Here is a 121,896-nt window from a genome sequence, read left to right on the forward strand (position 1 = left end):
ACCTGGAACTGCAATCTATTAGGATGCCTCTTTGAATGCATCAGTTAAACAAGCACAGTTTTCTCTTTGTGGTCTGCTTCCTACAGCACAACGCTGTCCATTTGACATTACTTTCCTTTAAAGACTTTCCTAAAACAAGCAGAAAAACATTCAAGAGACCCATGAGACAGACTCATTGCTATATGAGTCTGGGACCTCTCCGGGTTTGGCCCAGAGAACTCCTGGAGAAGCACTGCGTCTCCAGGTCAACACCAGAATCCTCCAGGTTGCGGGACCGGGGCCTTGACACTCCCTGCCCATTTTTCCTATTTAAATGAAGTGTTTCTCACGATGTCAACGGGAATGTCCACCGACGTCAGTGAGCAGTCCTTTCCGCATCGCCCAAGGGTAGGCTCCGAGTAGCCGGAGCCTACAAGTTCCCAAGTATGGCTATACAGTGCTGTGAGAAGTATTTGCTCCTTCCCAATTCCGTTTTTTTTATTTGTCGCATTTAAATGTTTCAGATCATCCAACTATTTTTAATATAAGACAAAGGCAACGTGAGTAAACACAAAATTTTAAATTATCATTTCATTTATGGAAAGTAAAAAGTTAATCAAAACCTACATCACCCATGTGAAAAAGTAATTGCCCTGCTAAACCTTACAGCTAATTCTGCCATCTTTAGCCGCAATAACTGCATGCAAACGTTTGCGATAACCCGGCAATGAATCTTTAACGTCGCTGTGCATGAATTTTGGCCCGCTCTTGTTGGCAGAATTGTTATAGTTCATGTTGGCATTACAGCAACATCATTTAAGAGAAGAAAGTTACCTTTGATCGATTCCTAAACTTTGTTAATGCCATGAGGTGCCTGGCACATCATTGGTCGTAAACTGACCCTTTTTTCCTGGCGTGTCTGGCACATCATTGGTCGTTAAGGGGTTAATTGATGTTTGGCTTCAACAGGGCTGGTAGTAATCATGCCTGGATATGTCTAGTGAAATTGAACCCAATTATCAATTACATTTTGTTAATTGGTTGATTTAGTAACTAAGAGGCAATTACTTTTCTACGTAGGACCAGATAAGTTTTTGTTTAAAATTCATCTGAAACATTTAAAAGAATGTGAAAGAAGAAATTGGGAAGGGGCAAACACTTTTTCACAGCAATGCAGCCTATAAAATAATATCCAAGCTGCATGTGTTAAAGATATTAAGTATTGGTGATGTGTTTTCGAAATATAACTACTTTATCACGTTCCTACAGAAAGTACAGCAAAACAAGTGCATATCTTTTGTTTTGGAGTCCTGTTTATATGTAAGCCTTTGGCCAGGTAGTATTTCGTTTCAATGTGCAGGCTTCTAGATGACATTTACCAGGCATTTCAGTTTTCTATCTCAGATAACCTCAAGGTCCACTTCCTCTAGGATTCAATGCGCATCTAAGATGTTTCAGAGCTTATCTTCTGCTTAGATGTATTCTGCTCAGAGAGGGCTTTCTATAACCTCTGACCTTTACCTTCTACTACATAAATAAATCGTTTGTTTGCCCAGGGGTGGGGGCAATACAGCACATGTTGCTTACAGCCGCATTCTATATACTGCACCTATAATATATTTATGTACATATAATAATAATAATAATATCTTACAATACATATATTCAAGGGGTATGACAAGACTAGAATTGACAGACTAAGCAAACCGATACATTAGTTGGAGAGGGCCCTGCTCGCAATCTTAAACAATCTTGAGGATCTTTTATAATAACTTTTTATTGATGATAAATATTTAACTATGCTGTTATGAAGCATGATATGCTTATTATTGATATTTACATATAGTTTTGTATTAAATAAAACTGATGCCAAAAGAGGTTGCCATATAATTTCTGATTTTATCTCAGACAGGAGGCTCCTATTATGCTTATACTTTCTTTACTACTCACAGCAGCAAAATGGTTAATAAACAGGTTAGGTAGAGAAGAAAAAATGACAACCAAACATGACAGGAACAATATGCTGAGAACCAATAATATGAATAGATAGGTATAAAACAGGTGTAATCAATTAGTCCCTCCTCTTTCTTTGCTGCTCCTTCGGAGAGTTAAGTATCTTGTCACTGTGCTCCTCAATATTACTCTTATTTTGCACATATTTGATATATATATATTTAATATATTTTATTTTAATTGTGTACTTAATTCATGGTTTATCTCCCTTATTCAATTTATACAGGAGGTAACTCATTATTCAAACCATACAGCCCATACAGCTTACACAATTTGCAGCATGTTTTGCCAGGGCTGCTTACTCCCTCTCCGGTCTGATCCTGCATTGTTTTAACACAGCGGTTAGACCAACATCTATTCTACCTTGCCCTGCATTCATATCTCCTGGTCTTTCTCCTTGCAGTGGCCATTTTCATGCCGTTTGCTTCTCCTTTCTAGGCTCCTCTGCGTCACGTGACGTATGAACCCCCCCCCCCCGCGAGATTACCTCAGTTGGTGCCCAGCTGACTCGCATTCCCGCCCACTCCCTCAGAGCTATCAAGTTCTTTAGCTGAGTAACATACATTGTTGCAGTTTGCTCAATCCTGTGACACAATTTACACACAGTGTTTATTTACCTTAAATATTATCTACACTAATTCATTTACCATGGCTAACAAGGAGCTATCTAAGAAATCTGTTTCTGAGGCTGTTAAACATACCACAGGTACTGTTATTTCTGAAGGCCCTTTCTCTAATACTGCTGACCAGTCTCTGAATACTTCTGTGTCCAATGCCATTATTACGGCTATGACTTCAATGCAAGAAGTCTTTTCTAAATCCATGGAGTCAGCCATCTCCATAGCCAGAGAGAGGCACAGAGAGTTTATAACCCCTGAGGTCTTTTGGTCACCTGAGGAATCTTCCCGTGAGTTGGCCCAAGGGTTTTCTAAGTCAAAAAAGGCATCCCATAAGAGGAAACATTGCCTGGAAAGCCCAGAAAATAAATCCAAACGTTCCAAAGGGCCATCTAAAGAAAAGGAACGTGATTTTACCTCAGAAAAGCTGTCACACCACAGCTATAAAAAGTCACACTCTAAACCCTCTGCCCGTGAGGAAGATAAACGGGATAAAAAAGCGTACAGGCGTAAACCTGACTCTAACACTACCTCCTCCAATGATTCCTCCAATGATTCCTCAGACTCGGATGCAAAGTCCTATGAGACTATAGATGAGGTATATTCAGACTCATTATCTGATTTACAGGAGGAGGTTGCAACAACTGATAATTCAGAAAATGTTGCATGTGATGCCAAAGGCAAGCCCTTCTTTGACCCAGGGCACATTAAACATCCCCGCTCATCGGAATGGACACCTTCCTCCCATTTGGCTCACTATATGGAGACATGGCTCAGGAAATCAATGGACAAATCAACCAGAAACAAGCTTCGCGCAGAGTGTCACTGACACCTGAAATAGACCTGACTATTTTACAATACCTCATTAAATCAGGGAAGAACCCCAAGAAAGGTCTAGATAGGTCTATGAGGTCCTGTCAGGATAAATTCTTAGATATCCTTGGTCCTCTTGCTAAGATCTGTGAATTGGCAGAGGAATCGGCAAACACAGGAATCCCGGTGGACACCGAAATCCTAAGAGGCTGGGCACAAAGAGCAATTTGTTTCTTTGGAAACGCCAATACTGCTATGGCCAGTGAACGGAGGCGCTCTATACTCCTAAAGATGGACCCACTGCTAATGAACATTGCCCATAAGGAACCAGGTCCATCAGCCGACGGCTGTTTATTCGGCGAGGCGTTCATTAAGGAAATCAGCAAATATGTGGGCATCTTTTCTACATTGGACAAAGCTAAACTGTCCTTGAACAAATCCTTCTCCCAAAAGGTTTTTGGGAAGGCTGGGAAAGGCAGGGGCCGCTTTCCCAGCCACAGCTCTCACGCCAGACAATATTTCAAAGGCTCTATCTCGGACAAATACAGACCACAATCAGACCATCGAAATTCCTCCCCATTCTTCCCTTCTAGAGGAAGACAATGGAAACCTAGGGGACAACGCGGATTCCAGAGATCCCGTGGCTATTCAGGTGAGATTCAATCATTCCCCTTCTTCCCCAACAAACTTAGGGGGCAGATTAGCCCTTTTTTCCCACATTTGGAACACCATAACTTTAGATCCTTGGGTACTCAATACCATCACGGGGTACAAAATAGATTTTGTGTCCCTTCCTATTCAGTCATCCCTTCCTTTCCCAATACATTTTTCCCTAGCAGATCAGTCTCTCATCCAGATAGAAATCTCAGATCTAATCAACAAAAACGCCATCATCCCAGCTCCCCACAACTCAATGGGTTTCCTCAGCAATCTTTTTCTTGTGAAAAAGAAAGATGGAGGTTACCGACCAGTAATAAATTTACGACATCTAAACAACTATGTCCGCTATCAACATTTCAAAATGGAGGGAATACATTTCCTTCGGGACCTCTTACTAAAAGACGATTGGATGATAAAAATAGATTTAAAAGACGCATATTTAACAGTCCCCATTCATCCGGACCATCAGAAATACCTTCAATTCCTCTGGAAAGGCCAAAGGTGGCAATTCACATGCCTTCCATTTGGCCTTTCTTCAGCACCTTGGTGCTTCACAAAGATTCTAAAACCTGTAATCGCACTCCTCAGGAGTCGGGGAGTGAGGCTTATCATCTATTTAGACGACATTCTTGTAATGTCACAAAACCTCGATTCCGTACATGTCCACATGACCTGGACTTTATGCATTCTGACGGATCTAGGTTTTATTATCAACGAACAGAAATCTATCCTACTCCCTTCGCAAGAAATAGAATTCTTAGGTTTTGTTATCAATTCCATGGAAGCTACTCTCAGCCTTCCTTCAAAGAAATTAAAAATCATCCGCAAAGAAATCAAATCTGTTCTCAACAGACAACTTATCTCTATCAGATCACTAGCCCGCATAGTAGGCCTCTTATCAGCTTCTGTACAAGCCATATTCCCAGCTCCTCTTCATTACCGAGCTCTTCAACGTCTCAAGGCGAAACACTTGAGAGAAGGGCTAGGGTATTCAGACGAAATCCCTCTCAACTCAGATGCCAGAGAAGAACTTCTTTGGTGGCTTCATCAAGTACAATCCTGGAACGGGAGAGCGATTTTCGGATCCTTTCCCGACATTGTTATAGAATCAGATGCCAGTCTCCTTGGCTGGGGTGCTCGTTGCGGAACTTCTTCAACTGGAGGGAAATGGTCTTCTATGGAGTCCAACATGCATATCAACTATCTGGAATTGTTGGCAGGCTCCTTCGCTCTGAAGAGTTTCGTCAAACACAAGACCAACTGCTGTGTCCTACTCAGGATGGACAATGTGACAGCAGTTCAATACATCAACAAATTGGGAGGCACGAGATCGAAACCTTTAGCAGATTTAGCCAAACAATTTTGGCATTTCTGTCTAGACAACAATATTTCTCTGAAGGCAGAATACCTCCCTGGCTTATCCAATACTATCGCAGACTGGAATTCCCGATTCCTTGTCGATTACAGCGATTGGCAACTCCATCATTCAACATTCCAAAAGATTATCTCCCTATGGGGTCCCCTTCAGATGGACCTCTTTGCTTCACGCCTCAACCGCCAACTGCAACACTTCTTCAGTTGGCGTCCAGACCCGGAGGCTCTAGGAACAGATGCTTTCCTCCAGACATGGCCACCAGGGACCAACTATGCGTTCCCTCCATTTGTGATGATATCCCGAGTTCTCCTCCAAGTCTCGGTTCAGAAACACCCCCTAGTTCTGATAACCCCTTGGTGGCCTGCCCAACCATGGTTTCCACAACTCCTGAGCATGATTGTAGACTTCCCGAGGATCCTCCCAAACTTCCGATCGATCCTTTCCGACCCGCTAGGGAACCCTCACCCTCTCATCCTATCCAACCAACTGACCCTTGTCGCCTGGTTGATTTCGGGGCATTCGGATCTAATCCAGAATTTTCGATCTCAACTCAAAAATTACTATCCGAGGCATGGGCTCCAGGTACCAGATCTAATTACAGATCAGCCTGGAAACTTTGGATTCATTGGTGCTTACAACGGGATTTGGATCCCGTTCAAGCATCTCTCTCCCACATACTAAATTTCCTCTCCTTCCAATTCGATGCAGGTAAAGCTTACCGTACCATCAACCTTTATCGTTCAGCTATCTCAGCAAACCACCCTCCCATTGACCACCTCCATGTAGGCAAACATCCTCTCATATGCAAATTACTCAGGGGTATCAGACTTACCAGACCCCCTCTACCTAAATACACTGACACATGGGACGTAAATTTGGTTTTTCAACTATTATCTAATTGGGATGATAACCCTGATTTATCCCTGAAAATGCTGTCTTGTAAATTAACTATGTTACTGTGTCTTATATCTTTTAAAAGAGTATCTGATGTTAAATCTCTAGACTTATCATTTAGATCTTTTTCTCCAGATGGAGTTTCATTTAACATTGTTAAACGTACCAAGACTAACCTTAGAACTATTTTCTATCCAAATTTCCCAGACCATCCCAAATTATGTGTAGTTCGTTGCTTACAAACTTACGAACAAAAGACGCTTCCATTTAGATCTCCTACATCCACTCAATTACTTATTTCATACTGTAAACCTCACCTTCCAGTATCCTCCGCCACCTTAGCCAGGTGGGTGAGGTATGTCATGTCCTCTGCAGGCATTGACATCTCCATATTTGGTGCACACTCTTCTAGGGGCGCTATGTCTACCAAGACTTTCCAGGCAGGAGGCTCTCTATTAGTCATTCTTAAAGCTGCCGACTGGTCATCGGAATCTACATTTAAATCCTTTTATTTTAGACCCACTTCTCATGTTTCTAGGACTGTGTTATGATTAGTACTTATGCTTTAAACTAGCATAATAGGAGCCTCCTGTCTGAGATAAAATTACAGATTTTCCTAGCCTAGGCGTCAGAAAATATAGATTTTATTAAAGACAGGAGGCGACTATTATCCCTCCCTTAACCCACCCTTCGCTCTCTCTTTCAGCCTAATCGTTTATTCCGTTACACCGTTATGATTTCATCGTTCCTCTTCAAGAATTCATAGTTCCAGTTCTTCGTTCCAGAATTCCTATGGTTATTTCATCGTTCCAAGTTCTAATACACCGTCGCAGCACGAAAGAGGAGGGACTAATTGATTACACCTGTTTTATACCTATCTATTCATATTATTGGTTCTCAGCATATTGTTCCTGTCATGTTTGGTTGTCATTTTTTCTTCTCTACCTAACCTGTTTATTAACCATTTTGCTGCTGTGAGTAGTAAAGAAAGTATAAGCATAATAGTCGCCTCCTGTCTTTAATAAAATCTATATTTTCTGACGCCTAGGCTAGGAAAATCTGTAATTACATGGAGTGACAGCAGGCAGATGCTGGTATTATTACTGGCAGAACATGTGTGAAACGGTCTGCAGAGAGAACAGATACAAAGAAGACCCCATGAATGCAATACCATGTTTTCTTGGTTTCCAGAATGGGTGGGTGATTATGCATTTGATATCACTGTCATCGTTGTAGGCATATACCCTGTGTGTTCTGAAGACGAACTGATACAGATGATGTAGACGATACTAGAACTGAAGTGATGTTGTCATGCAAGGCAGGTAATCTAGCACCTTTTGTGAAACGTTAATCAGGGTCACAGATAACGAATGCTTCACACAGGCGCAGTTCTTTTAACTTTAAGACATGGACATGAGCCCTTGGCTCATGGTGAGAATCTGACCTTTATCTGCTTTAGCAACTTAAGTGTGATAGCTCAGTGTGAGGAGACATGACTAGTACTTAAAATGTCAAAATGCCTCCTTTGGTGAGATATCTCAAAGATTAATATAGCCAGTCTGCTTTAATAATTGCTGTAACATAAGATATATATATATATATATATATATATATAAAATTACTTTTGCTTAGTTAAGCTACATCATCATGCAGTCAGGCATATACAGTATATATAGGGGGTAGTAGAAGTATTATTAAACACTCATCACCAGACAAGCCAGAATGCTTGCTTTTTCCTCAGAAATCTCATGGTGCTGCCACAACCACAATGGATTCTGGGTAGGTGCATGCAAATAAGGTCAACAATAATCACCTTTTGCCTCTATACCCACTTTATACATGGATCCCTTGAACGTAATCGCCCGCTGTAAGACAGCCTTTAGACAAAACTCAGGTAAGAGGTGCAGTAGGCAGATCACCACTCTGCACCTGTGGCCAAGTCTTGCTTTAAATTAACTTATCATGATAAATAGTAAGGAAACTTTGTTGTATCACTTCCATAGGTGTATTCAGGGACTTATCTCGCCATTATCACTTCAATAAAACCAAATTTGCTTTCAGTAAAATTAAATCTAAGTATTCTTTAATATTTGCCTGAAAAGATGTCTACAATTTTGCCTCTCTAAACCCTCACAATATGGTTGTTCCATTAGCTAATTATGCAAAGTATGAAAAAAGATGCCATGCGCTTAATAACATGTGGCCCAAACAAAAGATGTGCTGGGCTTCAAAGGTATGCCTGGGCTTTTCGCAACTGCCCCTTTTACCCCGCGTTAAAGACAGCTTTGCATGCACTGCTGTCATCACTTCACCTTCAGGTAAAGTCTGCCATTTCGCCCGCATTCTTTTTCTGTTACAAATTATGGTAATTATCTTAATTATGTTTAGACTCGTGTACCCCTTTAGCTTAGGCTTCAGTTTGCCCATGTGTCATTAGATCACACTCACACAATATATAAAGCGTGCATACACCGTTACTGATACATATATTCTAAAATCACTGCTTTAATGCAAAGGTCACTAGGATTTATTTATATATATAGTTCCCGTTATGTTGCTGACAGTCTGCATGGTGTTTTCTGGTCATCAACACCCAAGCCTGTTTCACAAGCCAACATGCCAATAGTACAGACAGGGTGGTGCTGGGTTCATTAAACACTGACATTAACACTTTCAGTTCTTGTGCATGAGTGTGCACTGACCAGGCACTCCTGCCTGCATATGTGTATGATCTGGCACTGTGTAATTCACAGAGGGTATTTACCTTGTTCTACTTATCTACAAAAAAAGGCAATATGGCATTCTGTAAAAAGCGATAGGCATTACTTGACTTATCATCTATTTTTAAAGTGTGAATCATTATTAACCATATCTCTTTCCTAAAAATAAATACAGCACAATTACTGTATTCAATATCACCCAAGAATGAATATATAAAAAAGCATTTTTGCACCTACACGTTATATGTTAATATTAGCCCCTACCGGATCTTAACATCAGTCATAAAAAGTTTACATAGACAACTGTCTACTAGATTTGTGCATTCAGATTAGTATGAATTACAAATTTGCCTAATTTTGTCAAATTCTGCAATTCATATGAAGCCCTGAAAACAAGGCCAGACCCCCATGAATCAGAGGAAAATTATTGTGTGTCCACACTCTTTCACACTCTCATTCAATCTCTCTCTCACGCTCTCCCTACCTTCTCCGCCGTCCACTTCTGTATCTTCTTCTGCATCATCTTAATCTTGCATCTTCTCCCTTCTCTATTCTATCTTCAATCCTTAATCTGCTATCTTCCTCTGAGGCCAAAATAACGCCGTTTGTGGCGCCGTCCTCTCCCCAATTGGAAGATCAGAGAGGACGTCACTGCAGCACCACCATTTTGGTGAAAGTTGCTGCCAGGTTATGTCCGTGGAGATGGGGATGAAGAAAAAAGATAACAGATTAAGGATTGAAGATAGAATAGAGAAGAGAAGGGAGAAGAAAAATGATAACAGATTAAGGATTGAAGATAGAATAGAGAAGAGAAGAGAGAATATAGAAGATCAAGAAGAATAAGATGTGGAGGAGATGCGGAAATGGTCGTCAGAGAAGGTAGGGAAAAGAGCGTGAGAGAGTGAATGAGTATGGGAGAGTGAGTGAATGTGGGCATCGAGCAGCAAATTTTGTTTGACTCTAAAACGCCCCCGAACTGTGACTAGTTCTAGGGTTTCATGTTCATTCTGGCGCTTAGACTGCTCACTTATTTTATGGGTTCCCCTATTCCCATGCAATCTACTATGTACTAAATAGTTTAACCCCTTAAGGACCACGGCTTTTTACACTATAGGGCCATATCAATTTTCAAGGTTTTACAATGTCTCTGTTCAACTGTACTTTCCCTCTATCAATGAATGTACCTACACAAATTCTATATATTTTATTTCAGCACAAGTAGGGCTTATGAAAGACATTATTTTCTATGAATAAAAAAAAATGTAAAACAGTTTTCACTGTACAAGTATATAAATTGTACACAGCTAGTGCCAACGGGGAAAAATACCCAAAATATATTTATTAACTTGGCGTGATTTGGAATCCACTGCATATGCCCAGGATTTTAATCTATATTGTCTGCAAATATTACAAGGTGTACTTTTTTAAACTCCATTTCATTTTAAATTTAGCATGATGGGACCCTAACTTCAATAGTGGTCACAGACAACAAAATCATTTCATAGTAATATATATATTACTCAAAAGAAGACAACACATGGTTTTTCACTAGGACCATTTGGACACTTTTCAGGCAGCGATTTTATCACCAGTCTTTTCTAAAGTTTGTGATAACTTCTTTTAATAATAACTGCAGAAGAAACACTACTTTATGTTTAGCAGTATCCCTTAAGTTGGTTTAGCTGCCTCTCAATTCATATTACGTCATATTTACAGCATATTTTCTTGTATATTTTTACTTGTTTTAAGGTTTCTGACAGGGTATCCCTGTACAGGAATCAGGGGAATTCTATATGGATAATAGTTAATAGATTTAATAATAAATATATTTCATCATCATACCTGCCAACTCTTAGTATTACACCTGGAGTCTCCTGGTAAGGTCTTGTTTTCCTGAGTCTCCAGGTCACTTTCCTCTTTTTTCTTTTCAGAGGAGTAACATTTGGTGATGCCTACTCCCTTGCTAGACAAGGCTAAGCATTGCTAGACCTGGCTCCACTGGCAGACAGTCCTGTCCCATAAATCAGCCACTCCACAGAAGAAGAGCACTTCTAGACACTGGAAATAGCCCTGCTCAAATGATCCTATAATCTAGAAAGCCTCAACTACAAACCCTCAGGGGCCTGGACTCTAAATCTACAAAGCTGCCGATTCATGGTGTGGACCATGAGGAACTTGATTGTACAAATTCTACCAAATTTACATATATAATTACAACTCCTTTGTCCACATTTCTTGGTAAAGGTCTGTGTGTGGACACAGCCATCAAAAAATGTAAAATGAAAGTGTGTCACATAAGTGGTCACATTGTGGCTAGTGTTAGTACACAAACATGCCCTCATACTTCAGACCATAACTGGACTGAATATCTGTCTGACATACAGAGATAAGCAGTTAACATTACACAAGTTCTATGGTACCATTATAAAGGGCAGGGGCGTAACTAGACGCCTCAGGGCCCGGGTGCGAGAATCTGTTAAGGGCCCCCCCACCCCCTCCAAAAAAACATGATTTTTACCCAACAATTTTTTTTCAACAAATTCAATTTACATATTGAATCATATCTGTAAAAAAATCAAAGAAAAAGGGGCGCATGTACAAAGGGCATAATCCAGGGGTGTCCAAGTTTTTTCTGCAGTGGGCCACTTCATCAGAATTGTATACGTGCGCGGGCCGCACTCATTTTTCACTGTGACAAAAAATATGGCCTTTAATAAAATATGCAGATTAAAATAAAGTAAAATGACACAAAACCTTTACTCTTCCTCTCACTGATTTCTGGGCCTTGAAAGTTTTGCAAATACAAATTCAGGATTCCCTAGATTTATTCTAGGGATGAACTAAAATGAAAATTCTGGACCAAAACATTCAGGGTTCACTTAGCCAAAACCGAAAATGACCCCCACCTTTAAAAATAATAATAAAAACTCACATGTTTAATAAAAGTAGGTAACACACAATTGGACAAAATTAGCAATATGACTTGGCATGATAGGAGTGTGATTGCTAACAGCAATCACACTCCTATCATACCCAGGCAACCAGTAAATGCTGGTACCTAGGCATGATGGGACTGTGCTCGCTGTGATTGCTGTTAGCAATCACACTCCTATCATGCCAAGTCAGCCAGTACATGCTGGTACAGGGTGGCTGTAAGTGATGTGCAGACCCCATACTGCTGGCAGCATCACTACACAAGGGGGGCAGCTAGCTAGGTTTCAGCATGTACTGGCTGACTTGGCATGATAGGAGTGTGATTGCTAACAGTAGTCACAGTCCCATCATGCCTAGGTTCCAGCACTTACACATCCATCCAGTAAATGCTGGAACCTAGGCATTATGGGACTGTGATTGCTGTTAGCAATCACACTCCTATCATGCCAAGTCAGCCAGTACATGCTGGTACAGGGTGGCTGTAAGTGCAGACCCCATACTGCTGGCAGCATCACTACACAAGGGGGGGCAGCTGGCCAGGTTTCAGCATGTACTGGCTGACTTGGCATGATAGGAGTGTGATTGCTAACAGCAATCACAGTCCCATCATGCCTAGGTTCCAGCACTTACACATCCATGCTATCACACACACACACACACACACTCATTTATTCATATAATCATTCATTCACAGATTAATTCCCTCAATCACACACACTCATTCAAACACTCCCTTACCTGCACTGCAGCTCCTCGATGCCGCTCACAGACTTCAGCAGGGGGCGCGGCCTCCCTCTGCCTTCTCTGCTAAAGCACAGAGGAAGTAGGATGTCACGTGAACTCCGCTTCCTCTGTGCAGTCCAGAAGACCCTCCCACAAGTAAGTAGCAGGGCTTGAGGTGCGGCTCGCGTAAGATCGGTTGCCCTGGCTGCCGATCTTACGCGGGCTGCACCTCGAGGTCTCGCGGGCCGCATTTGGCCCGCGGGACACATGTTGGACGCCCCTGCCTTATTTAAAAAAAAAAAGATTTCGGGCGGCCCCTTGGCTTGGGCCCCCCTGCCGCCGGGGCCCGGTCGCAGTCGCGACCCCGGTAGTTCCGCCACTGATAAAGGGAAATAAGCGAAAAAAAGTGGACATTTAACATGACTGATGTGAAGTTCAGACTTTCACTTTATTGTTTATATTCCAAATATATTCCCCACACTGTCTCTCTTCCATAATACATTTGTAAATGAATCTCATATATATATATATATAATATATATCTTTATACATTGTTTATATCAAGGAAAACTGTCCAGCTTTCATAGGTGTGGTTTTATTAAGTGTGAGAAAAATGTATCTCTCCTTAGCCTGTCACCAGACCCAAAGTAGGAATACTCAGTTTGAGCAATTAAAGAGACAAGCAATATGCAGTCTCCAAAAACATTGGGTGGGACACTTCTCTGTAGGTTCACCATTTGGGTCATCCAGCATAATCCCAATCATTCTACAGATTTCTGCATTTTCTTTAACTTTCCCAGATTTGTCTCTAGTCACATTATGTGTGCGACCTTTAAAAACCCACCTTCTCATGCAATTTGGTTACCAATTGTGATTGTAGACTTGCCCTAGCAAATGCATGTTTAATATTCTACCCCTGTAAGGGTCTAGAACATATCATTGTTTCCTAAGTGCTTTTCTCATTCAGTGGTCACTTGATATACATGTTGCATTGTGCAGCCTGCTGTTTTACAGTCGTGCACTGTCATATCAGTTCTCATAGGAAGACTATGGCATCCCACCTACGCTAAAGTTATTGAACTGAAATATCTTGCCAAACTGAACTTGAAAGCATTGTGTGCAAACAGTTGAAGGCTTTATGTTAGCAGTGTATACCCTAGCAGATGTTAAGAGCAGGGTCTATAGAGACCTCAACTAACTCTACCTTAGATGAAACTGAGCAAACTTTGCTCATCTATAAACCAGTCTACAGATTTCCATGTAGTGTATTAAAGGTCAATTGAAATTCATAGGGTTAATCTGACAACACCGCACCAACATATTGCCATACTGTAAATTGTTTTTTAGAAAGACCCTATTATGCCAAAGTGGATGTGGTTCTTGCAACATGACCTACATAACTAAAGTTTTAGGTTTTTTTTATCTTGAAAGCCAAGTGTACTTTAAATGAAACCAGATTTCCCCGGGACTGCTGCTATTTATAAAGTTTCTGTACTAATCAAGCCATAAGTAGACAAAACCATATGAAATATAATATCATATGCAAACTTTGCTCAAATAAATACAGAACAATCAAATCAATTTCCACTAGACTTGGAGTGTATCTGGATTAGAATAGTTTTGCATGTTTTCATAAACAGTGCAGGAAGAATCGATAATAGTCATATGAGTGAGTCAAAGAAAGCTGGGTTGCACAATATATTATACAATTTGCTTATTGTTAATGCATCAGGGTTTACAGGGTTTTCAACAAAAAGACTCATGAGGCAAGTGAAACAGTTATTCGCCATATTGTCATATTGCCACAATATTGAAACACAAAGGATGTTTGTATGCTAATACTATACAAATAGTGTGCACATGTCGAGGAATGGCATGCTAAATACTTTGAGCTTGAACAAGTGTGTTTGTAACCAGAAATGTACCTAGAAACCACAGAGCCCTGATGTGGAAATTGCCCCGGGGCTCCCCAACTTCACAAGCAACATGTCCCACAGTACCACGTTTGCCCCCAAACAGTTGTGACAGTGCCACCTTTGCCTGCAAAACACCTTGCCTGTGGCACCTTTGCCCCAAACAGCTTGCCAATGCCCCCAAACAGCTTGTCTTTGTCATATTTTCCACCAAACATCTTATCAGTGCCCCAAACAGCTTATCTATGTCATCTTTGCTACCAAACAGCCTGTCTGTGCCATCTTTGTCATTGAAGAGCCTGTGCCATTTTTGCCCCAAACAGCTTGTCAGTGTCCCAAAAAGCCTGCTTGTACCATCTTTTCCTCCAGCTTGTCTGTGCCACCAAAGAATTTGTCAATGCCCCTAAGCAGCCTACCTGTGCCATCCTTGACCCCCAAACACACATCCATGCTAACATACAAACACATACACATCCATGCTCATTACACACGTATACATTTATTTTAGCACATACACTTATACATACATAATCATTCCTACACACAGCATATTTATCCATACTCCCTCCCACTCACACTAGCTTGTTCCCTCCCTCTTGCACCCCCTTACGTTACCGGCAGCACAGGGAGGCAGGAATGCAGCAGGGTCACGTTATGTGACCCCGTGCCACATTGTGTGAGCACAAGAGTAGTATGCTGCAGGCACTTGGTGTGCAGGGAGAGCAGCTTTAAAGGGGGCAAGGGGTGCGAACATAGTTGTTACGCAACTGTTTGTAACCATTTTAGTAGCAAATATAGAGGCCTAAGAATGTGTGGCCTTAACTTTCATGAGGCAAGGTGGGCAGCTGGTGCTGCAAGGTTAGAGGCATGTTTGAGCCACCCAGCCACACTGTCGCTACATCCCCTTGTCCTGTGCTCCACTTCCTGAAGTATATGTCGACGCAGGGCTACTATCTCTGCCAGTTCTCCCTGGTGCTAAGATTTGGAGTTATGGCTGTTATGTCATCATTTCATTAAAACAAAGATAACAGCAAAGATGATGTGAAACAAAGGTAGTAGCAAATACCCTGAGCAACTGTTTTTTCACCTCTGCTTTTTGAGCTCATTTTTTCCTGCTAAAAAAATCAAACCTTAATCCGTCCTTGGTCTTGTCTCACTGTATTGGAGGTAGTGGTAATACCTATCATACCCAAACCATGTAGAACTTCACTGGCTCCGATAGATAGATAGATAGATAGATAGATAGATAGATAGATAGATAGATAGATAGATAGATAGATCACATGTATGCAACACAAAAAGCATTCAAATACACTATTACACAATTGTTCACTTTTAATGTTATTTAACTGTTGCAAAATATTCCCTACACACAGATGGGCTTGTGGTGTGTTTGAAATCATTCATTATTTTCTCTATTCTGTTTACAAATAATAGTTCCTAGCATTTTGTTTCACCTTGGAAACCGCATCAATGGTCCTTTTCACAGTGATACGTCTTTTTGATTAAGTCCTGTCTGTTCACATTTGCATCCTGATGGATAGTGACACTGGATTTTTTGTGTGCTTATGAATGAATTCCTACAAAGCAATAACACGTGTATCTTTCTGTTGGTTGCTTTCTTTTACTGCTTCATTCTATTCACAAAATCACGCTAATGTCACATTCGACAAGATGTAGTATATTGTCTATTTCAGGGGTTGCTTCTATGGGAAATGTTCAATTAATTCAAATGACCCAGATGTCCCTAAATCACAATAAACAATGAGAATTGTTAAACTAGAACTAGCAGTGGACACCTGCAGCAAATCTTGTGTTTAGTGATACTTATTTCTTAGAACAATACACTGCATAGATGGCCAAACATCTATCACATTGTCTATTCTTCCTGCATTTGCTTTGTCTAAAAAGCAGCACAGTCACACAGTTCGGTTTTTTCTAAGATATTTGAAATCAGGATGGAAATGGAGCTAAAAAGAACATACTGAACACGGAAATGCTTCTGATTTCCTACAGAAATAGTTTGCTTTTGAGTTGCAATGACCTGCTTTCCACAGCTTAAAACAGAAGTCTACTTGTAAGACCTTCAGCAGGTATACACTGGTGGACCATGTCTTGAAAGCTTTAGTTTTGGCAACCCTGCCATTGTTTTGGTGAGATAGCAGGTGCTATATGATAAGGCATTGAATCAGTATTGATACATTTTCTAGAAGTTCAGTCCATATTTTGATGATTGTATCAGTTAAAATACAACAAAATGTATAATGTCCATAACTAGAGCTTCAGATGGAACTGAGATGAGTCTCACCTTCCTAATGAAGTTCATGAACTGATGCCCCTTTGCTTAACCTATCTCTAATCAACACCGCATAGCCTGGTTAACCGCTAGTTTAACTTATGAATGGATAATTATCAAATGAAATGTAGCCAGTTATCATCGTTATTCATGAAACTTCATGGAAACCCAACTTAACTTGAGACAGAGCTTGTCAAGGACGTGCACAATCCCCAAGTCAGGTACAGACTGAGTTGCCTGGATGGCCCTTCACAAATCTTAACTGAAGTAAGATGAGGGCTTCTATGTATTCAACAGAACATTCATTCAAGGTGACAGCACAAGCTCCTCAAGCAATAAGCCAGGACCCCACATAAACTTCTAATATTTTCAACTCCAAACAATAACATCCCACATTGTGCTATCTGTATGGTTTAGTCAGATGATATTAAATACTGAAATTCGACAGGATGAGGAAATAACAATTGGTGCTGGATTTGTTACATAACACTCTGTCTCTTCAATCAACTAATGACATTTATGTGTTTCTGCAAGCTGAGATTAATCCTTCAGTTATATTAGTAAAAATTATACCATAAGTTTCACTTTCAGCTGGTTCTCTAGTGTGCTGGATCGTTGGCATTCTACCCTTTGTAGCAACAATGTTAAAGCAGCAGCATTGCAACTTACCTGTAGCAAAACTATATAGATCTATGATCGGTGGAGTTTTAGGTCTTATTCCCACTAAACATTGACCGTTGTCCAAGAAGCTTTTTCCTTAATAAAAAAAGGCTGGGTATTGATCCATCACCTGGGATGTAAAGTTCTGGAGAAGACTTGGCTCGTTTTCTAAGGTAAGATCTTACAGGACTATTGTTAATGTACAATCAGTATGTACTCCCCATCCCCATCTTATCCAGTGACTCATAAGCCAGTATGTTCGAGGCAGCTACATGCACTTTTTGTAATGGAGTTGGTCACTTGACAAATATCTGAAACCAAAGCAGCTGTAACTCGTTACTAGATTATGAATATTTATATTCTAAATGTTGGGATATTCATCAAACTCTCCACTGCTGATAATCTGATGCGGTTTCCTGTACTAGTTTTGTAGCCAAGAAAGACTTTGATACCCAAGATATTACTAAAAAAAAAATAGTTTTTTTTATAATGAAGTGAAAGAATTTCTGGTAAAGTGAATAGTATGCCGTAACTATTTTAATGCCAAAGGATATGCAATACATTCATTTGGGATTTGTAATATAATCTAATTTGGAACTGTAATTTATTATGCAATCTCATAGCAACATTTGGCTTCCAAAGAAAAATCTATGAAAATATCTATTTATTGTACAGTATATCGATGGAAGCAGAAAACGTATAGTTCACATAAGAGAATTGTAAAGATTTACAATCAATAAAGTTGAAAACACTGATTTTTGTTAGAAAATGTAGACAGTATTCTCATGTTATTTGAAGATCGCTATATAAAAAATGCAAAACTATGTGCCTAATGAAGCAGTGGATACAGCTCTTTCTTTTATAAATGGCTGTAGAAAAATGTTTACTCATCTGTTAATAAAGTGTAAAGCAAGTTCAGTAAACAGAGTCAGATTAGGGCTTGTCCACTTACACATAATTAATATAGAAGCAGTAATGTATTGCTCTTGCAGCACAAATCTCGATTGCAGCTTCCACATAGCCACCTCAGGACACTCTGAAGGTGGCTCTTCAAGTAAGGTGGCTATTTGGTTAAAGTGGGTGGGTGGCCATGCCTCTAGCTCACCCACTCTTGTCTCTATCCCCATCTTCTATGTCTATTTATGCACCCCAACACAAGTATCCTGATTTTTAAAATCGAGAAAAGTTCAGGGGATTTGCCTCGACAGTTGTGTCTAATCACCCTGTCACATTGAACTCCTTCACACTATATATTCTACAAAGCATTTCAATAATGGCACACCGGGTTGATATCCTAGGGGTGGCATGATGTGGACTCCACAGCATAAGGAGTACAGCAAAGTCAGCATTATAATCAGAACATGGTGTAAGAATGAATCTCTATAAATCCAGAGCCTCTAGTCTTGGTTAGATACATTTTGCTGAAAATAAGAAGGGGCAGCAAAAATGTGCTAAGAGGGTGGAAGATAACAGCTTTCCTTTAGAAGTGGTGGTGGCTAAAACAGTGAGGGAATTTAAACATACATGGTATAGGCATAGAGCTATCCTAAGACAAGATCAAGGACTGGATTCTTACAATAGGAGAAATGGGCAGACTAGATGGGCCAAATGATTGTCTAACGTAAAATTTTATGTTTCTATGCCAACCCCTTGAGTTATCTGTACTTCTGCTTGGGTTATGACAGATTCCCACCATGACTTGAATCCTACCAACTTTAAATGAGTGCCTGGCATTCCATTTATTAACATCTTGGCATAATTTTAATTTTCCCCAAAACTATTCATGGTAAATCCAATTTATTCACAAAAGTGGGAGTTTGCAGAAGAATTGCGGTTGCAAAAAATGGACACAGCAAAGGTGAGAGGAAGCAGAGAATAGGCAAAAGTCGACAAGGCTACCAATAAGTCATCCTCTTTGCCTTAAGAATGTCACCACCTGGACTCATGCTTAGTTTGCCTAATAGAGAAACCGTTTCTTTAATTGACGCTGATGCACATATTACAGCTTCCCTCAAGCTATACTTGTATATTAAATCCTCATGAAACTAGAACGTTTAACAAGATCATCATAAATAAAGCAGACACCTCTGAAGCCAAGCTGATGCGAATTACCTTTTATCTAGACGTCAGGATGTATAATAGAGCGTGCATTTCATATTCTCGAGGTAGGAGAGACCTTTACATGTTATGTCATTTTACATAATCATTGCAGCCAAGCTTACAACGTTTCTGATCAGAAGCTGTTCATGGCACACAATGATTTTCAAAACAGTATCTTGTACAAAAAGGAATTCAAAGAAATACACCAATATTGGTGATTGATGGATATTATTATTATTATTAATAATATATACCACAGTATAGTAGTATACCACAGCTTCCCCCGCATCCACCACGGTGGTGCACACATACTCTACCTTCCTCCTCTACCTCAGCACTACAAACATATCTCCCCTAAAGTATACCACAGCTTCCCCCTCATTCACCATGGCGGTCCTCCACCTTCCTTCTCTACCACATTACGTAGTTACCCCCCAGCATGAACAACATTTTCCTTGGTGACATTCCTTTAATATGAGTAGAGATTATTTTGTATTAAAATGTTTTGCCCTTTTCATTTTCTATTATTGTGCTCTTATAGTTTTAGCTAGTCAATAAATAATAAAAATAATCATCAATCACCATTTTCTTTTCTATGTCTATGGACAGCACACAGACCATGGTACATATCCCATATGTGGGTCCTAGTATTTTGAAAATATATTTAAAACTAGCTGCCCCTGTGGCCAAATTATGCATCATGTGATGGCTTTATGGCAAGATCATAATTTATGACCTTGACCTACAGTTTATTCTATATAGGGCTTGCCGTTATAGCGCGTGTGCTTTTCAATGCTATTAATCATTTTAGCGTTTTATTCAGATAATTGAATGATACATCAGAGAAAATCAATTATTTACTTAGCAACAAAATCAGTCATGAATATCCATAAACTCCAAACATAATTACCATGCAGGTTAAATATCCAAACACAATTAGTTTCAGATTCTCAAACCAAGCCTTTCACTAAAATAAACAATATCAGGTATGATTAACGTCACCTCTCTGGGCTATACAATTAGATTACGCCTTACTTTCTTTAATAAGTGCTAGTGCATCCTTGACCCATATTAAATTTGTTTTCAAAGTGACTTAGACAAATATACAGCTTTATTGAGTTACCGATGGTGATCTTTAACCCTTTTATTAACATTGTGAGGTTATACTTTCACTGCAAGCATGGAGTTCAGGATGCAAGTCTCCACGGCCTGGGCCTGCTACAATGGGAGAAAAATTTGGGGCAGGGACAAAGGGGATTAGGTCAATTAGATAGCTATTACTGTGTGTTATTACTTACTTTCCTGCATTGTTTTTTATTTGGAATACAAATAGTTGAGCTGTACATGTTGTAATGGGGGGGAGGGTTCATATGGCACGAATATGATAGGGAATTCAGGAAGAAAAAAAGATCAAAAATCCCACTTTTGAACAAAAGTACATTGATGTCTGGACTAGAGTAGTGTCCCTTAAAAAAAGGCAGAGCACATAGGTTAACAAACAGAACCCTGAGAATAGCATGATAAGACATTCGGGGGGAAAAACGTTTTCACAAGTGCAGCACGTGTGGTTGGTGTCACCCCGCCGTAGAGTGCCTCAGAAAACAGACCCGGGCTAAGGGCTCCTTTTGTGCCCAACCTGGTAAAAGCGCAAACACTGGTAAGAATAGACAATCTCAGCAAGTTGTTGGAAGGGCATCCTGATAGTCTGAAAGCATATTTTTTGTTAACTGAAGAATAAATGGACATAGTCAGATAAAAGCTAGCCAAGGAGTTGGAAATGGGTAGGATACAAGGGTAGGATAGCAGGTCCCTTCCATAGTCCTCCTATTCCAGTTCTCCGTATTTTACAGCTAGACATGGTACCTAAGAAGGAGACAGGAAAGTTCAGGTTCATTCAACACCTGTCCTCAGTCAACAACACTTTCGATAGGGAGGTATGCAGAGTGCACTACCAGTCGTTCAACAATGCTCTGGAAATCATCAGGGATATAGGTAACTATCTCCAAGAAGGCAACTGGGTCAGGGCTGTTGCTTAAGTATGTAAACATATCTGACACCACTGTTAGATGCTGCATCCATAGGTGAAAAACTGGCCAGAAAGGGCAGGGCAGATGGCTAACACTGCAAGTGACACCAGGTCAAGCATGTCCAGTCAGTTTAATCCCAGTGGGAGACAGTTGTTTGCTAATACATGTGGATAGTCTTTCCCTTACAATATTCCAGTTCAGGGCAGTCCTGAAGAAAAGCGTTAGCAGCAGCGAGATCCTGTGCAATTTTGGATGTTTTTGCTCAGAATAGGCACAGCAACGTTAGCGGCCACAGAGGGTAGGTGTGCAGAATTAATTCAAGGATTGGGCAGATAGCACTGCACTGCTTACAGGAGATATATTAGACCAATCAGGTAATGATGGGCAATCATATCATGTCATTTATCAATTCTCTTGTGAAAAATTTGTGTGCTAACCTTTTTCTATTTAGTCTTTCCAAGGAAAGGAGTCCTGATTGGCTACTCTTTCATCCATTGAGCCAACATGAGGGCAGCAATCAGACCTTACGGTCTGATTACCCTTACCCTACTTTTCTTTCCTGTAAATAATAAACAAGACTTAATTTGCCACAATCTTATGTTTCATTCTGTTTATTGTTATTAAAGATATTTTATGGTTACAATTAAGAACCATGCCCATGTGTACATAATGGGACAGATGCACCTGGTTCCTGGGTGGTGTCTGCAATCACAGAAGGGTCATATGCTGGTGCCTTGATGGCATCAAAGGCGGAGATTGCTTATGAGCGATTCTATGGTAAAGCATGGAATAACACCACTACCAGGGCCACCACTACCTAAAACACTTCTCAAACTCCCCTGTGCAAAAATGGGCAGGCACTGTCGGATGATAGCAGCATTTCTTTTTTTGGTCCAGAAGAAAGTGGAACGTCCACCTTGCAGGAGAAATGGGCCTTACTTCACATTATGCCCAAGTGGAAAGTATATGTAATTGAAAATGTTGATGCAGCAATGACCTGGATTCAGATTATGATTCAGGGAGAAACTCCGTAGTGTGGCTGTGCCACTGGTTCACTTACATGCACTGGCACCGCCACTACTACCATCACCACCATCACTAACATTGTCATGGAAAAAAACACCAGTATCACTACTACTTCACCTGGTGTATACCACTGTAGTAAAGTGTGAGATCATTTTGAGATGATGGGAGATGCATGCACTGCAAGGTGCAATTTGTGTCATAAGAAAGTGAGCCGGGTGAGACGTTAGGATAGCTCACCAATTCTGTTATGAACCAACATCTGCCCAGAAAGCTGTTATCTGGCCAGACCTCTACTTAGTGACACAGCAGCTGCTTTCATGTCCACACACCAGAGCCCAAAGTGTTTTTTTCTGTGACAGGCATACTCATCCCCCAGAGAATACAGCTCTCCCCACACCTGGCGGAGTTGATGGCTTTCTTTAAAGCCAATCTGCCTAAATTAGGTTACCTAGCATTCAGTATTCAATATCAAGGTTCTAGTGCTCTTCCATCACCTTTTTTACTCGGAGGGATCCATTCAAAAGACCAAATTGTCTAATTTTTGGAATAATTCAGTCCTATACCATGTTGCTGGATGTGTCTGTTTACCAGCGCCTGCCTATGCCCAGTGCCCTACACTGCTGCCATATATCTTCCTTGCCATGAGTGATCAATTCAAAAGAATCGTCTAATTTTTGCAGCGGTTCAGTCCTATTACTTGTGTCTGCTTGTGTCTGTCTGCTTGTGCCTGCTCAGTACCATACTGCTGCTGCTGATCTATCACCTTCCTTACTCTGGGGATCAATTCATCAAAGTGGTATATTTTTTGGAGAAACGTAGTCCCAAAGCACGGTGTTGGATGTGTGTTCCTGCAATGCAATATCTAGTCTAGATGCCTTCCTAAGCCTTGAGATATTGCTACTGTCCGTGAAAGTATTGCTCAGACTTTTGTTTCTGAGCGGGGAAAAAACACTCCAAATTTTGTCTGAAATGAAAGGTCAGCAAAATAAATTTGTTGACCGAAAAAACGAAGACTTCAAAAACAAAACAAAATGTCCAATTGATTTTGCTTGCTATGCACAAGTCTAATTTCCGTTTAGCTCTAGCGTTTGTAAGCATGTAATGCAGTTAATTTAGATATAAATAAATAAATTCACTCACACACACACCTGCTTACACATTGTGTCTCCGAATCAGAGCTTACCTTGATTGGCACCTGGCTTTGTTCTGCTCTCATGTGGTGTGGGCTGCCGTGCTACAGTGTAATGTGTTAAGGGTCACATTGGGCTGGCCCTGCTTGGGTGTCCCTGGTATAAGGGTAGGGAAAATGCTAATTAACAGTTTAGAGATTCAAGATCATAGCAAGGATCCAGTACTAAAGAAGAGTTAGATATGGAATCCAGGTTCAAAGAAACAGTAAGATCTTTGCAGACGAGTTCAACTTTTCATACCAGCAACTCATCAGTGCAGTGTGAAGGTCCAATCCTGATAACCTGCAAGAAGAGCTTTTGATAAAAATAAAGCTAAATATAAAAATATGCTGGTCAGCATTTTGGATTGTGAAGTCAACTGAATTGACACCACAATTCCCTCTGACATAAATATGTGGATATTTCCAAAACAGGCCTAAGGCAGAAGGTACCAGGAGGGCAGAAGACCTTCTTCCACAAGGCCCAGGGGAAGGTCGTCCTTTTGGGTTATAAATTAACTGGCCCATTTGCACTTCAGGTCTCAAACAGGGACTCTCCTTGGTAGGGTTACCTTCCTGACTGAAAAATATGGGCATCTCTTACACTAAACGGGGTGCTTTTGTTAACTACATAACAATAATTCATGTGTCTTGGAGCCACAGGAAAGACGTACTTTATTTGAGACTGAGTAAAATATCACTGGAACAAAAACATACTCGCAAAGAACAATCTTTCTTCCCTGAAATTAACTTCTTCTCTGTTGTAATTAATCCAAGTGTCAGATCACCTTCCCTAGAGGTAGAATGATAAATTAATTACATTGACACTAAAGTAAAAGACTATTCATTTTGCAGTAACAAGCAATGATTTGAGGATCTATCAGATATACAAGAAACAGGGGAGATGGGAAAAATGTAGCATGAAGATGACGAATACAGCTAGATTGCTAACATAAATAGTTGGCTATTACAGACTATATTTATTACAGCAGGATGCACACACTTCTTAATTAATAAGCACTATTATTTCTTGTTCATGCATTCAAGCTGAACAAAAGCTTGATACTGCATAAAGTACATTGACCTATGCAGAACAACGATAATGCATGGGGGAAAAGGCCCTGCAGGCCCGCTAGGTCTTTAAAAACCAACTCATTTAAACTTAAATTGTTATTTTAACACCACGGTGACTTCTGAGTACTTAATGCATAATTTATCAAACTCACCTCGAGCTAATCATTTGCAAAACACCATAAATGTATTAGTAAACACAGAGTGTTGTGTGTAATACCAGAATCTGGTGAAATGTTCTATGTTGTATGTAAAGGTGAAGATATATATTTGCATATTTTACAGCTCCCACTATGGCAGCTCCCTCAGGGCAGGTGCTCCGGTACCGCCTTTTGCATACGCCTTGACTCCTGCAGTTGAGTTTCGATGTTTAGTAAAACTTGACAAATATGGCATAAATATGTTATAAATCAACCTGACTCCAACATCACATGGTGCTAAAATTATCTACGACCTGTCCTTCGTGCTGTGTTCTAACTCTGTGACTCCTCTGGTACCTTATGCATCAGTAGGCAGCTAGGTTCCAGCAGCAGTTGAGTAACCTTGAGTCTCAACCTCATGGGAGGAAAGGGGCTGTTGTAGGTATAGATCCTACTACATGCGCGACACATCTGACCTAAACTATTACAAGTAGTCAAATGAAATAATTTTAGTCCACTCAGGGGTGAGCCTAATGTCAGTGATGGTCTAACACTCACTGACCCTAAAATCATACACTTATACTCACACACTCACTATAACCAGTCACATGCACATTGTAACACCATACACTAGCACACATGCATGCTAACACCATACAACCCCACACGTACACTCTAACATCACAAACTTACACATGCACACTTATCCAACACCATACATATGCACACTAACATCATAACATCATAAGGTTACAAACTCACACAGACTTGCTCTGCTTTTCTGGGAGCCTCAGGGACCTTACTGAGTCCCTGAGTCAACTTGTCTGGGATGACTGGGATGATAACAGAAATTTACGATACTATTATAATTATTTGTAGTAGGGGCAAACGAGTAGGAATGGAGAAGAGGAGAACAGAGTGATGTTGAGAGAAAGTCAATCTGAAGTGTGCCATTACCAGGTAGGCCTAAAAGATGGCCCATTGTGAGTAAACAAAAAACAAAATACTGTCTGTGCTTCTCACCCTAATAAAGTTGGCAACAAATATATAAACATAATATAAATGAGAGGTTTTGGTTATATGAATTGGCCAAAGCATAATTAAGCTCACCCGCCACGACAAGGCACACTCTCAATAGGGTGAGAACCTACTCTCACCTCCTACATAGTGGGCACACAAAGCAGTTTATACTGCTACCAAAACCAAATTAATGTGTTGGGGGAGGTGCAATTAAACCTCCTCCCATTTAACCCCTGGACAGCAAGCTGCAACCAGACTAATGAGGAGCCAACAACCTCAAATATGTGCAAACAGGGAAAAGAAAAAATGTCGGTGCGCTAAGCTAGTCTCAGGCTCAAATAATACAAATGTATAATATGAGGCCTACCAAACAGTGTGAGCATGCTGCAAATACAGTGTGTTGGCTGTACAATGTATACAAAAAACAAAATACTGTCTGTCCAGGGGTTAAATGGGAGGAGGTTTAATTGCACCTCCCCCAACACATTAATTTGGTTTTGGTAGCAGTATAAACTGCTTTGTGTGCCCACTATGTAGGAGGTGAGAGTAGGTTCTCACCCTATTGAGAGTGTGCCTTGACGTGGCGGGTGAGCTTAATTATGCTTTGGCCAATTCATATAACCAAAACCTCTCATTTATATTATGTTTATATATTTGTTGCCAACTTTATTAGGGTGAGAAGCGCAGACAGTATTTTGTTTTTTGTATTTTGTTTTTTGTATACATTGTACAGCCAACACACTGTATTTGCAGCATGCTCACACTGTTTGGTAGGCCTCATATTATACATTTGTATTATTTGAGCCTGAGACTAGCTTAGCGCACCGACATTTTTTCTTTTCCCATTGTGAGTAAAGAAAGATATAGATAAAAAGAGAACAAGAAATTAAAGAAAGGGGGACCAAGTGAAAAGAAACAAGAATATGTTGCAGAGATGCTGTGGGAGAGAGAGGTGTTGATTATAAAGTTTGTGTTAGAGGCAAATGGGTTGGAATAGAGAGGAGGAGAGCATAGCAATAGTCTGAAGTGTGCCGTAACTGATGTACCAGGTAGCCCTAGAATAGGGCAAAAGAAGACTAAAGGTATGACAAAACACACATTTACTAACTGTACCTCAAATAGTAACCCACCATCATTAACTTACAGGGCAATAGAAACACATTGTATATAATAAAGAAACAAATGCCTGCTGGATATCAGTTATGGCCGGGGCATGTAAATGGAAAACAGGTAGACTTTCAACAGCCTAACCTCTTAATGAAATGGCCAGGAAGCAGCAGAAGATGAAATACTTATATAAGTCATCAAGTAGACAGTGCAGCGATGTTGTGGGAGAGAGCGGCGTTGGCTATAAATCCAATGCCCTTCCCACAACTATAGGCTAATTATATTTATGTAAGTATATTACAAACCATAGAAACCACCATATCCTTTGTCAAATATTATAATAACAAAGCAGACATATGTAAGAAATATGATGCAAATATCTTTTATGCATCAGTCTTTCTTTCAATGTGTCTCTTGGGGTTACACAAAATGTTATTTTTTTCTCCAATTTTCCTAGTATTATCAAACTTTTTCCACCACTGCAGTTATTTTATTTTTCAATTTATCTTTTATAATCATAAATCATGTCTCAAAGCAGGGGTGGTACATAAAAGTTGCACCTGCATTGGTGAAAACGACATTATAAGGTTTTATACCTGCATGTAAACATCGAGACCACCTATACAGTCATAATTTATTTTTATGCCAAAATGTTAGTTTAAGTCAGTCACCAACAGCCACGCAAAAACTAACTTCATCACACGGAGCTATTCACAACAGTGTTTAGTGTTATACCCTTTCTAAAATAAACACATTCTTGAGGAATATTGCTTATTTGGAGAACTGATATAGCCTACTATTACTCAAAAGAAAAGAGCGCATACAATTGCTTAATGAGATGCCTCCAAACTAGTTATAAACAAGAAACATTGCAATTTCAAGGTTACGTCCTATAGAAGCCAGCCCTTCGAGGTCAGCCCGGACAGATAAATACATTTTTCACTGGAAATTCTTATCAGTTACATTTTTTTAGGGTATGAGGATGAAGAATTTCACAACAAAACAACACAGAATAAACTATGGTTTATGTGTTCCCAATTTATTATGAAATTCCACTAGCAGGAAGTAGAAAACAAACCGCATTTACCTCCTGTGTTCCATTCCATTTGTAATTTAGCATCTGGTGCTGCCTGTCCTGCTGCAGGAAGTGCTAACAGTAAACATGGGACAATCTGGTAATGAATTACCAAAAAAAGCAAAAAAAATCATAAAATACAATGTTTTATTCTTAATTAGCAACAGTAATTTTAGCCCCTATTTCTTTAAATACTATTTATGAAATATAAACATTGTGTTCCTGATACAGAGTTCTATTCGCCAGATTGCCCTTGTTGACTAATGACTAGTTTGACCCAGATAATGGGACAGAAAGTTATAATTAACTTAACAAGCACTAAGCAGAGTGGGTGTTTGGATACTTATTGTGTCACGGGAAAACAAAATGTTGAGCCCGGATGATACACATAATGTCATGCCACCTACCGTGACAAAGCAAATGTCAGGGCAATGTGCAGCCCACTAAGCAACAAAAAATAAGGGAAAAAATGAAATATGAATAAAATACATTTAAAAAATAAATAGAATTGATAGGGAGCCCAGTAATTTCACCATGACGTTGCTGGCATCAAAAATGTATGAGAGATGCCCAAAGAGAATCTCGAGCCATACTGCACTCCCTGTTGTTGTCTTTAATTTCAAGATATCTTTATGCCTAACACATGGATGTTTAAATCACCCTCTCACTAAAGTTGAACTTCCTTACATTACATCTAATCTTCTGCCCCTCTAGTTCTATATTATGACCTTGTTTTGTATAATTTGCCATCCTCTGAAATAAGCTTTTCTCCTGTACCTTGTTAAATCCCTTTTACGTTTTTAAATGTTTTATGACCATCAGAAGCACAAAAGCACTCCTGAACCGCCACTCAAGCTTACTGGCAGTAACTGTATCATGTGGCTGGAGATGTGTTCAGATAAACACATATTCTGCACAACAAACAGATGGGGGCAGGGAAATGGGAAATGCATATGGGAGATTCTGCAGAATCCCTACATGCACTCGCAATGGAGACAGCACTAGGACCACTTGACTTTCATATGGATTGAAGTGCGTATGATTGCTGTAAGGTTAAATGTAATTTAACCTTAGTAAAAGCCTCCTGGTACTTAATCAGTTAAAGTTAATATTGTGTTATAAATAGGCAGACAGACCATAGCTGGGACGAAATTCCCATTTAAGAGAACACAAGAAATGTTATTAGAGTTAGGGATGTCAATATCAAAGTTCCCTTAAGACAAAACCTAAAGATTCATAGGATGGCATGCCTGCAACACCAAAAAAGACACAAATACCTTATTCCAAAAATGTTCAAATTAATTTTAACCCGGAAAAATTCTCACACAAAACAGATGGACTCATTGTGGTGTGTTTTGAAATCATCTATTATTATTTATTGTCTGTTTACAAGTAATAGCTTCTAGCATTTTGCATCACTTTGGAAACAGCATCAATGGCTCTTTTCACATTGATATATATTTAAGATGATGTCATGTCTGCTCACGTTTTCTGCAAGAGCAGGAGTTATTGATAATTTTATGTATTGTCAATGTTCATAATATAGTTAATTTTGTGGTCTCCCCTATTATAATAGCTCTAGGGAATCTGCTGGCACCCTATAAATAAAATATAATAAATAATATAATACTAGACCTAGGGCAGCCACAAAGGCCGATTACAAGGGAGAACCATTTAGAATACCTTTAAAGTTACATAGAATCCGGCCTATTTAGTCTGCTAATTTTTCCTGAAGTAAGAGACTTAAACCTCTTGCACGGAGAGACAGAAAAGTATCAGGGGCCTGTTTTGTCACGTGACCCCGCAATGATACAGAGGCTGCTCGCACAGCTGCTGAAGCGGGGGAGGGAGGTGGTATGTATATATGTATTTATGTAGGCATGGATGTGCATGCACAAGTGTTGTGTTTGTGAGCATGGATTGTTATGTATAAGTATGTGAGCATGAAAGTGTAAGAGTATGCGAGCATGTATGTGTAAGAGTGTATGTGAGTATGGATGTGTAAGTGCTTGTGTGTGTTAGCATGGATGTGTAAGTGGTGCGAGATAGAATGTGTGTTAGCATAAATCGTGTAAGAGGGAATATGTGTTAGCAATGTGTGTGTTACAATGGATGTGTACATGTGTGTTAGTGATTATGAGTAAGTGTGTGTAACTTGTGTGTGTTGACATATGTGTACCAGAGTGCATCTTAGAAGGCAAGGGGCAAAGAAGGTACAGACAAGTTGTTTGGGGACAATGATGGCACAGACAAGCTGTTTGAGGGCAATGATGGCACAGACCATCTGTTTGGGGCAAAGATTGCACAATTAAGCTGTTTAGGGGCACTGACAAGCTTGGGGCAAAGATGGCACAGACAGGCTGTTTGGGGGTTAGGATGGCACTAATAAACTTCTTGAGACAAAGGCACTCACAAGCTGTCTAGGGCGAAGGTGCATGTTGCTTGGTGAAGCTGGGAAGCAATTTTCGCACCAGGGCCCTGTGGTTTCTAGTTACGCCCCTGTAGATAGGTGATATCAACAGCTCCTCCCTGTGGTAAACCCATGCTGTTTCTGATCATGCAAACAATTTAGTTTCAGATATTTAACAATCCCATCCTTTCATTTAGTTTAATTTTTCCTTGTTTATGTGTAATTTTTTCAGTTATATATCTAAAAAAGGTTGTATCACCCTGTTTTGTTAATTTGGCAAGTTTCTCCTCTGTGTTTTTTTCGGCATATCTGATGATACACTTTGCCTCCCTAAGCTTAACTTTGTATTTGCTCCCCTCTTCCTCAAGTCTCCATTTGTAAATACTAAATTCAGCACATCCTCCTACCTTATTGGCTCCTCTACCAATTGCCCAAGACACAGTCCCTGTAAGGAATTTAGGATGTCTCTACTCCTGGCTGACCCAGCTGTGTGTCTAAATCCGGGGGGGGGGGGGGGGGGGGGGCGACTGGTTGTTAAACTCTCCCATAATGAAACCTCACCTTTCACTGACATATTCAGCGGATGGTCAAACTCATCTGCGTGCCCAGTGGGCCTATACATCACATCAATGTGAACAACCACTTTGCTGTTACTCAAACAGTCTCTAGGTTCTCTTTCTTACTTTGTATAAGATTAACCTTTAAACTATTTTCTACATAAAGGGCAAGTTCTTGAGGCATTCACCAGCAACACTTCAGTATAATGTTAACAGTAATGTGAAGAAATGAACACAATAAGGGAACATAATGGGTTGTTCTTTGGTGTTAAGGTGAATGATCATCTGATAAGAGCTGTGCTAATAAAACATTAATCTCATTGTGGTTTTCAGATTAACTAGGTATACCTATATGTTACCATATAAAGGAGAGCCACATTACTGTAGAATCATTATCGTCCTGCATACCGCATTTAATTACAAAGAGGAGCTATAGCCACTATAGCTCTCAGCGGAACTAAATTAATTGAATTAATTTATTGAAACAACCTATAGGTTGTATGCTTTTTTCCCATCAATATAATTGCTTGGAAGAGATTAAAAAACACTTTGCCAAAATAGCAACAACCTAAAACAAAGATTCCATATAATACACCGAGCATTATATAAAAAATATGAATTTTTTAAAATTTGTGTAATATTGGCATTGCATTTCTTCTACATATTATTGATAAATAAAGTAAGTGTTGCTTTGCTTTACAATTCTATACAAACTTAAAGGTATTTATTTTATAAGCATTGATTTTCAGATCTGTATTTTCACCTATAAGTTACTTACAAAATTATTACATTGTAACGCAGTCGGTCATGGACAAACTATGCATTAAAACCTGACTTTTTGTGAGCAGTAAGTCAAAACACAGGGGAAGCCCTTAACCTGCCTTCTAATTCTGTGTCATTAACAGCCGGGCTTACCTGTCTGCAGGAGATGGGGGCGGGGCCTGTGATGTCACCTGGTCAGGAATAATCACCCGATTCATTTACAGGAAGGGCTGTCATGAGTTTCTACCTTCTCTCCGAATGGACACCGACATTTGTTTTTAACCCTTTTCACTGCTGTGGGCTTATAGGAATCAGAAGTGACAATAGTGAGAGCTGACTCCTGCGGACAAAGGTAATTATACAGGCTATTCTTGGTTTTTTCTTGCTTGTTCTGACCCTATATCCCTGTCGTCATCAAGGTGACCTGCAAATGATTAAGTTTTACAACATTGACTACAACATACATTCCTAACATTAAAAAACCTTAAATCGTCTTGGTTCTAGGAAAGATTTGGTATAATTAAAGAAAGAAATCTATACATGTGCTTTTCTAGGTTGAGTAACCTGAAAATCACACATGATCAGACTGGGTCTATAACTTATTGTAAGTGGGTAATGACAATCAGCTTCAAAGTGGTATGGTACTCACTAGTGGTTGACTTGGAATGTGAAGTTCAACCAATGCCGAAGGTTTCCCTTTCCTATAGTAATGAATCCATACTAGATGGAATATTGCTTGCTAATTATACTATATGAAGAACAGACCTCTGAGGTCCCAAAAGCATATGTGATAGCTTTTATTTGTTGATCCAATAAAAAGTGTCACCTTCTCTTAACCCAGTGCGGCTGTATTTATTTTCCTTTACTTGACGCATAAATCTTTATTTCCGTCATCCCGTAATTTGGGAATCACTGTAGCCCCGCTAGTTTCTGGGAAGCTCAGCTTGACTTTCTGTTGAATACAGGCTTGTTGAAACAGAGCTGGGTATGGTATGTAAACAGTTTTAGAGTATATTCCTTAAGCCTGATGCTATTTAGCCAATATTTTGAAACACAGTCCTACATTGACAGATGGCAGCCCGACAGAGTATAAATGACATTTTTATTCACATTAAACAGAGAAACTTAATCCCTTGTGTTTACATTTTTTTAATTAATACAGCAAAGCTACACATGCCCAATAGTTTCCAAAAGCTTACTATTTTATCTTAATTTTCTTGGTCCAGAAATGAGGTGGACAGAAGTTGGTAATTCCAACATTTTCCTGAGCAATCTTGGATCCATAGTTACCCTACACAGAGGGTGAAAAATTAATCAACTTCATAATATTTTCAAAGTAATTAACTAATTGATACCCATCCTTGAGCATAAATAATATGTTCCACCAAACGCAGTGTATACTCCCTGTTCCTTTGCCTGTAATACCCAGATTTCATTTAAAGAATCCATTCCTTTTAGATTATACTGCATTGGACACTTCGATTGAGTATTAACAATTCACTGCAATACAATAAATGTAAAAGTGTAACAATTGCATTGCCCTGGCAGTCTGGGAGGGAGGCACCTCTGTGAGCTCATTTGTATAGAACTGGTGTATACAGGTAGTACCGCATTCCCACATGTCTGATAACTACAGGCGGTGAACATACTACTTCCAGTGACATGTGTTACTGTATCTGGCAGGACATAACATGGATCTAAGATTAACTGTGACATTAGTGAAAACTACCACTATCAATAAACCACTCAAATAACAAAACAAATAACAGTGTGAACATATTTCACTTTTGCATGCTACATGAGAATAACAATGTAACATGGGGTCGCTGGCTTTAAAGTGCCAGAGTTGTTTAGTCATCTTCGATCATCACCTGGACAATACACTCAGCATATAACATATTGTGTACTGTCCTACACATACTTGTCAAAGAGAACTGTACAAGATGGACCACATGAAGGATCCAGGCTTATGATAACTGCTGCCTAAATTTGCCCAATGGCTCTGTTTGGAGCTACAAAAGCCTTAAGGATTATTGAAACATCTCTGTGCCCAAAATCTTTAAATCACCTATTACACAAATGACATAAAATGACATCAAAATCATAAAAACTGAAGCATTTGCATGCATCAAAAGACAGCCTTCCTGATGACGAGAAAGCATAAAAAAACAGTGGATCAAAACTAAAGAAGGTGTGGAAAATGTTGCGCCTACTATCTAGTGACATTATATTGACACGAAATTAACTACATCTTGTCTTGACAAGTCAAAAAATGTCAGGTTGATATTATCAGTCCCAACATGTTTACTGATTGTTGACTGGTTAGCTCCAAAGTAACTCCAAGGCAACAAATACTTTACATTCATTATTACAACACACAAAGTGAGTATGTATGAGTCTATAGATTCCTTTATCCTTTTACCAAGAATATGCTTTACATCAGCTAAGCTGTGTTAAACATATGTCAATGCTTTACCCATAAGTTCTAGTTATTTTAATATGTAAGCCGATATTGAAGGTACGTTATCACATGTTTCAGTTTCTTGGAATATATCTTCTATCTTGGACTGTCACCAATTATTGATATTTTGGGGGACACGTGGGAGCTGCGATGGATTTTACAGAGGTTGTCCTCGGCCATCCGATGACCCCCAGCAGCAGGACTGTGGGGCAGCTTCACAGGACAGTGCATAGCGTACGCTTTTAGAGCCTCCATAAAGTAAACTACACACATGTGTAGAGAGACATTTTGTCACGGACGATGTGGGAAACGAGGAAAAGAGATCTAATAACCGGTGGGTCCATTCTGTCCGCGTTCCCCCCCATTCATTCTTATATGCTGCAATCTGCCCATAATATCTTAGCGAACCTGCATAATGTTTTACTACTAGATAAAATTGATTCTACGTGTTCTACAACTTCAGATACGATTGTAAATATCGCACCATGTACAGGGACAATATTCCCGAAGCTGGCTTGGTATTCCGATGCTGTGTTAATGGAGCTAAGTTCACGTTGGCCTTTATAACACTAATCTGCACCTCAGGGAACCAGTGATGTCATCGACGCAATCACTTATCTAAAGCCGACTGTAAACATGCATTTGGCTTTCTTTATTGGTGAAGGATTGCTGCTTAAGCCCAATAAACCGTAGAAATAAATACAGACTGCTTTCATCATTCCGATTATTTTTTTCCATTTTAGCCCAAGTCACAGCAAAACAACACAAAACAAAGAACTTGCAGGTTGTTCTATATTTTTATGTTTATATTATTTTGTGTGACATATAGTTTATGGTAACAGGTTAGGCTTATTTCTTAAGACATTAGATCGCGAAACTCTTAACTATTCCAATAGGTTTGATTTATAGTTCCATACGAGGAAGGGCTGCACTATATTGTAGAAGGTGTGGCAAAAATCCGTATAACTTGTTCCATGCCTGATACCTCATGCGTACAATCTGACACTGAATGATTACTAGAATGCATCCCTTGTGGGTTGTTGAGTAAGATTGTAGGTATGAATTGTTGCTTTTTGAAACATCAACAATTTCTGTAGTATAATAAGTTAAAAACGCTTGCACAGGGTAACTACATCTAGTATAAAATTAGATTATGTTGCCCTTTCAACTGAGACTATTAAATGAAAACCAGGGATAGAAACATTTGTGGGCAGATAAGTATTATTCAGCTCATCTAGTCTCTCTGTTTTTCCTTATTTAGGATAGTGATATGCCTATCCCGTGCATTTTTAAAATACTTTTACTGTCCGAGCCTTTATCACTTTAGCCAGGAGGCTGTTCTACCTATGTAACACTTTCAGTAAAGTAAAACATTATTTCATTATATCTAGGCCTCTAAACTTCTGTTACAGGGTGTGTACTTGTTAAACAAACGGCGGTGTCTTTCAGAAAACAGTGCATCTTTTCTGTAAAACGCAAGATAGGCCATGTATCATTCACTGTGAATATCTTTTTAGAATTTAGGCTTTATATAGAGGCAGACATGGACTGTAATACAAGCAATGCAGGATATGCATTGTATTAACAATTGTTATTGTAACAATTATAAAATATATGTAATACTTGGGAACCTCCTAAATAATCTGACCTTAAGACCTTCAAAGATTCAGCCTTTAATAGTCCATCACAAAGATTCTATTGGAGTGACTTGCAAATGTTAGAAGCCAAATCTAGTTTTGGTCCTTAAGTAAACCATTACGTGTCAGGAGGTAAAGACATTGTAAGTTGAGTTCTAAAATCTGTATTTAAGCAAGGGTTTCAACTGTGAGATACAAGTTAGACAAGTTCACATTGGGATGCTCAGATAACATGAAACCAGAATTGACTATAACAGCGACAGTTCCAGAACTGCAAGAACCTCATATTAAAGTAAAACCTCCCTGCTACTTATGGTCAAACCCCAAAATGTCTTATGTATGTCAATAATGATTAAATCTAAGATTGTGAATGGCACTTAAATTGTTTTATTTCCCCCAAGGTAAGCCTCAGAGTTGGTTCTACCCAATGAAAGGTCACCAATAATGGTGCACGTCTAAAGCTCCAAGCTGCTGTGGTTGTAAATTGTCTACTTCATGCTACAAAGAAGAAAGCCTCAATCTATCCTGTGCTCTTTCTCAAAGGAGAGTCCTCAAGATATTCTTGCACCACGTTCCAATATTTGGTGATATACCTACTTGAAACAACATGGAGTCAAGTGATATAATTGAAGTATTGGACAATGACATCCCTATTCCTATATGTACTGTATGTGGACAACAACATTCTGCAGAAGAAAACCATTCTTACACCTACACAGAAGAAGTGGATGATGATTTAATCTGCCATATCTGCCTGCATGCGCTCATACAGCCCCTGGACACTCCATGTGGTCACACATACTGCACCCTCTGCCTCACCAACTTCTTAATGCATGAGAACTTCTGCCCTGTGGATCGGAACCCCGTCATGCTACAGAACTGCAAAAAATCAACCATTCTTGTAAAAAACCTTCTGGATAAGCTGTCGGTCATGTGTCCGTTTAAAGAATTTTGTACAGATGTCCTTCCAAGATGTGAGGTTGAGGATCATTTCCTAAACAGGTAAGTCTCATAGTTAAAGCATTCTGGAGTATGTGCCAATGCGTGGCCCTCAGATTTATAGTTGAGATGAGGTGACTTTATGTATAGGTGGCATACATGCCTGAATGCCTTTCTGTAAGAAGGACTGTGTCAAAGTCAAACTGAACATTATAAAAAAGAATTGCCAATATGTCTGATACTGAACTGCACCTCTTGGGCATGCAAGTTAACTGAGGTTTCTGCCAAACCCTACCTGATCATCATGACAATTGTACTCCTGTTCAAGGGCACTGTTACTTGTACTATAATGAATGATGTGAATATATTGTAAAATGAATAATCTTACACAGCTGATGTTACACAACATTTACAGTATTAACAACTGGATGACCACATCCCCAGAATGCCATAACCCCTCAAAAGACATTTTTAGACACTTAAGACTCTATCCACATTACTTACATATTAACGTATTAGGACACCTGACCATTACACCAACAGGAACTTTTATAACATAGCATTCTAAATACATAGACATCCTATGATGATGCCATGTTTAAAGACACTGAGCTCTTTAGTATGACCCATTCTCCTGACAATGTAGAGGTGCTAGTTCGCTTATCTGAACACAACTAGAACACAAAAGAGCCATGACTGAGCCAAACAAATTCTGGTGAACATATGACAGTAGAATATTCTTTGTGTGGTTTATCCTCATCAAATGTATCTAAAGTTATCAGGAAGTGCACCAGATGTGTTTTGCAGATCATCAGAATTCAACAAAATATTAGTACTTTAAGGATTACCCCAAGAAATAAAATGTAATACACACAAGCTCATTAAACCGCAGGCTCAGAGGGTGTAAAGGATGTGTATATGCTGGGTTACAAACATGTGCTTCTTCTACATGTCTTTACGAATAATGACCTTCATTCAGAGAATGAGCTGTATACATTTTACATGTTCACATTTTGGTTTTAACCTCCTGAGCACCAGAAGAAACTCAAAAACATAAACATTTAAGTGACTCTTTTTAAAGAACTACACACCCATCAGTAACACAGAATATAAAAAAATATGTATTTTAGAAATGTTTTATGTCATTGCTAATTCTGGCTGAAATTTGACCAGCAGAAAACCTGTACTGGCAATTAATAACATTGTATGTATTTGTGTCTTTGACATTATCATAAAGCGCTAAAGATATATGAAGTCATTTAATATTTGCAGTGGTAATTAATGCCGAAAGTTTACGTAAACTTAACTTTTTCTAAGTTGGCCCAAAAAAAGGTATTTTCATTACTTCATTACTGTATTATGAAGTTTAGTTTGCAGAAAACAAAAACACATAACAACAAAAAGCCACAGGGCCGGTAAAACCTTAACATACATGATTTCTTTAAAAAGCAAAAAAGCACAATTACAACTAATAATTAATACAACTACATCCGCGCAATGATCTAACTATGCATTATCTAATCTCTATGCAGGTAAAGCCTGCAAATGTTGTCCTTATCAACGTATAGTGAGTGAAATATCTCTTATCCCCTCAAAAAACAGGTTCGTTATTAACCCCCGCCTCACTCAAAAAAAAATTCATAAAGCCATCGTACAGTGGTGTGGAATATGATGCCGCTATATAAAACAATAAATAACAATAATAATAGAAAGAAATCTAACAGCCCCAAAATTTTGTTAACTCTTGTGTTAAATATTTGTATAGATCTAATAACAACTATATGCACCATGTGCCAAATCTCATGGCTGTAAATTAAAGAGCATATTTTATATATTATCAGGATTCTGTTTCTAACTACAGGCAATTCTATTTTTAATTTGATAATAACAAAAACATGCCAAGTCAATTACGATCAAACAGCTTAACACAGTTCCCTTGCATGTACGAAACAAATTAAGAACCCCATTTGTCATGGCACACATGTGTTCGTATGGAGAAAAAAAGATGCCATGGGTCATCAAAGGTAAATGATTATGGTTATCCTTATGTGACATTGTTTCAGTTGATGGTGTGTGGCTTATTTTAAGAAATCCTATTTAAAGCAGCAATCGGTTTTGATTGTTTTTCCCTCGATTTTATTTGATGTTGAGGGACTGTTGGAATATTGCAATCCATGTCTGTTTATATAATGCCTTGAAGCAATAAGTGCCAATGAATCCATCTGTTCGCATGGAGAAGGTTTGTCAGTAGTGATACGCAGAAACGCTGGATAGTCCCACCTTCCTGAATCTGACCCTCATATCTCCCGTAACCTTGATTACCAACATACTGTGCATATGCTGTCTAATATGCCTGTGAGGGGCCAACTGATATCCATACCTGGGAACTTCCAGGCTCTCGCTACCTATAGCCCTCCCTCTTTGAAGGAGTGGCTTCACAAGGGTCAGAGTTAACCTATGAGGGGAGGGGCTAGCCACATATGTGGGTGGGGCTAGTCCCAAACACCTTAAATTTATATGGGGGTAGGAGGGGAATAAGGCAAGAAATAATGCCTAAACGCCACTCCCGGAAACCGGAGATTTAGCACAATGACCTGGATTCCCTGGGTCTCATCAGTTCCCAAGTATGCTGCGACCCCCTTGTTAAATTACTAGGATGATGCCTGCTGTGTAGATCAGATTGTGTATTACTCTTTGCTCATATTTATTTGCCCCAGTTGATCGTGTGTGCGGTGCTTGTAGGGGTATGTCATATTTCATTTGTAATAATTGCAAATCTTTTCATTTAACCCCTTAACAACCAATGATGTGGCCCGTCATTGGCCGTTAAGGGGTTAAATTCTTAAAGACATTAGCATTACCCATTACTGTTCTTGGTTCTATTTAACATAGAATTATAAAGACATAGAATTTGACGGAAGATAATGGCCACTTTTCCTGATGTAAAGACTGAAACCTTAATCAGTCCTTGGTCTTGTTTTAGACTCAGAAGCCGTTCGCCTATCCCATGCATCAATTCATTCCCTTACTGTATTAGCCACTGACACTTATTTTCTACCTGAAAATGTCTTAAAAGGGTGATTATGTTAGAAAACTGTGAGTGGAACTGTTCAAACATAATTAACAAATCACATGCACCGCAAAGACAGTACTAGAGCTCCGCAGTACCTCAATCTGAATATCGCACATACGATAATGAGATAAATAAAAACAACATGGTGTCTAATATAGACCAAATACAAATGAGTCACTGGGCGCACACTTGCATGTGATAAAGGTAGTCACTTGTTTCTGTCCCTAATCCTGTCTGCTGTGATTGGCACTGTGTAGGAATGTTTCTCTGAGCACTCTCTGCTGATGGAATGCGTATTATGAGCTGTGCTAATCATTCATGTACTGATGTCAGAATATTTACAAGTCTTGCTAGTTAAAAGTCTTGCTCCCAATTGGCAATAGTTCTAATGAACAATGGACTATATGTGTAAACAGCAATTTTAGGTCAAGAGGAGCAATCGGCTGCAGCATTCCATTGGTTTTCATGGTGACTGCACCATATATAGAAGCCTAGTTTATAACTAGTTTATTAACATAGGGCAGTAATATACTATATGGACAAAAGTATTGGGACACCTGACCATTATACCAACAGGGACTTTTAAGACCTTGTATTCTAAATACATAGACATTAATATGTAGTTGCTCCCCCCTTTCCAGCTATAACAGCTTTTATTCTTCTGGGAAGGATTTCCACAAGATTTTTGAGTTTTTCTGTGGGAATTCTTCCTTATTTATCCAGTAGAGCACTTGTCAGGCACTGATGTTGGCACAATCTCCGTTCCAGTTAATCCCAAAGATGTTCAATGGGGCTGAGGTCAGCGCTCTGTGCGGCCAGTCAAGTACTTCCACACCAAACTCATCCAACCATGTCTTTATGAACCTTCCTTTGTATGCTAGGTCACAGTCATGCTGGAATAGAAAAGCTGGAATTGTCCAAAATGTCTTGGCATGCTGAAGGGGACATTCAGTGTTTCCCACACAAATGCTCCAAAATCTTTTGGAAAGTCTTTCCAGAAGAGTGGAAGCTGTTATGGCTGCAAAGGGGGGACCAACTACAGAATGCAATGTCATTAAAGTCCCTGGTGGTGTAATGCAGGGCCGGACTGGCCCACCGGGATACCGGGAAATTTCCCGGTGGGCCGGAAGGTCCGTGGGCTGGGCGGCCGGCAGACTTACCATGAAGACAGCCGCTGAGCGGCTGCAAATGGCAATGAACGCCTCCCTCGGTGCCAGGGGCGGGCTGGGCAGGGGGGCAATTGCTCCCCAGGCTTCCCGAAATATAATCAAAGCGGCCGCTGGGTGCTGATGCGGCCGGCCGGCATCAGCACCCAGCAGCCGTGTGCGATGGCCGTCTATTGATGGGAGCAGTGTGAGGGGTGAAAGCTCTGCCCCCTCGCACTGACCTTTCACCCCTCACGCTGCTCCCATCACTATGCGGCCATCAGATTGCTGGGAATGTAATCTGAACGGCCGGTGCGTGCTGATGCCGCCGGCCGGCTCTGCTTTAATACTTTTTTTTTACTTTATATGGCAAGCCGATCCAGCTTACCATATAAATAAAAAAAAAGTGTTAAAGTAGCTCCGGCCGGCGGCATCAGCACGCACCGGCCGTTTAGATTACATTCCCAGCAGTCTGATGGCTGCATAGTGATGGGAGCAGCGTGAGGTGGAAGCTCCGCCCCCTCGCACTCAGACCGCTGCAGCACCGGATGTCAGGTCAGTGACTTCCTGTCAGCGTAGAGGAGAACAGTGTGCAGCTACCAGGAAGTCAAGAGAAGTAGAAGGTGAGTAAAATAATGTATTTTTTGTACTGTATAATGTTTTTTGTATTTGTTAAAAACAAAAAAAATCGGCATGTGTGTGTATGTAAGTGTGTCCCCCTATATGCCACTCTGCCTCCAGAAATGCCTTATACCCCCCTATATGCCACTCTGTCCCATGATATGCCTTTTAACCCCCTATATGCCAGAGTGGCATATAGGGGTATAAGGCATTTTTGGATGCAGAGTGACATATAGGGGGTCAACGGCATATCTGGAGGCAGAGTGGCATAAAGGGAGTTAAAAGGGATGTCATGGGGCAGAGGGGCATATAGGAGGGTATAAAGCATATTGGGGAGGCAGAGTGGCATATAGGGGGCATAAGGCTTTTCTGTAGGCAGAGTGCCCCATGATATGCCTTTTAACCCCCTTTATGCCACTCTGCCTCCAGAAATGCCTTATACCCCCCTATATGCCACTCTGTCCCATGATATGCCTTTTAACCCCCTATATGGCAGAGTGGCATATAGGGGGTTAGAAGGCATATCATGGGACAGAGTGGCATATAGGGGTATAAGGCATTTCTGGATGCAGAGTGAGGGTATAAAGAGAGGGTATAAAGCATATCAGGGAGGCAGAGTGGCATATAGTGGGGCATAAGGCTTTTCTGGAGGCAGTGCCCCATGATATGCCTTTTAACCCCCTATATGGCAGAGTGGCATATAGGGGGTTAGAAGGCATATCATGGGACAGAGTGGCATATAGGGGGTATAAGGCATTTCTGGAGGCAGAGTGGCATATAGGGGGTTAGAAGGCATATCAGGGGGGCAGAGTGGCAAGCCTGGGGGCAGAGGTGCATAACTCGGGGGTAGGTTGTCAAATGAAAGGAAATAAAAACCAAATATGTCTCAATCATAGCTTTTATTAAATATGGAAAAAAATTGTCTACATGAATTAATAAAGAAATAAAAGTTTCTTACCAGAATATCGTGAAGAATAATGTGATCAGTGTTTTGTTCCACTAAATAAAATGGAACTCTTTCATCTAACAATGTTCGCAGTAGCAAATGTTTTGATCCTATTATGTGTAATGTATTTAATTTATTAGGGTGTTTTAACACTTTTGCTTTCTGGCATTTTAATACAAATAATGAGATAAAAAGAATTGCACATAGTGTGACGCGGGTATGTATAAGGGGTGCGTGTGGGTATAAGAGCTTGACCGTGACATAAACTTTATGGGGCTGGTCTCCAAATTTTTCCAGGGCTGCTTTTCAGTCCCAGTCCGGCCCTGGTGTAATGGTCACGTATCCCAATACTTTTGTCTGTATAGAGTAAGTATATATATATTTTATCAGCTGTTATGCTTGGCTATATATATATATATATATATATATATATATATATATATATATATATATAGCCAAGCATAACAGCTGATAAAAATCATTTCTTGTAGCTGACTGGAAGCCTGTGTAATAAGCCCACTCATGCATAATCCAAAAGCTATTTAAGATTCAGTGCTAGTAAATCACCTGTCCTCTCTATTAGAGTGGATGCTGTACATTTTTAATTATTAATGTGGCTATATAATTTTAAAATAGCAGGTCGTATAAGTATGTTAATATGTATATATATATTAATGAAACAGCCTCATATGTGTGAATGTTGGCTAGAGAAGAATGTATAACATAGCCTTGTGTGAGAGCTTGCTTATTTACAGCCTTCCCTGCAGCATTCCACATAATCCATGGCCAAGGTTAAGTGCTGTCAAGACCAGTTTGGAATGGGTCTGAGGAATTGTCTAGAGCAGGGGTGTCCAAGTTTTTTCTGCAGTGGGCCACTTCATCAGAATTGTATCAGTGCGAGGGCCGCACTCATTTTTTACTGAGAGAAAATATGGCCTTTAATAAGATATGCAGATTAAAATAAAGTAAATGACACAAAACCTTTACTTTTCCTCTCACTGATTTCTGGGATTTCTGGGCCTACAAATTCAGGATTCTGGAAAAGTAAAAATAAAATAGTTTTATTTATTTTAGGGATGCACTAAAATGAAAATTCTGGACCAAAAACGAAAATTTAGGGTTCACTTAGCCGAAACTGAAACTGACCCCCCCACACACTTTTAATAAAAGTAAGTTACACACTAAAATTGTACAAAAAATTATATATTTTGATTGTTAACAGCAATCTCAGGCATACCCAGATTCCAGCATGTACTGGTTGGCTGGGCATTGTACTTTTTGTCCAATTTTAGTGTGTAACCACACTTTTATTAAAAGTAACACACCACAATTGGACAAAAAAAATCAACAATATGACTTGGCATGATAGGAGTGTGATTGCTAACAGCAAAACACTCTTTTTATACCTAGGCAACCAGTGAATGCTGGAACCTAGGCATGATGGGACTGTGATTGCTGTTAGCAGATTGCTGTTAGCTGTTAGCAATCACACTCCTATCATCCCAAGTCAGCCAATACATGCTGGTACAGGGTGGCTGTAAGTGCAGACCCCATACTGCTGGCAGCATCAATACACAAGGGGGGCAGCTAGCCAGGTTTCAGCATGTACTGGCTGACTTGGCATGATAGGAGTGTGATTGCTAACAGCAAACACACTCTTTTTATACCCAGGCAACCAGTAAATACTGGAACCTAGGGATGATGGGACTGTGATTGCTGTTAGCAGATTGCTGTTAGCAGTTAGATGTTAGCAATCACACTCCTATCATCCCAAGTCAGCCAATACGTGCTGGTGCAGTCCCCATACTGCTGGCAGCATCAATAGCTAGCCAGGTTTCAGCATGTACTGGCTGACTTGGCAAGATAGGAGTGTGATTGCTAATAGCAATCACAGTCCCATCATGCCTAGGTTCCAGCACTTACACATCCATGCTATCACACACACACAAATTCATTCATTCACAGATTAATTCCCTCAATCAGACATACTCATTCACACAACCTACCCCCCCCCCTTACCTGCTCTACAGCTCTCGATGCCGCTCACAGACTTCAGCAGGGGGCGCGGCCTCCCTCGTTCTCCCCACAGAGGAGGCAGGACTGGAGCAGAGAATAGACCCTCCCACAAGTAAGCAGCAGGGCTTTTGTGATCCTGGCTGCCGATCTCATGCGGGCCGCACCTCGAGGTTTCGCGGGCCGCATGTTCGACGCCCCTGGTCTAGAGGTTAATGAAGTAATGGTATAGACTGTAATGCTCAGTGTATTTAGGGTTGAGAAAAAACGCACAAAGTCGTTGAACATTGCAGGAACCCATGTAAGCCCAGGAGCATATAGTATCCCTGCTTGTTCATTAACCCCTTGATGACAATTGCCGGTCCAGGCACGTCACGGCAAAACAAGTCGTTTACGACAAATGACGTGCCAGGACCGTCATTTGTTAAAACGGGTGAAAACAATCGATCCGTGATCGATTTTTTCACCCAAACGGCGTTGCTGTAATGCCTCGACCTTGAGGCATTCAGCAACGCCACGATCGGCACCAGGGGCCATGTCTGGCCCCTCCCCGGGGCGTCAACATCCGCCATACATTGTATGGCGGCGGACGCCCGTTTTAAAAGCGTTTAGGAGGCGATCAACGATCACTTCCTAAACTTAAATGGTGTCGCTGGAATGCCTCGATCAGGAGAGCGGTCACAGCCGGGAAAAAAAAAATAAAGATGAAAAAGTTCGCTAGATGGTCTACAGACCCTCTAGAGAACTCTGGCTCCACTTGCAAGTTGAATACAGGTACTGCATTCAACCATGCAAGTCAATGGAGCCCAGCTTTCTAATCACAGTGTGATTAGTAAAAATAAATTAAAAAATAAAATAAAATTAATAATAATTAGAAAAAAATAGTAAAAAAAACAGTAAAATGTAAAAATAATTTCCCACTTTTTTAAAAAGGCAAAAAAAATAAAATATATATATAAAAAATATATTTTTGTGAGCAAGTCCTAAAATTAGCACATTAGCTTAAAACAATTCTCGCATGGAAAGAGTTAAAATACTGGCATATTAAATGCCCATGGGGTGTCTACTTTAAAAAATGTATGATTTGATGGGGTAAATTGAATTGGCCGGGTTCAACAATGTCCCAATTAACGAGGGGGGAAGGATGGCCACACATCTAATTTCCAATTTAGTTCCCCCAACAAATGACAAACCCATGCATGTGGGATATCACTGTACTCAGGAGATGTTGCTGAACACATATTGGGGTGTCGTGTGACAGCGGCATATACCAGGAGCTGTAAATTCATACATAACATAGGTGTGTGGGGGAAAAATACACACAAAAGAATACTACTGCAAACTTTGAAAAAATTCTGGTGGTAAAATGTGTGCATGCAAAGAGTTAAAATACCAGCATTTAAAATACCCTGGGGTGTCTAGTTTTCAAAAATATATGGTTTTGTTGGGCACACTGAAATGGCCCAGCTCAAAGATGTATCAAATAGGGCATGGGCAGTGGATCCCCAAATGCCAAAGTTCAACATTGAAAAATGCGCATGCCCCAAATGTGGCCCTTTTGCACCACCCAAACAGCCAGGCAAAATCATTCATGTGAGGTATCGCTGTACTCAGGAGATGTTGCTAAACACATATTGGGGTGTTTTGTGATAGTGACATATACAAGAACCTTTTAATTCATACCTGAAGTAAAATGTCTGTGACAAAACAAATGCAAAAAAATGACTACCACAAAGTTTGACAAAGACTGGTGGTAGATATGGTGCATGGAAAGAGTTAAAATACTAGCATTTGAAATACCCTGGGGTGTCTAGTTTTCAAAAATATATGGTTTTATTGGGCACACTGAAATGGCCCGGCTCAAAGATGTACCAAACACCAAAGTTCAACATTGAAAATGCGCATGCCCCAAATGTGGCCCTTTTGCCCCCAAACCTTGATGGGGTGAATTGCATTGGCCGGCTTCAAAGATACCCGAAATGGCACATGGGGGGAAGAATTACCAGATTTGGAAAAAATGGCTTTGAAATAGCAAAACGCTACCTGTACTTATTGCCCCATAATGTGTAGAAAAAAGCAAAAAAACATAAAAACATTGGGTATTTCTAAACTCAGGACAAATAGTAGAATCTATTTAGCAGGGTTTTTCATTACCTTTTATACACGAGTAAAAGATTTTTCAACTAAAAGTTAGAAATTTTCTAAATTTTTCACCATATTTTATACTTTTTTTAATAGTAAATAATATGATACAATCAAAACAATGTCATCTAAAGAAAGCCCTTCTTGTCCTGAAAAAAAACAATATCTAATGTGTGTGGGTTCAGTAAACGGGAAAGAAGAAAATTACACGAGCAGCGCAGAAATGTTAAAACGGCCATTGTCACGAAGGGTACAAAAAGTAAAATCAGCCTTGTCACAAAGGGGTTAAGTAATGGTTATTACAGGACTCAATAGATACACAGTACATACAAAGGGTCAAAATTCTATATTCTCTGGAGTTTCATAGCAACACAGATCTCAGATAATCCACACGGTTTCACGTTATATGCATGCCTTTGTACTTCTGTAAATATACATTCTACACGAAAAAAAGACCAAGGCCAAGGTCGTAGTTTCCAGGCATCAAGATTTCCTTGAAGAAAATAATTTGGTGTCACATCCCTTATCTCTCTAAAAACTCACTCCTTATTTGAAAATATGACGCAATCAAATATTTCCTATGTAAAAAATACAATTATTGACGCAATGTTATGTTCTTTTGTAAGCCTCAGAAGTGAAGCTTCTTTAGTATTGTGGTCTGTTTTCCCATTTGAGGGCTCGTTAAAACTCATTCCCACTCTTTATGATGTATTTTATATAAACATTCATGAGTGATGCAGGATGGGTATTGCTTTGAAGTTGTAGTTTATCTACAGTTTGGATAAGAGTGATGTGAGTTTGAGATGATGAACCAAAACAGAGATCTACTGAAGAGATAAACAGTAGTCCATAAGTCTTAAGGTGGCATCTCTCTGTCTACCCAGCTAAGGTTGGTGTGGGGCATAGTATTGAACCCAGTACAATTACGGTAAAACTCTCATTCAAGTATATAGCATTACCATAGAAACGAAAATAAATCATGCCCTCTGGGTTGGTCCAGGAACTGGCAGAAGGGGCCAACCAATTTCTCCCATATCATTGATTGCTGTAAGGGCCCTAAAAGAAAAGAACCTCAAAAAGAAACTGATTAGATAATGCTAGTTGTGTCACAGAGGTGGGCTGGGTTGGGTTAGGGGGGCAATTGTCCCTCTGGCAAGCTCAAAATTCTTAAAACAGGGCTGGACCAAGTTTGACTGGCCACCTTGCAGAGTCAAGAATGTGGAGGGGTCACATACCATTTGGAGGGAGTGGAGGGGTTAAAGAGTGTGAATGTTTTATGTATGTATGTGTGTTTTAGTGTGTAAATGTGTTTGCTAGTGTGTATTTAGTCACTGGGAGGGGGGCACAAGGGGCCAGAGAGAGAGAGAGAGAGACACTTATTTTGGGGGGGTTAGAGGGGTGGCTAAGGGTGTGGCTTTATCTAGACTTTTTATTTGGCTCTGTGACCTCTAGATAGTTATCTATGCTATTGATAAAGCATTTATAAGATGATGAAGAAGAATGTATTATATTTACACAATTTAATGTAAAAACACATTTCCTGCTCTTTCTACACATATTATTGTAACGTTTAGGGCTGTTGAACATCATGGGATGAAAGAAGAACTGGGGATTTAGGGCCAAAAGAGGTACTATTTCTCCTAAAGAGGGACACTTGGGAAGTATGTGTTTACAAGGGCACGTTTGTTGTGTTTCTTGTTTATGTGTACAAAAACATTAAAATTCATATGCCAAAAACAATACCTTTTCTCTATCGCGCACCACATAAACCTATTGCTCAGCTGTATAACTCCTTCACAAACATATTCCCAGTAGATCTGACAATTTACAGCCTGGTTCAATACACATCACTTAACACTTTGATTGCCAAAGACCTGCACAAGGCACATCTTTCTGCACAAATCAAATGATAAATTGCAAATGCCAAACTGAATTCGCAGCAGTGAGGGGTTAAACAATACATTATAGCCTTTTGTCACATTGCCAGTTATGTTGCATCAGCTTGAAGGGTTAATATTGAAGTATTATTTATAAAGAGCCAGAATATTGTGCAGATTGGTCCATATTGTGAGTTGCTACCCCAGCATCATCATCATCATCACCTCGTTGTCCATCATGTCCATGGGTTTATAGCCCCCCTTTCCTCCATGGCCATAGCCTCTGTGCCTCTTTGGCTAGCTGTCTATTCAGTGCTCCTCTCCCTTGCTTAAGCTCTCACAATCCATCTGCTTCTGGCCAGTGATGTAAATGTACCAGCTGTTAGTAAAGAGCCACTCTGAGTGGTGCAGGAGGCTGGTCCCTTTACAGCAGCCTGCTTCCCAGCATAAGTCACTGTCTCGCCATCCCTGCTGCATTGTCCCTAAACACTCTCTACCAATCTGAGATCCAAGTCAACTAATCCTCTTACAGGTCAATGATTTTTTTTTTTCTGCCAGCATAGTTTGAGATTTCAATCTGATTTATAATGTGCTGCACAGCTGATGTGGAAATGGAAAGATCCATCTGAAAAAAAATAGACAAGATTTGGCTGCCATAAGAGAGCTAGAAACCCTTTTTTTCTTGTTACCTGGCAGAGGAATTGGGGAAGATAAAGCCCAGGAAGCTGTACCAGCCCTCTGCTCAAAATGAAGGCTCTCCTCTTACTGGTTTTACCTTGGTTAAGTCCTGCCAACTATATAGACAATATGGGCAATCTGCATTTCCTGTATTCTGAACTGTGAGTACTCACAGTAAATCCTCTGTGTCTTTGTGTCTATGCTGCCTGTTCACATCCATGTCCATACCCCATAACACTGCTAGTCTAATGGGGGGGGGGGATTCCTGTTTATGATTTGTTTTTATTTGGGGGGACAGCATCACAAACAACATGATTTATTTTTATGCTTCTCTGTGTTTTGATTGTGTGTTCTGACTCCAGCATTAAAGGGGTTAAAGAGGATTAATTTGTTTTTCTGCACTGCTATGTTATATTACGATTGCCCGTGGAAATGAATGAGTTAATAGAGAATGGTAACAGCATTGATGTGTATAACCGGATAGGAAACCTGTATCAGGTGTGCTTATGGAAATGGAGCTCAGTACCAGGGACTGTAAACCACTTGATGACATGTGTCCATACATCTTATTTCATGCCAAGGAGTCTCAGTATTGCAAATATGCATTACCGTGCATGCTTATGGAAGAAGAAATGTGCCTGAAAGGGTATACCGGAAAATCTGAAGCAAAACAAATTGGAATAATGAGCCCACAATCTTCATTCTGCTTATTTCGCCACACTGCTCATTATCCAATTATTATTTATTTTTTAGGTTATGCCTGTCTTCTTAAGGAGCCTCATTTGTATGCTCGGGGAACGTAATCACTGAGTCATTCCATTCCATACTAGTAATATCTGGGTTGTTGTTCATGCATAAGCAATAGAGATATCCTGTTTACTGATCAGATAGTAAATCCATTCAAAACAACCATGACATTATCAGGATGTTTGTGTGTTGAGCACATTGCTATGTAAATATTACAGCCCCCGGAAGAATTTCTTTCAGATGTACCCAATAGCACAGGTCACAAAAGCCGAAACGGCATTTGAATTTGTGACTGAGGAATGATAAATCAGTCCTGGTGACTGGAGGCTTGGGTTCAAATAACTTGATGGAGCCTGCAGAGCGGTCACTTCCGTTTAATACTAAGTGTATGGGGTCTTACTTAAACAGACATGAGTAACAACAAAGACCTTATTGTAGAAACTAGTGATACTTAATGCACATCGTTAATCATTAATTAATAGTTCTGCAGATGCTCGTCATGGGATGGGAGAACAGTGGCCTATCCATCAATTAACTGGCTCTGACTCATCAGGTTGTATGTTTCTTGGCACTTTTTGTGCTATTGTATTTTAGAGGTAAGATTAAAACAATGATGTGTCGTATGGTATAAAATAAATAGGTGTAACCAGGTAAAGGTAGAGATAAGTGTGCGCAACAACTAAATGGAGGTAATCTAGCGCACAAAAACATGTACAATGTAAACATATTAATACTGAGCACACAATTTAAGGGAAGTGCTTAATTGTCCTTTTACAGCAGAGGACAGACAAGGCAATAATTAATGTCAAGTTATCATACCAGCAAACTTTATAGATCATCTGTCTAAATGTGATTGTCAAATAGCCGGTCACAATAGCAATCATTTTGAAATCCAGCACTATAATTCTGGTTATAAAGTGGAATATAGTTTTCAGTTAAAGACTGTGGAGTTCTACATAAAAAGAGGTTATGGTGGTAACTTTTAAGAGTGGACGTCTCACCATTATAACAGACTGGGCATTCCATGACTTGCATTCCATGGGTGCTAAATTGATACGTCCTCTTTTAAAACTTTGCTCCAGAATCCCATTTTATATATTATCTTCTGTGTGAGAACCTAGTACAAAGACCATGACCTTCTGGGTCAAACCAACAGAGTTTCCACGTGTGCACACTACACCTAATTATATCTTCTTCTGTGACAACCGGGACAATTTATTCTCCTTTATTCTCCTTCTGTGTGTTGTTCAGAAGGTGTTCATGCCATGTTCCCCATGTGAAGTTTGCCGAAGGCAAGATGGCTTCCTTATGTAGCCTAGCATTGGTTCATTTTCCTCCGCACGACATGTCATGTTTTTTACTCATATACAGAATAAAATAAAATGTACAATGACACCAAAGGATACATTTGTCACGTTTATATCTAGCTGTTAAACTTTCTTGAAAATGCTATGTGTGTTTCGATCCACCAGGCTAAGAAGCAGCTTTTTATTCTCAGCGCAGAAGACCTTGATGTAATGATTGTATCCACTGAAAATTACAGATCATAGCCTTAAGACCAAATGTCTGATCTATATTGTATCATTAGCCAGTTTTCCTGAAATGGCTCTACACATTTCCAATATGCTTTGTGGCTAGTTCAGTGAATTGGCTAATGAGATCTTATCTATTCTATTTTTCTAGTAAGGAAGATCAATATCAAAGTAAACACAATAAAAAGAGGCATATAGTGGCATGTATTTTATAATTTGTAATGTGATACTTTCCTGTGTATGACATACTTGTGCAATATTTGTAACATAAGACCTATCATCATCATTACCCAGGAGATTCATGGTGTGACAGCTGATTACCAGGATGTGGAGGCAGTTCTTTGATCACTTGTGGGGGAGTAGTATTTACAGCCCATTGGTAATCTTAGCACTACCCTGTCTGCACTGGCACCCAAATGGAAAGGAGGACTTTAAGGCCAGTTCTAAGGTGCACCTTATCTACCAAGGTTTTTACAGGACAGTTCTCTTTCACGTAGCAGCCCTACTGTCCAGCATTTGAAGGGAGTGGGGAACAAGCTCTGTTTGAAGAGATCCCCTGATCATATTAAGACTGCATGCTAATTATTGTTCATAAGTGTCCCAGTCCTTTATTTCTGCTAAGATACTATTCCATTGACCAAAGATCACAAATACTTCATCCATTTCAATAAAATGAACTTACTGTAATCAATGGTACAGAGATCAATAAGTAGTAGAGCTGAAATTGCATTTGGTGCCCAAAATCCCAGTAACAGGCAGCTTTCAAGTAATTAATAATGTAATAGACCCCACAGTTTGTGTTACTTAGCGATTGTATTCTTTATAGAGGAACTGGCAGGCTCTTCTTCAGTACTTTCCAAGTTTCTATCATCCACCTGCTTTATTGTCTCTAAGGAAAGTAACATAATCATCATTTTTGCTCCAAGTAGTCTTTGTGTTTACTGTTACAATTTCTTGCTCATTTAACTCTTTTCTGTGCAAGTGGAATGAGCTTGATAGTGCTCTAAATACCACATATACAGTACTGGACAGATGATCTAGGCAAGTGTGAACAAAATCCAATAAAGTAAGAATGCTTCCCAAAATAGACATGTCAATAGTTTATTTCGTATCAAAATGAAAAGTGTGAGAACAGAAGAAAAATCAATCTAAATCAAAGCAATATTTGGTATGACCACCCTTTTCCTTCAAAACGGCATAAATTCCAGGGATTTTGTAAGTATACAGTTTGGTGTATGATGGAACAGCCAAATTTACTAAAAAGGTGAGGTTGCTAAAGACAATGTAAAAAGACATACACCATGACAAGACCGAGCACAGCAACAAGACACAAGGTATTTATACTACATCAGCAAGGTCTCTCTCACACGGACATTTTAATGCAGACAGGGCTTCCCAGATGTTCTGTCCAAGCTCTTTTGAAGAAGCACAAAGAAACAGGCAATGTTGAGGACCTTAGACACAGTGGTCAGCCAAGGAAACATAGTGCAGCAAAAGAAAGATACACCATGCTTCCCTTTGTAGCAGTGCCACCAACTCAGCATTGGGAGAAACCAGTGGGACCCTGGTACACCCATCTACTGTCTGGAGAGGTCTGGTTAAAAGTGGTCTTCATTGAAGACATGCAGCCAAAATGCTATACCTGCAACATCAAAACAAGTCCAAGTGACTCAACTATTCACATAAATACAGGAACTGGGGTACAGATGCTCTGGACTGATGAGTCAAAATTTTAAATATTTGGCTGGAGGAGAAGGCTGCTTGTCTGCTGAAGGGGTTGCATTTTTACAAATGGAGTTGGAGATTTGGTCAGAATGGTCTCCCCAATGCTTGGAAGTACAGGCAGATACTTATGTATCATGCAAACAATTAGGGAGGCATCTGATTGCCTCTAAATATATTCTGCAGGATGGCAACGACCTCAAAAATACAGCCAAAGTCATTAAAATCTATATGCAGCATAAAGAAGAATAAGGAGTTCCGGAAGTGATGGTATTGACTCATTGAATCTGTGGTTACTTATCCAAGATGTTTGGAACAACCTACCTGTTGAGTTCCTTAAACAACTGTATACAAGTGTACCTAGAAGAATCGATTTACCTATTGTTTGACTGTTCTGCTCTTTGGGGTTCTAATATTGTCAGGATAGTAACCATGCTATTTATATAACACATTAAAACCCATGCTGTATTGAACAATATTTAAGTTTGACAAAGTTTAAATATAATTTCCAAAGGCAAGAATGAGTAAGAAATCCATTGCATCTGTAAATGAAATATTGTATTTCACAAAACCAGAATAGTGCCAGATTCCTTGGCTTTCATTAGTCATGCCAATCAGAAATACAGATTGTCAGGCTATTTAACATGGAAATGATTTTATCTAGATTACCCAACAAAATTCCCTTGAACATCCTATTAATAGCTCCCTCCTGAAAAACCCTTCTTCATGCTTGAAAGAACTTAATGTATTAATTTAAGGTACCGTGGAAGAAAAGATATGAGCAAATTACAGGACAAGATAAATTAGCAGTGCTTCTAATAGAAAACCTTTGGCAAGAAATTGGAATTGGGAGCTCTGTCTGTTTTTAAATACAACCCACAGCTTATTTAGTCTGTGTGTGACTCTGGAAATAAAAGGGCTACTAATTTTTGTTCCCTGAGGTGTCCCATTAATGCATACATAAACTGTATGTATATAACACATGTTAATGTTTTATATACAGTACAATCAGTTTATGTATGCATACATGTTTTCATGTTAAAGACATGAAACTGTATACAGATAAATGAGCAGCATTCAGGAAGATGGAGGCACTGTTGCATTCTGAGACAAGTATAAGAAGCTCAAACCATTTTTCAAATGCTCATTAGGTAAAAGCAACACAATAAGCATGCCTAGGAACTTCCCAGGGAAGGCTTCCCAGAGCTCTCCCTCATTTGGGGGAGTGGCCAAACACCACTCCCCTGCACAAGGAAAGAGACCCAGAGACCCGGGAAAGCAGCGCTTCTCCCTGAGACTCTGGGTGAAACCCATAGAATTCCCATGTATGAAAATAAGGTGTCAATTATATCAATGGACTCTGTATAGCATGTATATTGAGATCTGTATCATGAATCTTCATTACAAAAGGTGAAAATGTGTTTTGTTTTTCCCAAGTCTCAAATAGGCAATGACAATACATGCAAATCAAACAACATTTATGCAATGGTATTACGCATATTTAATCGTGTCTTGTGGTTACCAAGGGTTGAGGGACGCTGATATGCATGGACTAATTCCCACAAAGCCTACAAACACATCTTTTAAAATGGAAATGTTGATGAGACCTGCAGTGGAATGAGTCACGTACCGCATATTTTGAGAACATTTTGTAAACCAGCAGAGCTGTGTGAAAACTGATCCTTGGTGTGCAAAATATACCAGGCTAAATACAAGTGACAGCAGATTACATTAAAGGTATATAGTCACTATAGTGCTGAGGTTGATTTTAGCCTAAATGCCAAGACATAATAGTGCCACACTTCCAATTAATTAGCTGAGTATATATTTGGTTATATAGAACCATAATAGCATAGTTATGCATTTTAAGTTATTTATGAGCTTTCAAAGCAGTGGTTTAACATTTTTTAGCTTAAAAATAAATAGACTTGTTTGCAGAAGGGGGGTCAATTACCGTATTTGCTCGATTATAAGACGACCCTGATTATAAGACGACCCCCCAAAATCTGAATATTAACTTAGGAAAAAAAGAAAAAGCCCGAATATAAGACGACCCTAAAGGAAAAAAGTTTTACCAGTAAATGTTAATTCATGTAAACTATTTTTTTTAATAAAAGCTATGATTGAGAAAAATATTTTTTTTGTTTTTATTTCTTGTATTTTCCAACCTGTCCCCCAGTTACGCACATCTGCCCCCAGGCTTGCCACTCCAATATGGCACTGTGGCCCATGATATGCCTTTTAACCCTCTATATGCCACTGTGCCCCATGGTATGCCTTTTGACCCCCTATGTGCCACTCTGCCTCCAGAAATGCCTTATACCCCTATATGCCACTCTGCCTCCAGAAATGCCTTATACCCCTATATCCCATTCTGGCATTTAGGGGGTTAAAATGCATATTATGGGGCAGAGTGGCATATAGGGAGGTATAAGGCATTTCAGGAGGCAGAGTGGCATTAAGGGAGTTAAAAGGCATTGTATAGAGCACTCTGCCTCCAGAAATGCCTTATACCCCTATATGCCACTCTGGCATTTAGGGGGTTAAAATGCATATTATGGGGCAGAGTGGCATATAGGTGTATAAGGCATTTCAGGAGGCAGAGTGCTCTATTAAATGCCCCCTTAACGCCACTCCAGAAATGCCCTATGCCCCCATTTAACACACACACACACACACACACCCTATACCCCCATTTAACTAACACACACACACACACACACTCTCCCCTCCCCTCCCCTCTCAGCCCTCTCTTACCGGTGCTTCCAGCCGGGTCAGCGGGTTGACGTCGCCTTCTGCTGCAGCCGGAAGGAGGTGGAGTTGGCAGCGGGGGTTTGTATGCGTCCGTCGCGTATACTTTCCCCGGCTGTCAGAGATCAGAGTTCCCCGCACCGGTGCGGGGAACTCTGATCTCTGACAGTCGGGGAAGGTTTGCGCGACGGACGCAGACAACCCCCGCTGCTAGCCACACCTCCTTCCGGCTGGAGCGGATGTTGTCTACGCGGATCGCGTAGACGTCAACCCGCTGCCCCGGCAATACAGCAGGAAGCACCGGTAAGTGTGTATGATGGGGGGGGGTGAGACAGGAGGATCCAGGTCCCCTGCAGCGGTGCGGGGGATCTGGATCTTAGTCTCCTAATCAGACTCTATTTGAGGTCTGATTAGAAGACGACCCCGATTAGAAGACGAGGGGTATTTTTCAGAGCATTTGCTCTGAAAAAAACCTTGTCTTATAATCGAGCAAATACGGTAATAAATTTGCAAGATACATTATTATAGGTGCTCCAATATCTTAATTAAGTCACTGACTGATAAAAAGTGAACATCAACCAATAGGTACTCAAGAAACTGTGCTCACATCTGAGAAATGTTCCAGATTTCTTTTAGTTTATCATTTTTCTCAATATAATCCAGTCTGACAGTAATAGCTGTTGCATTTCACATGTACCTGTTGTTTCTCCCTTGAGCATCTTGACATTTACAGCTGTCAGGACACAAGGATATAATGTTGTGAGTTAGAGCTTCTTGATACCATAAGAAGAAATAAGTGTTACAGAAGCTTTACGTGTGAAGTATTTCGTGTCCGTAACAGGGATTGGTCTTGTGGCTTGTCCTGTAACTAAGGTTTCATTCCTGGAGTTGATTCAAATCATCTTTTTTTATACAGGCTGCTGTGCTTTCTCATTCTTCTAAATGTATATGTAGTTGCTGAGGCTAATGCAAAGTGTAGTCCACGGTATCTGGGGCAGAAATAAGCAGCCTCTAGCACAGCTTCTATGATCTATGGGTGGCCATAACCATTGTTACGCTTAATATCCGATTCACAATGTCTAGCATTCCGGCAGTCGTGGATGATATATTCCATCGTGTTCTATACAAGCTATTATATTGTCCAAGGTTCCTAGTACTGAGCCTCTTATTTGCCCAGTTGGGGGTGGAGTGTGACTCCATACCCAACTGGCTATCCACTAAAACCCCAGAAGGTGTATGTATATTTTGTTCTCAAATTTTCATCAAGATTCTTATATAAAATGTCTGGCTCTCCAGGTGTGTGTTTTAATTAATGTGACAATGTCAATACCCAATCCATCCTACACAATCCAGGAGATGTATCCCTCAAGAAATAAATATAACAAGAAGAAGCATAAGAAAATGTACTTTTTACATGTTCATGGCTTAAGAAGGGTGAAAAAAACCCTAATAAAAAACAAAATGATGCACATGATAGGTTTTACTATAAATTGACAAAGTTTATTATACAGGATATGAAGTTCCTGGAGGTTCTGATCCTTTTTTGTGTTTCACGTGCACAATTATCACATACATAAAGAATCTCACGTTAGTGTTTCCTATTCCAGTTCCTTTCTCCCATTGGCCTGTTCTCTCATTAAAGACTTTATTGTGATAAGCAGCCTACCCACCCATCCGTTCTTTAGACTTCAAACAAGGTTACCTGATATTACCTTACGATGACCTCATTTGTTGGAGCATTAAAAAAAAGGACTTAGCAGAAACAATACAATTGTTCATATATTACAAATATGTTCAAAAGCTATACAAAGTTTCTTCCCCATTCTTGCATGAACACATTAAGACCTATTTCACAAGCTTTTCTTCTGTGTCACGATGGGTGCCTATACTGAGATAATTATTAATATTTATTTATTGATTTACATGGCGCGATAAAATTCCACGACGCTGGAACGGAATGCGTTATTGTAATAAATTAATACGTACTTTTGGTAGCAGACCAGGCTGGTTCAACAGTAGGATGGAGCTGGTGGCTAATATCTGTAATAACATTTCAATATCAAACACTGTGTACGTTTCAGGTATAGAAAAGTTCATGATCTGCTTTGGGTTTTTCATAAAAATTATTTTATTTAAATGCAATATTTAAATCTCAATATCATGGTCAGCTTTTAAAAACTCATCAGTTTGCTTATTTTGTTGAGACATTCCACGCGTTAAATTTTTTTATGAAAAATTCAACAGCCACTTTGCATTAATAAGCATTAAACCAGAGGCTTACATATTAATAGCAGCTACTTCTTGCTATCTATTAAAATATATATTAATATAAAATTAACAGATATACAAAACCTGCATCTGGTCCCATTTTGGAAGAAAGATCATAAATGATAACAGAAATAAGCAGATGATAATTAAAACAAATATATGTTAAATTCTGCTCTCCTGCCCAGAGACCCAGGGAATCTTCACTTTACCTGGAGACTCCAAGTAACCAGATATGGTTGGTATTGTCATTCCCACATGGAAACGATATTGACGGTATATTTGCACTAACAACTCAAGCTGATTATTAGAACTGAATTTGACAAAACAAATGTTGAAGATTTTTTTTAAGGGTAGTCTGTAGCATGTCGATCGTAAAGTAAAAACAGACCATTAAAGGGTCTGAACTTCCACGCCAAACAAATGGGAAGCCTAATAAATGCCACCTTTACAGAGCCCTTTGTAATATTATACCCTCCACTGTTAACAATATACCCTGTTCAGGATTAAATTCAGCTACTGTTCACAGAGAATGAGGTCAAGCAATTCTTATGCTAAGAAAAGTTTAAATAAAGAACTGCGTTTTTTTTTTCTTTTGGGATCTCATTGTAACTAAAAATAACCTTATTTCAGTGGGAGTTTGAAGGAATTACCACTTAACAAGTGTCATTTTAGCCTAACAAGTCATTCATTATAATGCACAGAGAAATTATTATATAGCTGTATCTCTCTCGCTCTCTCTCTCTCTCTCTCTCTCTCTCTCTCTATCTCTCTCTTTGTATATACACTCTCTGTATACACACTAAGTTTTGGGTCAGTTAGCTGTTTTCATTAAAAAACAAGGTAATTTCTTGTTGTAACATTATTGCAATGATAATGATTTATAATGATAAATTAGCCTTTTAAATTTAAACTTGGACCAGCAAAAACAACGTGCCATTGGAAAACAGGAGTGAAGGGCTCCTACACGTATGAAGATACTCCATTACAAACCAGCCATTTCCAGCTACTATAGTCATTTATAACATTAACAGCATCTACACTGTATTTCTGGTCCATTTCATGTTATTTTAATGGACAAAATCTGCAGGACATTTCTAAATGACCCCAAACTTTTTAACAGTATATATATATATATATATACACGAACCTGGAATGTAGTAATGGATATGTTGAATTTAAGACCCTGCAAAAAAAAACTGCAAACTTCCAAATGAGACCAAATATCTGTAAAGTGTTTCCTTTTGTACCATCACATATCTGATTATATGGTTAAGGAAATAATAATGACAATAATATTTACACAGGGAGAGTTGAGGCGGTTGCCTCTTCTTGTTCTTCTGTCTTCGCTTGTCCCCAGTATCAGCTCTGTTAACCTGGCCCCAGGAGCACTTCCGTTGCAGAAGTCCTCCAAGAAGCTAGAATAATGCAGACAAATGTGGGGAGAAAGAGAGGTGCAGCAAGGCTTCTTTTTCTCCATCAATCTGTCTGTAATATTCTGGTCCTTTCGTGGAAGAGCTCCAGAAGACCTTGTTAATGGAGCTGATACTAGGGAGAAACAAATGAGGCAAGAAGTGGAGCTACGGAAAAGTAGACTGGAACAGGGAACAAGTTGGCAGAAAATGTAAGTAGACATTGAGAAAGTGTGAGGGAGAGTAAGTATGTGAGAGAGAGGGTGTGAGAGCAATGAAATGCAATGTCGCTAGTGGTCCCTCCTGCTTTTCAGACATTCGTGCAAATTAATGAAATAGCCAAATTTAGTTAAAATTACATTTTGTACGAATCTGTATGCGCAAACCATTCAGATTATTTCCGTCATCTTGTATGGTATTTTTGAATTACTCAGTCATAAAAGTAAATTATTTTATATACTGTCTAGATATAACACACTGTGTGTAGCGACAATATATTGTCAGATGGATAGAAACGTGTAAACCACAATACAGTTAGGTCTGTCTAGATTTGATAAAGAATAACAATGTATTTTTATGCGTGTATCTAGGACATGGTGCTCAGGTACCATCATCAAAATTAAAGGAGCTCTGGTCATATCACATATAATTTATCATTAGGATTATTTTGAATATGTGAATTTTGAATGTATGGTTTGAGTTTAATAAAAGTTCAGAGACTATAATGTGTGTGAGTAGTATGAAGGAATTAAATATCAGATTGATAAAAATTAGGGAAAGTCTTTTTTTCTCCAAAGATAGAAAATAAGGAAATGATCCTGCTGAATTAACGTCCAAAGTACCCTTTCCAGCTGTTTGCCTTGTTAATCTCAATAGTTTAGGAAATTATCTAGTAATATTCCGGACTGGGATGTTTTGCCAATTTGATGTGAATTCTCCGTCACGCAAGGCTGAGCAAACACCAAAGGCCCAATCATAACGCCCAGTGTGACAATTCCATGACAAGGCTTTTAAATGTATAGAGATGTTTACGTTCTATAATAATCATGTAGTTTTCCTTTCAAAATAAAAAATTATGACGTCAAATACAAAAAATTGACCGTGATCGTTGAAGAAAAGGGAATTATGAATGTCCAAGATTTTTGAAAAGCAATAATATAATACATCACTCAATTGTGTTGTTTAGTCTGTCTCATGTGGTTGAAAACATCCTGTCTTAAATCTTCCATTTTAAACAGTTGTTTTAAAACTGCAAAGGAAGGAATTTCCTACTGTAGCTGTAAGAATATTGCATTTCCAAAAGCTGGTCAATTAGACATGTGTATAGGAATGTTACTGTTGCAGTAATATTTACAGAACACAAGCTGGATTTGTTTTCCATATGTCTGGACTCAGTCTGTCAGCACATCTAATACAACTATTAGTTGCAACACGTGCGACACAAGTGTGCAAGTCCCAGCGGACCTCTTAATGTTTACTATCAATGGCCCAAGGTCACTTGTGTCTTCAGACATGGAGTGTGTGTGGTTCATTTAGTTTATATTAATATAGCACAATGCCTTAAGAGTCCTAAAATGAAATTCTAAAAAGAAATTACAAAAATAATGTTATAAAAAATATAATTGAAGGCTTTTTATGAAGGGTTAGGGGTATGGAACAGGGGGCCCCTTAGGTATTGTGGAAGATCATCACCATAAAGTTGAAGATGTTTGGCCAGCTATGTCATTTTGTGTACAGAAAGGCAAAACAGGACAACAGTACTGTAATGAGTAAGACCACATTGTCCATACATTACGTTGAGTCACCTAGTAACTATTACAAAAGCACTGACCTCTCTCTGATATAATATGAAGGTACAGGAGGCACGCAAGTTGCCAAATGTCATGATTTTACTTGGCGTTATTGCAGGGATTAAATATCATCTTTCACTTTTTTTTGAAGATGGATATAAAAGCAGTTGTGATGCCTTAAAGGAATAATAATTTAACAGAAACAGACTGGAACCTTTTAGGCAAACTCATTATGTATCAATGATATAGTAAGTCATCCTCACTTGTAACAGATCTCTTCGGACTCCATCTGTCTCATGCTTCTTGTCTTACAGTACATTATTTTGCATAACTCCTGATTCACTAACAGCATAATTTACCAAGATATATATATATATACATATTTATTGTGTGTGTGCACATATATATATATATATTTATTGTGTGTGTGCATATATATATATATATATATATATATATATATATATATGTGTGTGAGTGTGTGTTTCTAGCATTTAATTTGGTATTTGCCATTGTATGTTTTTGTTACTATTATTATTATGACTAATACTCTCGATAGTGGTTCTTAATTGTTTCATGAAAACATTTTAAAACCAAGTACGTATCCAGGTGATTTTTTTACCCTCCGTTATTCCAGGTCACAAGACAAGGACAACAGCAGACAACATGGGAGTAGCATATGATTGCTAGATGCTCAGAATTATGGGAGGATACAGGATTTTTTTCCAGAAGAAGGCAAATTCAGGTTGTTATATTAGAAACTTGCTTGGTGCATGGCTTTCAAGGGAAAAACTAATATGCTGCACCATAACCATTAGAGACCATTGCATGAGACCATGAGAGACTCTCAGTATAATGTCAAGAAAAATTAAGAGAACAATTCTGGAGAAAATCATGGGTGGGATAATGAACACATTGATGGCCACTGTTGCACGTACAGTGGGACGTGAAGCCTCTTATATACAATGCACGTGACATTGAATGAATGACAATGAGCATGTCAGTTATGCTTGAATGCATGCACTAATATACCTGTATTCAAATATTGTTTCATTTATTTACTATGTCACATTTATGCCATCACTATCCCCTTCTGTAAAACTGGATAGAGGAGACGTTATGATGGCAAATGGATTCTTTCAATATCACGGGTGATAGGAAGCTATTAATCAGAGATAGGTTGTTGAGCTCTCCACGGTTGGATTGAATCTTCCCGTCTATACTTCAGAATGTTTGGAAACTTTCATTGGTGTATTCTGACCCAGGCCAACTAGGTGTAGACTAGGCGTAGAGTGGGTCCAGTCCGTCTATCTCATAACATGGGTGATCAGACTCCCCGGTACACTCCTTACTTATTTGGCCTGTTGGGGAGGTGAGGAAGCTCCCTTGTAACTGGCCCATTTACATGATTAAGGTCTGTGCCTTGCCGATACTGCCTTCGGGATATGTGGTGTACACATCGTCCTCACTTAGGAGGTAGAGCTCTGGGATGTGATGTCATATCCTAGCGCTCAGCAGAGATGATACCGAGCAAAAACTACATTGGCTGAACTGCGACCACATTTGAAATGAAGGTTTGACAAGGCTGTACATCGCCCGGAAACATATGCAGAGTTCTTTGGTTTAAAATCACCCCCTTTACCCAGGGGAACGTTAACACTAGTTGTAAATTCCTCCAAAGGTTTATGATAAACATACATTACGCTGTTTTCATTAGTTTCACTGTTTATGTCTTTTACCACTAATTCCCCGGAGGACCCTGAAAGAGATGTATGGGAGGTGATAACTGGGCAGTCGCAGTTAATTATAATTCTACTTGGGTGAATGACCTCAAACACTAAAAAAAGTTAAGAATATCTTTAACTGAGAACCAGGTCAGGAAAACATTTGTCTTTTAATTGTATCTATTCATTTCGTGGAAGGCTTAAACACATTTTGACTTTCGCAAACAGGGATGTTAAATTCTACATATTCTGCACAGAGTTTCAGTGAGAAACAGCAGAAAATAGGTCATTTCATTAGGTAACTGCTGCTGTCAGCATCCAGTTAGTAAATTGGGTTCCGTTTATGAGTGCAACCAGAGAGAAACATCTTAAGCATTGCCACGTGTCCAATAGCAGGGTTATGGTGCTTATGGCTGACATGGTTCATATGTTGGACCTGTGATGTCAGGAGTGGGACTAGCATGAGACCAATTTCAATGAGCTCTAATAATTAAACAAGAGAAAAATTAAACTAGAAAGGGGGATTTTTTCCATGTTTTTTTAATGTTGTAGACTGTACATAACACTACATAAATTGTTTTCAAGTCTTATGGACAATTGGTTTATGGATGATAACCATGACCATTATCTATTTTTTATTGGTCACTTCTTGTGCTTATGAAAATGATTACTTAAACCTTGCTTATATTAAAAAATAAGGTTTCAACAATCATTCTTTTAAGAGGTCTACTTACCTGCCAACGCCGATTTCTTTCTATTAGCCTTTTCTTCCTTCTTCAGTTTAGGTCTTCCACCGGTGTCCAAACTGTATTGTTTAAACCTTAATAAATGTAAAGTTGCCCTAATCATTTGCTGAAAAAACTTGGCAAACAATAATAGTAACTCCATCATTGTGAATGACTTTCTATGTATGTCTTCATTGTCCGGTATGTTTTTGGTGTTTATGTCTCTTTTGATGGCGGATAAGCACCATTTGTCCCATCAAGTCTGTCTGTATGACGATTTCTGCCATAAAGACGTAACTCTTACATGGTCATTGGTCTACTCTCTAGATTCAGGATAGCCTTATCCCATGCATGTTTAAATTCCCTCTTTGTATTAACTTCTTAGTCTTAAAGAAGATGTGCCTCTCTGTATTTCTGTTTATTGCTAATCCAGTACTCTAAGCCTATGTTCATCTGTATTTCAACATCAGAATGAAAGACTTCATATGTTATACTGACCTTTCTGATCACTCAGTACTGGGAGGTCACTAAGGTCAAAAGCCTGTTTTAGTAAATCCAGACATCTAGGAGGCTTGTTTTAACTGGGATCTATACAAGGCACATAGACACCCCTTACAGTGTGAAATATGTATCTAGAAGCCCTTGTACAGTTTAATTTTCAAGCTGCATCAGCTAGTGAGCTTTAAAGGGAGAAGTCACCAAAGTTTTAATATAACAAAACTGTGCATAACTCTATCGAAGCAGACTATTTTGAATTTTTTTTTAGGTCTTTTTTCGTTTCATGCAGGATTATACACTCTATGTTCTATATCTAAATAAACATCTGTGGCCATTACCACCAATACCTGTTTGTCACTACCGTCTTGCAATAGTCTCATTATGTGGAGTTCCTAAGCTCATCCTAATATCCCAAGGTCATGTTTTCCATTCTTTGTCTCATGTGCATTTTCCAGCGTGGATGAACCTACATGTAGAAATCCTTACTGGCAGTCTACAACAGTTCCCATTTATTCATCCTTGGAATTTAATGAAAATATTTTCTGTCTGGGGCCTCTGCATATGTTTATTTTTATACTCTTTCTGCTGAACAGTATAAACATAAAGTCAGAATTAAATTACATTTTAGTCTATGCCAGTATCCCTTTACAGGCTTATGAACAGCTCTTTAACCCATAACCCTACAACACTCCACATTTAAAGTGTGCTAAATGGCATTATCAGAATAAGGTTTTTTGTGTTATACATACAAAATTCAGATACACCAGTTGTTATGCTTGGAGATTCTCGAGGTTTGACCCAGAGTCTCCGGGTGAAGTGCTGCCTCCCCAGATCTCCAGGTCACTCTGTTCTTCCTCCAGGATGGAGATCCATGCCCATTCCCTGCCCAATTCCCTTTCCATGGCCAAAGAATCTTGGGCTAGCCCTGCCCTTATGCACAGCTAGCCCTGCCCTTATGCACAGCTAGCCCTGCCCTTATGCACAGCTAGCCCTGACCCGGGGAAGTTCACAGGTATGCCAGTGGTAGTTTTCTTTCTGTGTTAAGCAAACAAATCCTTGTCCAAGTCAATGGAAGCTTATCTGATTAAGATAATAAACTGAGGAAAATAATGTAAATCATCAAGATTTTACAGTCCACAGTAATGACAGACATAAAATAACAGTGATTTCTGTTTCCCTACTGGTATTATGTAGTTTTTGGTAACATGGTTGTCCCTTCATACTGTATAGTGAATTCAGCTAGTTAAAATGTTCAGATTTCTATTGCGGAAATTTGATTACAAGCTGTAGTCCCATTTTTAGGCCAGAATATCCCTCAAGATTGTAAGCTTGCGAGCCGGGCTCTCTCCACCTAATGTATCGGGTTGTCTTAGTCTGTCAATTCTCGTCTTGTCAGACCCCTTGAATATATGAATTGTATTAAGTGCTGCGTAAATTGTTGGCGCGATATAAATAAAAGATAATAATAATAAACATAAAATCAATGGTAATTTGCTGTTAGACAAGCTCACCTCCTTTGGTACTTGAAATATCAGAATGTTCATGCTGGTCCACCTGACTTGCAGACCCTGAATTAAATACGCAAAGCAGTGGATGATTATCTGTACAGTGAGACTTGAAGTGTACGGGAGGGATAGGTATTATACTCTTCTCAGGTCTAGGTGGATGACATTGCGTGTGCCCCCCCCAGAATGGCAAATCATATATGTGTTGTTGTAGATTAGGTTTAGCTACCTTTGCGTATCATTGAAAGATGCTTATTGTACCTTTGCTGCTTGCTATTCTTGGAACGTCAGATGTCCAGATTTCTTTAGTCATAACTTTGTTAACCGAAAAAATGCTCAGAATAGAGAATTAAAAAGATTCTCAGATCTCCTGCAGATGGTAAAATCATCTCTCCCTGCTATACGTAGTTTATATAAATTAGAGTGATGTTTTGGTTTTATTTTATATAGTATGAAAAGCAGTTAAGGTTTAACAAGGCATCCATCTTCAATGGAGGCTCATAAAATGAAGTACTTTTACATAACCAAAATGCATAATATCTTCATTTAGAACTGCCGCTGCCAAACCCCTGGGTCATGCATACCGCTGGGAGGAAAGCCCCGTTCCCTCAGTCCCAGCACGCCGAGTCTGAGCTCCGGGATATGATGTAATTTCCTGACGCTCAGATGTAGGCAGCGTGTGAGGGCCACGAAGGAGCAGAAGAGCTGTCACGCTTGAGTGGCTGGTGGACAACAAAGATAGGGGGAGTGGTGTGTGTGTTTTTGTGTGTTTGTTAGGGTGTGTGTTTAAGTAAGTATGTAAAGGTGTGTGTGATTAAGTATTTTAGTGTGTGTGTGTGAAATATGTATGTGTCTGTGTTTTGTATATTATTGTTGGTGTAAGTATGTTAGTGTGTGTGTTTAAGTATGTTAGAATGGGTACAAGTCTCGCAGGGGGAGCCTGGCATTTTTAGTTATGCCGCTGTACATTGCCTATATTTATATGCAGGATACAACATTATACCACGTACCAAAATCTATGGGGGCAAACAATGAAAATATGTGGGCTGAACTTTTTAAGTTTATTGATCTTATAAGCCCTGCATCCAGTAATCATTTGCATTCCCATCATGATGGATCCACGTGTTTCCTAGACTTTCTCTTTTAGTTTGTGGATTTTTTTGTCATATAAAAGTTGATAGAATGTTGTAATATAAGCACCACAGTTAAGCATTTTGCGATAAATATCACATACAGTATTCCTTGCAGCAAGGTAACATGAAGGTCTGTTACAATGTTTTTAAAAAGACAGACAGCCACAAATATCTTTATTACAAAAATGGTGTCTTTAAACTTATGATTTATATGATAGCTCCATGATCTGAAAAAAATGGTGCATGTTTTACATAAAGCTTGCAGAGAAAAAAAAAAGTGAAATCCTAGAAGCCACATGAAATGTTTTCATGCCTGATTATATTTCAAGTAGACACGAGAGATTATGAGCAGATCAAAATATGTGTGGATAGTCTGTTTTCGTTTTTTGAAACATATTTTTTAAACTATGGAAAGATCCATACATGGACCGGTTTCAAACACCATTCCTCGCTCCTGGTGAAATTGTAACATATATCTTAAGTGGACTGAGTGTCACTAAATAAAGACACGGGCTACCTAAGATCATTCATGGCCAACTTCCAAGGCAGTGTCATCAGTAATCGTGTGAACATGTGATCTGTATTTCATCATCTTAGTGATCTTGTGCAGATATCCCAGCTTGAAACTAAGGGGACAATTCCAAAAAAGAAAAAACTTGCAATGATTTACTGAAGAATGGTCTCTAACATTTGGAAAGAAAGCAGATGCCTTGAATTCTTCAAGAGCACTGGACTCTACCCCCCAGACACAGCTAACAAGACCAAAACAAATGGTTGGGAAAATTTGGAGCCAAGGATGACCACTTATTTCCAAAATGTATCCAGGATTTGAAATGGCCTTCATGAGAAACAAATTTTCTATAGGAGAAACACATCTGTGCCTGAGAAAACCTTGATTTTTTTTGGCTGTTAAAGGGCTGCTAACCATTGTTTTAATATCACTGATAACATGCATAGTGATCGTCACTTTTCAGTGTAGCACATTCAAAATGTATATTTGAAACATGGTTATTTATTTTACATTTAGGCCTTGCAAAGTTTTCCACGGAAAATTGTGAACATGAAAACCATGTAGAAATAAAGCCAATCTTTGTTGGCTCCTTAATCAAGAGGCCATCGGAAGACGAGGTTTGCTAACCACACACATTATGAGATTTGTGCAATCGGATGCTGAAGCAATAAAAACCTGCTCCCCAATTTCCTCTGCTTTCCTTCTCCAATACACTGCTCCCAAACACAAATTTCTTTAATGGCCATTTTGTTTAAGCCAACAGGTCCACCAAGACTTACAGTCTTACTGAGTGTTTAAGCAAGATACTCCAGGTTGATATCACAGTTAATTTTTGTTACAGGCCTGCAATAGTTACAGGATGTCAATGATCTAATCTTAGTAGTGTGAAAAATGGAAAAAAAATCATTTTTGAGTAATGCACAAAAACTAACATGACCTGTTCAGTAATGTATTTCTGAGGGGTATTACCATAGGCCTGACCTGCAATAATGCTCTCAGCCTCCTCGGCATATCTTATTTATGTAGAGATATGATGTACTATACCAGCATTTTTCCTTAGAAGGTTGTGTTGCACAAGAAAATATGAAGGCCGTTATCAACTATAGTGCAGCAATGTAAATGGGTCAGTTACAAGCCAGTTGAGCCGTGGCACAACAAGGAACCTGATGATCCAGTAATCCATTTGCACCTGATAAAGCAGGAGCCCTAAGTCTAGCCAGCCTAGGCCAAAATGCACCACTGGACCTGGTACTGATTGCTTTATAAAATCATCACTGTGTTTAATGACAACCCATTTGGTAGGACTCATAAGGATGGGTGTCAAAAATGTTAAACCGTCTGTATATTCAAAACCATTATATATTTTTTTTCTGTTTGTATCACAATTTTGATGTGAGTTAAACATTTATATTTGATTTGTGATACTAATAATATAAAGGTAGATGGATAAATCTGTATATATCTTGATTGAAACATGTAAACATTCTTGCCCTTTTTTATTTTTTATTACATCAATTTATATATATATATATATATATATATATATATATATAAACATACAGAAAAGGAATCAAACTCTAAAAAGCATATACTGTACAGTACATTGTTTGAATATATAATAATATATTGTTTACCATGGACCTGAATCTTATTTTATATATAACATAATGGTACTGTGCTACATAATATGATGCTAGAAAAAAAATTACTAATAATCTTGTCACGTATACTCATTACATGATGCTTTTCAAACACATTTTTAAATATACTTTATGTTTTTATCTATTTCTAATAATTGGAGTTTTTCACAAGGAATAAATCTTTTTTTATTTGTTTGCTAAACAGAAACATCACTTCTCTATGTGAGATCAGGGTTCCAGGCTGCTGGTGGCATTTGATAAATATGGAACATGTGTGGTCTTGAAGCCATATGTGTAGCTAGCGTGACAGTCTTGGCCATATTGTATGTGAGGTGTTAAAATGGTTAGCAGATGGGATGATATTCGGAAAATCATTCTCCCTGTTTTTGGGGGTTTGCGAGATTATGAATTTCCATTTGGCATTGATTTTAACATTAGTGAGAATTAGTGAGTATTAGAATTCTATAAGCACGTGTACATTTGCATTTGTATATATAACCTGTTTTTGACACAGTAGAACTTATTTTAGAATTAATTCCACATAGTTTTACTTATTTGTTTACCTTTAAGGAAAAGCCTAAACAAATCTATGTAGAACTGTGGAGCAGGACAACAAAATGTAAGAAGCAGGAAGGGATGTATCCTTAGAGATCCTCAGAGATTATCATAAAGTGCTACTAATCTAGGCTTCAGAAATTAAAACAAAATAGGAGTCATTGCAATGTATGAGAATAAATTGCACCAAGTATAGTCTGTGTTTTCTTTTTTCTAGTAATTGTATATGTTGTTTGTTTTACCAATTTGGCTATTGCATGGCCTTACATCTGTTCTGGGCTTACTGTAGTGTAATCATTTTTGTTAGTATAACATGATTATAAATTATGCTTAAATTGTGTGAAAATGTATTTATCGCTTGAATTATTTTCTACAAAGCATGCCATGTTGCATATTTTGGCACTGAAGGTTATGAGATATTCAAACACTAATACTAAAAAGTGAAGAGACAACAACATTGTTATTTATAAATTATAGGAATACCCAGTTCCCCATGTGATAAAGTAATGCTCCCACAACTTAGACTTAAAAGCTGGTTATGTCACATTTAGCAGCAATACCTGTCAAATGCTCTCTAATAGGGCTCACTCCTTCATGCTAAACTGCTTGTTGTAGGTATCTCGGTATCAGAACTCCATCTCTATAGGGTTCTGATACAAAGCAGAACTCAAAGGTCCTTCAATAGAATTGTCCAGGTCCTGATACAGCCAACCAACCCAAAACCATGACACCGCCAACATCATGATTGAGATTAGGTAATTACAAGGCTACTAATCTAGAACACCATTTGTGTGCTTTTTGTCTAGAAGGATATACTTTTTCTTCTTAGAGAGCATTGGTTTTCCGCCTTGCTACTCTGCCTTGGATCCCATGATTGACCAGTATCTTTCAGATGGTGGATTCATAAACACTGACCTTAGCTGAAGTGGCATGTTGTGGCTTGTAAATTTATATGCTGACAACTTTAATCTGATATCAAGGGCCATCATTTCCCACCATCCACCAAATGTTCTAATCCAAGTCAATGTGTAATATTTCACACAACTGTATAGTTAATATAAAAAATTTAGGTATAATATCAGAGATGATTTTAAAACCTCCTATAGCCCTTGATACTCTTCTTCTATAAATGCAGACAACTTTCAGTAGACAACCCTGTACATGGTACTCCTTAGTGAACTGTTCATCTTCATATAATGAATGAAAAATAGAATCATAAGCGAGGGAGGTTTTTTTTCACTAGTGACAGTAGTCATTTTATAAATGCAGATGCTATTTAAATGTGTTCTCATATGCTTTTAAATGTCCCCATTTAATTTACTGAACATGTCCTCGTCATTGTTTTGCTTGGGAGGGAAATGATTTTCATCAAAAGATGACTGATTTTGTTTTGCATAAAGGGTGACAAGTACTGTAGAAAGTGGTATGCTGCTGCTTCTTGTTTAAACCTATGAATAATGCATGTTTATACAATGATAAATCATTTTTGATATATCTATGTAATGTTTCTCATAATTTTAATGTAACATTTCTAGGTATTTTGTTACTAAATGTATGTTTTGTTATATTGCCAATTTTCATGTACAGTGCCTATGTGGAAGGTGAAAAAAAAATTCTGTCCCATATAAACATAGAAGTAGGGATGTTGTTTTAGGGGGCTCTAAACAAAAACTGTATGGAGCCCTTCTCTTTAATTTCTAACAAATAAAAGAAAACCACTAATTTGATGTAAAATTATATATAGAGAGAGAGAGAGAGAGAGAGCTCCATCTCACCTCCATTCTCTGATGGGGTCCCATAGGTCAATGGAGGCATTAACATATACCTCTATGGTTGGAACATGTTGTGAAACATAATAGGATATATGCAGATTGATCACATTAGCTATAAGCTTCTTGCTACATATAAGTTTGTGACATTATTATTATTTATTATTTTTTATAGCGCCATCAAATTCCATAGTGCTGTACAATGGGTGGACAGGACATAACAAGTAGTATGTAACATAACAAATTGACTCACAGAGACAACAGGTGACATATTATGATGAACTTATGTTCATGAAGTAAGCTTGAGGCTCGTACAGGCATTCAAGACTCCAGAGGTCCTGTTTTCCCAGTTTAGTAGTATGAGCTTGAGGTATAAAACGAAGATATCAAAGACAATGCTTATCTTTCTGCTGTTTCACCATTTAGATTACTGTTAAGGTCTGGCAGCTCCAAGTCATTGGTTTGGCAAATCAATTGTGTCCCTGTGCCATAATTTGGTAGGTTTTATTTTGTTTAAATATGTAATCTGTTACCAGCTATCTCTGCCAGACAATTCTCCTAACAAGTACTCACCATGATGAGGTATCTTCCTGATGTTAGACAAGGACTTTTGATTTGCAAATTGACTCTCCAGCTGACAGCATGACTTGATGGTGACAAATGGACATGTGATCCGGCCACAAGCGATTTTATGGTGGCTTTAAGGAAAAGATGGATTGTCACTAATCAGTGATACAGTAACTGCAGCAGGACCTAAGAGGTTTATTGTTCAGTAAACGTAACCGTAGCTAAACAGGTAGATACAAATTATAGGTCTTACAAGCATATTTTTCAGGACAGTTTAGCTCCTGTATGATAACTTCCAGTGATTATATGTGCCAAAGAAGGAATTACACAACTGGCAGTTCCTGAGATCATATATGAACCTGTAATAGTAAAATTAAAATAAACTACATATAGTTTATTTTTTATTTATTTATTTGTTTTTTCTTACTCACGTGTCTCAAAGTTTGCATTGAAATTTTTTTTTTTTTTTTAAATGTAGTCACCATTGTATTCTGGCCTAGGCTGACTGATTTTAGTGTTCCCTTAAATACTACTTTTATCTATTGGAACCAGCCCCCCTTAATTTGATCCGCTTTACTGCATATGATAGCTGAATCTCCCTTTTACATTGTCGGTCTTTTATTGGGTACTTACAATGAAGTGGATCCAGTATTATTCCTACTGGCAGAGTCCATTTAACTATGCTTTGATATCCATTTACCACTGGTATAATAGAGAAACTGACCCAATTCTAACCTTTTTTAAGTAAATAAAAGTCAGGATTTTTGTGTTTCATTACGAGACCACATAAGCTCTTCTCAGCAAAACATACAGTCAGATACTATTCCTTGGCAGAAAGCTATCCCACAAAAGATGCCTGATAACCAACTGTATCAATATAGACTTCAGTGACAGTGCTGAGTACATGAGAAAAGAGTGTATTTGCAACTAAAGAAAATGCTCAGTCAAATGTTGTCAAAGAAATGTATTCTGTGAAATGATTTCTTATTTGCAGATACAAAGTTGCATACGTTCAGAAGAAAGGCTGTCAAGAGAAATCTGTGTTTAGAAGTAAGGGAGCTTGAAAGTATGTGGCAAATGCGGGATTTACGAAACCCATTTATTTTCCGACACAGCTTAACTTTTGATGTAAGAGCACAGAGATTGCCTTTACGCAAACGCTACTGGAAGTGACTTGTCTCATTGACGTAGAGCTCCAAATATTGCTCAACCATGCATCACCAGTGCGATAACTTCATGAGGATTTACAAGTAGCGTATTTGTTAAGTGTGTCATAGTAACAATTACATCAAAATCTGGTTCATGACATTGGACTAACGTGTTGGCTGAATGGTATGGGTTTTTTTTTTGCAATACATATTTCTTTGTGCTCTTTAAAAAATGTAGTTGTGTTACTGTAACTACAAGGCCTCAGGGGGTGCAGTTGTGATATACCACCCAAGTGCTAACGAGTCAACCATCTTCCATCTTATACCATGGAGACGTATTGAAAGAACAGAAAACGTGCATATCGGCGACATACATCTCTCTTTACGGTATCGTGCCTGTGCTTTAGCAGAGACTATATATTTGCTAGAACTCATAGATATGTGGCCAGATTCTTACAACATTTTAGGGGGTTAAGAACAGGCAATGTGGGTGAGAATTGTTGGACTGGAAATGCAAAAGATCTTAATCTCTGAGATTCTGGGGTAAAAATTCTACAGGCATAGCTACAACGAGGTAGTCATTACATATAAATAATTAAGAACCTTAAAGATGGATATATATTCCATAGGAAAAGGGGACACCTTTGTTCCTGAAAGGAAATATGTTTTTTCTAATGCTTTTACTCCCATGGATAGGCGCAACTGAGTTTGAAATGAAAAATGAATACCAGTTGTGAATTTTGTCAGGCAGCTAAAATGGTGTGTCTGACGTGTTGAACGTGGTCTTGTCTTTAGTACGTTTGAAAAGAACAGCTTGCATTAAGCAATGTACAAATACTTATCCAGCAGCTGTGATACCTTGCAAAACAGGTCCTCAGTGGCAGACCTCTGCCATAAATCTGAAATGTGAAACAAATACGTTCTGAATTTAAGCATAATAGTTTGGGGCTTTGATAATTTGCAATTGCAGAACATGTGTTAGCTGTAAAAAGCTCCTTTTTCAATCTAGATAATCAATCTTCTGAAAGCTACGGTCTCTGTTTATTATTAAAGATCTCTTAAAATGGCTAGTATTCCTTTTTATGTACTGATTGTGTATCAAACCAATAAGGAAGGTTGTAGGGCAACCTGGCTCCAGAACTAAATTGTTTCTAGTTACTTTTTATATATATATATATATATATATATATATATATATATGTGTGTATATATATATATATACTCAATTACTTCTGTAATATTTCTGTTTTGTTTAGCATTGCAGACACTTACATTTAAAGTACAGATAAAGAACATTATTTGTTACTTACGTAGGATGGTCAGGGAAAATCAAATGTTTACAACATATACAAATACCTGTATATAGTTTGCTGCTCTTGGAGCTGGAACATTTGTTGGCTGCCTGTGTACTTCTATCTTCTCTGTCTACAATTTACAGAATTCTCTTTTAGTGGACTGTAATGAATGAAAATCTGTGATTCTAGGGTAAACAGTACTGTAGTTTGGGGTAGCCGTATTAGTCCATTGTATAAGAATGCAAAAAAACAGAATGTTGCAGAATCTTGTAATACTTTATAAATAATACATTTCTAAATGCTTTTGACTTGATAAAGGGAGGACTCACGAAAGCTCGTCTATTATTTTAAATACTGTAAGTCCAATAAAAAAGGTATTACAAGATTCTGCAACATTATGTTTTTTTGCATTATTAGGGTAAACAGGATAGATTATTCGCTGGTGTTTGTCATCAACACTGTGTGCTTTCAATTAGAATGTGCATTACATTAGTTAATCTGTGCCATATTTGCTTGTTCTAGGTGTAAAGGAGCTTCACATTATGGCCTAACCAAGGAACGTAAGAGACGCTCTCAGGATGGGTCCCCGGATTGCAGCTCTTCACTGGATTTAACAGTCGCGGCTGTCTCTCCAGATCTGTCAGCAGCTGTATCCTTAGCAAACGATGAAGCGGGTCAAGACAACCCTGCTTTCAGTTCCCCCACAGGAGACAGCCATTTCAGAAGCGGATCAGAAGAACCCTGCCGAATTAACAGGAACAGAAGTAAGGCAATGTATATGGAATCACTATTGTTTTGTGGTGTATGAAACAAAATTACACTCAGTGGCGTTGTTCAATGATTCTGCGGCAACAAGTGTTTTCAAAGGCATTGTACAAAGATAAACAATGATACAGAGAGATGCAGAAGGTTTAAAAGTTCATTGCTATGTAGAAAGAACACACAATACAATTTTGAAACATTACCTGTGAACAGTGGCCTATCCTGGCCTTGGCCAATTTGGGTGGTAAGTCCAGAGATGGAGCAGTAGGTTGCCGCCCAATGAGCGGGTTATAATGGAGATCTTTGTCACATTTAAACAATGTAGAACTGTGGCTTGCTGGCACATCCAGGCGTTCAGCCCTAATGAAAGAGGCCATGGAGAAGACACTGTCCTGTGTTTGGTCAAGGGCAACACCCAACTTAAACCTGTCACTACTATGAACCTTCATTTTATAGAAATGAAATACATTTCTTTTTGTTTTGCAGATCGAAACTTTGAACGTTCCACAGTCAGGAGCTTGTCATTTAAAAAACTTAACAGAGCCTTCAGCGTGCTCAGGAGAACAAAAAGTGGAAATGCGGTTGTGCAGTCTACTGAACGAGAGCGAGTGCTCCTGCAGAATGCAAACGTCACAGAAGATTGTCTTGGTCGGTTCTCTTCCGTATACCATATCATATATGCAACTTGAACATTTTTATAGGCTCTTAAGTTCATATGTATCTTCTGTGCAATCTGCTTTCGCTCTATAAATTTAATGAAATCATATAATAATATGAAATCATAGGATTAACTTGCAATTGTTTGTCTTGTTGCATATCACATCTCCCAAACGCTATATTCACAAACAAATTCTTATACATTGATCCCCTATAACGTAGCCTTGTGAGCAGAGCTCTCCTTGCCTGATTTATAGTCTGTCAATTCTAGTGCTTTGGATGTATGTATTGTAAGAAGCGCTGCGTAAATTGTTGGCGCTATATAAATAAAAGATAATAGTAATACTTAGGGGATACGCAGTGCATCAATCTTCTGAAAGCTATTTTTTTTTTGGTGAGCTTAATGTTTTACTGTCCAATGTTAAATGCAATGTAACTGATGTTAGAAATTGATAGTATGGATGATGTTGGAGCAGTTTTTATGACAGTCAATGAAATGACCAAGTTTAATTTGTAAAATGCCATCTAAAAATGTGGAATGTGATTTAAAGATCATCTAAAACTATATCAGTTCTAGGGAACTTTTATAAACACAGGAAATGTGATAGTCTGCTATTAATATGTGTAGATTTCTTAATGAATTCATATATACTGTATATATATATGTCTGAATTGACACACACTCACTAGGCTTTTTAATAATCGGCAAACTGATTTTATTATAGTATTTAAACATTATCGCTGTTTCTGTCTGCTTAACAAGGACCTTTGTCAAGACAAAGTTAAGGACTGAAACAATGATAATGTTTGCTTACTAATAAAATTGTTTGCCGATCATAAAAAACGCCTGTGAGTGCATGACGACTTGGACATATATCTGTTGGCTACACAGCACCCGGGCCATAAGAAAAAACTTATTTTAGCTGAGTACAGGAGATTTGCCCCAAATGCCCCCCTCCCAACTATTTTCAGTATAGGAGATGAGTTAAGCCATCACCTTGCACATAATATAATTACCTCCAGCCAGCCCCAGATCTGATTGAGTGAACCCTTTGGATGGGGGTCTTTCCTGATACTGATTGGCTGATTCAATAATTGTTGGACCACGGAGGAGGAAGGTAGCTGATCAAGCCCTCAGAGAGTACTTTAGTATACATTCTTCTTTAGTAAGGCTATCAGGGACAATTTTATTCCAAGAGCGAGAAATTATTATTTAGCATGTTCCTTTATCTCTTTGGTCCTATTTCCTTTTTGTTCATAAACATAATTGTAGGTATTTATGTTGCCACAGTGCTTCCCAGATTACATCACCTTATTCCAGACGGAGAGATTACCTGTATTAAAATCAATCGGGTGGAGCCTAGCGAAACCCTTGGTATAAGGATCGTGGGTGGAAATGAAACTCCCTTGGTTCACATAATCATACAACATATTTATCAAGAAGGAATAATTGCTCGAGATGGGAGGCTGCTTCCAGGAGATATGATCTTAAAGGTACTAGTTATGTAATAATTTGCTAGTTATTATTATACTTTTCATATTGGATTATGCCATTTTAGTTCCAGTTTAGGCCAAAATGTTGTGCCTAAGAGAGGGACATTTTTTTAGGTATGTCACAGGAGGGTAAAGATGAGAAGTTTAACAATACATTGCCCGCTCTGCCTTCTTTCTCCACATTTTGGACCATACCCCACATTTATTCTCTGCCTATTTCCAACATGTGCCCTGGCGAAAAAATGATTTCTTGTACCGTGCGCCTGGAGGAGCAGACATCATTATTATTTTATATAGGGGCACCTAGAACAAAATTATGTCCTGTACACAATGCACATGATTCACCAGAGTCTGGTTAACAAGCAGTTGATATCTTTACTGCTTACGGAACCTCTCCCTTGATTATCGTCCACTTCTGATGGATAGTATATTAAATGACCCAAATTTGGCACTGTGTTCACATCAGGCCATATAAACTTTGGTAAGATCAGAAGACAGAATGGCCCGTATGATCTCTCTGTGTGTGCTCCACATTGATCCAGACTTGGAAGCAAAATGAAACACAAACCATTTTTTATGCTCCAGGCATCATCATCTCTGCAATATCTCTTGTTGTTCATCCCTCTCTGATCAACAGATCCCACGGTAACTCACATGCCATGCAGGACAATTGCCATGCCTACTGGTTAACACCTTGTGTGGTTTTTACTATAGAAACCTTTGTTAATAAATGTAGAGTATACTTATAACATAAATCTGAAACCACAAAGTCACAAATTCATTAAAGAGAACTTTACTGTCCCTAATAATCCCAATAAAGAAGAGTGCATATTAAAGTACTCTATTAGCGCTGATTATAAATGTTGGGCCAAAAATGTTAATCAATAGAGAGGAATGTTTGAGCATTTTTATTATTTTGTCCATGTTCACAAATTTGTCCTTTTAAAAGCTTTCTTTTAAAATCATTTACATATATAATTTAAAAAATATATAAGACAATGTAAAGACAATGGAATTAACGGCATTAAAATTACATTAAAGGAATTAAAATATATTTTGCATTGCTTCCCCTCTGGCCCCAAAAAGGTTAAATGTGGTTTCGGGACAGTCCCACAAAAGTGGGTTTTGTCAGGGCAAAATAAAAGAGAAACTACTATGATCAGGAAAAAGTGAATGTTTAAAGTTCCTGGCCTAGCTTTATAAACCCAGTCTTAAAAACCTCATTGTTTTATTTATTGCAACAAAGAAAGCAAAAATCATTCACTTTCTACCTGAACCAAGCAAACATGGTTAGAGCTGTGGATGAGCAGGAATCTGTAAAGTATTACTGGAGTTCATGTGTTTCTAGGAAAATTTTAGGGATTTCACAATGACTTCCCAAAATATTTTATCACCTTCTAAAATATGATCAAGGCCATCCATTCTTCATGTGATACATACACAAAAAACTAAGATCTATTAAAAACAACCCTCTGCAAAAACACACAAACATATACAGTATATTTGGTGTAGTTGGTCTATTGTTTCGTCATTCAGGAGAGAGGTTGGACATTTTTTCTATCTCCAGTTATTCTGTGAAATCTAATTATCTTGTTTCCATGTCTGTGTATTGTTTCCAAGGCCATTAGTAGTATGTATCTTGCAATATATACGTATCCCAATGCAATGCCTCTGCAAAAGTGAGCCATTTTGCATATTTGAGGGCGTTATTGAGGAAAGGGGCACCATTCGCAAGGCTTCCACAAAAACCTGGGAAAAATCAAATGTGTTCTCCATTCTAATGAAAAGATCCACCTTTTAACAGCTTAGTAAGCTCACGTGGATGGGTATGAAGACTAATTCTAAACATTCACCATAGTTTGCAAGTGGAAGTCTACAAAATGTGTCGCACATTAGACTCACGATGTAACTAACGTAAAGTGGAATATTTGTTATTGTCACCTGTTTAATGGTAACACTAGAAAATATTTATACGTTTGCCATGAAACTTCCTCTTATGTTTCTTAAAAAAAATATTGTGCATTATAGACTCCTGGTCATAATAACATATTTAATGATTTCTGACCTAGACACTTCCTTCTTTTTCTGTTTTTTTAGGTAAATGGCATTGACATTAGTAATGTACCTCACAAATATGCCCTCTCTGTGCTGAGACAACCTTCTCAGGTGTTAAGGCTCACAGTTCTAAGGGAACAAAGGTACAAATGCAGAAGCAATGGAATCTCCATAGACCAACATAGCACTGGAGAAGACAGCATTCATGTTGTGCTAAGCAAAAGCAGCCATGACGTGCAGCTGGGGATCAAGCTAGTCCGCAAGCGAGATGAGCCTGGAATATATATTTTCAATCTACTTGAAGGAGGTGTTGCAGCACGAGATGGTTACTTGCAGGAGAATGATCGTGTTTTGGCGATAAACGGCCATGATGTGCGTAATGGTACTCCAGAAATTGCAGCTCAGCTCATACAGGTCAGTAGTTGTGTCTTACATGGTTGTCTGACTGTAACCTTCCCCTCCAGTTAACCAACCTTTATAATCCATGTCCAGTAAGAAGTTAGACTTTGAAGTTGGACAGCTTTGTTCCACCATGTAAACATTGTGTTATCCAAATCCCATGCCTACATAAAGGTGTTTTCCCCATTATTTATTGGTGGCCACGCTTAATCAGCTATTTGTCTTTACAAAGTGTTGTCACCATAGTGCTCAACAATGTTCCTCTTAATTGATCCACTAGTTTATTGCAGAATAACTCTTTATACATAATCCCATTGGACTGTATAGAGAAAAGTAAGAGTAGTATTTTATATATTTTAGATGCATTTTGAACTTATAGCACTTTGCATAAACATTGTTGCAATATGTCTGCCTACAGATACAACTGAAGAGAAAGTTAAGGAATCGTTTATACAACTGCTCTGTTTATGGTATCCTAGTATTCTTCTCCCTTATTTCGGTGTAATAATAAAACTCTACCACTGGTGTGGTCAACATTTTAATGGTTGAGATGAATTCAGATTTCGGTCATAATCAGTGAATTTACCATAGTCTACATATCCGTCGTGAAGCACTGATGCTCTAATACTTGCAGTATGCTACACAAGCTTCTTCTCAAGATTGATGAGAAGTCAAGCTTTGATAAACATCAGCTTCCCAAGGTTTATAAAGAATAATATGCAATGCATTGTGGGCCTTCCTGTAATAGATATATATTCAGTAACTATTGCAAACATTTATTGATCTTTTGAAATTTACAGGCTTAACTTGTATATTAATTTCTACAACTTGTTTTGTCTTGTTTTGTTTTATATTTAAATTACAATAAAGCTCAGCTCTATTTGAGCAGCTGGGTCTCTTTTCCGTAACTCCTACATCCTAACGACTAATGTTAGTGTTATCCAATCTTCTTGCCTAATCCAGAACGCTTAAGATTGTGTCTTTGCCAAATGCATAAGAGAAATGAAAGCTGAAAACCATTGGGATCAGTTCTTTTGACACATACTCAGCTTTGCAATTATAAAATTCCTTCCCTCCTGGAGGCTGTCAGCAGGCTGCGACATAAAGCAGGTCCAGAGCCCTCTCCTCTATTATCTATCACTGCCACTGCATACATTTGGGTTTCTCACCGTTGACTTTGGCCATGTTTTACAAGTTACCGAGGAAACATTCTTAACTTGTTCAGCACAATACCTGAAATTATTCTACAGCTTGTATTCCTAATTTTTGGTACTGAGTTACATAGGGACCACTATATCACAAATCAATAAATATTTATATCTAATGTGCTGGCTTTACAACACCTCACCGACAGCTTACCTCCATGGACTGCTGATACCAACCTTTAGAGTGAGGCTACCAGCTGTATTGCGCAAGTGTTCATGGGTGATATAAAAGTGCGGCATGTGGCCTTGTGTTTATCGGCCGCTGGCCTTTAAAGTGCCGAAGCTGATATTTCACTACCAGTTTGGTCCTGCCTCTTTTCTATTGCTTCAGAGTGAGGGCTATGAGTGTAGAATGGTGTTTCACAGCCTTAAAAGTCGAAATGTGACAACAGATATGTGTTTTTACTAATTTAAAATTAAAAAATATATATATATTATATATAAAGTACATATATACCTTATTTAGTTGCATAAGTAGCTAGTGTTAAGTGAAAAAGCCACACTTTTAATTACAACCTCCTCTTTGGAGACCTCAAGTGTTGGGAGATTTGTAAACAAAGGCCATTACATAAATGCAAATGCAATAGCACATTCTACAACCCTTCTCTATATCGAGGGTGATGGATATAAAAAAGATTGAATTGCAAAGTGACAGAAAACAAATCTAAAAGGGAACTGTCATACAGGGTCTTCTGGGAGCCAAGCACATAGATTCAAACTACATTTCTGCATTCTATTTATGTCATTGAAGGACATTTTGTACAGCTCTCAATAATGATATGCTCACTGTGCATCTCGGATTCGTGCTCATGCATAAAACACTCCTTATTAATTGTTAGCTAGATGCATAATCATTTCACTAATTTAATTTAATTTTTAACCCTTTATTTAATAATTTCTTGCTTTCGTGTCATAACGTCTTCACTGATTTGCATCCAGGGTTTACCGGAAATCTCTTTAAGCTGCTCCCTTATTGCTTACATTTCTCATAACCAAATGCAAATTACATCCACCATGTGCAATTTTTTTGGGTGTGACTGTTTTTAATGGGATTTCACAAGTTTTCAATGTGTGCCCAATTGCCAAACCATTTATTTGAGGAAGCAGATACTATTTGTAATTTGAATTCACACCAAAAAAACATACAATTAATGAGTATTGGGCATATGTTGTAGAAATGTCACAGGCGTGCACAGACTTGATCGGGTGCATGATGATATCAGTTGCCTTTACTGGATGTAGAAATGTACTGTGTGTTTGTGTATATCAAGCAGTCAGCCATGTGCTAATCTATTACATTGGCCACATTAAGCAGGATTGGTATTAAATACTATATCTCACACTTTTCCCAGTTTCTAAGTACCCCATATGTGCAGGTAGAACAGTGTAACTACACAGCACCTGCCTTCTTAGGACTTTTTTCGTTTTGAGGCCATAAAACTCATGACAAGTACAATGTCACTATGGTCATTAAATTATATTATATTACACACAGTGGCACAGAGATAAAAATGTTATCAAACATTGACAATTTAGTTTAAGGAAAACAAACTGTAATAAAATATATGAAGCAATGGATCAATCTTGTTAGCTAACTAATGCGATCTTGATGATCTGGGGTCCCTGAGAGTTCTGGCATAGAAGCAGCACCAGCATACCATCCCCTGTACGGTGGGCACACTGTTTGCCACTCACCAGGGACCAACCCACGGTGAGTTCTCACTTAGCCATTAGTGCCACCTGAATGAGCCATGCCTTAAGCAGCTACCTTTCCCTGTCATCTGATCGTCTTGGCCTGATACAGAGAAAACATGGAGGGTGGAACAAATCGTTTTGGCAGATTTATCCAAAAAGGTCAGTGAAGCTGTGCCTTCTATAATGCCCCATGATTCCTTTTCACAAATACCTATCCATCCTATATCTAAGTTCTTCTGCCCAATCCCCGGACGCTGTATATGTTAATTATATTCCGTGCTCAGTACAGCCTGATCCTGAACGTACAACTCTTCATCTTAATGAATTCCCATGCAGTGAAGCAGGCCTGTTATTGCTAACTCGTTACAACCCACGGTGAGTTCTCACTTAGCCATTAGTGCCACCTGAATGAGCCATGCCTTAAGCAGCTACCTTTCCCTGTCATCTGATCGTCTTGGCCTGATACAGAGAAAACATGGAGGGTGGAACAAATCGTTTTGGCAGATTTATCCAAAAAGGTCAGTGAAGCTGTGCCTTCTATAATGCCCCATGATTACAATCACAAGCTTTAACTACCCTGACGCATTCAGCTTACCTGGAAATGAACTTATAGTGGGGCAGCCCTTTCTTAATGCCGCTTAGTGGCCTGTTCTAAGCACACCAGCCCGGCCTGCCTAACCTGCCCCTACAGTGCCTATCCTACTGCGCACCGATAGAGACTTTTATTCACGCCTGACTAGTACGCTATACTGTAACGTCTTCTGCCCTTAAACTAATAACTGACTGCATATATTTAATGGCCATTCCATGCACCGTCATGCAGCCCCTACACCAATTCTTAGTTCTTTGAAACATATTCCTAAATTAAAAAAGATAATTCTTGGCTGGGCTTCCACGTTCTCTAGCAAGAGCCCTGACGTTACACTGCTCCCGATACCCTTAGTACAAAGTTTAGCTCAATCCCCTTTGGGGATTTATTTACTTTAAATATTCCTTTTTAGTATTTTGCCTGGGCTGGGCTCATACATCAACAAATAATAAAGAACTACTATGATGTGCAAAGCTACCGCACTTTGATTATTATGGGCACAGATATTCCGTCCAAATATATAGTCAATGCATGCGGAAATAAAATGTTATTATACTTGTCTTTTATTTGGAGCGCCACCAACTGCTACAGAGACACAAATATTGTTTTATTCAACACATCCTGTTTTTATTTCCATTTTCAACTGTTCATTTCAGCACAACGATCCCAATTAAACAAGTTAACGTTATCTACCCCCTGGTAGGAAGCCAATTTGCAAACAAAATACATGCATGGCCTGCTAACGAGAACTAAAATAAAAGCAATATGTAGAAATGTACTTTACAAACTTAGTTTTTTTTTTTAAAGAAAGGTTTCATTAAAAGCTGATTCTAACAAAAATAAACTGTGGTTAAAAACAGCAAGCGCATTATTATGTATGGGTTATCTTCGCTATTAGGCACATGGCTGAGAAAAGCCACACGGTGAATATTCACAGGTGGAAAAAATCTAGATGAAGGCTGCACTTGTAAGCACAGCCTTCCGAATATAAAGCTATGGAAGACAATGTGCAAAAATATTAAATGTATCTCTCATGTGTCACAAAGTCACATACAAATATTAATAAAGCCCTTTTACTAACCCCCTCTCTAACCACAAGTTTGGGAGGCATGTTAAAATTTATATATATTTTGAAGCTAAACGATTTTCAGTGTACTGGGATATATATATAATATATAGGCACTATATGACCGAAAGTATGAGGACACTCCTCGTAATTATTGAGTTTAGGCGTCTCACCCACACCCATTGCTAACAAGTGTAAACAATCAAGAACATGGGCAGCCATCTCCATAGACAAACATTAGCAGTAGAATGGATGGTACTGAAGAGCTCTCTGACTTTATATGTAGTATCATAAGATGCCACCTTTGCCAAAAGTCAGTTTGCAAAATTTCTGCCCTGCTAGATCTTCCCCGGTCAACTGTATGTAACGGCCGGGAATGGTCAGGATCAGTAACTGAGGATCCACAGTGCAGAACCCAGACACGAACCAGAACAGGCGTCTGGGACACGGGTATAGCAGTCCACAAACTAAGCCGAGGTCAAGGATTGGAGAAGTCAGGATAGCTGTGAGACGTAGCTGAGGTCAAAACCAGAACAAACAGGATAACTGAGAAGCACGAGCAGAGCCCAGAGAACAAGCAATGAATCTCTTTGACAGGCAGCCAGTGGACAGCTAAGGAGCCCTAAAATAGGCCCCAGGCAGATAACCCCGCCCCAAGCCAAGTGCACAAATAGATGGAGAAATGGCCTGCACATGCGTATACTGCCACAGGAGTAAATGGTCGGCTATCATTGGAGTGGCCTGCGCATGCGCAAGGTCCGACGGCATCTGCGGGAGGTTGCTGCAGCCGTAGCCATAGGTAAGGTGGTTACACCATCCCCCGCCACAAGGGCGCGCTCCGAGCGCCCAGGACCAGGCTTAGCAGGCCAACGTAAGTGAAAGTCACGGATCCTAGCCGGAGCGTGGATATTGGAAACGGGTTCCCAAGACCTCTCCTCTGGCCCGTAACCCATCCAGTCCACCAGATATTGTAGTTGGCCCTTCCGAACGCGAGAATCTAGAATTCGACGCACCTCATACTCCTCCTGGCTCTGGAGCGCCACGGGCTTGGGGGCTCAAAATGGTTCTGAGAATCTATTGGCGACCGCAGGTTTGAGCTGGGATACATGAAACGAATCAGATATCTTCATGGTGATGGGTAGGTCCAGCTTGTAAGACACGTCATTGATCCTGGACCGAACCGTGTAGGGCCCAATGTATTTGGGACCCAAAGTCCTGGAATTCTGACGCAGGCGAAGATTCTTGGTGGAAAGCCAGACTTTATCGCCAGGCCGAAGAGACGGAGCTGGAGAGCAATGCAGATCAGCTGCCCTCTGTTGTTTCCGTTTGGCAGCAGCGAGAAGCTGTCACGTAGATTGCCATCTTTGAACAATGTCTCGTGCCGAAGAGTCAGCCGCAGGTAAGTTGGACGGCGTCAGAGCAGAGGGCCAGATATAAGGATTAAACCCGTATGCCACAAAGAACGGAGAGTTCTTTAGAGATTCGTGGAACGAATTATTATAGGAGAACTCCGCCAAATGCAGCAAGTGGGACCAATCGGAGTGATCTTCGGATACGTAGGAGCGGAGGTAGTGCTTGAGGACTTGGTTGGTCCTCTCGGTCTGACCATTGGATTGCGGATGATGTGCAGATGAGAGGTGTATAGCTATGCCGAGATGTTTGCACAGGATCTTCCAAAAACGAGAGACGAATTGAGGACCGCGGTCCGAGATGATTCGTTGCGGCACACCGTGGAGGCGAACAATATCCCGCAGAAAAATGGTGGAGAGTTCTTTGGCAGAGGGTAACTTGGGTAAAGCGGTAAAGTGAGCCATCTTGGAGAATAAGTCGACCACCACTAAGATTGTAGTGTTACCGTCGGATCTTGGCAGGTCTGTGATAAAGTCCATTGCTATGTGGCTCCACGGTCTATTGGGAACAGGCAGGGGACACAGCAACCCGGACTTTTTGGAACGTGGGATTTTGTGGCGGGCGCAGACCAAACAAGCCTGAATGAAGTCTTTAACGTCCTTGTGCATGCCGGGCCACCAATAAGTCCGTTGCAGGAGGAACAGGGTGTTGCGGATACCACGATGTCCTGCGACGGGAGAAGCGTGGAACTGAGCGAGTAAAGGTCTGATGAACCGAGGCTGGACGAACAGGCGTTGACTAGGTACTCGAAGGGACATGGGTCGTGGGTATTGAGAACCGGCGATCAGTCGGGTTAGATCGGCGTTGATGGTCCCTATGATGAGATCTCTGGGGATGATAGGTTCGTTGGTGGTTCCAACATTGGAGTCCTCAAACTGCCGGGAGAGGGCGTCTGCTTTTACATTCTTTGACCCAGGACGATACGTGATTCTGAAGTTAAAGCGGGTAAAGAATAATGCCCACCGAGCTTGTCTTGGGTTGAGGCGTTTAGCATTCTCGAGGTACATGAGGTTCTTATGGTCGGTGTAGACCACAATAGGAGTTTCTGAACCCTCCAAGAGGTGACGCCACTCTTCGAATGCCAATTTGATGGCTAACAACTCTCTGTTACCAATGTCATAATTACGCTCTGCGGGAGTAAAACGTCTGGAAAAATAGGCGCAGGGATGAATCTTATTGGAAGATGGATGTCTCTGTGACAGCACAGCCCCTACGCCCAATTCAGAAGCATCCACTTCTAAGATAAATGGTTTGGTCGGATCCGGACGCTTCAGGATAGGTGCAGATGCAAAAGCGGCTTTGAGACATCGGAAAGCTGCAAGGGCTTCCGGAGACCAAGTCCGAGGATCTGAGCCTTTCTTAGTTAGGGCGGTGATGGGTGCAATGATGTGAGAGAAATTTCTAATAAATCGTCTGTAGTAGTTGGCGAAACCAACAAAGCGCTGGATCCCCTTTAGATCAGTAGGAAGGGGCCATTGAGTCACAGCGGCCAGCTTATTGGGATCCATCTCCAGATGACCCTCAGAGATGATATAGCCCAAAAAGGAGGTACGTGATCGCTCAAATTCGCATTTCTCTGCCTTGGCGAATAAGTTGTTCTCCCTGAGCCGTTGGAGCACTGATCGGACCTGTGCACGGTGGTCCTGCAGAGTCTTGGAATAGATCAAAATGTCGTCGAGATAAACGATTACATGAGACAGCAGCATATCACGAAATATGTCATTAACAAAACTCTGGAATACGGCAGGTGCATTGCATAACCCAAATGGCATCACGAGGTACTCATAGTGACCATACCGGGTATTGAATGCAGTCATCCATTCGTCTCCCTGGCGAATCCGGATTAAATTGTAGGCCCCGCGGAGATCTAGTTTAGTGAAAATGGTTGCATCCTTGAGTTGGTCGTACAATTCAGTGATCAGGGGTATAGGATATTTGTTCTTTATGGTAATGCTATTCAACCCCCTATAATCGATGCACGGACGGAGGGAGCCGTCTTTCTTCTTAACAAAGAAGAATCCTGCGCCAGCTGGAGAGCTAGATGACCGGATGAAGCCCTTCTGGAGATTCTCCTCAATGTATTGAGCAAGAGCGCGGTTCTCTGGTTCGGACAAGGGATACGTTCTTCCAGAGGGTGGTGAAGTACCAGGCAGAAGTTGGATGGCACAGTCATACGGACGGTGTGGAGGTAACCTCTCCGCCCTCTGTTTAGAAAAGACATCTAGGAAGTCATGATATTGCAGGGGAACGAGTAGTCGGGGATTGATTCCAGGAGTTTCGAGCACAGTGTTGGCCGCGCGGTAACTTCGGAGGCAAGAGGTTTGGCAGGAGGCACTCCACGCAGATATCTGTCTAGCTTCCCAATCTATCCTAGGATTATGGAGCGACAGCCAAGGTAGCCCTAGGATTAACGGAATGTGGGGACTGTGAAGGACGTTGAGAGAGATGGACTCTTCGTGGAGAACACCAATGGTCATCAGAATTCGGATGGTAGAATGGGACACCACTCCAGAACCGAGGGGGGAGCCATCCAATGCAGAAATCGGAATAGAGCGGATGCAAGGAATCAGCGGAATGCCCATGTTCTTGGCCCAGATGGAGTCTATGAAATTTCCAGCAGCCCCTGAGTCTATGAAGGCTTGCGTGACCACCCGTTGGCCTGACCACTGGAGAGTGGCAGGAACTAAAAATCTATTCTGGACAGGGGGTGTAATGGTAAAGATGCTCAGTGGACAACCTCCAAACGCCGCTAAGCTTAGGCGTTTCTGCTTCTGAGGGCAGGAGATGACTCTGTGGCCCTTCCGGCCACAATACATACATAGTCCCAGAATCCTACGGCGTCTTTTCTCCTCCTCGGACAGATGTAGAATAGGGCAAATGTCCATGGGTTCCTCTGCAGAGGCTGTCGCGCTGACAGATGGAGGAGGTGTGCACACAAAAGGATGGAATGGACGAGGTTTTCCACCCCGTTCTCTCTCCAATTTACGCTCTTGTCCTCGGGCATCCAGTTTGAGACAAAGGGCTATAAGATCCTCTAAGTCCTCGGGAATGTCTCGATAGGTCAGAGCATCCTTCAAGTGGTTATTAAGTCCCTTGCGAAATGCTGCTCTCAATGCCTCATTATTCCATTTTGTTTCATATGCTAAGGTACGGAATTCTACAGCATACTGAGCAACAGTTCTTTTACCTTGCTGCAAGTCCATCATATACGTCTCTGCATTGTCGCGGCGTCCTGGAGCATCAAAAACAGCCCGAAAGGCTACAATAAAGGAATCAGCGTTATCCAATAATGGAGAATGCTGCTCCATGAGTGGTGAGGCCCAGGCCAGAGCCTCCCCTCTTAATAGATTGATGATGAAGGCAACCTTGGTAGCATGTGAGGAGAAGGTTTGAGGCTGGGTCCTGAAATGCAGCTGGCACTGGTTGAGGAACCCCCTACATTCAAGCGGATTACCAGAGAACTTGTCCGGCATGGGCATCTTGGGGGGCTTGACCGGAGAGCTTGTAGCGGAGGAACCCTCTGCGGCAGAGGCCAGGACTGGAGCAGGAGCAGCTGGAGAGGAGAGAGCCTGAAGAAGATCAGTCATAGTGTCCAGCTTCTGTTCCAGGGCAAGGAGGTGAGACGCATGGGAAGCCAAGATCTGGTTGTGCTGTTCATGTCGAGATGAAAAACGACTAAGGTCCGCGGGATCCATAAGGGCCTGTCAAAACTGTAACGGCCGGGAATGGTCAGGATCAGTAACTGAGGATCCACAGTGCAGAACCCAGACACGAACCAGAACAGGCGTCTGGGACACGGGTATAGCAGTCCACAAACGAAGCCGAGGTCAAGGATTGGAGAAGTCAGGATAGCTGTGAAACGTAGCCGAGGTCAAAACCAGAACAAACAGGATAACTGAGAAGCACGAGCAGAGCCCAGAGAACAAGCAATGAATCTCTTTGACAGGCAGCCAGTGGACAGCTAAGGAGCCCTAAAATAGGCCCCAGGCAGATAACCCCGCCCCAAGCCAAGTGCACAAATAGATGGAGAAATGGCCTGCACATGCGTATACTGCCACAGGAGTAAATGGTCGGCTATCATTGGAGTGGCCTGCGCATGCGCAAGGTCCGACGGCATCTGCGGGAGGTTGCCGTAGCCATAGGTAAGGTGGTTACACTGTAAAAGTAACTGGAAGGATCTAGGAGTAACCACAGCTTAGCCACGAAGCTGTAGACCATGCATTTACAGAAGGGGCTACTGAGTGCGTGTAGAGCATTAAAATCAACCGGCCCTTTGTAGCACGAATCACTTAATCAATGGATGATTGTTAATGGAATATCTTCATAAGCATACAGACTCCATTTATCACTCCCATCACTCCTGTGTTCGAATGGCACGTTGTGTTCGCCAATCGAAGTTTAAGCATGAAAGGCTAATTGATCATTAGAAATCCATTTTGCAATTATGTTACAGCTAAAAATGTCCTTGTTTTCCATGAAAACAGCTAAATGACCCCAAGCTTTTGAATGGTAGTATATATATATACCTTTTCATTGTTATACAGGCATCCAGAATTCAGGTGCTTCATGATATCGACCTTCACATGTCTTTCACAATGCAGTGAGTACTGTAGGTATCCTCAAAAGATCTATATGGTGAAGCTCAATGACTTATGAAAAGCTGCTGTAGCCCACAGGTCTTAGGGGCCTAAAGGCTTCTTGGTGCCATTGATGACAGTGGCCGCTAATGACCTTTGTAATTAAAAGGCAAGTACATATCATATAATTTATTAACAAATCATAACAACTGTTTTCTGCAAAATGTGGTCCTATTTTCTCCCTAATAATATAACCGGGTATAAGGCAATATTAATTAAATATATGCACAATGACATACTCATTCAGATATAAAACATGATTTATACATTGAGGGGTACTTCAATACACCTTGTAGGGGGCTGTACATGAAACATATCAGCTATAACCTCATTTATAAATGAAAAGTTTATAGGAGCGATAATATGAAACACGTTGTTGCTTTGGTACAAGGCATGTAGCAGATTTTTGGAGATACTTTGTCTTCGAGCTGTCGGCTTTCATCTCTTCTGCATTCACAAACATTAAGTTAAGCAGCCCTCTGCTCCAGACATCTAGCAGTCTAATAAACAACATGTCTGCTTGTCTGAGCATTAGCAGCTGCGCTCTGTTTGCATTGTTTACTGAACACAAAAAGTAAAACCATTTGTGATAATGGTTATCCTATAAAATGACGCAGTTCATAAAGAACTGTGGATCACATCTTCATTTAGATTCCTATAAGAATGCCCATAAACAATATAAAAATTTTCTTCCAAGTTTTTTTTGTTTTAGAGCACAGAAGTAATCATATGAAATACATGTCACAGTTCATGGCCTTTGAGTAGCTTTTGTATGGTTTTGAGGGTAAGGATTGTTTTTGTTTTACTTCCTGCTGCTGATTTGATAATTTTGAACATAATAATATGTGCATTTAGTTTGTATGTGGGAATGTTGCCCAGTCTTTCTTTACTTAAAGGGACACTCCAACCATCCTATGCACTTTATTTTAAATTGTTGTTTTTACCCTCTTACAAGTACATTGAGAGATTCAACAGAACCATTCCATGTATCTGCCTCCTTCCCCCAACTTCCTAGCTTGCAGATGGCGTGTATACCCACCGCCAGCCAGATCCAGCACTGGCACATGTGTGAGTTCCGGTAGTCTATCATGGAGCCCCACTAGTGAAGAATGCGTACTAATCTACTTTATGGGAAGTATGTATTCTTCAAAATGTTAAAAAATAATAAATCCTACTCACCTTTAGGAGAAGCTTCTCTGTGGTCTCATTTTTACTGCCAATCAGTGGCAGGACATTGTGCGCATTGAAATCAATGGGAGCACTTTTTGCACGTGTTCCCAATCTGTTAGCCAAACACGCTAAATTAGGATACTACATGTGGTTCAGCCTTATTAACCCAGCCAAACAGTCTTACTAATGAAAGCCTATAAAGGAACGGACTTCATTAGCATTGACATAAAGAATTTGCTCAGTGTGCTGTTTGAGCAGGGAAAGTCCCCAACAATATCACACAATACATCACAGCAATGGCAGCCTCCAGGAGCACTGTATTTTATGCTAAATGAGAAATTTTTCCCTGAGACTTTAAGCGTTGAGAACTACATATCAGTAATATAGCAGATAATGAAAAACTGGAGACCCAGAAAGAGGAGTATCTAGACAAAAGATGGTTATTATTAAGGAGGAGTGAACGAAACTAAGGAATACATAATTGTACCAAGCAGAAGAATACTCTTTTCCATTCAACATTGCCACTTACCATGAAAAGTATAATAATATAATATAGTATAATAATAGTTGTTAGAACTTTTGAGGCACGTGTAGTTGTTACTATGTTCTCTTTTAATTATAACATTACGGTACTTTTGCAATCATAACACAACCGGTTCGGGTTAATCCTGCTTCTGTAAACCTGTATATCCTGCTCACCAAGTCACTAGATTTGCATTGTTATATGTGATAGTTATGGGCTCCTGTTTTAATCCATATCTGCTCCAAATCAAATTAATTACATGCCCCTGTATAGCAGGCCATAGGGCCTAATACTTTAAACTAGCTTAATATGGTTCTGTTAAATAGCCTCATGATACATGTTACACATGGGTAGTCTTTTTGGGAAAGAACTACATAGGTAAGCAGTGACCTTTCCAAAGAAAGGCATGTAATGTATATAGGACATTTGGTGAAATGCCTGCCAAAAACCTCTTGCTGCCTACTCCTTTCTTTGAGTTTCAGTCTGTATAGAGGACTAGTAACATTGTCTCCATGAACACTTCTCCATAAAAAAGTTAAGATATCTCCAAGCCTGGTCCTCTGACTGAGTAATTGACAGGCTAACCATTATTTGTAGATCTACAATGTCCATGCAACGTATGAAATACCACTATAGGCTGCAGCTCATTGTGTATTAGGGAGAACAGTAATAATGCAGGAGGTTCTGAAGACCCCCAAGATGCCCGGTGGCACAAGCCTTTAAGGTTACGGTTGAGGAACAGATGATTAAGGCTAAAACAACAGAGAGAAAAGATATGGCAGAAGCAGAAACTGAATTTAAGCTCATAAAATATGGACGCTCTAAACTGAGATACCTCCAGCCAAAGCTTTAACATCAGAGAACCATCACATCACATTTTATTCCCATTTTGTCTCTAATTACCAGAAGGGAACAAATAGCAAACTGCAGATTGGAGTATGTCATGGGCTTGATCTGCTTTTTTGGGGAACATGTTATCACTTAAATAATAAAAAATAAATAAAAGGTAATATTGCTTTTTATCAGTAACATGTTTATCTATTTAAAATTCACAGGGCAGGCACTACTGCAAATCGCTGTATATTTATAACTTTAGTATAGTCCTTTGAAAATTAGGTTGAACAACATCCATGCATCTACTATGTTTTTGTATATGGTTTAATTACTGAATTGGTTAATACTGCCACGGAAAACATTTATAGATCAGCCTCATCTATTAAATTGACAGATAAGAAGTGTGACCGAAGCCTCCATCACTGGGACCACTGGAGAAGCCTGACTGCCAGCCTCCTCCCTATTGACTATGGGCCATGGGTTTGTAAAGACTTCTGTGGCTACCCCCAGCAGTATCATCTCATCACTGGCTGAGGGGATTATCTCCAGCAGACAGCCAGGATCTGCCACCAGGGATTGACCACCATTGTTTCAGTTTAATGTTATATAAATCAGTCTCCCCCCCCTATTGTATTGTTAATCCCGTTACTGCCCCTGTTGTCTCTGGGAGGCAGATTAAGGGGGCGGTTTGTGTCCCAGTATCTTGTTTTATGTTAATGTGTGTTTTGCTGGATATATCCAGTCCTGTGTGTGAGAAATAAATCAGTCTTCGTTTGGTTTTACCCTACACTGAGTCTCGGCTAGTGACTGGGGAACCGAAGAAAGTGTGTTGTCCCAGGCTAAGGGAGCACAAGACAGCGGAGGTAGTCGGTCGGACTAGCCAGCTCCGTGACATTGGTGGCAAGCGGCGGGATTGCTTCTTAGTCTGAGGGACACTTACTTTCTACCGGGATTAACCGACAGGACGGCAGACTTCGGTCGCCTTGACGAGGACATGGATGTGGTATCAGAATTCCAGTGGCTACTTTGGGTCATCCTCTCCTGCTACACCACTGCACTGCCTACAGAACAATACCAGAAACTGAGGCAAGTGGTTTGACGGTCAGTATGGCAGAGGGCTGTTATACGACGGGGTCAGTGTCTTCCAAGCTCCGAACAAAAGATTAGAGACCAGCGGGAACTACGGATGTCATTCCTGGGACAACAACCCCAGGAGCAATGGGTATCTGAATTGGACAAGCTGGTCCAACAGGAGGTAGAGCTGGAAGATCACTATAGGGCTCTGCAGTGGTATACAGAGCAAGCATATTGGGGAACTGTGAAAGAATGTTCTCCAGAGGGCTATGACTTCGGTGGCCTGGGATTATTATGGGATAGTCTTCAGGAGGATCCGGACTTCGGAAGTACAGCGGAGTGGCGGATTGAGGATATCCGGGATTTAAGGGAGTGGGACCTCCCAGATGCACTAGGACTTAAAGGTGATTTAGACTTTTTAATTATACAGGAGTGGGAACTGGAGAAGGCATATAAAAAACTGTTCGACCGCGTTCAACAGAATGCCCCAGTGTCCAGAGATTTTGTGGATGTTATTGAGTGGTCATCTGAAGATGTTGACTCAGGCGGGGTGGATGGGACTGCGGTCTCCACCCCTGAGTCACAGGGATACTGGGCAGCTAATCCAGATACGATACCAGAGCTATGTGACTTTACGCCACAACCGGATCCAGAGATTGTGGATCTAATTGGTTTTACATCTGAGGATGTTGGTCAGGGACAGCTTGCAATTGGCTTTCCTTCCCAGGGAAAGGAAGAAAGTTTTCTGGGGGTAGTGGATGGGACTGCGGTCTCCACTAGCACCCACCCAGCTGAAGAGCTGGCAACGGGGCAGAGCGCTGCTGGCTTCTGCCCCACACCTTCAATGGCTATAGGGATCCAGGGAGATGCGGCAGCCGGCCCATCTCCCCAACGGCAGCTCACATGTCCAGGAGCGGAGGAACCGGTCCTCCCTCCCCAGCGGCAAGCCGACCCACAAGATTCCCTAACCCCAGCTGAAGTGCTGGCAACCGGACAGAGCATCGCTGGCCTCTGCCCAGCACCTACCAAAGCTGCAGGAATTCAGGGAGATACAGCGGCCGACCCGCCTCACCAGCAGAAGCAGGGAGGTGGAACAGCCGGTCCATCTCCCCAGCGGCAGAACCTAATTCCGGGACTGGATCAACCTGACCTCCCTCCTCAACGGCAGCAGGAGCACCAGGGAGGGGATGCAGGAGGCATCCCTCCCCAGCGGTACCCAGGAGATGGCGCACCAGGCCCATCTCCCCAGCAGCAGCAGGAGCACCAATTTTGGGAGGGCATTGATGGGCCAAATAAACTGACTGACTACGGAGTCAACCTGTTTGGGGTCTCATCCTGTGTCAGTCCAATTCGAAGGGGGGAGAATTGTGACGGAAGCCTCCATCACTGGGACCACTGGAGAAGCCTAACTGCCAGCCTCCTCCCTATTGACTATGGGCCCTGGGTTTGTAAAGGCTTCTGTGGCTACCCCAGCAGTATCATCTCATCACTGGCTGAGGGGATTATCTCCAGCAGACAGCCAGGATCTGCCACCAGGGAGTGACCACCATTGTTTCAGTTTAATGTTATATAAATCAGTCTCCTCCCCCTATTGTATTGTTAATCCCGCTACTGCCCCTGTTGTCTCTGGGAGGCAGATTAAGGGGGCGGTTTGTGTCCCAATATCTTGTTTTATGTTAATGTGTGTTTTGCTGGATATATCCAGTCCTGTGTGTGAGAAATAAATCAGTCTTGGTTTGGTTTTACCCTACACTGAGTCTCGGCTAGAGACTGGGGAACCGAAGAAAGTGTGTTGTCCCAGGCTAAGGGAGCACAAGACAGCGGAGGTAGTCGGTCGGACTAGCCAGCTCCGTGACAAGAAGAATTTATTATAGGCTGTCAAATGGCAAGGTCCCAGCCAAGTTGCTTTGCATATAAATTAATATCATTTTATTTTACTTATTAATATAAATGTACTTGACTCAGAATGTAAAAGTTATCCACTTTCAAACTTCATACCTTAAGGCAGTGGGTTTATTCTTGAAATATTTAATTTCTGAAATTCAATAATACGGACTCTGGCTAGACTTGTTAACATGTTGTTTTGGGTTTAAAAACCTTACTCCCACTGCTACATAGTCCTCAGGGGACATCTTAAATTATGGGGCAAATGACTGGGAAAAAAATGCTTAGATATATAAACTTTCCTACGGGGCACTGCACCTTAAAGGCAGATACATAGCACAGACACAGAGTATCTTTGAAAGTGGCTGTTTGGCTGAACCTTTGGGATCACCGCTTGATAGATTACTTATGCCAAAGTGCATTAATGCATGAAAAACATACACACTATTCACATGAGGCTGCTTATTTTGTGTAAATCTCTAACTACTAGACTTGCTAGTTGTGTGTTGATAAAGTACCTATCCTGAAGCTGCTGCTGTTTCACAACAGATCTAGGCTGAGAAATTGATGGCTAGCATGAAACATCTGCTTACTGATGTTTGATAAGTTATTCTCCATGGGCCCACTGTGTGTACATTCCTATGAAAAAGTGAAACCAATAGAAAATAATCATTGGGAGGTCTACACTTATTAGTCAGAATGAATGAATCCTGAAATAAAACATTTTGTACTACTCTTTCCAACCAAGGGCAAATTTTCAACTAGAAGAAGACAGCTTAGTCTACAGCTAGTGGATCAAGTCTACAGCCCAACTTGTTCAGCTCGTAAGGACAAGAAAGTACAATGTTAGGATAAGTTTAAAATTAAGCCAAGCCGACTGAAATCCCATCTTCCGCTCTGTCTTTGAGCCCATTGCAGCACCCTGCTGTGTGTTTATAGAGGGCACATTTATCTTGACCCATGCATGGGCTCAGAGAGCCAGGCTCATAAGGACAGGAAAGGGAAAAATTAAGAAAAAAAATAAATATTAAACTGAGCTACCCCAAATCTCTTTTCTTTCCTTCTTTGAGCTTATTGTAGTGCACCCAAATCCTCAGTCCCCATTACCTCCCCTAATTCTCTCTTTTCTAGGGGCTGTTGGGTGTATATCATAGTGTTCCACAGCCTTAAAAGTTACAAGAATACATTGGTTTATAAATGTAACTTTATTCTTTTTCTAAATGCGTGAGTCTGTTACATGAGTAGGTCTTGGGTTCACTTAAAAAGCCATGTTTTCCTTGTCAAGCCTTTCACCACATCTCATTTTACTATTTGAAATGTATAGTGTCTACGATGGTCGTGATATATGTGGTTAAGCTTTATAGGGTGACCAGATGGCTCCTTTAACTGAAGATGCTTATAGAAAATATATATATCATCTTTGCATTAAAATCGATGCCATGTATCATGAATGTTTTGTATATCTCTCCACTAAATGTATCGGTTTGTCTTAGTCGGTCAATTCTTGTCTTGTCATATCCCTTCAATTTATGTATTGTATTAAGCGCTGCGTAAACTGTTGGCGCTATATAAATAAAAGATAATAATAATAATAATATAAGCATTGTTGGTTAATGGATCCCTGCTTAATAGAAAATAAATGCACTGATCAAAAAGGGCAAGCTTCTCCAAACGTACGCAGTGAGAACTGGTGGAAAAATGTAATATGGTGAATTCTCCCTGATCCTTTCACGCGGAAACGAATGTACACGGTAGGCCCGCAATGCATTGGTTTTGAAATGGGAGACAGATTCTTGAGGAACAGATGAGGAATATTATTGTTGGCAAAACGAATTAATATCTTGTTAATAAAATGTGCTATCCTTTTCCTAAAAGCAAGGATGCGCAACCTCTACCTCCCCAGCTGCTGTGGACTAAATCTCCCACAATTCTCTGCGTTCTCTTTCATAATGTTCAGGCAGTAAATTGGGATTGCAGTCTGGAATGACAGGGGTTGTGTATCCTCTCTTGATTATCGATTATTCTTTTTTTACACTTTCTCCTCCTTGCTTATTAACCTCTGGTGTGCTGGGTTTTTATGTATCAGAATGGAGGATGTATATACAGTGGTTTCCATTGTAGTGTCCCCCCAAAAAACTGATGTCGATCTGCTTTTCCTGTTACTTCTAATAAAGAGCACAGCTTTCTGTTAACCCCTTCTCTGCTGCACAGATAGAAAAAAATGGAGGCTTCCTTACTTTATGAGGGATTAAAGAAACCAACCTCAGGACTAAGACCTGACCTTTCTGAACTTGTAGGAAACTTGCTGTCTAGATGACTAAAGCAGCAGGATTTACATCTGTCTTTCATCACACAGGCCAGCCAGGAGGGGGTTTACTTTATTGTTTCCCGGCAGACCAGACATCACACCCCTGATATCTTGCAGGAGGCTGGGTGGCATAGCAACGGCAGCCCTCCGCCATGTTCAAATGAGAGAAACCATTTTAACAAGGTATTTTATTACTATTTATTGTAAAATGAGAGTGATGTTGGTGTGCTTGGTCTAATTCCCCACATATACTTTACATATACTTCGTATTTGCCGGCTTGGGTCTCAAAAATGGTCTTATTACCATAGCAACCAATGGAATGCTCCAACCAGGAAGGCCTTACCCATTTGTTGCTAGGGCCACAAACTTTCTCAGACTCTGAATCAGAATCACATTTTTATATATTGACTGCTTGTCAAAGGCATAGGCTAGAAACTTTCATTCAGAGAGGTGATTTTTAGTAAATGACCCAGTAAACATATTTAGTGGACACAGACTACCCCAATAATCCATGTTCCAACCTAACATACAACGGGTCTTCTCGAAAATACAGTCAATGGAGGGAGTAAAGGAAGGATTCAGCCAGGGGTAACGTGCTCTCCGGTGACTAACCAACGTTTGTGCTTTCTGCCTCTGCACCCTATTCCTTTGGACTGCTTTAATCTCACCTGTGAATTATTATGAAAATAACTTATCTGGTAGAATCGCTGGAATGCCTTAGGATGTTTGTTGACTTTGAAGATATCATCAAGGTCATGTTATTTGCCTCAAAAAGGGATAGGAAGTCTCTGGCACCAAAGCTAGCTAAGCATGGTTTTGTAATCCTCAGCAGTACCAGAGCTTGCCTAGACTGAGAGGTTCATCAATTCATCAGGCATTATATTTAATGATTGTATAGCTCAATGGATATTTTGTTATAGTTAGTATATACTCAATATTGGAAATATAGTATATTAAAATACAGCCTTGTAAAGCCTTCTTCATGGTTACAATAATAGCACATGCAGAAAAAAACTAATTTTGGGGGTTAATGTGAATTTAGATCTATTTGAAATATATTCTAAAAAATTGATGTATCTCCTCTAGGAAGACTTACCTCCTGGAAACATTATTTTACATTTTTGATTTTTTTAAAGTTCAGTGGCGCTTGATGCCAATGCTATATATACAGTATTTGATTACTTCCCTCTCTGTATTCTACTTACTCCTTACCTTTATATACTAAAAAGTGACTTTAAAAAAAAAGGCCAATCTAATTCAACATCATGATATCTCTATTGATTCAGATGAAGGTTAAAACAAACATTTAACCAGATATCAGTTTTTCCCAGAAGGAGAGGGGGTCTTCATAGTTCCATGGGCAAGCAATCAGAATAAACCATGGATTGACACCTTTTAAATAACTATGTGTACCTCTAAATATTCAAAGTACTTGCGGTCACTGCCTATAGTTGTACACTACAGAGCTTTACAGCCCTTACTGTCGATAATGTTGTTCTTTGTTTAATATGGGATTGTGGCTCCTCTAATCGCAATAAATGTGAAGGTTCACTCCATAGGAAAATGTTTTTGTATGTTGTAAAGAGATCATCCCGTAGGTGCCTCCTTTCTAGAATAAATAAATTCATTTTAGCCAAACTGTCTTTACTGCTAAAGTCTTTTTTGTGAATTGGTGGCCAAAATTGAACTGCATATTATAACCAATGCTTTGTGTAGATGCATAACCACATTTTGAAATCTCAAATTGAAAATACCCCTTTCAATTCATTTTAGTAATCTCTTATCTTTAGTAGCTGCTACTTAATTGCAGCATATGGTTACTAAGATTGGAGTATCCCCAAACCTTTTTAAATAGGTTTCCCAGTCTGACTCTATTTGGCTTATAATAATCATGTGTATTGGTACTACCCAAATTCATTACTTTACATTTATCAATATTGAACATCATCAACCATTTCACTGATCATTGACTCAATGAATGAAATTATTTTGAAACAAACGCTCATCATGAACTAAATTTACAACCTTACATATTTTCTTTTATATAATATATTACCCAACTAATACTATTTATAACAACTCATCCTTTAAGTAGTTATCAGTCGAGGCCAGTTTCTCATGAGGCACCATATTAAATGCCAAAGCAAAATCTAAATAACCTAAATTTACAGCCATACCCAGATCTAAATTTGTACTTCTTGTACTCATGTCAACACTCAGATTAATTCACTAAACTATTGGTTATATGTGTGTTAATATGAGATGAAATATTTATTGTCGACTTAGCTATGCACTAGGAAGGGCCTTTGCTGGTACGTTTCTCTTGTAAGTAGTAGTTAGCCCTATATAATTCATAATTGACTGCAGATTATGAAAAAAAATTGCCATAACTCACCTATAAATTATGGTTTCATGAGTAAGCCTTGGTAGTTTATGCCAGCTCAGGAACTGCTAAATAAATAATACTGAGTTCAGGAGCACTTATCCATGGCTTTTTGGCCACTCTCTAGTGAAGAAGGGCTGAGTTGACCCTGTGTAACTCATAGCTAAATAAGTTTAGGAAATCTTCCACATTCCATATCCATAATGCAGGGCCCACACCAACGTTCTTGCAGGAAAAAGTTCACTGGGGTTCACATTTAATGTATAACATTAGTCAGGGAGTCAGAATCTCCAACTCACCTACAAACTCCATCATGTACTCCATTAATGTTTTGCAATCTGTTGTACAGCACTCCAGCCTTCTAGCGACTCACAAAATATATTGAGTACAAGAGCTCTCTTGGAATAGAATATGTTGTTAACATATTTGGAACCTTGTAAGAAGCCGTTTGTGTTGCTTATGTTCTTAGTGGGACAAATTGTGTCAAGTATCTATTTTACGCCTTGGCTCTGTATAAGTGACCCAAACAGACTAGAATGACAGCCTTGTCTCCTGCAGCAAAATGTAATGTGTTATGATAACAGCTGTAAGAGGCTTAAGTTCTTTGCAGACTCTGGATTAAAGCATAGATCAAGGAGTTTGAGACCACATCCCAGCATCTGGTTCATACCATGGCGACTTCTTGTACAATCATTCGTTTTTCGATTTAAGATGATTGGTCATTCCTAAAACAAATGTGAGTGGGCAGTGTGGATTTGCACAGTGAGAACTAGCATGCACAGCTGGCTCACTTATCTAGCAGAGGAGGAAGACATGATTTTCCTCTCCTAATGACATGTTTAAAGAGCCATTCATTATACAAACATACATCTGGGCAAATTGTTGATAAAACATTACTTCCAGTATCTGTAAATATCCTATAGAAAAACATTAGTAAACAACAAGTAAAATAAATCAAGACTACAGTTTTGGCACACAAATTTGGGAAGGTTCAGACTGTTATTCAGTGTCTCTGTAAGTGACATAAATCTTAATAGAAAAATATTAGGTATATATATATATATATATATATATATATATATATATATATATATATATATATATATATACATGAGAGGTTGCCATGTATAATGGCCTGGCCCACTCCTGACTCAGGGTAGAGCCCACAGCCACCCCATAGGACTTATCTCCACAGCCACCGTCCTCTGTACTGATTGCTTAATAGCCACATCTGTCCCCATTTTTGTGAATGAGATGCTAGCCCCCCCCCGCCCCCGACTTGCCGCCAAGGCTAATCGGCCTAAGCCATTATACTGCACCAGTATTTCTTAATGTGTGTTAATGTTATTCACTTATTGTTAACATGCCTGTGGAATCTGCTGGCACTATATAAATAAATGTAATGTTATGCATGACGGGTGTCAGCCTTAATCACCTATCTGGACCTTATTCATGTCAATGGTATCAAACCCAGTGTAAAAGAATTGGACAACAATCCAAAACTTTATTTAATTTTCATAAATAGGGGTTTCATTGTCCCTTGGACAAAATTAGTGAATGAGTGATATGTATTGCCATGTCTCGTTTCAGGGCCGGCCCAAGACAAAATGCCGCCTGGGGCAAAGTTTAAAATGCCGCCCCCCCCCCATTATCTACCCTTCCTCTCCCTGCCGCCGCCCCATTATCTACCCTTCCTCTCCCTGCCGCCGCCCCATTATCTACCCTTCCTCTCCCCCCCCCGTACTTACCTTTCAGCAGTCCTGCGGTGAGTCTCCCTGCTCGGTCTCGGTGCTGGCTTGTAATGCTGAGCGCCGGAAATGGCGTCATCTTCCGACGCTCAACGTTACAAGCCGGCACCGAGACCGAGGGCTCGCAGAGACGAGAGAGAGGGACGCCGAGCGGGTACTGACAACTTGGTAAGCGAAAACCACTCGGCGCCCCTTTCTCTCTCTTCTCGGTTCAAAAAAAAAAAAAAAAAAGGGGCTTGGAGCGGCAAAGTGCCGTCTGGAGCGGTTGCCCCACTCGGCTCCATTGTCGGGCCGGCCCTGTCTCGTTTGTCATTCTTGCTGTGTTGTAAAAGTCAATATTTAGCAAACCCAACATTAATGGGAAAAATACAGGTCCAGAATGTAGAATATTTAGCACGGCTGCATGACGTATGTTTATTGGCAATATTATAGCAATCATTTCTTTCTTTCTAGGAATTGTACTTTTTTCTGTTGGGTATTGCTAATGTGAGACCTGATAGAGGCGATTGATAAAACTTGTCCTAAAAATGAAATTGTAATCCCAAAAAATTATTACCGCAATACTATTTTTGCATAGACAATATTTCACTATTTCCTGTTAAAGGTTACCATTTTAAAATAATTAGCTCCGAACCCTGGAGCATGAGATAGATATGACCGAGAGTGTAATTACTGCATTGAATTGTTATTATCCTTAAATAAATATTAAAGGTTTTGCTGAAATGTTCCTTATCATTTGGTCAGAATGAACTCTGCTTTACCCCACCGATACTCCTACAGGATTTCGCCTGTTGTAAGGCAAGGGTGCTATGTCATTTGTTTGAAAGATGGGGGTGGGGGATAGAACTTGAAAAAGGTTTTTGTTTTCCCCTTCTTTTGGAATTCTTTCTTTATTTCTTGTATGTGTGTGTGTTTTTTGTTCATGCATACAAAAACATCCTTGGGCTTCGTGTCTTAATATTTAGACACTTGCAATAACCATGTTGCTATACATAGACAAGTAAACAAGCACAGAGGAAGACATTTGTTTATTGCGCCGGCAACCTTGGTTCACCGGACATTCAAATTAAAAAGTAACGCAGCTGTTAAATGAGAACGTCTTTGCGTTCAATACCACGTATTATGTATCAGTCTTGCTAAACACATGTAGCATATTACCTATGTATGCATCTATACTATGTAACCATCAGTGCTATTAAATATTGAGCATCCCTGTAGGCCTCCTAGCCCCCTATGGTTTCTCATATGTCCAGAAGGGCATGTCTAGCGGTTATGTTTCGATCTGTGACCCCTACAGCCAGCTTTGTGAAAACACCACTAAATGACCCAAAACGGTGCACAAACCCACACCTATGTTCCAGCGTGCAATTTTATAACGCACAAGCACGTCAAGGGTGGACAACAAGTAAAACCATTTTAAGTATGCACAATTAGCACATAGTATACTGCAATACTGTAATATCCCAATATTGTGGCTATTTTGCCTTTTGTATACATTTATATGCCGGATATGTGCATTAATTATTCAGAACTGTGGGTCTATCTATGTCCATTTCATGTAGAAAAAGCCATCGCAGGATAAAATGTTCAGGCGCAGCTTAGCATGTCGGACCACAATTAAAATGTTATTAGACAATTGCATGACATGCTTCCATGCCTTCATCTGCGGCGTTACGACATTATATCACTAAATATATCTCCCACATAAAGAAAATGCAAACAGGCCAACACATATAGAGGAACCATTCCGCAAGTGTGCCTGCCATGTACGTATCACACAGATTGTAACGTAGTTTTATTTTATCTATGGAAGGAATATGGGTTTTTAAATAGGTCAGCTTCTATCTGTGGGGGATTTGTTTTCCGTCACCAACCAAGCACTTATAAAATCCTGGCTAACTGACGAGATGTACTTTTGTGTTGTGGATCTGATGGCTGCCTCACACATTTCTCTCGTAGTGATGCAGCTGCAGGGCTCGCTGGGCTTTCCAGCTCCGCTTCCTCTGCACACGCAGCTGTGGCCCTTGTGTGTGGGACACGTGTGCGCATTCTGAGCCTCATCTAAACATTTATCTTAGCATAAACATGACAAACAGGGTACATGCTGTATTCCATCTATCTATGTCACGGATTGAAAAGGTCAGTCTAGAAGGACAGTTGTCCAAAACTGCAGATAACATCAAGAACTTATAACCACCGAGAACTATATATATTACACACAAACTGCCTTTGACATATCAGTCCTTTGATACGGAACGCATTTACAACCTCAGATATCAAGCCCCAAGATTTACTATTAGGACCAATGCAGATTGGATATATAGATATGTCTGTATTGTTATGATTATTATTAATATTTACACAATGTTTTCTACTCAGTTTAAATCCTTTAGATTTTAAGGTCCTCCTCACCTGTATATATATATATATATATATATATATATATATATATATATATATGTAATTGTCGGTATAACGTATTGTACAGCATTTTAGTATATGTCGGTGCTATGTAAATCAAAAATGATTATATATGTTCATAAATGATAAATTGTTATTACTTCTTCTGTGATTATAAAATCACTAGGAGATATATAAGGTAAGGGGGCTCTGCATTGTGTATTCAGTGGCTGCATAATTTGTTTGGGGTCCTAATGCAAGAATATTTAGACCTACCTTTTCCCCACTTCTCCATCTTTTTTTTCACCCCCCTAGATTTTCCTTGTTTTCCCACCCCTCTTATCTTTTTCCTTCCCTCTCTGTAACTATATTTCGCACATTCTGTACCATATGTCATATTGCAACATATATATATTTTTGTCCCCGCCAGAACATTAATCGCTATACCATGTGTTATGAGAAGGTTGTGAGCATCGTGAAGGACCACACGGAGTCTTTAGGAATGACAGTGGCAGGAGGAGTATCCAATTGGGAATGGGACTTGCCTATTTTTGTTACAAGTGTTGACCCTGATGGAGTCATTGGAAGAGATGGAAGAATAAAAACAGGTCAATATATATATGAAACATGGTTCTGAATTATAACCTGGGAATAAATATATATGTGGTGAATTTAATTTTTTTGTTAAAAAAACAAGAAAATGTTATTTCCTTGAGTAATAAGGCTTTGCTTTAGATATGCATCTTTCTGGCTTTATTGTGAGAATGGAGCTAACGGTGATTGGTGTTTTATTTTTAATGTTAGAACATAATGTAGACTCCCCTATCATGTGGATGAAGCTCTGTTGTTGAAATAAGTTACATCACAAAAAAAAGAAAATACAAGAAACTTGTATTTAGAGCTTCGGTAGCCTCATCCTAGAGCCAGGCTGGAATCAAACGTAGTTTCCAGACCACAGGTAAAGTGGTTACATGGCTCCTCCAGGCATAATGAACCATCACGTTTGCCTCATGGCCCGTGCAGGCCTCTTTTCTAGCACAGGAAACCCTTAAGCCCGGGGGTTCCTTTTCCTGGTGACTCTGATGATGATAAATCACCTTGCAGCCAGTGGCAACTTTTGGGTTTCCGATTCTTTTCAGAGACATTAAAAAAACAAGGAGAACCTCATTTATTGTCTTCTAATGCAGAAGCACAAAATAATTCTATAGGAAAATTCTTTAAATTTAATACAGTTGCTCATCAAATTGAAAAACAGGGTGAAAACATGAAATATCGCATGATGTAACAATATTTTAATCTGATGCAGAGGGGAAAAAAATCATCTATATTGCTTATAATTGTGAATGCTCTAAATGATATACTTAAAATGAGTGAAATCCCAATGTATTTGTCCTGGCAAGATAATTTCAAAGAACTAATTCCATTTTCTCTCCAAATAAGCTTATTTGAGTAGTGCCCTCTTCATGTCTTCTGTCTGATTGTTATATGAAGTACTACCTTCTCTGCGGAATATGATACCACTATATAAATCAATATATATATATTAAGTATTGAGTTACTCTACTGGCTTTTCTTGATTCTTTACACATTCAGTAGTTGTCATAGTAGTTGTAGTACTAAGGGCTGTTTCACAGCATCTCTTAAAACTGAACAAGAAGATATCTTTCTGAAAGGCAGGCTTTGTTGTTAAAAGGCCAGTAGGTGCCGTGAATTAGTCACTGTGCGGCCAAAGTTGTCCTGTTCTCCAACACACAGTAACCTACTCATAGCAAACATTTTAGGTTTTATAACTAGTTGAGTGTAAGTAAGCATTTTTTTCTTGCAACCCCGGCAAGCAGCCCAAAAACAGCGTTGATGCCAAAATATTGTATACTGGAACATATACAGTCAAAACATAAAAGGAACAATTATTTAATTCATACAAATTTCACCTAGTCTAAAATATAATTTTTCCTTTCTGCCATATTTTTTTGTAAAAGATGCAGAAAGCCAAGTTGCTTTAATAAATAATAGTATTGTGTGGTGCATGTTCTTTAAAGGAAACATTTAGTTTGCATACTGGTGTTTTCTGTGATATTATTTTATATGGCTATGGATGAGCTTAATGTAACATTATTAGTAATGAGAGAACATAGAACCCTAGTAATGTTTACAATCCTTACCAAAGTATAAAAACACAACAGTGTCAACAATAATAGTTGACTGTAGTCCAAAAACTTGAAATAAGTGTGTTCAGTGTCATAGCTGTCCATCATGTGTAATTTCTGTCACCTTGGGCCCACAGGAGACATTTTACTGAATGTAAATGGCATTGACCTAACAGGAGTAAGCCGCAGCGAAGCAGTGTCCTTATTAAAAAACTCTTCTTCCTCCACTGTGGTTTTGAGAGCTTTGGAAACAAAAGAATATGAGACTCAGGAGGACAACAGCGACAACGCCCAATTCATGGATTCCATCCAAGATGGCTTTGAACGGAGAGAATGGTCACCTGTCTGGGTCATGTGGTTGAAGCTGCCTCAGTAAGTTCAGACATCCTATTCTTTCTCCTACAGAAGAGTGGGTGGAATGATTTATGTTTCTTGGGCTGTTCTCTCCTTTGGGTTTATTATTCACTGCAGTGATTTGTCCTAATTGATGCCAGATTCTGCTTAAGAACTTTCTGTAAGAGCATGTTATTCTTTCCCTAATTGGATGCGTGCATAGCCACAGCCAACAGCTTGCGCAGGAAGGAGTTCTGGGCTGAAGAAGTCAATAATATGAGCGCCTTTGGTCAGTTTCTGGCGTTATCATACCTTGACTTTTTATAGGTTACTTGATTTTCTTTTGCCTTGAGGAGAAAAAAAGATTGTAAATGTTTTTAGTCGCAAATCACTATTAACTTATTCAATCCACAAAGTGAGGTTCTGGGAAGTTTTTATGGTATGTCAAGTTTTTTTTTAGTTTAGATATAAATTCACAGTTAATTTTAATATTACATACATTACTTAATTTTGGTGCAAGGTCTTACTGCCTATGCAAATAACAATGAACAAGATATACCAAGAACTCAGAATTCTCCACCATGGTGTCCTAAGGACTGGTAGAGAGCACATGTTGTAGGGCCCCCTTGTTAGTAGACACTGTTGTATCTCAATTTGCTCCTCTCATTGCTCAATATTTTGGTGTCATGGACCAGGTGCCTGTTAGGTTCCTACAGCCAAAGAATGTGCCCCTATTCAGAAGAAAGAAATGGTAGACAATCTAGAGTTGATGGAGGCATAAATCTTCCTACTAAGGCCACAAGGCTGAGAGACCTGCATAGTTGTGAGGTCCACCTTGAAGGATTGTATTTTCACCTCTATAATATACCCCTGCCTTCTTCTAGATTATAAACTCTTTGATAAGAGACTTGACTTGTTATGTAGTCTTTACTCATTTTACAGCACTGTAGATTGTGATGAATCTACATAAATCAATAAATAATCATCAACTCATAAATGTAATTGAGTATTATTATATAACTTGGACTAAGCAGGCATTCTAACATACAAGTATCACATCTTGTACTGAAATTCATCCTTTCTCCCCATGTGGTCCCATGAGCAAATAAAGACATCAGTGGAGAATAATTACATTATGTACAGTCCTGACTATTGAGCAACTATAATATATTTTTTTTATTATTTTATATTTTTGTGGGCTGACATTTTTAATTATTATTATGATTGTTATTATTCATGTTGCAGGCACTGTTTAGGTTCCATGGCTTTTAAAACATCCAAGAGAGGCAAAGTCTGCTATGTTTAAATAAAATGCACATATTGCTTATCGCACATCTGTTATAGAGCGGCTACCCTTTAGTTTTCCATTGTTATTTTTCATTCCCGCATAGAAAGGGTTATATTATGATTGCCTGACTTTGCCCAGATGTTCAGCGCAAGTTCCAGTAAAGAACTTGCTGTGTTCTAGGAACCTTTACTTTTTAAACTCTGTATATGTTGTTTTTTTAATAATTTACAGGAAGCAGCTGTGTGTTTGTAAATCAAATCCCACTCATGTGTGTCGTAAAACTAAGCAGTGAATACATGATTAAAAAAATAGCAGATACAAGTTATGTAAAAAAAGCAATAGATTTTTTGTTACTATGTCATTACATTTGACTTTAAATGGTTTCATTAATCAGACGCTTTTCACATTTTTTTTTCATAACACTATATAATTCTGGGTTCCAGAGTATTGCTGCCTCTCTAGCAACGCCCCGATCATTAAGAAAATATTTATTCATGCACTTCTAAAGAAATGTTATAAATGTACAAATGGGGGTGTAGACTAATATTGTTATAGCTTTCAACTTTATTTTCTTGCCAGTGGAGAGCAACATATGCTACGTACTGGTGTATATTAGCCTTAATTATACAAGTCTTGGCCAATTTAGAAAACAAAACTAACAGAAATGTAATTTTCATATTTACACCATTATGATTGTGTGGCATTTTGAGTTTTAGGGAAAATATTTTGCGTTTTAGGTCTGTATTCTATACCATACAGACTGGCTGAACCAGTGCAAATATATTAGCAGGCAACCAAAGTTTTTTTGTTTTATTTATTTTCACAAATGATAAAAACAAGAACACCGATAAAAAAGTGCAAAGAGCTCTGAGTGGAGAGGACATTAACACAGAGCTTGGTAAATCCCAGGAGCCAGGGAGCTATGGCTCCTAGATTTTTAGAGCTCTTTTTATGGAGTTTTGTTTATCAGCAGTCATTATGCTGTGACAATATGCGTTTTACTTGACATAGCCAATACAGAACTGCTACAGTCATAAGGAACATCAGAAAATCATTCATGTTCTCCACATTTAAAACTATCATCCAATTACACATGTTATGATGTCCGTACCTAAGAGCAAAGTGTTGTGTTTGGCGATATCAGTTGAAAAACCGAGTCTTAAAATGTCATTAAAAAACTGGTATGATACAGGTGTCCATATTGGAGAGGAAGAAGAATATGATACAGGTGTCCATATTGGAGAGGAAGAAGAATATGATACAGGTGTCCATATTGGAGAGGACCCAACCTCAGAACCATGTTTCTTTGCATTAGTGAATGAAAACTATAGGAAGAATATATTAAATGGGCATATGTGATTCTGGAATTCGGGGTCATAATTAAGAGAACCCTAGCACAGATATTGTGTACCTGTACCCCCCTAAAATATCAGTTGTAACATAACAGTTACTGCTTTGCACAAGACAGCATCCATACATATTGAAAACCAATAAAAAAAAACAATAAATAACAATAAGTGCAAAGTAACACACCTCATGAAAAAAAATTACACTAAATACCGTATTTGCTCGATTATAAGACGAGGTTTTTTTCAGAGCAAATGCTCTGAAAAATACCCCTCGTCTTATAATCGGGGTCGTCTTATAATCAGACCTCAAATAGGTCTGACTATGAGACAACTAAGATCCAGATCCCCCGCAGCTGCAGGGGACCTGGATCCTCCTGTCTAACACCCCCACACACACACTTACCGGTGCTTCTGAGTCCCCGGTGTGTAGCCGGGGCTGTGTGTAGATGTCTACGTGATTCGAGTATACACCTTACGCTGCAGCAGGAAGGAGGTGTGGCTAGCAGTGAGGGTTGTCTGCGTCCATCGCGCAGACCTTCCCCGGCTGTCAGAGGCACCAGTCGGGGAAGGTCTGCGCGATGGATGCAGACAACCCCCGCTGCTAGCCACACCTCCTTCCGGCTGCATGACAGGGAGTCAGAAGCACCGGTAAGTTTGGAGGAGGGAGGGAGTGTTAAATGGGGGCATAAGGCATTTCTGGAGGCAGAGTGTTTTATGAAATGCCTTTTAACCCTGCCTCCAGAAATTCCTTTTTAACTCTCTATACGCCACTCTGCCTCCTGAAATGCCTTAAACCTCCCTATATGCCACTCTGCCCCATAATATGCCTTTTAACCCCCTTAATGCCAGAGTGGCATATAGGGGTATACGGCATTTCTGGAGGCAGAGTGGCACATAACCCCCTTAATTCCAGAGTGGCATATAGGGGTATAAGGCATTTCTGGAGGCGGAGTGGCACATATCAAAAGGCATATCATGGGGCACAGTGGCATATAGGTTTAAAAGGCATATCATGGGGCACAGTGGCATTTAGGGGGTATAAGGCATTTCTGGGGCAGATGTGCATAACTGGGGGGCAAGTTGGAAAATAGAAGGAAATAAAACCAAAATATTTTTCTCAATCATAGCTTTTATTAAAAAAATAGTTTATATGAATTAACATTTACTGGTAAAACTTTTTTCCTATAGGGTCGTCTTATATTCAGGCTTTTTCTTTTTTTTCCTAAATTAATATTCAGATTTGGGGGGTTGTCTTATAATCAGGGTCATCTTATAATCGAGCAAATACGGTAATTGAAAATATTGAAAACCAGTCTAGTGTCATGCCCAAAACAGGGGTGCTGGAGAGCTACTCATAACGTATTGTCTATGGCTCTCCTCAATTCTCACCAATTTGATGGATTGATGTTTCTCCTACCCAACTTAGACCATGAGCTGGTACGCAGAACTATCTTTTGAAATGTAACCTCTATGTAGAATCAAGATTATATTCCAAATGTTACTCTGATTTGGTTTCAATTAAAACTGATTTTATTAGACTTTTACTAGACTTCCCCTATATTTATCTTTTTTTTCTCCTGCTTCTTATGTTTTTATTAACAAATGCAAGGTTATTATTATTCGCAGTCTTTGCATTTTCAAACGGACATCCCCAAGTGAATAGAGTAATGGGGATTTTTTGATAAAGTTATGACGATAATAATTTAGGAGATGTATAGTTATATACAGCAAGATAAACTAATTGTGTATTTCGTAATAAAAACCCTTTGTTTAATCCTGGAATAGGAAATGTTTACCTTGTCTATGAGTTAAGCCAATTAGCATCCCCAATGTAGTCTTAACATTGTAAAACACAGTCAGTAAAGACTTTATCACTTAAGCTCGAATAATGCCCAATGAGGATTTGGAGACTCCTACTGATGTCACAGAGAGTTTATTTAGTTAAGTTACTTAATACTTAAATTAGTAGACTACTCATTACCCAAGTCCTGTATGTAAGAAGGACAGTCCCATCGCTCTGTATCTGGGACCCAGGTCATGAACTTCAATAAGCCTTTTTCCAGACGGTTTTACCAACAACTTTGTAATCCTAAAGAAAACAGAGATGGCCCTCGTTTCTGCTACTCACAAGGCAACATGAGTGCTCTGAAACGAGGGGAGCCTTTTTATCTCTGAGGAAATTCCCCTAGAGTGGGAGAATTACTTGTTTTGTTCTTCCTCTAAAGTTTATTAGTTATATACAACAGAAATAGACAGTATAAGAAACTTTATCGTGTCATTTATCTGTAGGTAGATATATAATGTCCATCATTCTGTTTCGCTTTCTGCTGTCTTATAATATTTTATATTTATTCATTCTAATGACAATGCAGTGTTCCCTTTATCAATGCTATATTTTAAGAACAGTAAAATCTCAGACAATCAAGGACCTAACAGTGATATCCCTTAAAGGGGAACTTAAAGCAGTAAAAGGTTCTACTGTAACTAAATACATTTACTAAAACTACCTGGATTTAAACATTTTGGCATAATTATTTTATAGTATATCTATTTTCCTATCCTGAAGGTGTTTATTTTCCCCTCACCCACCCTTATAAAGGGTATATAATATAATGGGGGTAAATAACTAAGGCAGGAATATTCACGCACACGCAGGTGGTTTCCATTCAGAAATGCATGATCTGGTAAAGAAGCTTGTATTTTTAGGCAGATCGGAGTGATATTAAAGTATGCGACTTGAGACAAGATCTTGAGTTTGTTGATCCACCAGCTATTTGGAAATATAAGCAGTCACTTTGCAATGTAAAAAAAACTGGTATTCCAAGCCCATTAACACACTTGGGGTTTTCAACCAACTTCTCCTGTTATTTACACTTACTTCAAAGAATGTCACCAGGGGGTAAAACAGTGCTGATACATTGCACCCTATTTGTCTGTGGGTTCTGCAAGTTAATTTACAGCGGCCATCATCCAGAGGCAATTGCCATATATTACATGAGTTTGCTTCCATGTTCTATTAGAAACCACAATGTGAGGGAGTACTGTGCTTTTCCTCGACCACACTCAGAATTTCAGTATTGAATATAATGGTAAGAGTATCACAAAACGGACTATATGGACATGTTGATCTGTTGATCACCACCTTCTTCTTGACTCACTTGCTTCTATGGGCATTCGAGATACAGCTCTCTCCTGGATCTCCTCATATCTGTCTAACCGTTCCTTCTCTGTCAACTTCTCAGGCAACACATCTTCGCCCCTTCCACTTTCGGTTGGTGTCCCCCAAGGTTCAGTCCTTGGCCCTCTGCTGTTCTCTCTTTATACTTCCTCTCTTGGCAAACTAATCAACTCATTTGGCCTCCAGTATCATCTATATGCAGATGATACCCAAATCTACCTGTCTTCTCCTGATCTCTCTCCATCTCTCATGTCCCGGATCACCAGCTGCTTGTCTACTATTTCTTCATGGATGTCACAACACTACCTGAAACTTAATCTTTCTAAAACGGAACTCATTATCTTCCCTCCCTCCATCTCCACTCCACTACCTGAATTCTCTATCACCATTAACAACACAACAATCTCTCCTACTAACCAGGCCCGATGCCTTGGGGTCATCCTTGACTCAAACCTCTCCTTCATCCCTCACATTCAGTCCCTCGCCAGATCCTGCCGCCTGCACCTAAAAAACATCTCTCGTATCCGCCCATTCCTCACCCAAGAATCCACAAAAACTCTGGTTCATTCACTTATCATTTCCCGTCTTGACTACTGCAACACTCTTCTGGTTGGCATTCCACTGTCTCGACTCTCTCCACTACAGTCTATCCTTAATGCCGCTGCTAGGCTCATCTTCCTTGCACGTCGCTCCTCTTCTGCTTCCCCCCTCTGTGAAACCCTCCACTGGCTTCCGATTACCTTTAGAATTAAATTTAAGATCCTGGTACTGACATATAAGGCCATCCACAATACCGCTCCTCTGTACATTTCTGACCTCATTAGCAAATACTCTCCTACTCGATCCCTACGTTCCTCCCATGGGCTAAGGCTCTCCTCCTCACTCATCACCTCTTCCTTTTCCCGTCTACAAGATTTCACTCGAGCTGCCCCATATCTCTGGAATCTGCTCCCAAGGAACCTTCAGCATTCACCCTCCCTCCCGACATTCAAGAAACATCTAAAAACCCACTTCTTCAGAGAAGCATACCATCTTAGCTGCTAGAACATCCTTGTCATTGATACCCCCACAATACCTCTCACCCTTTCTCTATGCCTTATGTTTATCACCCCATTTTCCCTCTAGATTGTAAGCTTGCGAGCAGGGCTCTCTCCACCAAATGTATCGGTTTGTCTTAGTCTGTCAATTCTTGTCTTGTCATATCCCTTGAATTTATGTATTGTATTAAGCGCTGCGTAAACTGTTGGCGCTATATAAATAAAAGATAATAATAATAATAATAATAATAATGTTCTCATGCAACTGATGTTGGCTCACAATCTTCATTCGAGTTCATCCCAAAGGTGTTCGATGGGGTTGAGGCCAGGGGTCTGGGGTCTGTGTGGGCCCGTCAAGTTCTTCCACACCAAACTCATCCATGTCTGTATGGACATTGCTTTGTACACTGGGGCACAGTCATGCTAGAAAATAGAAAATGTCTTTCCCAAACTGTTCCCACAAAGTTGGAAGCATAGCATTGTCCAAAATGTCTTGGTCTGCTGAAGGGGACATATCAACACATTTTGGACATTGTCCAACATCAGTGCCTGCCCTCATAAATGTTCTACTGGCTGATTAGGCAAAAACTCCCACAGTAATACTCCAAAATCTTGTGGAAAGCCCTCGAAGAAGAGTGGAAGGTGTTATGGCTGCAAAGGGGGGGTCAACGAAATATTATGTCTATGTATTTAGAATGTGATGGCCTCAAAGTTCCTGTTGGTGTAATGGTCAGGTGTCCCAATACTTTTGTCCGTATAGTGTGTGTGTGTGTATGTATGTGTGTATATATGTATGTATGTGTGTATATATATATATATATATACATATATATATATATATATATAATATATTTATTATTCTAAATCCTCTTGCAGCAGGATTTTGGGCAAATGTATCCCCTATATGTAGAATAGATCAGTGTTGGTTTTCCAATACTCCAATAGTTTTACCCCAACATTTTGTGTGTAAAATTAACACAGGACACGAAGGAGTTCTGAGTTTTAACATTTAGAATGTCAAATAGCCCTGAGGGGTGCTGGTTTGATAACAATGAAATCCACTACCGTAACAAGATGTGTTAATTTGCTTTGTAATCTGAGCTGAAGTAGTAAAAGTGACTGTTATCATGGGGCATTGGCCAAATCGCTGACTCCAATATCAAAATATAAAAGGCAACTTCTAAACAGTGGTTGTCAAACATTATACCATGATTTCTAGATAAGATCATGGAACACCCAAATTTCCACTCCATGATGTCCAAATTTCTTATGAATATTCAAAATCTGTTTTCCCCCTATTTCTTCAATATGGTTAAGGGCTTGTTGTTTTTTTTATCATCACCAAATGCATCTGAGTCATTCTGGTGCCTGGTGACCTCGAGAGTTAACTTATGCGACCTTGAGATCCTAAAATTCCACATCTGGAATTCTTTTCAATACATCAGCCAAGATTGCACAGTCAAAGCAAGTCATTTCCCTGCAATGCTGACGCGTCATTCTCTTTTAATATACATCATTCTGGGGCCACTTATCAAAGTCTTCAGGCTGTGAACATAATGTGCCAAACATATCACAGGAAAAAAAATAAAATATGCAAATGTGTTTTGACTTCGGATGAGCATTTCTGTACCCTTCATCTTACTCACTCATCCTGTAGTATTATGTCTTTTGTTAAGGAATTGTTAAACTGGTAACAACCATTAGCCATGGTATTCAAGACAGGGATTTTTGGAGTTAACAAGTGAGGGAAGCTGTTCTGGAAAAGTATTTGTGATTCAAGTAGGTAACCTGAAACTTTTTATTGCACAGTAATTTATAATCATTGGACATCAAGGAGTCCTTTCACTTTTCCAGATTGCCTACCTTAAGCGTCCTTAAGTGTCCAGAGGCTATTTGGAGGGTATGACAGATTCAGAGTATTTCAATAAAAAATCTCTTGGCATAAAATAGAAAACCGCTACACATGACCACACTTCAGATCATCTCCGTGTATATTATTGGTAAAGAGAACAATAGCAAAATATCTGTGTATTTAATACTTATGAAGTAGAAATAAGTTCCACAGTTCTGTCACCATAGCTTGAGAAACCTTTCCAGTCCAGAATCTATAAACCAAATATGTTTCATCTGTCTTGGAGTGTGCGTTTAGGAGTACCTTTTGATAGAATGTGAGAATTGTGAAGTCTAGGCTGATATGCTGGAGTGCTGAGGCCAGATGGACCTCATGGGACTGGTAGCTGGAATGACAGTGGTTGCTTATTAGCTGAATTTTGGATCAATATACTAGTATTATTATTATTTATATGTTGACTTGATATAATATTCAAGCTAAAAAGAAAAAATCTAGGACTTGGCACATACATATCCTGATTTCCTCACTACACTTGGTTGTGGGGCTGATTAAGACCAGAAGAGGTTAAAGGCAAAAGGTCAAGCTCCTTGTTATGGCTTCAAGCCCTAATAACAGGCACATGTAGGGTTCACAAACTATGGCTGCTTAAACACCGTTCCTGCCTGTCCCGCAATTACAACACAATAAACAGAGATGCAGAAATAGACCACAGCTGCGTCACCATTTCTCTCTGTAACAAATCTAAGATTCATTGTAGGATTCTTGTGTTCAAAGTTTCGTTCAATTCTTTGTTTCAGCTAAGTGTTGGGAAACCTGCATCATTGTAACAGCCTCAATATATCTGGATAAAAGTCATGGAGATTGCAAGTCCAGCAATATCTGGAGCACCCCTGGTTTGCCCCTTCTTGATGAAGTGTATTGTTCTGCGGGACACTCATCACACTGTTTCCTATGTGGCATAAAATACAGTTGACTGAGTAAAGCGGTCCTCTCTGTATAAATTCACACTGATGCTGGCAGCCTGTGATTTTGTCTATCCACATACTGCTGCACGTCTGTATATCACATTACATTATATTTATTTATATAGCGCCAGCAGATTCCGTTGCACTGTTACAATCAGTGGGATAATTCAAAGTCACACACAATAACAAACTGGTACAAAAGGAGAAGAGAACCCTGCTCTCGCAAGCTTACAATTTATTCTATATATGTAACACATGCTGCTTCATTCTGCGATACTCCAATATTTTAAGTATAGGAAACTTAGCAGTGTGTGTTTACTTGGTGCCTAAACGGTTAAATGACAATTCCCTGGACTCTGTTTCATGAAGTGTCACATTTCAAACCAACTGTGTTTTTTTTTCCATTTAGTTTATTTTACCGTTTTCTTCCCTGGCTAAAGACTGCCACCTAGTGGCCAATGTTTACATGCCTCACAAAAAGATTTCAGTGCCGGGGACTAATTTGTCCCATTACAAAATGAGCGTACCGAGCCAGTACCATATACCATATCATAACGTGATTTTCAATGATTTATTCACAAAACATAAATCCAGCTCATTTTCGGTATTTAAACTATTATCTTGCTCTAATCTTGCCTTTTCCGTAGCACAAAATCAACTCTGTTCCATAGTAAGCTTTTCTATGAGTACTAAACGGTGAACAGGCGAAAGCTTTGCAAACTCTGCAGCTAAGACCTTGGAGCTGCTCGGAGTTTCATAGCCCGATGAAGCCCCAGGGTTTTCTGCTTATTGAGCTCAATAGGGACTAAACTTAAAAGGTCGGAGAGAGAGCATCAATTTATTTTCTTAAGAACAACAACCTTTAGTGAACTTGTTAAATTACACTGGAAATATTTGACCACTTTGGCTTATAAGTATATCTGCCAGCGACGGGAAGACTCCCCCTCCTCCGCTGTCTCTCAGTTCCACCTCTCTCCATGTCTGCTCAACTTCATTCTCCCCTAAGCCGCCCCCCTTTGTGCCTACAGTTTTTCAAACCTCCCAACATTTTAAATAGTAACACGGGGACATTTAAGCTTTAGGGGAATGTGGTTAAGAGAAAGGGTTTTACCCATTGTACAGCGCTGCGGAATATGATGGCGCTATATAAACAATAAATAATGATACCAGGATTTGTTTTTTATGTAGCTTTGTGACCTATTGCTATTGTATGTAATTTGGTAAGAAAAATCTATATTGTATCCACACAATATAATTTAATAAATGCACTAATACCAGATAACACTATGTGCTACTACAAAGGAGGGGCATCACAGAAGGAAAAACAAAGAAATTTAGGGTCCTAAAGAGGGACACTTGGGAGCTATGGTTTTTTAAGTATTTAAAATAAATGAGATGACATACATTGACATATTGTGTTTTTAAACAATATATAATATTACAATTACTGTATTTGCTCGATTATAAGACGACCCCCCAAATCTGAATATTAATTTAGGAAAAAAAGAAAAAGCCTGAATATAAGACGACCCTATAGGAAAAAAGTTTTTTAATAAAAGCTATGATTGAGAAAAATATTTTGGTTTTATTTCCTTCTATTTTCCAACCTGCCCCCCAGTTATGCACACCTGCCCCAGAAATGCCTTATACCCCCTATATGCCACTGTGCCCCATGATATGCCTTTTAACCCTCTAAATGCCACTGTGCCCCATGATATGCCTTTTAACCCTATATGCCACTGTGCCCCATGATATGCCTTTTGACCCCCTATGTGCCACTCTGCCTCCAGAAATGCCTTATACCCCTAAATGCCACTCTGGGAGGTTTAAGGCATTCAGGAGGCAGAGTGGCGTATAGAGGGTTAAAAAGGCATTTCTGGAGGCAGAGTGGCATTAAGGGGGTTAAAAGGCATTTCACAGAGCACTCTGCCTCCAGAAATGCCTTATGCCCCCCATTTAACACTCCCCCCTCCCTCCCTCCTCCTCCTCCTCCTCCTCCTCCTCCCTCCTCCTCCTCCTCCCTCCTCCAAACTTACCGGTGCTTCTCACTTCCCTGTCATGTAGCCGGGGCAGCGTGTAGATCCCACGCACTTCCGCTGCAGCCGGAAGGAGGCGTGGCTAGCAGCGGGGGTTGTCTGCGTCCATTGCGCAGACCTTCCCTGACTGTCAGAGATCAGAGTTTCCCGCACCGGCGTGAGGAACTCTGATCTCTGACAGCTGGGGAAGGTCTGCGCGATGGACGCAGACAACCCCCTGCTGCTAGCCACACCTCCTTCCTGCTGCAGCGGAAGTTGTCTACGCGAATCGCGTAGACATCTACACGCTGCCCCAGCTACACACCGGGGACTCAGAAGTACCGGTAAGTGGGGCGGGGGGGGGACAGGAGGATCCAGGTCCCCTGCAGCTGCGGGGGATCTGGATCTTAGTCGTCTCATAGTCAGACCTATTTGAGGTCTGATTATAAGACGACCCTGATTATAAGACGAGGGGTATTTTTCAGAGCATTTGCTCTGAAAAAAACCTCGTCTTATAATCGAGCAAATACGGTATATTTCCTGCTTGAGAAAATCACATCTTCGCTAAACTGCTGCTTCCTTTCCGTACAACTCGAGGTTTAGTCAGATTTAAATAAAAGGTAAGTAGGTCAGTCGCAAAGTTTAATTGTGATGGGGCAATGATTAAACACATGGATTTCTCTGTTTTAGGTATTTGTACAGCTGCCGGGAGATTGTGCTGAGGAGGAATACGGCTGGGAGTTTGGGATTCAGTATAGTAGGGGGGTCCGAGGACTGCAGCAGAAACAAACCCTTCTTTATTAAGTCCATACTGGAGGGTACCCCAGCTTACAACGATGGACGAATCAGGTAACGAGATTTCGCTGTCATTCAAACATTCATTCATAGACTTCATGTCTCATATATCACATGGAAAACTGATAGCCCCATCATAGAATATTATATAAATATAATACAAATCTTAGACTTTTACACATAAACATATCTTTACAAACATCATTCATCATGTCAACAAAACCCTTCTTTAATAAGTCATTTTTCAATCGCTTCATCGAAATATTCTCAAATTAGTCAGATGGACACAAACGACAAGTCTTCGTTCTTAAAAGTTTCTATGTTTATACATTGTTTCACTTTGGGGGATTAATACAATTACAGATTGGCATAAGGGCCCAAAATTTTATTTGTATCAGTTAATGCATTTTGGAGTCCATTACTGGCATCTGACACACAAGGCAAATGCTCCAACGGCATATTGGGTGGTGTAGTGTGTGCCCACTTACACTTACATGTTTGGGGGCCACACAGCTATTGTATACGTCCGTGTGATGGCTTTTTAAAAGTAGAATATATTTGAATTTTGTGCATTTTATTTATGTAATATAAATTAATGTTACATCTAATAATATAGCTGTCATTATAACAAAATAAGAATATAGTACTTAACATGCTTGAATTCAGTACTTAAATGTTCCGTGCCACCGTGTTTTTTGCATATAACTAAAATAGACCATCAACATCTGTCAGATACTCTTAAAACTCTTAAGACCTAGGGGTTTACCATATAAATGAAAGCCAACGCCAAGTATCTCCTTACAAATAGAAAGGGTCATTGGGAACCTGGCGTTACAGCTACACACTTTAGTATTTATGTCTAAAATGGCTAAACATATGACTTTCCAGTAATAATAAAGTGAGGTGCAAAACCTTACAGTATGGCAGAAGCGAGAAACCTGCGATCTGTTGCCGCTGGCAGGTTCCCTCATATATAAGTGTATCGTTTGTTTCTTTTTAGGTGCGGTGACATACTCCTCGCAGTTAATGGCAGGTGCATGTCAGGGATATCGCACGACTGCCTGGTTAGGATGCTGAAGGAAATAAAAGGAAGAGTTCTCCTTACCATTGTGTCGTGGCCTGGATCCTTCTTGTAGATGGTCTTTCGTTAAGGAAGACTGCTGCCATCACGTAATGCACATTCCACTTGACATCATTCATGCCGATGCTCTCTTAACACTTGCTTTTTCGTCAGATTTGGATATGTATGAGGATCACCATGTATGCATAAAAGGAAACCGACAAATTCCAGAAGTCAAACACTTTTACACGTTTGCTTAGAGATACCACCATGTAGATGCACTTTGTCTGTTTATTTGTCGTCTGTTATTGTTTGATTAATTTGTCCGTATTTCTTCTGATCTGTGACTAGTGTGTATTTTACACCCCAGCACCGAGGGCCCAGAACCAGGCCTCGCAGACAGAGGCTCCGGCACCTGAATCATGGGGGGCACTGTGCAGCGGCATATTCCTCCTAGGGAGACAGGTGTGAAATGGAGGCCCCAGGGTGCCATTACTAGAGAAAGCTCGCCCTTACTGGGACCCAAATCCCTCTGTCCCTGCTTCCACCCATGATGCGCTCCTTTCTAAGGGCTCGGAATGCTTGCTGGGTATGAGTGTATCACAGTGTACTATGGCCCTTAAAGTCACAATAATGTTTAGATAAAACAGCCATGTAAAGCTGAAAAGGTGGAAAAGGGGATCAGGCGTCAAACAGTATTCT

General features: G+C 39.6%; 1 protein-coding gene across 1 annotated transcript; it reads left to right on the top strand.

Annotated features, from left to right (window-relative positions):
* The first annotated feature begins 49,661 nt into the window (after positions 1-49,661).
* LOC149283236 (E3 ubiquitin-protein ligase LNX-like) lies at positions 49,662-121,270 on the top strand. The gene is made up of 10 exons (XM_089497777.1): positions 49,662-49,753; positions 75,404-75,645; positions 76,130-76,291; positions 77,592-77,794; positions 79,892-80,263; positions 98,692-98,826; positions 105,606-105,783; positions 107,460-107,694; positions 120,030-120,188; positions 121,135-121,270. The coding sequence occupies exons 1-10, from the start codon at positions 49,662-49,664 to the stop codon at positions 121,268-121,270; spliced, it is 1,914 nt and encodes a 637-aa protein (XP_089353903.1).
* The last annotated feature ends 626 nt before the right edge of the window (positions 121,271-121,896 follow it).

The sequence above is a fragment of the Sceloporus occidentalis genome, unplaced genomic scaffold (genome assembly GCF_023333645.1).
Source record: "Sceloporus occidentalis isolate IW3139 unplaced genomic scaffold, rSceOcc1.0.p SCAF_107, whole genome shotgun sequence".
Taxonomy (NCBI): domain Eukaryota; kingdom Metazoa; phylum Chordata; class Lepidosauria; order Squamata; family Phrynosomatidae; genus Sceloporus; species Sceloporus occidentalis.

Bases quoted from the DNA above. Each gene is read 5' to 3' on its own strand.
- LOC149283236 (XM_089497777.1), top strand. From the start codon at position 49,662: ATGAAGGCTCTCCTCTTACTGGTTTTACCTTGGTTAAGTCCTGCCAAC. The intron at 75,646-76,129 runs GTAAGGCAATGT...TTTGTTTTGCAG, and splicing joins CCGAATTAACAGGAACAGAA to ATCGAAACTTTGAACGTTCC. The intron at 98,827-105,605 runs GTATTTTATTAC...TGTCCCCGCCAG, and splicing joins AGAGAAACCATTTTAACAAG to AACATTAATCGCTATACCAT.